General features: G+C 35.5%; 9 protein-coding genes and 1 long non-coding RNA gene across 14 annotated transcripts in view; 4 read left to right on the top strand and 6 right to left on the bottom strand.

Annotated features, from left to right (window-relative positions):
* Nucleotides 1-11,508, top strand: part of LOC117925309 (dicer-like protein 4) — an 82,679-nt gene extending 71,171 nt beyond the window's left edge. The window contains exons 23-25 of one of the 2 annotated variants that reach the window (XM_034844298.1): nt 10,069-10,360; nt 10,470-10,584; nt 11,031-11,508. In XM_034844298.1, the coding sequence (XP_034700189.1) occupies nt 10,069-10,360; nt 10,470-10,584; nt 11,031-11,193 (570 nt within the window). In that variant the 3' untranslated portion in view covers nt 11,194-11,508. Of the gene's footprint in view, nt 1-10,068; nt 10,394-10,469; nt 10,585-11,030 lie in introns of both variants that reach the window. The other variant, XM_034844297.1, reaches the window with a different exon arrangement.
* Nucleotides 11,509-24,290: 12,782 nt separating this feature from the next.
* LOC117924527 (DNA replication licensing factor MCM5) lies at nt 24,291-29,853 on the top strand. The gene is made up of 17 exons (XM_034843159.1): nt 24,291-24,635; nt 24,728-24,871; nt 25,158-25,337; nt 25,427-25,525; nt 25,602-25,738; nt 25,867-25,972; nt 26,485-26,619; nt 26,696-26,773; nt 26,976-27,080; nt 27,243-27,334; nt 27,429-27,561; nt 27,661-27,756; nt 28,052-28,143; nt 28,232-28,322; nt 28,388-28,497; nt 29,235-29,364; nt 29,446-29,853. Exons 1-17 carry the CDS (start codon nt 24,351-24,353, stop codon nt 29,629-29,631), a joined length of 2,199 nt encoding a protein of 732 aa, XP_034699050.1. The 5' UTR covers nt 24,291-24,350; the 3' UTR covers nt 29,632-29,853.
* A 1,264-nt stretch (nt 29,854-31,117) lies between these two features.
* On the top strand, nt 31,118-36,491 carry LOC117924564. The gene is made up of 9 exons (XM_034843223.1): nt 31,118-31,320; nt 31,411-31,468; nt 31,785-31,893; nt 32,052-32,196; nt 32,537-32,588; nt 32,685-32,831; nt 32,927-33,038; nt 35,545-35,671; nt 35,964-36,491. The coding sequence occupies exons 1-9, from the start codon at nt 31,178-31,180 to the stop codon at nt 36,421-36,423; spliced, it is 1,353 nt and encodes a 450-aa protein (XP_034699114.1). The 5' UTR covers nt 31,118-31,177; the 3' UTR covers nt 36,424-36,491.
* Nucleotides 36,492-36,818: 327 nt separating this feature from the next.
* Nucleotides 36,819-56,189, bottom strand: LOC117924991. 3 transcript variants are annotated; one of them, XM_034843759.1, is made up of 5 exons: nt 56,060-56,189; nt 39,950-40,186; nt 39,045-39,169; nt 37,877-38,042; nt 36,819-37,678 (listed from the first exon to the last, which is right to left on the bottom strand). In XM_034843759.1, exons 3-5 carry the CDS (start codon nt 39,158-39,160, stop codon nt 36,908-36,910), a joined length of 1,053 nt encoding a protein of 350 aa, XP_034699650.1. In that variant the 5' UTR covers nt 39,161-39,169; nt 39,950-40,186; nt 56,060-56,189; the 3' UTR covers nt 36,819-36,907. The 3 variants fall into 3 exon arrangements, with proteins under 3 accessions (XP_034699650.1, XP_034699651.1, XP_034699649.1); XM_034843760.1 differs by having other exon boundaries at nt 39,950-39,997; XM_034843758.1 differs by lacking the exon at nt 39,950-40,186 and having other exon boundaries at nt 56,060-56,188.
* On the top strand, nt 42,766-69,806 carry LOC117924768. The gene is made up of 3 exons (XM_034843483.1): nt 42,766-44,751; nt 68,492-68,707; nt 68,979-69,806. The coding sequence occupies exons 1-3, from the start codon at nt 42,772-42,774 to the stop codon at nt 69,804-69,806; spliced, it is 3,024 nt and encodes a 1,007-aa protein (XP_034699374.1). The 5' UTR covers nt 42,766-42,771.
* A 5,081-nt stretch (nt 69,807-74,887) lies between these two features.
* LOC117924587 lies at nt 74,888-89,259 on the bottom strand. The gene is made up of 3 exons (XR_004652818.1): nt 88,510-89,259; nt 79,755-79,853; nt 74,888-76,353 (listed from the first exon to the last, which is right to left on the bottom strand). It is a non-coding gene; the product is annotated as an uncharacterized LOC117924587 (long non-coding RNA).
* Nucleotides 89,260-90,597: 1,338 nt separating this feature from the next.
* LOC117924680 (WD repeat-containing protein 76) lies at nt 90,598-94,794 on the bottom strand. The gene is made up of 5 exons (XM_034843382.1): nt 94,623-94,794; nt 93,927-94,542; nt 93,111-93,520; nt 92,325-92,423; nt 90,598-90,962 (listed from the first exon to the last, which is right to left on the bottom strand). Exons 1-5 carry the CDS (start codon nt 94,751-94,753, stop codon nt 90,749-90,751), a joined length of 1,470 nt encoding a protein of 489 aa, XP_034699273.1. The 5' UTR covers nt 94,754-94,794; the 3' UTR covers nt 90,598-90,748.
* Nucleotides 94,795-97,771: 2,977 nt separating this feature from the next.
* Nucleotides 97,772-119,592, bottom strand: LOC117925392. 2 transcript variants are annotated; one of them, XM_034844393.1, is made up of 5 exons: nt 118,586-119,592; nt 109,010-109,058; nt 104,264-104,387; nt 98,885-99,050; nt 97,772-98,659 (listed from the first exon to the last, which is right to left on the bottom strand). In XM_034844393.1, exons 1-3 carry the CDS (start codon nt 119,430-119,432, stop codon nt 104,339-104,341), a joined length of 945 nt encoding a protein of 314 aa, XP_034700284.1. In that variant the 5' UTR covers nt 119,433-119,592; the 3' UTR covers nt 97,772-98,659; nt 98,885-99,050; nt 104,264-104,338. The 2 variants fall into 2 exon arrangements, with proteins under 2 accessions (XP_034700284.1, XP_034700283.1); XM_034844392.1 differs by lacking the exons at nt 104,264-104,387; nt 109,010-109,058; nt 118,586-119,592 and adding an exon at nt 105,655-106,051.
* An 8,571-nt stretch (nt 119,593-128,163) lies between these two features.
* Nucleotides 128,164-133,034, bottom strand: LOC117924617 (ATPase 8, plasma membrane-type). Its single transcript, XM_034843295.1, has 15 exons — nt 132,780-133,034; nt 132,419-132,538; nt 132,229-132,327; nt 132,001-132,138; nt 131,582-131,896; nt 131,178-131,504; nt 130,950-131,069; nt 130,735-130,857; nt 130,551-130,655; nt 130,148-130,457; nt 129,360-129,874; nt 129,118-129,291; nt 128,853-129,035; nt 128,576-128,757; nt 128,164-128,462 (listed from the first exon to the last, which is right to left on the bottom strand). Exons 1-15 carry the CDS (start codon nt 132,828-132,830, stop codon nt 128,366-128,368), a joined length of 2,859 nt encoding a protein of 952 aa, XP_034699186.1. The 5' UTR covers nt 132,831-133,034; the 3' UTR covers nt 128,164-128,365.
* A 7,835-nt stretch (nt 133,035-140,869) lies between these two features.
* LOC117925536 (60S ribosomal protein L39-3) lies at nt 140,870-141,587 on the bottom strand. Its single transcript, XM_034844558.1, has 3 exons — nt 141,481-141,587; nt 141,225-141,328; nt 140,870-141,134 (listed from the first exon to the last, which is right to left on the bottom strand). Exons 1-3 carry the CDS (start codon nt 141,481-141,483, stop codon nt 141,086-141,088), a joined length of 156 nt encoding a protein of 51 aa, XP_034700449.1. The 5' UTR covers nt 141,484-141,587; the 3' UTR covers nt 140,870-141,085.
* Nucleotides 141,588-144,179: the final 2,592 nt, after the last annotated feature.

Genomic DNA, 144,179 nt, shown 5'->3' with positions numbered 1-144,179 from the left:
TGCAGAATTCCATAGGAGTGGAATTATCAATCAGAGCACTAACGCTTCCTTTATAGTTTTGTTACCCAAAAAAAGCATGTCAAGGAGAATCTCAGACTTTAGACCCATTAGCTTGATCACTAGTCTTTACAAGATAATAGCCAAAGTGTTAGCAGGGCGACTAAGAGGAGTACTTCACGAGACTATCCATTCCACTCAAGGAGCCTTCGTGCAAGGGAGACAAATTTTGGATGCAGTTCTCATAGCCAATGAGATAGTGGATGAGAAAAGAAGAACAGGGGAGGAAGGAGTTGTATTTAAAATTGACTTTGAAAAGGCCTATGACCATGTGAGTTGGGATTTTTTGGATCATGTGTTGGAGATGAAAGGGTTTAGTCTTAGATGGAGGAAATGGATGAGAGGTTGCTTATCCTCGGTTTCTTATGCAGTCCTAGTGAACGGTAATGCGAAAGGGTGGGTTAAGGCATCTAGAGGTTTAAGACAAGGCGACCCTTTATCACCTTTTTTGTTCACTATAGTGGCAGATGTATTGAGTAGGATGTTATTGAAAGCTGAGGAGAGAAACGTCTTGGAAGGATTCAGGGTGGGTAGAACAGAACAAGGGTATCCCATTTACAATTTGCAGATGATACCATTTTCTTCTCCAGTACTCGAGAAGAGGATATGATGACGCTTAAGAATGTTCTGCTAGTGTTTGGATATATATCTGGTTTGAAAGTTAATCTTGATAAAAGCAACATCTATGGCATTAATATTGAACAGAATCACCTTTCTAGGCTGGCCGAGATGCTTGACTGCAAGGCTTCTGGGTGGCCTATACTTTACCTAGGTCTTCCTCTGGGAGGGAATCCTAAGGCGAGTGGCTTTTGGGATCCTGTGATTGAGAGGATATCAAGGAGATTAGATGGATGGCAGAAGGCGTATTTATCTTTTGGAGGTAGGATAACTCTCATTCAATCTTGTCTAACCCATATGCCTTGTTACTTTCTCTCCCTTTTTAAGATTCCCGCTTCTGTGGCAGCAAAAATTGAGAGAATGCAAAGAGAATTTCTTTGGTCAGGCGTAGGGGAAGGCAAAAGAGACCATTTGGTTAATTGGGACGTTGTGTGCAAACCGAAGTCGAGAGGGGGTTTGGGTTTCGGAAAGATTTCTATGAGGAATGTCGCTCTTTTAGGGAAGTGGTTGTGGAGATATCCTAGGGAGGGTTCTGCTCTGTGGCATCAGGTTATCTTAAGCATTTATGGTTCTCACTCCAATGGCTGGGATGTCAACAATATTGTTAGATGGTCTCATCGTTGTCCTTGGAAGGCCATTGCACTAGTCTTCCAAGAGTTTTCCAAATTTACTCGGTTTGTGGTAGGGGACGGGGATAGAATTCGGTTCTGGGATGACTTGTGGTGGGGGGATCAACCTTTGGGAATACAATATCCAAGATTACTTAGCGTAGTCACGGATAAAAATGTTCCTATTTCATCAATTCTTGGATATTCCCGTCCTTTCTCTTGGAATTTCAACTTTCGCCGAAATCTTACTGATCCTGAGATAGAAGATTTAGAAAGCCTTATGCGGTCTCTTGATCGTCTACACATATCTCCTTCGGTTCCAGATAAGAGATCATGGTCCTTATCTCCTTCAGGTCTCTTCACAGTCAAATCTTTCTTTCTGGCCTTATCCCAATATTCTGAGTCGCCTCCAGTGTTCCCTACTAAGTTTGTCTGGAATTCTCAAGTCCCTTTCAAAGTCAAGTCCTTTGTCTGGTTGGTGGCGCACAAGAAGGTTAATACTAATGACTTGCTACAATTGAGGAGACCCCACAAAGCACTTAGTCCCGACATATGTAAGTTGTGCATGAAGCATGGAGAAACAGTAGATCACCTTTTCCTCCATTGCTCTTTGACCAAGGGTTGTGGCACAGATTATTTCAGTTAGCAAAGATGGATTGGGTCTCCCCAAGGAGCATATCTGACATGTTTTTTACTAATTTTAATGGTTTCGGATCTTCTAAGAGAGGGGTTGTTTTATGGCAAGACGCGTGCATCGCGTTAATGTGGGTGGTGTGGCGGGAAAGGAATGCAAGGATTTTGAGGATAAAGCAAGGAATTCAGGGTATCTTTGGGATTCTATTCGTTTTTTGGCTTCTCTATGGCTTTTTGTTCTAAGGTTTTTAAGGGGATACCTCTTAACGTGTTACAACTTGATTGGTTAGCGGTGTGTAAATAGGCCGTTAGTCTTTTTCTCATTGTATATCTTATATTTGATTACTTGTAGTCTTGTTTTCTTTGGTGGGAGGATTTCTCATCCTTCTAATTGTATCTTCTTTTTATCAATATATTCCGTTATCGTTTCCTATCAAAAAAAAAAAAAAAAAAAAAATATAATAATTCCTTAAAGAGAAAAAAAAATTATTTGATTTTTCTTAAAAATTATGAAGAATAGTAAAGGTATGTGTGTTGTTGTATTACGTATAGTATTGTGTATCATATATGTCGTATGATATACTTAAGAGTAAAATAGAGATTGTGATATATATCAATTTCCATAAAAAAAAATATATCATATTATTGTATTGTATCATATATCGGAAATTGTTAACAACTATATATATATATATATATATGTAGATAACCATATTAGCTACCAATGGATACTTGTGTGTTGAAACATGAAGCTAATTCCTATCAATTAGCATTAAGAAAAATAACTATATTAGGGTTCCAACCCGATCTCCCTACCAACACACGAGTGGGGCTAGAAGGGAGGAAAAAGAAACAATGCTGACTAGCCTTAAGCTCATTTATGTACAATCTATCATGCATTCATACATAACCTGTTAAACCTACTCCACCAAACATCTGTCAAAGGACAGCTTTGCTGTCCACACTTCTTTCCTTATTTTAGCCCACAATTCTTTCCTCATTTTAGCCCACAATTCTTTCCTTATTTCTCCATTTATTATTCTGTACAGTTAGCATATATTATTTGACAGATTATAGTTTACATGTATAAGGCTAGAATCATGCGGGGATTTATTTACTTTTATTTGCTTTCCATGTATAGCATCTTTGTAAAGTCTATATATAATATACAAAACTCAAGGTTAAGGTATTCGACCATTCACATAATATTTTGACATGGTATCAGAGCTTGTGTTTTGAACCTAGAGTTTAAACGCTTTCTAGTTTTTCTTTGGGTTTTCTCGGATTTAGCCCTAGGGGCTCTCGGATCTAGCCCTAGGGGCTCTCGGATCTAGCCCTAGCGGCTCTGGGATTTAGCCCTAGTGGCTCTCGGATTTAGCCTTAGGGGCTCTCGGATTTAGCCATAGCGGCTCTCGGATTTAGCCCTAGTGGCTCTCGGATTTAGCCCTAGTGGCTCTCGGATTTAGCCCTAGCGGCTCTCGGACTCTAGCCCAGCTTTTGGGTTCTATTTTTTTTTTTTTTTTTTTTTTTGTGGTTGTGACAACACATCTGTGGTGTGATCTTGGAGTTTTCTTTAGGTTTCTTCGCTTCTAGGCTCTTGGAGATTTTCGATTATTTGGAGGTTTGTTATCATATTTAGGCTCTTTGACGATGTTTTTTTTTGTTTCCTATGCTATTTCTGTCTTCGTAATGTCTGGAGAATATTCTATTGTTCGTTTCAATGGCAAAAAAAACTATCTTCGTTGGGAGTTTTAGTTTAAGATGTTTGTGAAAAGTAAGAAGCAAGACAGAATCTCTAAGTCATCTATGGAATCTGAGTACCGGGCGATGTCTCTTGCTTATTCTAAAATCATTTGGCTTCGAGCTTTGCTTGCGGAGTTAGATTTTTCTGAGACCGATCCTACACCTCTACATGCCAATAATACAAGTGTTATTCAGATCACGGCTAATCCTGTCTATCATGAGCGCACAAAGCATATTGAAGTGGACTGTCACTCTATCCGTGCAGCCTTTGAAGCTCGTGTTATCACTCTTCCACATATTTCCACTGACTTACAAATTACTGATATCTTCACCAAGGCTCTACCTCATCATCGATATCGCTTGCTAAGTAGCAAATTGATGCTTGTTGATCAACCTGCATCAATTTGAGGGGGCTGTCAAAGGACAGCTTTGCTGTCCACACTTCTTTCCTTATTTTAGCCCACAATTCTTTCCTCATTTTAGCCCACAATTCTTTCCTTATTTCTCCATTTATTATTCTGTACAGTTAGCATATATTATTTGACAGATTATAGTTTACATGTATAGGGCTAGAATCATGCGGGGATTTATTTACTTTTATTTGCTTTCCATGTATAGCATCTTTGTAAAGTCTATATATAATATACAAAACTCAAGGCTAAGGTATTCGGCCATTCACATAATATTTTGACAACATCTGACAAAACCCTACATAGGTAAATGTTTATCCAATCACAAGCCCTATTCAACTATAAACAACTTTTTTTATCAGAAACAAAATATGTTCCTTCCATTGAATAAAAATACAAAGAAGGGTGAAAAATCCTACCAAAGATATACAAATGTTGGTCAAAAGGTATAAATGCATACTGCATCACAAAACTTACCATTATTTGCATAGACAAAGCAATGTACATATACTACAAAAGTTCTATGAACTCGAGGAGGAAAAATATCTCTAAAAAAGGAAACCATTGTTTTGCTCCTTGCTCATCTAACTAGTCCACAACTTGATTAGCAGAGTGAGGAACCCAAGAGAGAGCATCCCCTTTCACTAGCAACACCTAGAATACAGCAGAGCCGACTATCAAACTTCCATGAGCCTCTCTCCCACACCCAAAAGTTAACATCAAATTCTCCTACATTTAGGTTGGAGAGACATGAGGATTTAGCTTTTAAATAACTTGTTAAACTTGTTTCATCATATATTTATTGAAAACAAAAATCTTCTTAAAGCAATAATTCTTTTTATATTTTACTAGCTTTATGAATAACTTATCAGCATAAAACCAGCTATAATATAACCCAATCAACAGTTTAACTAAATAATTTAAATACTTGTTAAAATAAGAAGGACAAAGTCACTTATGCATGTTAGAGTTCTTTGATAGTAAAGGAAAAGGCAATGAAAAAATAGAAGAAAAGAAGAAAAGGAAGACAATATCTTTGGACCATTTTTTATAGCCCACACCCTTTATTGTGTTTGTGAGTGCGTGTAATACTAATATACCCCATGTTGTCAAAGGCGCTAAGTGATATGGTGCAGGTGTTGGATCACGAATGCCCATCGCCTAGTTGAGGTACCACACCACAAGCTAAGGCATAACTTAGGCACGAATGCTAGTGACTAGGCTTTGAATCATCATCATTATTACTATTTCTTTTTTATGGTGGCCCAAAACAATGTCATTTTGGTACAAAATAGGGCAAAATGACATTGTTTGGATCCCCTTTTTTTTTTTTATAAACACAACAAAACAATGTTATGTCTGTTTTTGTCAAAAAAAGACATGAGCAAAATGATGTCATCTTTCTGATTAGTATATAAACCCAACCCATGCTTCTTTCTCTAAAATAGGTCCTTGTCTTCCTATAGAAGAAGTGCAAAACAAGCTCAAATGATGTCATTTTGGTGCCAAATAGGGTAAAACATCATTTTGAGCCCTTTCCTTCCTTTTTTAAAACAGAAAAAAAGGGCATCGTTTTGCTGTCTATTTCCTTTCGAAAAATGAGCAAAACAACATTGTTTTTCCTGTTGATATATAAATCCAACCAATCTCTAGGGCAAAAGTGCAAACCACAAGGAGATAAAAAAAAATTTCTAACATGAATTGATTTCTGAACTTAACATGAATTAGTTAAGAAATTAGGGCCAAATATGAGAATTAATTTTTATTGAAAGATGCCTATAACAACAAAATCATGTATGGACACTTCACTACAACACGGGTTTCATTCTTTTTTTTTACCCTTCTTTGTGTCTGATATTTCTTTTTTAACTGATTTTAAAAAGGATAAAGAAGTAGAAGATAGCTTTTCTTTTCTAGCACGAATTGATTTCTGAATGTAACAGGATTAATTAAGAAATTAGGGCTAAATACAGGAATTGATTTCTATGGAAAGATAGCCTGTTTTGCTAAATATGATAGTTTCTGTAATTTAAAATATAAATTAATGCTAAATACAAATCACGTGAGCTAGAACTACCGTGAATTTATTTAGTGCTTGAATTATGAATTATGTGAGTTATTCTAGATGTAGTTAGTTCTAAAATATGAATTTTATGAGCTATTTCTTATTCAATTGTTTTGTTGGATGCTTCTTTTAAATGCTTTAATCTTGAATTTTTTATTTTTTGGCCTTTTGTGTTGGTTTGAATTAGGAATTTGGATTATTTGTGATAACATATGAATATATGTCAGTGTGTCTAAATTTGCGATATTCCATAAAATTGCACGTGCATCTTGGAATGAGCCTTACTTTGATCAGACTTGCCTTGCACCTAGGCTCTGGGAACCTTTTTGTCTATGTAGTTGTTATGTATTTCATAATATAGTTTTCACATTAATAACTAGTCAAACTATCACTTGCCTTAAAAGCTTAACTTTTTAGGAAATAAGTCAATAATGTATTTGTCACCGATCAGGAGAAAAAACTAGCATTCACCGAATTCTTATTAAAAATAAAACAATGGTACAAACTATAATTTATACATAGCAGGGCGTGAAATAGGCCTTAATTCTAGGAATAATAAAATCATATCTTCTAATCAAAAAAGTCAAAAGAGACAAAGTCGAATAACAACCAAATAATTGTTGATTATTTGGCTACTGATTTAAAACGGAATCTGTCCATAATTAACATGATTTGATTTTATTCAAATTATCTTCCAACACTCCCCCTCAAGTTGGGTTGTACAAATTGAACATACCCAGCTTGTCTATTAGCTACTTGAATGATCTTCTTGATAGTGCTTTGGTGAGTACATCTGCTACTTGTTTATTTGTTGGTACATAAACCATGCAAATTGTACCGTCTTCAACCTTCTCTTTTATAAAGTGTTTGTCAACTTCTACGTGTTTAGTTCGGACATGATGAACTGGGCTGTGTGATATGTTGATGGCCGCCTTATTATCGCAATACACCTTCATTGGCATCTCCTCCTTCACACCAATTTCTCCTTAGAAGTTGTTTAAGCCATAATAGTTCACACATACCATGAGCAATAGCACAAAATTCCGCCTCTGTGCTACTTCTAGCTACAACCGTTTGCTTCTTGCTCCTCCAAGTCACCAAGTTGCCCCACACAAAGGTGCAATAGCCTGAAGTTGATCTTCGATTATCTATGGATCTTGCCCAGTTAGCATTCGTGAACCCTTCAATGCTTCTTGTTTCATTTTTCCTGAAGTATAATCCTTTCCCAAGAGATCCTTTAAGATAATTCAAAATTCTATACACAGTTTTCACATGCTCTTCGCAAGGAGCATGCATGTATTGACTCACAACGCTTACTGCAAAAGCGATGTCTGGCCTGCTATGGGAAAGATAAATTAGCTTTCCTACTAGGAGTTGATATCTTCCGGTGTCAACAGGTGTGCTTTCTTTTTGTTCTCCAATCTTTTTTACTAGATCAATTGGAGTATCCATAGGTTTACATCCTAGCATTCCGGTTTCTTTCAAAAGATCTAGAATATATTTTCTTTGGGAAACTAATATTCCACTTTTGTTCCTTGCTACTTCCATTCTTAGAAAGTAACGTAGAGGTCCTAGATCTTTAGTTTCAAACTCAGTAGCCAACTTCTCTTTTAATCATTCCATTTCCATTAGATCATTTCCAGTCACTATAATGTCATCCACATAGACAATGAGAATAGTGACCTTACCATCATTGTGACGATAAAACAAGGTATGATCGGATTGAGCCTATATATATATATCCATGCATCATGATGGTCTTGGTAAATCTCTTGAACCATGCACGGGCAACTGTTTCAAACCATAGAAAGATTTTCTAAGCTTGTAGACTTTCCCTTCCTTCCTTCCTTTCATGATCAAATCCAGGAGGTAATTCCATGTACCCTTCTTCTTCTAGGTCTCCATTCAAAAAAGCATTTTTAATGTCTAGTTGTTGAAGTTGTCAATCCAGATTTGCAGCAAGGGATAAAAGAACTCTTACAGTATTAAGTTTGGCAACTGGGGCAAATGTTTCTCGATAATCAATACCATAAGTTTGAGTGAATCCCAAGATGAGCAACAATAATAATTGCTTCCCCCAATATGATTTAAGAACATTTTATGGAACGGAAAAGTTCTTGTAAAAACAAGAAGATAACCATTTTTTCTTTCACCAACCCCATTTTGTTGGGGCGTACTAACACAAGAGGATTCATGGATAATACCTTCTTTTTTAAAATAAGGTGATAAGACTTGATTGAAGTAATCCTTTGTATTATCATACCTAAACTTCTTGATTCCCACTCCAAATTGAGATTTGACCATTTTGTGAAAATTGGGAAATATAGTAGTACTTACATCCTATTTTTGTTTGAATAGAAAGATCCAAGATACTTGAGCGCAATCATCTATAAATGAGACAAACCATCTAGAGTTTGAAATATTAAGAAATGTGGAAGGACCCCAAATATCACTATGAACTAACGCAAAAGGAATCGAAACTCTTTTATTACTTATTATAAAAGAAGCACGAAGGTGCTTTGCAAGTTCACAAATATCACAATGTAATTTTTCTACATCAATTCCTTTGAACAATAAAGGAAACATGATTTTAAGAACGCTAAACGACAAATGTCCAAGACGACAATGATGAAGTCAAATCTTATCTTTTATTGTAGATGGGATTTTGGAAAGGAATGATAAGGGTACCTAATTCTCAGTCCTATTTGACAACTCAAAATAATAAAGTCCATCATTTTCCCTAATATGTCCAATTGTCTTCCTCGTACCCTAAAATACACTATGAGAGGGATAAAAATCATCTGACAATTCAATTCTTTGGTAAGTCAATGAATGGAAACAAGATTAGTGGAAAGGTTAGATACATGTAGCACATTTTTCAAAACTATGGATTTATTCAAGTGAACTTCCCCTTGGGCTATTTTCTTATTACTAGGACATGGACTATAACTACTAAAATTTTGTAAGGAATGAGTCATATAATTGGTAGCTCCCGAGTCAATGACCAAGACCATAGGAAAGACATAGTCGAGACACTAAAAGCAAGAGAAGGGGAATACTTACTTGACTGAGTGAGAAAGCAAGCATTGCTAGGATTCTCAAGAGTTCTTAGGAGATTCTTCAATTTCTCAATCTCTTCATTGTTAAGCGCAGTGTATTCACTATTACCAGAATTCACCCTTTCTTGTAAAGAAAAGTTGGTGAAGTGTGTCTGGGTTCTCTATTGTTCAGCTTTGAAACCTTGTTGTGCACCCTTGAAACCCTAATCTTTACTCAAAATTTGAGGCTTTCCATAGAGTTTCTAGCATCAGTCCCTTATGTGTCTCGGCTTCTTACAGTAGGTACACCAAATAGTGTCCTTATTTGTTGTTCTAGACAAATCAGCCGTTGATGGAGGATTCACATTGTCTGTCACTTGAGTTTGGGCAGTGTTGGTGTCGTCAACAATCTCAAACATGGTGGGTAGAATTCGGAAATAATTTAGAGAAAAATATAGCAGAGTGCCTTTGAAATGACAATGAAGGTTGTAAACTGGGTTCAAAAAACAGGGGAAAAATGGTACTACAACTCAACAATGAAGGCTGAAAAGGAAAAATCCCAAGGGGCATAATTCATCTCTGATACCATGTGGAGAAAAATTATGTCTCATTCATATTTTAAAAGTATACATCCCTAGAAATATATACAGTAGAAGAAAAGAAAGAATAAGGAAAGAATTGGAAATTATCCTATTAAAGATCCCTACAAATCAGGGATTATATACACAAATCTATACAACTGGATATTCACATAGTTGTATGCACACACACCTATATACGACAGTTGTATACACAGCTGTAATAATCTTCACCACTAATATACCAGAAGAGCACCAATATCCTTAGTTTCTTCTTCTTTCCAACTTTATCCATTGGAGTTTGACTCAAATATGCAGGATCAAGGGTATATGCTCCATTCTGAATCATTAGAGGAAGTTTTAAAGTCAAGCAGCAAGATGGAAGCCAAACTGATTGGATATGATGAAAAACCCATTGATGTTGCTTTTGATTCCTTTGAATTTGAGAAGTTGAAGATGCAGGAACATTCTAACAGTGATTGCAACCGCAAAATCCAGCCTATGAAGATGAAGCCCAAGAATGTTTGTAGCCCCTGCATCAAGCCTGTCAGTGATCTGCCCCAATTCCAAATTAAAGCTTCTGAACAGCAACCTCATGAGATAGTGCAAGGTAATAGCTTTGACTCAGGCTCACAGACAACAGGTATTGTTTTTGTTACTGTACTTGCATTATGTGGAGCAATTACTGCATTCTCTCACTGGAACACAATTTTTTTTAGGTGGTGTGCAAAAAGTATCAACAAAAGCACGCATGTATGAAATTTGTGCTGCTAACTATTGGAAACCCCCTTCATTTGAATGTTGCAAAGAGGAAGGGCCAAGCCACTTAAAGTTGTAAGTTCATGAACCATCCTGGTGAATGTTATCCTGTTTGTTTTAGGAAAAATGTTTATTGAAACTTAACCTCCCTTGTAAATAAAATTGGAGGTTGAAAACTTGTGGCCACTTTGCCTTAGATGTTAGTCAATGGTTTGTAAAAATGTTTCAAACAGTTAGATAAAACTGGAACCTGTCTTTGCTGGTTAAGGTGACTTCTCAATGGCTTGGAGATGGGTTTTATTTACTAATCTCCCACCTCAGGCTGATATTTTAGATTTTATTTTTCAAATTATAGTTTTTGTTTTCTTTATTTCCATCAGAAAAAACATTCCCAAAGACAAAATAGCCTCAGAGAAGACCTTCGGTTGCTTGAAACCATATGCAGGCCTATTGCTGTTGCATTTTACTAGTTAGTCTTACATTAATTCCTGATATCTCTTTATATCTAAATATTTTCACAGATTCACTGTCAAACTGACCATGAAAATAGAAGACGGGTCTGGTTTACTTTTGGAGTGCTATGGATATCCTAAGTCAACCAAGAAAGCTGCAGCAGATTCTGCAGCAGAAGGTGCTATTGCTTACCTAAAGCAGGAAGGATACTTCTTGCCTAATTCTGAGTAATATATTTATAGCCTTCTCTGCTATAGGCTTCCCTTAAAACATGGTTCCATACTCATTGTAACTAGTCTGGACTGGTCTTATGTATCATCATCTGTATACAAGGAACAAAATGTATCATCATTGCATACAAGGAACAAATGCGAAAAATCAGCTGTATGTAAACAATGCTCACATACTGCTGCAGTGACTGTGCCATGACAGTCCTGGGCACCATCAAACTGTCATAACATTACTCCAAATTTCGATGCTCAGTTAATTTATTTTAAATAAAGAGCAAGAGAAGCATTCATGTTTTCTGTTTGCCAATTGCATTAAGACAATTGAATGTATTTTCGTCTCTCATACCATCTCTTTAGTAGTCTTCCACTGTTTTATCAGTTTCATAAACTTCTAGCTTCCTGCATATGGGAAGTTGATTGATTGAATTGTGCTGGGACTCAGTGAAGGTTTCCATCATTAAATTTGAGCACTTAAATTCAGCACTTAATTAGGAAATTTTTCATAGAAATTGATATGCCCTCCTAATTGCTCTGATAATCTAAAATTTTAGTGTTCATTAATTCTCTCTTTCTATCTGTGACATGAAATTTTCCATCATTCAGAGCCTTTATAGCTTTGAGCTGCCAGTGCCAAAAAAATTGGACCAAGAGATGGTCTTGAGATTTGTTAGTTGTGTGATACCTATTGGGAAACCTTGGATTGCTCCATTCCCAAACCTTGAATCATTAGGGTGCATGAAATCCTATTTTAGACTTCTCTAAAACTACGCATAGTAGAAAACTTGGTATTCAAAAACCATAATATGTATCATAGATATAGATATTATTCACATACCTACAATCCGAATGTTTCTGAATTGATTCATGCCAATGTACAATACTTTAATACTGCAGGTGATCTCGTAAACTCAACAATCATCCACCCGATGACTTCTTAAGTTTAGGCATAGAGATGGTGGAGATCTTTGGGTTGGAGGCTAAGGTTTTCTCTCTATGGACTAAAGGGAGAGACAACAAGATTGAAACTCTAACTATTAAGAGGGGTATTTATAGTCTTCCTATTGGGTTTAAGTGACTTGAGTTCACCATGGGTTTTGATTACTTAATTTAACCCAAAAATATTGCTAATTGATTAATTAACCCAATAAGATTCTAATTAATCAATTAGCCCAATTCAGATATATCACTCACTTACCGTTGTACAATCTTACATATTACCAAAACACCATTATGTACATAAGTAAACTAAAAACTCATCCAACCCTTATAAACCATGTCTCAAGGAATATGAGCTAGAGCATAGATGTCATGTCCCAAAACCCGTTCCAAGGGCATGACGGTCATTTCATACCTCAAGCCCAAAGGCTCAAAGTCGAAACGACACAAACATTCATATTGTAACTAGAAATTTACCAATTACCTAATTCTTGTTCAGAGTAGTAGGACAAAATTCTAAAATCTCCAAGTATCAACTTTAAAAAAAACTAACACATCAACCAGAGTGTTATTGTCCAAATAACTCTAAATTTAAATAATTTAAATGAGAATTAAATTTTAACATCTAAACAATATCCAAAATAAAATTTGAACCAAAAGCTTAACAAAGAAAAATTCCCTAGCCTAACCATCATTCCTCGCTCGAACTGAGAGTACCTGAAAAAAATATCAACGAAGGGGGGGTGAGATCAAAGCCCAATAAGGAACATTAATACAGCTTCATGGATCAAACATTTTTCAATCATGCTTGCAAATAGAAAATATAACATATATTTATTTTCATAAAAACTTTTGAGTTCAAAATACTAATACATTCAAACTTTTCAACAAACTTTCTCATATCCATTTCAAAACAATTTCTCATCAAAACCAAATCAAATGCATTCAAAATATCTTTACTCTAGTTATCAAATAACAAATAGTGCCCAATTAGGTGGGACTTCACAAATGAGTGGCTAGTTTCAAATTTGTTCTAATTAAGGTGAACAAAACCAAATATCAACAATTATTACCCATTGATTAGGGTCATAAAGTCAACTATTATAACCCGTTGATTAGGGTCATATAATATCAACTACTATAACCCGTTGATTAGGGTCATACAAATGTCAACAATTATAACCTGTTGACTAGGGCAATAGGAATCAGAGTCAAACACTTTATTTCATTAATTCAAACTTGCAAAACAAAATATTATATCTCCAAAATTTTTCATTTTTCATAAACAAAGAAAATTATCAAGTATACATTCCATACAAAACACATATTTGATCCATGCGAAAAGATAAAAATAATATTTTTACACATTTCAAAATACAATATAAAAAGGAAATTATTTTCTTTTATAAAAATATGCATTAATTTCTCTTACCTCGAAGAAACATTAAAAAACTTGAAGTATTTAGCTTGACAAATTTACTCTTCACCTAACATAATATCATAAATATTATAAAAATTATTGATTATTTATCTAAATATATAAATTTGACAATCTTAAAAATATTTTATTTAGTATCAGGGATCCTAATTAATTTATTTCTTTTTTTCTTACTTATCTAAATTATATCTTTTAAGAATATTTATTTGCAATAAACTATTATTACTATTTAATTTATTTCTTGTTTCTAACTTATCTAAATTAATTCTTTTAAGAATATTTATTTGCATTAAACTATTATTGTTGTTATTATTATTATTGTTATTATTAATATCATTATTATCATTATTCTTATTAATCCCAATGTCCCCTCTTACTTAACAAAATACCTTAGGTACTTTTAACAACTCCAATAGCCCCACCAATTCTACTCATTATTATTATTTTAATTTATTCCACTACCGCTCTTTGCCTCTCACGATTACATATTAAATTTTTCTTTCTTTCTTTAGTGCCTCAATCCAAAATCTAGAAACATACAATTTTTTTTCTTATTATTTTCCAATCCTTTAAGCCACATATAATCATAGATTTATTTACTCATTTAATTTTTAAAATTTCATTGTTTAGATCTATTCATCTAAAAAAAAATTTTGAATTTCCCTATTTTCATCAATGAAACAACCTATATTCATAATTTCAATCTTTTGATCTTAAAATAAATTAACTAAACTAACCCTAATCTAAATTAGAATTTTCTAAAGAATATCTAATGTGTTCAAAACTAACTAATGAATATAATATATTAACTAGGATTAGAATCTTACCTGGAAAAAAAATATGAACTTCAAACTCTAGACCTCCAAACCTTTAGCCCTACGTTCTCCACTTTTCTGATTTTTGGTTAATAAAGCTTTCTGAATAGAGAATATAAAAGGAAAATCTAATTTATACCTATGATTTTTAATTGTAAAATGACTCTTTTACCTTTAATGAGTTTAATTAATTTTAATTTACTATTTTGCCCTTAAAGTTTATTTTGGGGTGTTACATTAGACCACTGGACCCATAGGACAATACTAGCTCATTTATAATCTAATTCTCAAGTTGACTCAACATCCCATTATAAAGAGTCAACTGCATTTTAGTACCATATACATATTGCAACAAGACACCAAGTGTTCAGGTCCATGACCTACTATCGATTATATGTAGTCTTCACATAAATTGTTTGTCCGTAATCTAACAAAGTGAAAATTATTAGCCTTTCAAGATTGTCTCTATCATCCTTGAGTTACAAATCTTCTTATTATGTGATCAAATAACGTACTCTAATTCATTAAAAACATATGTCAAATTTCACTAAAGAAATCACTAAGGGCCTATAATTTTCATGATCACACATCTTTCAGATCACCCAAGGGGGCATACTATCTCAAAGTTTATGAGATATCATGGTACCTTTATTGAGAATATTTATTGATACCAACTTCCATTAATAGTGATCAAATCCATAGAGAATATAGGATCACTTTAGAATCTCATCCGTATGTCAATGTCATTGCTAACTTCTGCACTAACTCAATATTCTTTTAAGGTTGAGAAACTATACAATGTAGCAGCTTGATGAAGTCATGACCACCCGATAGCCTTATGTTAAAACTCATTGTAGGTCCTATCCAATGTCTAACTATACACACTAGTGCACTCACCATGGGAACCTCATCCCAATAGCTAAGACTAACCATCCCTTCATTTAGGAGATGGTGCACTACAACCTCAAATGAATTGTCTAATAAAATGAAACTGTAAGCAAATCATCCACATGGAAGGAACTAATGACTTGGATCTTTCGTGCAACTCTTAATGCACCAAAATCATGTACAATACAAGAAATGTTAGGTCAAAATGCTCACAAAGTATAATACATGGAATAAGAATAAATAAAAGTGAAACTAGAATATCATTAAATGAATAATGAATTCCAAGTCTGTTACATCATATCTTACTTTTAAGGGTTCTATCCTAATAATATCATTAGTAAATAAAATTTGAACATTTAAGAATCTTCATTATTTTCATTTTGAATTTATTTGTATTGCCTTATGGGCTCAATTTTCCAATCCAAATGTACAAAAACATGACACATGGAGCTTTCTATCTTATCTTTTTTTTTTCAATGCTATATAGCATTCATTTATTAACCTTTGTGTATGTGTCACGCCCTAGATTTTAGACTCACTAATTAAAACTATAAAGATTAGACCTAATTAGAGCTCCTAAACCTTAAATGGTGAAGATAAAAGAGTTTCATATAAATTTATGTATAGAATAAGGATGTGGAGACATGCAAAAAAAAAATACATTTTCTAGGATAAATCCTTTTAACAGATGATCAACAAATTATATTACATTTATCATAATTAAAACATGTTTTAAATTTCTTTGTATATACCAAATCCCATGGTCTATTATGGGTAATCCACAATTACATCCATGAGGATACAAAATATTAGTTATATTTCAACTCCAAACCATAGTGTCACGCAAAAACTTCAAAACAGATCAGGTATGATCAATGATGAAAATATCAATAATCATAAATATATCGGTACTTCGATTTTTACAAATATGTCAGCGGTTTTTTTTATATAAAATATCAATAGACTCAAAATTGATCAAAACTCATAAAAATGTTGAGAAAAACCCTAAAAATGATATAATGAGTAATAATAGATATTTTAAAGTAGTTTTATAAAAAAAAATGAAATATGTATATGATATAATTTATCATATTTGATAATAATATTGTATGTGTTGATAAAAAAATATGAATTTTATAAGTATACATTATTATTAAATATTATTCAGCAATAATATTGTGATATTTTTCAATAATATATTTAATTTTAAAATATATTTAATATTAACATTATAATCCTTTTAATTCAATTATATTAAATGATATAAAATAAATGATGATAACATTATACTAATTTGGATATATTAAAAAAAATGATGATATATGTATAAGTATTTTAAATTGAAAAATATTGATAATTTTATTTATTTTATATTTAATTATTATACAAAATACATAATAATTAAAATTAATGTACTTACTATAATAAAAAATTTAATTAATTTATAATATATATTAATTTATGTATATATAATTTATATATATATATATATATATATATATATATATATAATATTTATAATATAAATACATAAATGATAGTTATTTTATGAATATTATATATAATGTTTGTTTATAACTTAAATATATATAATGCGTATCAAACATTTACTAAGTAACAATATCAACCAATTGGCACAATGGGCTTATTTTGAACCCAAGAACATGGGATCAATCCCACACCTCTACAAGACTACATCGATGCTCAATCATTGCATCTTGAAATGCAGTCCCACATCGATGAGCAACAAAATCCAAAACCAATATTTAAAGTGCAATGGGAGAAAGAGTGAAGTACGCTGGGCCCAAACAATGGGGTTTGAGTGCAATGGGAGAGAGAGTGAAGCAGGATATAGAATTCAAAATTTTTTAACAAAAATAATTGATCATTAATTCATGTTCAATATTGCACTTTTACCAAAATGTCCTTAGATACATAAATGATTTATTCTCCATAAAACTAAAAAACAATCCTAAGTTCTTATGCAACCTTGTGTTTTCACCAAAATGTCCTTATGCACACATATAATTAAATCTCCAATTTCCCTCAAACCTTTATGCCAACAAAGACAATGAGCTTAAGTAAGGAATATTAGGACTTGTAGAAAAATACTAACTCTCTTATAACCTAGTTTTGAAGTTAACTTAATACTTCACTAAAGAGAGTCAATCACACTTTAATACTCTATAAAATTATATTAAGATGAAAATTAATTAAATCTAATTTAATCAATTTTTTAGATTTATGATCCATTATTCATTATATACAAACTTCTCATGAGCTTGTGTTCGTAATCTAACGAGGTAAAAGTCATCAACCTCTCAAAATTACCTTTACCATCCTTGAGTTTCAAATTCTCTTATTTTGTGATCAATTGATATACTCTAATTCACAAAAAACATATGTCAAATCTCACTTAAGGAATTACTAAGATGCTAGAGATTTCATAATCACAAGTACTTAGAATCACCAAAGAGAATATACTATACCAGTCTTATAAGATATTATGTTATCTTTATTGGGAATATATGTTGTCACCTACCTTACTAAATAGTAACTTGATTAGTAGAAAATATATAATCACTTTAGGGTCTCACTTGTAAGTCAAAGCAATTGAAAACCTCAACATCAAGTCAATATTCTCTTAATGTTGAGAGTTCATACAACATGGTAACTTAGTGAAATCATGACTACTCGATAGCTAATGTCATGATTCACCGTAGGTTTTGTTCAATGTATAGTCATACATAATAGTGCACTTATAGGGAAATTTTGAATCACTCTATTTTCCAAGCTTAAATCATGTTAGAAACATGCAAAAACTTCTTAGGGTTTTCTAAATCCTATGCACAATGGAAAAAACAATTATCATTTTTAAATAATAACATGATTCAAAAAGTGCTAATGAAATCAATACCTGATTCAAATGTTTTTGAATCAACTCCACACAATGAAGACAAAGATTGTTGTTGTAAGAAGTCTTATAAACCCAAAGTCTTCCATCTGATGACTCAAACCACAACTTTGATGCATTTTCGATTAGGAGAAAGAGATGGTGGAGGTTGTGACTTTTTTTCTCTCTGAAGATGGAAAACAACTCTATGGAAAAGCTATGGAAACCTTAACCCGTAAGGGATATTTATAAGGTTACCCATTGAGCTTAAATAATTTGAGTTCATTAAGGGCTTGGATCACATAATCTAACCTAAAATGATCCTAATTGATTAATTAACCCAACAGAGCCTATTAATTAATTAATTAGCCAAATCCAGAGACCTTGTTCACTTACCAATATGCAACCTTATATAATTACCGAAACACCCTTATGCACACAAGTGAACCTAAAGCTAATCTATCCCTCATAACTTATGCCAACATGGTATATGAGCTTAGAATGGGAACCATTAAGACCCACAGGAGTACTAACTCCCTCATAATCCAATTCTAAAGTTTATTCAACATCCTATTACAGATAATCAATTGTACTTCAGTATTCTATGTAAATAACGATTTCATGACTTGTTATCCATTACATTCAAGTCTTCCTATGAATTGGAGTCTTTAGTCTAATAATATGAAAGCTACTAGCATTTCAAGACCACCTCTACAATCATTGGGTTACAAATCCTCTTATTGTGTGTTCAACTAATATGTCTTAGCTTTTAAAGAGTTAATGCCAAGTTCCACTTAAGGAACTACTATGGTCATAGTTTACATGAACACACCTCCTTAGGATCATCCAATGGGACATTTTGTCTCAATCTTATGAGATATCATGGTGTTTTTATTAAGAATACCTATTGCTATCAGCTTCCACCAATAATGACCCAATTCATAAGGAATATATAATCAACTTATTATCTCGCCCGTAGATCAAAGCCACTACTACTTTTATCCCAAGCTCAATATTCTCTTAAGATTGAAAGGCAACACAATGAAACAACGTGGTGAAGTCATGACTCACTATAAGTCTTATCCAATGTGTAATCATACATAAAGTGAACTCACCAAGAGAAATCCAACCTAATAGTTAAGATCAAACATCCCTCCAAACAAGAGATAATGCACTACAACCTCTAATGGGTTGCTTAAACCCATAAATCGATTGTAAATAAGTCATTTATTTACAAGAAACTTATGATTTAGATATTTCATGCAACTCCTAATGTACCTAAGTCAAGTATAATACAAAATATGTAGGTTAAAATGCTTACAAGGTATAATGCATGGAAATATGATAGATAAAAGTGAATTGGAACTTTATTAATAAATAATAAAATATAAAAGTTTATTACATCATGTCATGCTTTTAAAAGCTTTATTCTAGCAATCTCCCACTAATCCTCAAAACATCATGCTTTTAATCCATACTAGGTATACATTTTGACACCTATGTTATCCATGTGACCATCAAATACTCTTCATGTCAATGTCTTAGTGAAGGGATCCACAGGGTTATTTATAGAAGGTATCTTTTCAACCACTATATCACCCCTCTAAACTATCTCATGAATCAAGTGGTACTTTCTCTCAATGTATTTTTTTTATTTTTATTTTATGATTTCTTAGTTCTTTAGGCTATGCCATAGCCCCATTAGTGTCATAAAGTAGTATCATGGGTTGCACAACCAAGGGAATGACCCCAAGTTCCATGAGGAACTTCCTAAGCCAAATGACTCTTTGTTGTTTCAGAAGCTACAACGCATTTGACTTCCTTAGTAGAATCAGGAATGCAAGATTACTTTACACTCTTCCAACTAACAATTGCATCATAAAAATAAAAACAAAATCAATGATAGACTGATGAGAATCCTAATTAGATTAAAAGTCTGAATTTGGGTACCCTTTAGGTACTAACTCGTCACTTTGGAACACAAATATATTGTAACATCCCTCATTTTTAATAGTAATACTTTTGAAGTTTCCCTTTAATTACCTTCTTATGAACCATGCAAAAGCATCACATTCTTGTATATCCCTTACCAAGCTTAAGGTATCATGATGCATTCAACCAAGGATGAGGTGGTCAAAGACATCGTAACAAAGGTAGTGTAACAAGTCCAATCTAAAAGGTGAGTGATCTTATAATGCATGATTTTACTTGGTTTTAGAATAATGTATCTCATGTTAAAAATGTTACATGTATTCATTATTTTTTAAAATATCATAGGATATGCTTTGAAAATGTATTGGTCAAATATTTTGTTTATAATAAATATGTGTTCTTTATATCCTTGATATATATGTATATAAATAGTTAAGATGGTCATGTGATCATGAAGGAATGGGTACGATTTAGGGAGACTAGGTTTTAAGCAAGAGCACTATGACCCCTTTAGTCTTTCCTGGGAGCTTACCTAATACGTATTATTCAATGAAAATCACTAGTGCTATCGTCGTTGTTCTTTATAATATTGTTATGGATGTGATTGTAATATACCTTGAACTTATATTGTACCATGAAGATGGAAGGGAACACTATAACCAATTGACCTGGTAATCTTTTGTGCCAAGAGATGAAGGGGCACTGAAACAATTTGTATAAGAAGCATGCTGAGTGATATAAGGGCATTGTGTCTGCACATAAAAATTATATTACATAATATTGGGATGAGTTGAGAGTTGGAGTGGCACCATAGTCATAGATTATGCACGTGTTTGATTGATTATACATCGGGTTGTCCGATGTTGCATGCCTACTTGATTGTTATACTATATATTATCTACATTGAGTGTTACATGCATGATGAAACGTCTTTTTCTATTCTAAATTGACCATCCTTTCTCACTTGATGGGAAGCTCTTCCTGATTAAGGCTTAATGGTCACCTATGGTATATTAAATGCCCAACGACTAGTCAATCGATCATATCAAAGCTTGACCAAACATCTTCCCAACTACTTGTTTCTCATTAAAAACTCTCTTTTCCATACTTGGTGCATGGATTTTTCACTTGCAAACCACCTTAGTTCATCTTTATTCATCCTAACCCTCCTTTGTATTTGTTCATATATTGAGTTAGAATGAGAGTGTTTTTTTTCTTTTATATTAAAGTAAGGTTATGAGTATTCAAAGCTTCATGTTGAGGTATACTTGAAGGGATCTTATAACGCTTATTGAAGTCGGAATCCAAGTGTAGAGCATTGGAAGCTTGGTTGAAGCTTCAAAGATAGTAAAACCCTCATTCGATTAGAGCTTGAGAAGAATGGACGAAGGCAAGAAGTGTTGAACTATTATAAGACCTTGTATTTGCTTTCTCTATCTCTATCACTTCATTTATTACTCTTTAATTTGTTTAACTTTGATGTGTTTGGAAAAGATTTTCAAAAACTCAATTCACCTTCTCTCTCCCCTTTTGGGTGATTTTCTTAATTGATTAGCCTTAATTTCACATGACTTATTTTTTGTTACATGGAGTTCCACAACCAAGACAAAATATGAGAATCTTCTTCATCTCAAGAGACAAATTTTGGATAATTCATGTTGATTATTGGAACAAGAAGATGACTTTGCTTCTCATTTCCTTTAATATACATTTTCATCAATTGTAACCATTGTTGATAATTGCCATCATTAAGTTTGAAAGAAGTAAAGACATTTTGATAGTCATGACTTAGAGTTGTGTTCTATGTTGTGAACTAGCTAGTTATATTATCATTTCTTAAAGCCTATTAGAATGAAAGAAAGTTGAGTTACCGACAATTAAGTTTTATCTAGAAAAACAAGAAATAACAACAAAAAGGCTAGTTCGGAAAAGCAACAAATAGTAGCAAAAATGCTTAGTTTGGGATTAAAGAAGTTTTTGTTTATAATGAAGATTGATAAGACTTATGACTGAAGAATGAAGGCCTAGCTATGACTAAGAAATGAGGCTCAATGATGGGAAAATGGGTCTCAAAGAATGGCTTAGTCTTTTGTTTTATTAATTATGATTCTTCATGTTCAAATAAAAGAAGCTCTTGTTCAATGCCCTCCTTTTAGTGGATCTTTGCCTTTACCATTGATCCTAGTAATGAAGAAAAAGGTTATTCCTTTAGTTTGGCATGCACCTTGGCAGTTGGATGTGAAGTTATTCACTCTACTTTTTATGGTTTCGGTTTAGCCATCGAATGTGGTATGACATTAGTGTGTATATAAAGAAAAATAAGATCTCAACTCCTTTTAGGAATGAATTTCTATAGAGGAATCAAATCCCATAACATTTTAGGTGGATTGCTTTTTCATATCCATCTTTTTTACTAGATGATTTGAAATTGTCGATCAAAACATCTTAGCATAAGAAATCTCTAGGAGGTAAAAAAAAAAAAAGGTTATTTATAGCCTAGGATATTTTTATTTAGTAAAAGAAACAATCAACTAAATTAATAAGGAAAAAACTTAATTTACAAATATTTCTTAACTAGCAAATCTTCATATGCATAAAGTTATGTATATTTTCCAACACATACAAAATCAAGTCATGATACACATTTAAGATCCAAGAAAGCAAATGTGTTGTTATGCAAATGACATAAACATCCATACATCAATCAACAAGTCTACCCTTAGCTATCATGAGGAGGAATAAAAATGCATGATATAACTTTCCAAACTATAACCATAAAGGTTTAAAATATTTTTTATTTTGTGAATTGTAGTAACTCGACATTATAAATATTTCCTCATTTCCTAACCTATATTAACATCTAAATTCTTATCAATATGAATAATATTTTCATATATATGTTTAAGATGAATTCGCTTGCTCATTCTACTCATGTGCCTATTCATCCACCTCTTAGCCTGAATCTCATCAATTTATGCATACGTCAATATGATGTAGTTGAATTTTTAGAACCTAGAGCTTATCACTTTTTTTTTTCTTGTGGATGATTCTAATTAAGCAGCCTAGTTTCATCTCTTTCTTTACATTTCCAAGCTAATTCATCATTATTTGTCCACCCAAAATCTTTATTTCAAACATACTTTAAAGATTTATCAACCTAATCCAACTTAACAAAACCTAACTAATCTTCTTGAGTCTATTTTGAAATAAATTGTACTGATTATTTGCCTCAAAGAATAGGTTATAACCCAACTCATAAAAAAAATACCAAACTCCTCTTCATTTCCTATTTGTTTTCTTCCCTTTTTCTTTCTTTGTTCTTTCTCTAGCTTCACCCAAGCATAACAACTCTTTAATGGTTGAAATGAAGCCAAACAATCCTTTAAATAAGTGAGTAGAGTAAACATGATGTGGCAAACTCAAGGAGGGTGTCACCAACCAATGTTTACAATTTTACAACTTAGCCACCTCGTGTTTACAGTAACTAATCACAATTAGCATTAAAATATAATTAACTTATGATTAATTGATTAAAAATGATGAAAATATCTCAAATTTATAAAACTAACATTCCTCGTTTTTAAACTGAAAGAGTAACTCATTTTTTTACATAAATACCCTTCAACATTTTCATTATTTACACGTGTGTTTTAAAAGAAAAGATTATTTTTGCAAAAAAATAAATAAATAAATAAAAATGAGGACATTTTTGTCAAAATAGGTATTTTTTAGGTTGAAAAAAAGGTGAACGGTTAGTTTTCCAAAGTGCCAAAGATTTCATCCATTTTAATCCATTATCTCGTTAACTTATTATTAAATATGATTAGGATTAAATTAGTTTCAACCCATAATTAACCTTAACCGTAATCATTATAGAAATGATCTAAACAAAGTGCCATGGTGTTTCCATCATATCTTTTTAGTATCTTCAAATCTTTTTTCTATGTAACCCCATATCATGCTTTCACATTAAAAGGAAAAAAGAAAAGAAAGGAAAAGAAAAAACCACAACCATTTTGCAGGATGGAAACATTTCTACCAGGTGCATTTATTTATCCACATCCCGTCCACAAATCCACTCGCCACCAAACACCGCCCAGGGGATCCCAACCCACGCGCCAACCTCATCATTTCCCGCCAAATCCTTCCCGCCAAAATCTCTCTCTAAAATCAATCTTTTTTGTTACAGCAATGGAGAGAGTTGTAGAGAGGGAAAGTAGAGTGTAGAGAGAGAGAGAGAGAGAAAGAGAGCAGAGATGTCAGGTTGGGACGAAGGAGCCGTGTACTACAGCGACCAAGCGCAGTTTCCCCGCGGCGGAGCTGGCGCCGGCGATCCCGAAACCACTGCAACCCGCCACTCCGCCCTTCGCAAATTCAAGGAGTTCATCAGAGGATTCGAGAGCGACAAAAATGTGTTCCCCTACAGAGAAAGCCTGGTTCACAATCCTACCTACCTTCGCGTCGACATGGAAGATCTCCACGCCTTCGATGCCGACCTTCCTGCCAAGCTCCGATCTTCTCCTGCGGATTACCTCCCTCTGGTACACTGGACCCTTGCTCTGGTTACAAATTTGTTGATTTTCTAGAAGTTTTGAGTTTTGATTTTTCCTTTTTTCTTTTTTTTTTTTGGTAGTTTGAAACTGCGGCGGCGGAGGTTTTGGTGAGTTTGAAGTCGAAGGTAGCCGGAGAGACGGGAGAGTTGGAGGAGCCGATGACCGGGGAAGTGCAGATTCTGTTGACTTCTAAGGAGGATTCGGTGTCAATGCGTTCACTTGGGGTTAGTGGGTTTGGTTCTGTGCTCGTCTGTTTACTCGTGAAATATTGGAAAACGATAGAAATTGGAATGTTAAATCTCTATTTGTGTTAATTGGAATTTTGAATCGTTATGATCAACTTAGACTAGCTTGATGCACATTTGGCTTGGTATGGTTCAATTTTCTTTTCATCCCCTTCACTATCCCAGCTTTAGAAATGGAGGGTTAGGGATTTTTTGGTTTTGTATTTTAGGGTTACGATGGGTTTTTGGATTTTGATTTGTTTTTTTTATTTCTGCTGGCTGGTAGGCTCAATTTATCTCGAAACTTGTAAAGATAGCTGGGATCACCATTGCTGCTTCAAGGACCAAGGCGAAGGCAACTTATGTGACTCTATTGTGCAAGAATTGTAAAAATGTGAAGATAGTTCCTTGTCGACCAGGTCTTGGAGGGGCAATAGTCCCTCGTTCTTGTGACCATATCCCTCAGGTTCATCTTTAATGTGCCTTTTGATATTTGTTGCAAGTGCTTTATTTGTAAAGTCTTGATAATGATGCAAGTGAATGGGATTTTATTAGCCGGGAGAAGAGCCATGCCCTATCGATCCTTGGATAGTGGTTCCTGATAAAAGCAAATATGTTGATCAACAGACCCTGAAATTGCAGGAGAATCCTGAGGTAGGGACACTGATCAATGAATAGAAATTGACATTGAGTCTATTTTTATTTGACTAGGCTATTTTGGAAATGATAGGATGTACCTACTGGGGAGCTTCCTAGAAACATGCTTCTATCAGTGGATCGCCATCTTGTCCAAACCATTGTACCAGGCACAAGATTGACTATCATGGGAATTTACAGTATTTATCAGGCAGCCAATTCTTCCACCTCGTAAGGATCATTTGACACTGAGATAAGCATAACACAATTTGTGATTTAATCTTCACTAATTTTGATTGTTGGAATTACATGTTTATTTATGGGTTAGTTGGTTTGTTGATTGATTGGTTCTTATGCAGCCATAAAGGGGCAGTTGCAGTTAGACAGCCTTATATCAGAGTTGTAGGAATAGAAGAAGCTAATGAGGCCAACTCCCGAGGTCCAGCTGCCTTTACATCAGAAGACGTGAGTTTAACAATATCAGAGAAGTTGTAAATTCAAAAAGTGATATTCTTTCTCTTTGCAGCATCTTATTTACTAACATGCTTCTGCAAATCCTACGAAATAATTTTATGAATTTAAAATTTCATTGTTGACATACATATTTATATCTCCTATTTGTTGTTAACAGTTGCAAATAACTAAGACCCAGCCTTTGTTATGAGTATCAAGAGACTATGAAATTAGCTATTGAGAGTCCAATATTTTTGGAACAAAAGATTGTATTTATGGAAGAAATGGGCCAGAAAGTTTAATTGAATTCGCAACATTATTCAAATTAGATCAGTGATGTTGGTTCAATTGGTGGTCGTTTTTTTCCTTCTCAACTTCAGTAGGGATTTCCCATATATATATATATATATCATAGAAAGAACCAAGCTCTTTGCAGCTAGTTTATCTTGTTCAGTGTGTTCTGCCACCAGCATGCTTTTCTTGTTCCTTTTCTATCTTCTAACACAATTGTGTATTGCCTGCAGATGGAAGAATTCAAAAAGTTTGCTTCAGAAGCGGATGCTTACAAAAGAATATGCTCCAAGATTGCTCCCTCTATATATGGTCACGAGGATGTGAAGAAAGCAGTGGCTTGCCTTTTATTTGGAGGGTCAAGGAAGGTATACTTTGAACTTGTACCTTTTTAACATATTTATATAGTTTATCAAAGCATAATCACTTCCTCTGTAAGTGCAGAATTTACCAGATGGTGTGAAATTAAGAGGTGATATCAATGTGCTGCTTTTGGGGGATCCATCCACTGCTAAATCACAGGTCAGTCATATGCCTTGTAGTTGTTAATGTGTCAGATGACCTATTTTTAATCCTATTTGTGTTGGAAGGGTTGATAATTTCAATCCAGACCATGTCATCTAGACTTGGAGAAAAGAAACTCAAAAAAATTTAAATTTAAGATCTTGCTCCTCTTTCATTGTTACATAAGCCTAGGCACTGACTTGATGATTACTTTCTGAAGTTTTTGAAGTTTGTTGAGAAGACTGCTCCAGTAGCTGTTTATACATCAGGGAAAGGCTCATCAGCTGCTGGTCTTACAGCTTCGGTGATTCGAGATAGTAGCACTGTAAGTTTTTGAGATTCTCTATCATGTGTGCTGATCCTAATGTCAATTCTCTAGCTCTTTCTTTCTCCAGATAAGCTTTGTCAATGGAGTTGATGAGTTTATTTAAATTCCCTCAAAATAATTAGGTTATCTGACTTCAAATTCAAACTCTACATGATTCAGCGTGAATTTTATCTAGAAGGAGGAGCAATGGTTTTGGCAGATGGAGGTGTTGTCTGTATTGATGAGTTTGACAAAATGAGGGCAGAGGACAGGTAATTTAAACTATTATGGATCCTGATAACACTCTATCCCTTGTACATCAGTCATATTTATGTCGTTCTTACAAGTTATCTTTATGTGGTTTAGGGTTGCCATTCATGAAGCCATGGAACAGCAAACCATATCCATTGCCAAAGCGGGAATAACAACTGTGCTTAATTCTAGAACTTCTGTGCTTGCAGCTGCTAACCCACCATCAGGACGTTATGATGATCTTAAGGTCCATGGCCCCTTTTCTTCCTCAGATTTGTTCTTTACTTCTTATATTCATGCTTATGATTTCCTAAGCAGGCAACTAATAAAACTACTTACATTCCAGACTGCTCAAGATAACATCGACTTGCAGACAACAATTCTTTCAAGATTTGACTTGATTTTCATTGTGAAAGATATCAGGATGTACAGTCAGGATAAGGTACTCAATTCTCTTGCTTGGCAATGGCTTTTTGCATCAGGGAAATTAAATCATTCCATTTTGTTTCCTGGTGCATTTGAAGATGCAAATCTACATGCTGTAACTGAAAAAATGGAGTTGGATGATCAAATATCAAAAGATTCAAAACCACTTCTTTTCTTGAAATCCTACAATGGTTTTTCTGTGTAGACCATATGAATGCAAATGTAGAAACAAAGGAAATATTTTCATTTTGAAGTGGTTTGCATGCCCCTTCTTTAATGTGAGTGCCTCACTCAATGCTCCTTTGATACAGATAATAGCTAGCCATATCATAAAAGTTCATGCATCTGCTGATGCAACCTCTGGTGACACTAGAACTTCTAAAGAAGAGAACTGGCTGAAGAGGTATAAATTGTGAAGCTATCAATCATGCATTTTGTATGATGCTTTTTTTCCTGTAGAGTATTGATGAGAGAATTGAAACTTTTTGCAGGTATATACAGTATTGTCGAACCGAATGTCATCCTCGCCTGTCAGATTCTGCATCCACAATGTTGCAGAATAATTATGTCAAAATCAGACAGGTATCCTTGTTGTCAGCTCATATCCCCATAGAAGAATATTCTCTTAAATATGCTGGTTTTTGTAGGATATGAGACAGCAAGCAAATGAAACTGGGGAGGCAGCTGCCATACCAATTACTGTAAGACAACTAGAAGCTATCGTAAGGTTAAGTGAGGCACTTGCAAAGATGAGACTGTAAGTACTGGTGTAGAATTTGACAGTTTGCATAGTCCTTAATTGCTCATGAAAATAATACTCAAAATATCAAAAGATAAATTGATTGATGGCAAGGGTTGAGATAACACCCAGGAACTTTAGTCCATAGAGAGTGAATTTGCTGGATAGACTTCTTCACTTCTGGAGCAACTAAAGGGAAATTACTGTGTTAATTTCATGTAATCATATTCTCTAGGAATAGTTCCTTTGGAATGACTTTATAATTTTCAGTTCTTGCATTATGGAATCTTATGCTATTTCAGGAGTGTCCATGATTGGGGTGACAACATTCGCCCTGGGGGTTGTAATTTTTATGTAATAGTCAACCTTTGAAATTGACCTTATCAGACTGGTTGCTATGCGCCATGTGCTGATGTTGAAGCAATAGAATCTAATTGCAGCTAAGCAAATTGATAACTGAACTCTAGCTGCTGTTAGAATTCATTCATCCATTAACTTCTGAACCACTCCAAGTTAGTGGCTCTCATTCTTACCCCTTACCTGGGTATAAAAAACGGCATAAACACTCTTGATGAACAGTTTCATAGATTATACATGAAAGATGTTTTAAATTGGGACTTGACGTGAATGAGGATGGCAGGTCAGATCCATGTCCAGGAAATCTCACAAATTTTGAATTCACATTGCCAATTCGAATTTTGAAATATTGTTCTCCTGGAGTTGACCCATTTCATTTTCTTGAACCATAATTTCAGGTCCCATGTAGCAACTGAGGAGAACGTTTTGGAAGCAATAAGGCTTTTTAATGTTTCCACAATGGATGCAGCGAGGTCTGGAATAAATGAACACATGAATCTTACTGCAGAAATGGCAAATGAGATAAAGGCATGTGATTGACACCCTCACCTCCATTTTCTCTTTTCTTTGTTTCTTATTTTTACTAACACTTGGGTTCCCCATGAACAGCAAGCTGAAACACAGATAAAGAGAAGAATGGGAATTGGAAGCCACATATCGGAGAGACGGCTGATTGATGATATGACCAGGATGGGAATGAATGAATCTATTGTAAGAAGAGCTCTGTTAATTATGCACCAGAGAGATGAAGTTGAATACAAGAGAGAAAGGCGCATTATTGTTCGAAAATCTTAATTTGATTACATAACAAAGGTTTACAGTCACTGAATTTTGATTTGTAATGGTAAGGCATCAATTGCAGTAGTAGGCTCTGGTTGGGATGGCAGCCTTGTAGAGTGATTTATACTCCTACAAGCTAACGATCACCAATATGGGCTTAGTTTGACAACAACAGAATGGTTGTATTAAGATATTGTTTTTTACAAAAATATCTACCATATGGTGTTGAATTATTGATTGGTGAGTGTGGACTATTTTCTTTCATTTTCTTTTATTTTTATTCATTATTCAAAATCAAAGGTTTTGAATTAGAATTTAATGTTGGAAGGCTTGAAATTATCCTCTTTTTCGACTGCCAATTTGCCAATTTCAGACACTGCATTTTTAAAACCATGAATATATGTATTCAAAAGAAAGCAAAACCTTATGCATTCAAATTTCTATTCTAAAAAAATTTAAGCACTTTAAAACTTTATATTCCTAAAATTAAAATAAATATGATATTAACTTGTTACCAATGTTTTGAGCATTTAAAGTTTTTTACGATTTTGAAACACGTCTACATAATTAAAGATAGTTTATACATGTATAGTTATAAAAACTTTTTCTTTTATTGCATGTGGGATATTAAAGTCATTCCCATAGCGTCCTTGTTCTCTTTCATAGGTTTGCAAAGCTAAACAAACTCTCACACCATAATTAGGTTTGTAGAGCCAAACAAACTCTTACACTATAATTAGGGATTTGATTTTTTGTAGTAATCCGCTCTCAAATGACATTGTTTATTGAAAAACATAAAAGTTCATAATTTTAAAACACGTTCAAACAATTAAAAAGAACTCATATATATATATAGACTAATATATTTTTGGTGTTATATATGTATGAACTCTTATTAATCGTATAAATATGTTTTAAACCATAAAGACCCTTTAGTCCTAAAGCGGACAATATTAGCATGACTCTAAATATAGACATGACTGTTCAGCGTTGCAATCTTATGAAATGAGTAATTGTATATTCCACATCAAATAAAGGAATAAGTTCATGATGTTATATATATATATATATATATACTTTCAAATCGGTTTATTTGAAACGAATTTATATTTGGTTCCCCTAAAAAATTAAAGAAAGAAAAAAAAAATACAAAAGAAAATGACTTTTTTCATATTTGGTTGTCTTATAAAAAAATATCAAATAAAATCAAATATAATTATAATTATAATTAGTTAAAAACTCATATATTTTTTAATTATTTAATCTTTATTTCGATAAGTTCAAATAAATAAAATAAGTTTGAAGTAATAAATAAAAATAATTTATTAATTTTTAATCTATTTTTTATTTTCTTTTCTTCTATTCTTCATCTATATTTTCTGTGCTTTGCATTTCTTCTTATCCACCAAACATCACCTTAATATTTTTAAATGAATAATAAAAGAAATTACTAAAATTGCTACTGTATTAATTTATCATATCGGAACTTTGTCTAAAGTGAACCGGGTGGTGTCATAAAATTTTCCGTCCGGTCGGCCTCACGCAGTGAGCAGCAGAGCGGATGCTGCCGCCAAGCTGCTTCATCCGAAACCCTAGCCCCACGTTTCTTCCATGGGAATGGAAATCTCCGGGGAGTCGCGGCGGATGCAGTAGAGGAACCACTTCATCAGTGCTACTGTCTTCTCCCTCGCAGCGACCTGTCAGGTCTTTTTCAGACGTTGTGTCTCATTCGTTTTTGAATTTGATATGTAAAATTGTATGTGGCCCTGATGTTCTCTCGGTGCTCAAAATTAGATGCGCACTGCTCGGTGCTGGTTTTGCTGGGCTCTCTGTGGCTTGGCACTTGTTGCAGGTATCCCCGTCCCCTCTCTATTATTTCAATGTATGCCCAGAAATGCGGGAAAAGCCAGAAAAAAAAAATTAATTAATTAAATTTAGGATATTAGATTTTTTTTTTTTGGGGGTAGCAATTTGTAGCAAAATTTCTATTTATTTCCCAGGTTTAAAATCTGCTTGGAAACTGAATTTTTCACTGTGGCATCCTCTGTTTGGAGTGTTTAGGTTAATAACCCTGACTGCACATGCAATCGGCCTATTGGCTTGCAGTTTCTAATGGTGGTATCCTGTGCTTATACGCCCTTTTAAATGTTGAGGAATTATTTTTGCAGCACAGTTCTAAGGAGTTGCGTGTATGCATTGACATCTATGATGAAGTTGGCATTGGGGGTGGTGCATCTGGAGTCTCTGGAGGACTCCTTCATCCTTATTCACCTAAAGGTTCGCATCGCATTTTCTTGAATTAGTCCAGTCTTACAGGGATAATGAGCTTTCTTTTCCTCTTTTTCCCCTTCTTGTTTCCCATGTGATTGACGTCCAAAAAGTATTCATTTTTAAGCACCTGCTTTTGATGGGCTAATCTGTTCAAATTCTAGCAGCTAAGCTTCTCTGGCGGGGTGCTGAGTGCTGGAAAGAGTCTTTAAATCTTTTAAGCATTGCAGAAGCAGCTTGGCATTCCAGGGAGTCAACCTCGGAAACTCAAGAATTTGATCAAGAATTAAATGGCTTCATAGTTCGGAGAGGGTTTGCTCTCTCTCTCTCTCTCTAATACACACACAGTCTCTATAGACTTCAATACCTCTGATGTTTTTATGATATTTAACCATCTTAGGTAACACAGCTTCAGTTTTAGTTGCATAAAAACTGCAAGAAAATTTGATTTCTGACATCAATAACAATAAAGAAAATGAGGAAAACTAGGCTTCAGTGAACATATTGTCATTCAATATATTTGATGATCTTCCATTCATGACTTTTTCTATTTTTCCAATAGCTTAAATTCCTTAGAGGAAGGTTTTTATCTTCTCTCTGCATTTCAGTTATATGCGTTGGCCTATCCTTGATCTATCATATTCATTTTCAGGGGCATCTTGAGACCTGCAATGGACATGAAGAATTTGAATGTATTGAATGACGTAATTCCCTTGACCTCTGCAACTGATACCAGCACGGTTAAATTATTGAAGTTTGACTATGTAGTAATAGAATTCTTTCTCAATTTATGTGATTAGAATGCTCAGAACTGCCTTGCCAGTTGCAGAATAGAGCCCATTGATAAGGATACTGCCCAAAGTCTAGTTCCCAAGTTATGTGTACCTTTCAACACAGCCTTCTATATGCCCAAAGCTGTAAATATTCATTCTCAACGCTATCTCCAGGTTTGAAGAAACAAGCCACTGGCTTTTATTTCTTTCATGATATGATTACCTTTTGCATTTTTCTCTCTTATATCTTTTTCTCTTTCTTTTTCTAGGCACTCTTCTTAGCATGTGAAAATCTAGTGAAAGAATTGTCCACTTCAGGTTTTGGAGGGACAAAGTTGTGCTTGCACAAGAAATCTGTTAACAAACTCCTTGAACTACAAGGTAACCTCTCACTATATTGTTTCACTTTCTTTCATTTGCAGCCAGTTGAAAAACCGTTTGTCCAATATGATAACACCGAGAGAGTGAATGGGTGTTTTCAAAGATTATATAAGTGATGAATAAATTAACCCAAATTAAACCTGTGAAATAGTAGGGTATTATCAAACCAATCAAAGATTGAAGTGATAAAAAGATCAAGCAAGGGACACAAGAAATTTTATGTGAAAAACCCTCACACTAACTGTGGAGATAGAAAACCACAATGTCTAAGTCCTCTAATCTACAATCCACTATTTGAGATCAAAATACACAGTTTTACCTCCAATGCTCCTATGGATTCCTCTCAGCCTTTGAAGGAGGTCCTTCCAACAACTCAGAATTCAATCTTATAAATTCTTTCTTGAGAGATTGGGAATGATAGGGTAAGTTGGTTGATTCTTTCAAAGTGCTTAACCCTAAATGGGTTAAGAGAGGGTTTATATAGGCCTAAAGGCTTAGGAGATCGGTATCTAGAATTTATCAAAAAGAATACTCTTGAAATTTCAAAAACGAATTCTGTCATATTCCAGTAGATTCTAGACAATTGCTCAAGCGCCTTGGGCACTTGAGTGTTGGATAAGCACTTGAGCAGTTCCAACGCTTGAGTGTTGGCTCCACTGCTCAAGCATTAGCTCCACTGCTCAAGCATTCCCGTTTTTTCAAAATATCAATTTAAGCATTTTAGTTCATATAAAAAAATACCGATCCACTTTAACCCTTCAATCACTTAACTTGTCACTAAACAAACCTTTTTAGATTGGCCTATGACTTTCTGGTTAAGTCAATAGCAACCTTGAATCTTCAATGGCTATATAAAAAGTTTCCTAAGCCAGGATAAATAGGAACAAAATTGCCAACAAACATAAACAAGACTCAATGTCCTAACACCAGTGCTTTAGAAGTTGTGGCAGCATGCTTAAGGGAGCTCATTTTTTGAATTTAGGTTCTTTCCGGTTTCCATGTAGCTAGTATCTGGTAATACTCTCTCGTGCTTTAGCTGTTCTTGGGATTTGCCCTGTGAACTTTCTAACCTGTAGGAACCTGCAACTGGTTGTTGCTTGACAATTTGGCATCTTTATTGATCACTGAATTCAAAGCAGTGACAACAGCTTGGAATGTTTAGTTGAACAGGTCAACTAGCTTTTTTGTGAGCTATTGCCCTTCTTCAAAGGAAAAAATATTGATTTTTAAGGATCTATTTACGTGCATATCCAGCCCCAAACAATTATCACTTTTATTTCATGATGTCTGGAAAATGTACTTTTAGGTCTTACCTTTGACTAACTTGGTTTGGTGGTCAAATCAATTAGGCAAACCAAGTGACCTGTATTGTGCATATACCTTACCTTCTTAAAACACCTGCCAAAATGGCTAATTTTTAAACGATGTAGGGTAGTCCTCAAAGTGAGAAATTAAAGTACATAAATCAATTTAGGTACTGGCCCAGGAGTGGAAATTTGTAGATTCTTTTTAAAGGTTCTTAATGTTAAAATTTGGGTGTTTTGAGCGGTTGGGATTACTCTATGGATTGAATAAAGAACTATGGTAAAGCTAAACCATTCTGTGATAGGGAAGATTGCTATTGAGATCTACTGAACAGATAGCTCCAGCTTTGTATTTTCTTCCCTTCTCATTTGAATTTGCAATGAAGAAAAAAAAAATCAGAACTTAGACCTATAACTCAACTTGGTCAAGAAAACATTAACATCTTCAGTGCTTTAGGGTAAATTACAAAACCTACCTCTATGCTTTCTTCATCCATGTCTCAATTCAATTCCTAAACCTTTTTTGAAACAATATCAACTCTTAACTTATGCCTAAATATCAAATAACCTATTTTGTTAGGATCTTTTGGTTAAAAATAGATGGAAGAACCTATGTGACAAACATGTGGATATTACATATGATATCGGCATGATTTTCATCTGATATTGTGACATCCATATTCCTAAATCACATGGGTTTTTCCATATATTTTATAGAAACAATTATTTGACATTTAGGTATAGTTTAGGGTTGACATTGCTTAAAAAAAATTAGGGACTAAGTTGAGGCACATGTGAAAGGGGTGGTTTTTGTCATTTACCTTCAAAATTATAATAAAGTTCTCGTTAGCTTCATGGTGACCCAGAAGGGGGAAAGAATATTCAGCCCACTTATAAATTACAATCCACTCTAGTACATGATGGAATCCATGAGAGATTTCTGGACATATTTTAAATAGGTGGAATCCAGACTAGGTGCCCATCTCTTGGGAAGTGCTGGTGAAAGATTGTAATTGTTAGGGGCACACTGGCAAAAGCTTGTTTTACTTCCTTCAGGATCAGCATGCTTATCCTAGAAACTGATTCCTTTAGGTCAATGCTGGTGGAATTAATAACCACAAAAAAAAAAAAAAAGGTTTTTAGAGGGAATTGTTTTCTATATACTTAATTACTTGGTGTTTCTTTGCATTTTATGTACTCAGGGGAATACGATGCAGTGATAATTTGTCTAGGTGCCAAAGCTGACATGCTTCCGGAACTCTCTGGGAGGCTTCCTTTGAGGACATGCAGAGGTGTCATTGCTCACCTGCAGCTGCCTGACAATATTAGGTAAAAACTGTTTACTTGCGCCTTAACAGGCTGACAAGCTTTCTGCCTAGGGATACTTGAATGCCTTACAGAACTGAAACGGTTTCATTTTGACATAGATTGCATTTAGAACTCTCTCTCTCTCTCTCTCTCTCTCTCTCTCTCTGTATGCGTTATTTGTGTCGTGATATATCTTTCTCATGCACTAGATATGAACCAAAAAGGAAATGATCCCGTTGTAATATGATATTGGAACTCCTGGGAATTTTATTTGATTCTCCCAGAACTCAATTTCGGTAATGATGTGTTTCAGGGAAGATTATTCAGACCATAGCCCTTCAATCTTATCAGATGCGTGGCTTGCCATCCAAGGTCCCCGCAGCCTGTACATGGGCTCAACATGGGAATGGAAATCAAGAAATTATCTTCCTAATGTCTCAGCGGAGGAAGCAACAAAGGCCCTTCAAGAGCTTCTACCAAAGGCATCTGCTATTTATCCAGGTATAAAAGATTGGACTTTTGCTGGGGCAAGGGCAGGTCTCAGGGCAATGCCACCACTAACTCCCCATGGATCTCTTCCTCTTTTGGGCTGCATCAATGATCTTGTGGGTGGAAATCACACTTGTAAATATTGGTTGTTTGGAGGACTTGGTTCAAGAGGACTGCTGTACCATGGTTTGCTTGGGAAACTGATTGCCCAAGCTGTGCTCTTGGGTAATGAAGATTTAATTCCATCTGAACTAACCTCTTGGAGAAGAAAAAGCAATAGTTAAGAAAGAAACTTCTTGCAGATACTGGCAATTTTGTTAAATCAACTGAGCATTTGTTTAGTTTTGAAAGTCTGATTTCTGTTCATGAAAAGTTTCCCAAAATTCCATTCTTACATCTAATCCTACACATTGTTAAACCAATTAGTTGCTGAATCTAAAATAATGAGGGCTGAAACATTCATCTTCTCAATTCTTGGAGATAAGGTCCTCAAATCCTCTTAATTATATGTACTGATTTTATTTATTTATTTATTTATTTTAAATTTGAAATCCCCTATGCTTATTCCCAAATGTGGATTGGATTCAATCCATGCAACACATTTTTTCCCCGGTTTTTTTATTTTTTATTTTTTATTATCTGACATGGCATTATAAGTTTTAAAACAGGCATCACCATCTGTAACAGAAGAAAGATGTAATAAATCACTCAAAAGGTTGTCAATATAACTAGAGGCATTACACAAAGTAGACCTGAAAACATGTTTCTCTAATCCTGCAACCAAGTATGATCTTGAAGGAAAAACCCATCAAACATAGAAATTGCATTGCATCGGTTAGTTGCCAACTCCTTGAGTGCTTCACTGCCACCCTTGATGTAACTTTTCTCAAGTCTATCAAACATTATTGCTGCATTCTGCACAGTTCTATAGTTCATATCCTTCAGCAGGTCTTCGCTGACGTCACTCATTTTTTGAAACTCCTCAGTGAAGGCATCAAATATTTTATCCAAGTTCAGAGGCTCACCATCATATGCCTCCCTTCCACTCAACATGTCTACCACTTCTCTGCGCTTGGCACCATACTGATGACTCCGTTGTGCAGCTCGATCATGGACCACAACCATAGTATCAGTTTTACCTTTCATTTCCATGCATTTATTTGCCATCCTTTCATAACATTGAGCAGCATCGCCATATATGCACATCTTCTTGATAGAATTACGTATTCTAACAAGAGAGCCACCTACCTCCGATCCAAGGAAATATTCAAAATAGTGATACAAATAAAGACGCATTTCAAGAAGGTCATCCCGGCCACATCGTTCTAGGAAAAACCTCACAAATATGAAGTGAGGCAGACTTGAATTAGAATCTTTGCTGGGTACTTCGTTGGGCATAAAATGAGCCATAAAAGAATATGCTGGAGCATATTGTTCAGTATGTGTTTGACACACTGGGCACCCACACATAGGAGAAGAACCTAAGAAAGCATGTTCTCTTTTCCCAATCAACAACTTGGAAGAGGTCAAGAGAAGAATCTGCTCGAAGAGAAGAAAGAAACGAATATTTAGATGTCTAATTGAGGACAGGAAATAAGTAAGAAGGAACAGAGGAAAAGTAGAGAGAGGCTTGTTTCACAAGCAACATGTTGATTATATCATTGGAGGGTGGTAATCAACAAACAGCAAACCAGATACCTATCATTTCCAAGTTCTAACCACATAACAAACCCTTACCTTCCCAAGCATGTATTGAGCAGCAGCATTCCCAGCATCTGCACATCTATATAATAACCCTTTTATATTCTGGAAATATTGTAACCCACTAGATAGATTCACATTGTCGAACACTGCAGCTTGCAGAATCTCTTTTTCATCAGAAAGTGTCATAAACAATCTGGAACTGCAATGGGAAGGCAGCTAGAATCAGAAGTGACACTTCCCTCCCTTTTTTTTCGTGGAATTATGGAAGATTGCCAATAGTCAGAAAAAATAAATGCTCAGGTGGTATAACTTATTAGATGCATATATGTATGTGCCAAATCTCATCAAGCACTGCTGCATTGACATCAAGCTTAAAACATAGCTAATAACTGTAAAAATTGACAGCTGAACTCCCAAGACGAGTGAGTTTGGTTCAGGTTCCAAAATGGTATTTTTTAATATTCTAAAATATCAGGGTCCTGAAAATAGCTTTCTTCCAGTTGTTTCTTTCTCAAACTAAATTTTGAAAATGAAAACGTTCAAATTCTTTGAATTGCTTGGAGCAGATCATTTTCTGTGCAAATTTTTAGCAGCAGCAAACAGGGGAGGAGCCAGCCAAGGCCCAGGGGGAATTGAACCCCAGACCCCCCTGAAAAGTGTCCAAGCTGGGTCATTGGGCTAGAGCCCACATTTTTTATAATTGGAAAAATTTACATATCTCTTAGAAGTTGCTCCCCCTGAACTGAAATCCTGGCTCCGCCACTAGTAGCAAATTTCCCAAACTTAAACTTTTTTAAGAAGGAAAATGGTTTTTTGAAAAGACTATCAAAATGCCTAAAGCTTCTCAACCCCATAATTAACCCCTCCCATTTAAGGTTCTACTTTCAACTTTGGATGGAGTGGATTTCAGTATCCATAAATGTATATGATATGAGTAAAGCATTTATGCACATATGTCCATGCATGGATATGTATAGACACATGGGCCAATGATGAATTGAAGTCCGTTTAGCTAAGGTCTCAATATTGGCCTGAATCAATTCATTATCAACTCAGATCCACAGCCAAACCAATGAGAGATGGACAACCCCAAACCCAATGTCAGGTTGGATATGCAGGGCTTCATTTAGGCCAGTTCTCATTGCACTATATTACTTTGCACATTTTACACAATAGTAAGCCTTTTCAAGTAAAGTCTTACACAGATAATAGCCTTGCCAGATCTGCTGCCCCATGTGACGATTTAGCCACCAACATAATAATGAGTTTTAGCACATCAAAGTGCATATCAGTAATCATTAACTGCTTGCGCTTCATAACTTTTAACTGCCAAGAAAATTTACAAAAGTTCATGGATGTTTATAGATGTCACCATAAAATGACATAATTATAAAGTATCACAACATAAATCCATTGTTTGATAAGGACCAAAAGCACATGTTATTTCAATCACAAGATGATCAACAATAATATAAGAGACATGGGACAGTTATTTCAAGACCAGCATTTTCCTATAGGAGAAAAAAGTCTTCTTTTTTTCCTTTCCAAATTTTCTAACAATGTGCTAATATAAACCACAAAACTCAAAGGCCTATATCAAAGAAATCTAAATTTCTTCAGTATGAACTTTGAAGGTACTGGAACTAACCTTAGGCATGGGCTTCAACCATATTTAAATGATACACTTGTTCACACAATAACCAAATAGTCATGGGCTTCAACCACAATAATGCTTTGAGAGTAGCAAGAGGAACCACAAAATAGCTTGATTCACAGCCTTTTATAAAGAGGTGGACTGGTAATCACATAGTGACAATTAAGGCTGTTTAAGTCATTTTACAATTTGGAGCAACGACTAGGTAGATCCAGGAAAGACAATCTAAATCTTATCAACCCCAAAGCTAACTCAAGTTTATGGTCTTTTCTTCACACCTATTCCCATTCCATTTAAGAATCTCCTAAATTTGTTTCATGAAGGGACGATGATGATTTTAGAAGAAAACCATAATTATTTGAATTTTCTTTCAAGAACTTTAAAATTAGAACACATACTGAAAATGTGTGTGCATATGTGTGTTGGATAAGAGAAAGGGTAAAAAATTATACCTGCAAATGAAACCTTCTTGTTCTCTAACGAGTCTGGTTCTTGCAATCCTGGATGTATACAAGGCTTTGAGAAAGAAAGACCAAGAGTGGCCAAAAGAACAAATACAATTGTGGCAAACATGTTGAGTAGATTGATGTTGAGAGCAGAGGAGTCTGGTATAGGCTTCTTAGCAGTAGAAGTAGAATGAGGATGGCTCATCTATACTTCACTCATGACACCATATTCTTCTCAAGAGGCTGTTTAGATGAGTGGCAAAGTCTTAAGCCAATTTTATGGTGTTTGGGCACATTTAAAGAATGAAGACAAATCTAGATAAGAGTACCACACTGGAAATCAATGAGAGTCAAGACTTACTTCTTGATTTGGCTACTACTATAAAATGTAAGGTTTTTTAGAGGCCTATTTCTTATTTGGGTCTTCCTTTAGGGTGGAACCATATAGTTGTCCCTTTCTAGGATCCGGTTATGGATAGAATTTTCTGAAGGTCAAATGGCTAGAAGAAAGCTTACTTGCCCCTAGGTGGTAGAATAACTCTAGTCTAGTCATGCTTGTCCTATATCCTCTCTTATTTTCTATCTATTTTAAGATTTCAGTTGAAGTGGCTAATAGGATCAAGAGATTAGAGAGGTACTCATTGTAATCAAGCGATCACGATGGAAAGATGATCTAGGTTGGGATCAAGCTGTAAGCCAAAGAGTGAACAAGATTTAGGTATAGGGAAGACATCCTTGAGGAATAAAGCTTTCTTAGAAAAGTGGCTATGGTGGTTCCCTACAGCATCGCTTTATGGCATGGGATCATTTTGAGCATCTAGGGACCACACTCTAATATATGTGGAGATGATATTGTTGTCAAGTGGTGTCATTGGTGTCCTTGGAAGTCATTACCCAAGTATTCTCTGCCTTCTCTCTCATTCGCTATTCGATGGGGGATGGTACTAAAATTAGTTATGGAAACATATTTAGTGCAACAGTCAACCTTTTTGTGTCCAATTCCCAAACGTCCATAGAATGGTAAGGTTGAGAGATTATTGTGTTTCTTTAGTTTTGATTTCTCCCTTGTCCTCATTGTCTTAGAATTCAATTTTTGACACAACCTTTCTGACCATGAAATTGAGGAACTTACTCTCCTTGTGTTGACTTTAGTCCATGTGTATTTATCATCCACTTTCCCAAATATGAGCACTTGGTCTTTGACATCATTTAGTTTATTTTTAAAGCTCTCTGTGTATCTATCAAGCTGAGATCCTTTCCTCTTATGAATTTCATTTAGAATTCTAAGGCCCTACTCAAAGTCAAGGCCTTTGCATAGCTAGTGGCAATCAAAGGTTAATACCAATAAATGTTGTAGAGAAGGAGACTCACAAAGCCCTTGGGGCATGATAGTGTATCATATGTTAAAGGAGTGGACAATTAATGGATCATCTTTTTTTGCATTGCCCAACAACACTACTTTATGACATAGGCCATTTGGACTTGTTGGGATTGTTAGGTTCCACCTAGGAGTCTGGTGGAGTTGTTGAGACCATTACTTACCAAGGTTTGGGAGATCTTCCTATAGGGAAGTCACTATGGTGCATTACTAGTCCCACATTACTTTGGACTATATGGTGGGAGATGAATGTGGAGATTTTTTAAATGGAGTACTTTGGAGGCAATACAAGATTTAATCTATTTCTCCTCAACATTTGTGGTTACCCCTTTGAGCATTATACTGCTAGATTAGAACCTAGTATCCAAATCTACTAGGTAGTCAAGAAGATACTTCCTACATGGATACCTCCTCAAGTGGGCAGCATCAAGTTGAATTTTGATGGGTGCCCTTGGTAACTTAGGACAAGCAGGAATTGGAGAAATAGTCATGGATCATCATGGAACATTATTAAGAGCCTTCTCTACAAATGATGGAATGGGTCTAGCCATTGTGACAAAGATATTAACCTTGTTGGAAGGCCTAAAGTTAGCTAAAGCTAAAAGTCTATTTGACCTTCTAGTAGAGAGATTTTGCAATAGTCATATTTTGGGTAAATATGGAGAGAAACTTGTGGAGGTTTGCTAGGTGGCCACACTCAAATTTTTTGTATTAGTTTAGATTGGGGAGCTCCTTCTACTAGATTCCTTGGGTAGCTAACCATGTTCGAACACGTTAGCAAAACAGAAAGTCAATCGATTGATTTCTTCTATAAGAATGTTCTACCTCATAAGTTTTGATTCCACAGTTGTAACCATTTTTAGTTGTGCTTTTTCATTGATATCTAGAATAGATAGGTTCTCTCGCTTTTGATCAAAGTTATGTACTGCCTATGTTTGGGGGAAGGATTTCTCTTTCATTCTTTGTATTTATTTATTTCATGGTAATAAAATGTTTGTTTCTAATAAATAAATAAATAAAATGAATAAGGCAAACTGACCCTTCTTTCATAGGTGATATCATTTTTATAGTTTTTTCTCCCAAATATGCCCCCAAGGCCCTCACTAATTTAATTCTATAATACAAATAAAAAAGAAATCTTTATACCTATATTTTGACCACTCAATGCTCAAGATTATCTAATAATGAATAAAAAATAAAAAACTCAAAACACCTTTCAAGTTGTGCTGCCATAGTATGCAAGCAACACACACATAGTGCACATAAAATGCACTTTTGAGAAAAACATGTTTTTGTGTACCTTCTGAGTCATAGAGAAAAATTTTGGATAGTGTAACAATTTTTTTTTTTTTTTGGATAGGTAAGAAAAGCTCTATTAAGAAGAGGCGCCAAAAGAGTGACTCAAGGTATAAAACTGAATTCCTTCCTAGTTCTCTCTCACTCTCTCTCTATGGGAGTGAGGGATTTCAATGGAGTTTCGAAGGGAGGTAAGTGCTGGTTTGCTGTTGAATCTAAGACATTCGTCATCTCCATTGAAGAGGTCAGAGGAAAGCTGAGAGGAACTATCTGGGAAAGGAGTAAAGGTCTCTCCTCTTGGATAAGATTTGGAGAAAAAGGTTTAAGTCTTCTGTTGGAAAGTGTGGAAGCTTGGTGTAGAGGAGAATCTAGCTCGAAGCTTTCAAAAGTCTGGGATGAAGGAGCAAGAAAATTCAGACTAGAATGCCGCTCAAATGTGGCTGGGAGATTTTTGCTCTGCTCGGTCAGAGATGTGGAAAGGAAAAAGTTCTGCCTAGTTTTTCCTGAGGGAAATGGCTTAGTAGGGGGTTGGGTCTTGCTGGCCAAGAATTTGAGGGCTCTTGGGGTCTCTTCCACAGAAGTGAGGAATAGCCACCAGTGTGTGTCATCCATGGGTAAGGTGGAGAGCAAGGTCATTTCTTCAGAGAGTGAGCCAGGGTCGTATGCAGATGTAGTTAAAGGGAAGAAAGGTGAGTCAGTGGATTCTATGAGGGTGTATCTAGGGGAAAAGGAAATGACATGTAGGGAGGAACAGCTTGGGCGTTGCCTGGTGGGTTGTTTCGGTGGGAGTCCTGAGTCTATCCCGTCATTGCCTTCTTTGAAGAGATGGGTGTATGAGAATTGGTTATTGAAAGGGGAGTTAAGTTTATCCAGGTTGGGTGGAGCTCTGGTATTGTTTGAGTTTCAAAACAAACGGGAGGCTGATATGGTGCTTCTTAAAGGGAGCAGACGTTTTAAGGATAGAGAATTTCTTTTGCAAAGGTGGGGACCGGAAGTGGGGTGCACTTGGAAAGAGAGTCATAATAAGGAAATTTGGGTAAGAGTTGTAGGACTTCCTCTTCATCTTTGGAGCAGGGAGGTTTTCAAGCGGATTGGAGATTGTTGTGGGGGGTTTGTAGCTGTGGATGAGGAAACGGCCCTCTTTTCTCAGCTGCAGTGGGCTCGGATTTTAGTCAAAAATTCGGGAAAGAAATGGCCAGGGTCGATGCAGGTGGAGGCTGGTAACTCCAGGTGGGAGCTATGCTTGTGGTGGGAAGCCATGCCGAGGGTGATGCAAGAGGAGTCATGCTCTTGGATGCAGATGAGAAGTGAGCGGGAGGTCAGGGATGAAGGTGGGGGAGCCTCACGCGCTGAATCTAGAGTACGGGAGCCTCAAACTGATTTTCAAAAAAGGGGGGCTGAAGAGAAAGTGGCGTGTGGCAGTGTATGTAGAAAGGCTGACAGCGCAGAGGGGAGGCAGGTGGTTATCCCTGCAGTGGGCTGCTCAGGGAGTGGGCCTGGGCCCAAGGCTGGCAGTGGGGCTTTTTTAAAAAGTGCTGATGGGCTGCTTCTAAATGAAGACGCGGGTTGGGCCAGGAGCCCGTCTTCCCTTCGCCCTAAGTCGTCGGGCTGGACTAAGGGGCCTGAGGTGCTTTCTGGGCTTTTTAAGCCTGAGGCCCATTTGGACCTCTTAAGGGAGCCCGTCTCTTCTAGGGCTTCCAAAGAGAATGTCGGGTCTCTAGAGGAGATGGAGCTGGAGCTTCTGGTCGTGGGCAATGTCGACGTCAGGGAGCCATCCTTCGGTCTTCGGAAGCCCACCGATGACGCGCTTTTGGACGAAGCTACCAGGTACCCCCGTAACCTCAAAATCCCTAATTTTTCTTTGGGGTCTGGGGCTTCTTCTTCTTCTCCTCATATCTCGGGGCCGGAGGGGTTTGTGTGGGGGAAGGTGGGGATCAGTGGTGTGGTTGGGGCTGTGGAAGAATCAAGGAGCAAGGTCTCTCCGCGCGAAGAGTGGCTGGTGGACCTCTCGGTCCACGAAGATAGGAATTTGTCTCCGTGTGCGTCGAGGGGTGAGATAAGTGGGCCCGAACTAGCTATTGTTCCTTTTGGAGGGGTTTTAGAAAGCCCTTTAGCGGGGACGATGGCCCTTCAGGTGGAAGTGGGGGACGGAGAGGAAGAATGGAGCTCCAGTTGCCTCGCGAAATTCAGTCACTGCTTGGGAATGCCGACAGTTGGGTTCGAGGAGGAAATCCTATACCTGTTGAGGAGAATGAGGGGGAGAATTGAAAAGAAAAATCAGGACAGGGAGAATAAAAGGACAAAGTCTTCGATTTCAAAGTCCAGCAGGGAATTAAAGAAGTTGGAATGGTCGGTAAGCTATAAAAAAGCTAAGCTGACTTCCAATGAAGGCAAGTTTGGAGGGGCTTCTGGGTTAGGGAATAAATGAAGATAAAAATTTTATCCTGGAATGTTAGAGGGGCAAATGATAACGATAAGAGGAAAATCATTAAGTCCGTAATAAAATCCAACAAGGTGGACGTGGTGTGCTTGCAGGAGACAAAAATTAAGGATATGTGTACGAGGATTGTTCGCAGCCTTGGGGTGGGAAGACATATTGATTGGAGAGCAATTAACTCTAAGGGGGCAGCTGGAGGTGTTCTGGTATTTTGGGACAACAGAGTGGTTGATTTGTTGGAAGTGGAAGAAGGCTTGTTTTCAGTGTCATGTCTGTTCAAGAATTGTATGGATGGGAGGAGGTGGGTGTTTACCGGAGTTTATGGGCCAGTGTGTAGAAGGGATAGAGAGGTTTTTTGGGAGGAGCTTGGGTCAATAAAAGGGTTATGGAGTGATCCTTGGTGTGTGGGGGGAGATTTTAACATGATCAGATACCCGGAAGAACGCAGTAGGGGGGGCGAGATATCTGCATCAATGAGGAGATTTAATGAAGTGGTAGAGGATTTGGAGTTAAGGGATTACCCCTTACAGGGGGGTCTCTTCACTTGGCGAGGGGGTTTAAACAATCAGTCCCAATCTAGGCTCGACAGGTTCTTAGTTACAGATGAGTGGGACAGAATGTTCAATGGAGCCATGCAGGGGATCCTTGCTAGACCAGTCTCTGATCATTTTCCAATCGTTCTTGAAGGAGGAGGTCTGAAGAGGGGCCCGTCACCATTCAGATTTGAGAATATGTGGTTGGAGGATAGGGGGTTCATGGATCAGATGAAGAGGTGGTGGGGCAGTTTAACTTTTACTGGGTCTTGTAGCTTTGTCCTGGATGCAAAATTAAGAGCCTTAAAAGGGCTTTTAAAGACTTGGAATAAAGAAGTTTTTGGGGAAATTGAGACTAAGAAGAGAGAAGCTCTTAGCTGGGATGCAGTGGAGAATCATTCAACTCTGAGTCTAGAGGATTGTGAAGCAAGGAAGGAGGCTAAGGAGACTTATAAAACATGGGTGTTGAGGGAAGAAATTTTTTGGAGACAGAGATCAAGGGAATTGTGGTTGAAGGAGGGGGACAATAATACCAAATTCTTTCATAGGATGGCGAATGCGCACAGTAGAAAGAATTGGTTGTCTAGGCTGAAAGTTGATGAGGTTTGGCATACGGAGGAGTTAGATTTAAAAAAAAGTGTAGTGGGTGCTTTTAAAACTCTGTACACTGAACAAGGGGGGTGGCGTCCTGGTGTTGAGGGGCTGTCCTTCATGAGATTAGACAGCTGTGAGGCTGAGGGGCTGGAAATTCCCTTTACGGAAGGGGAGGTGTTTGCGGCTCTTTCAGATCTAGGCAAGGATAAAGCCCCTGGTCCGGATGGCTTCACCATGGCCTTCTGGTTGTTCAGTTGGGATTTAGTAAAGGCTGAAATAATGGGCTTCTTCAAGGAATTTCATGAGAGGGGCAGATTTGTAAAATCTATAAACGCGACATTCCTTGTCCTAGTCCCAAAGAAGGGAGGAGCTGAAGACTTGAAAGATTTCAGGCCTATCAGCCTTGTAGGTAGCCTCTACAAGATGCTGGCCAAGGTGTTGGCCAATAGAATTAAAAAGGTGATGGGGAAAGTGATCTCAGAGTCTCAAAATGCTTTTGTGGAGGGTAGACAGATTTTGGATGCAGTGCTGATTGCAAACGAGGCTGTGGACTCAAGATTGAAAGACAATGAGGGAGGGGTATTATGCAAGTTGGATATAGAGAAGGCTTATGACCGTGTTAGCTGGAGATTTTTGTTGGCTGTTCTTAAAGAGATGGGGTTTGGAGAAAGATGGATTAAGTGGATTGATTGGTGTATCTCCACTGTGAAATTCTCAGTGTTAGTGAACGGGTCTCCATCCGGTTTTTTTCAAAGCTCGAGGGGGCTAAGACAAGGAGATCCCCTTTCCCCTTATTTGTTTGTGATCGTCATGGAGGTTTTTAGCAGTATGATGAGAAGGGCTATTAGTGGGGGTTACTTAGCTGGGTGGAAGGTGAGTGGTGGAAGGGGTGAGGGGATGCATATATCGCATTTGTTGTTTGCGGATGATACGCTGGTTTTTTGTGAGGAGTCTTCAGACGAGATAACTTATCTAAGTTGGCTTCTCATGTGGTTTGAGGCGTGTTCGGGTTTGAGGATCAACTTAGAGAAGAGTGAGATGATCCCAGTTGGGAGGGTGCTGAATATAGAGGGTTTGGCTATGGAGTTGGGGTGTAAAGTGGGAAGGATTCCTTCTAGTTATTTGGGAATGCCCCTAGGGGCAGCTTTCAATTCTCTGGCGGTGTGGGATGGGGTTGAAGAGCGTTTTCGTAGAAGGCTTACTATGTGGAAGAGGCAGTACATTTCTAAAGGGGGAAGACTCACCCTAATTAGAAGCACCATGTCCAGTATGCCTATCTATCTGATGTCTCTCTTTCATTTGCCTAGAAAAGTGAGGTTGAGATTGGAGAAAATTCAGAGAGATTTTCTGTGGGGTGGGGGATCTTTAGCCCATAAACCTCACCTTGTAAGATGGAACTTGGTTTGCTTGGAGAAAAAGAAAGGTGGACTAGGGGTGAGAAATTTATCTTTGATGAATAACGCCCTTTTGGGTAAGTGGAATTGGAGGTTTGCTAATGAGAGAGAGGCGTTGTGGAGAAGTGTAATCAGCCTCAAGTATGGCGTAGAGGAGGGGGGCTGGTATACTCGGGATGTGATGGGAAGTAACGGAGTGGGGCTTTGGAAAGCAATTAGGAAGAAGTGGGGGTTGTTAGATGGAAGGGTAGTTTTCCATCTGGGTAATGGGTAAAGAGTGAAATTTTGGAAAGACAAGTGGTGTGGTGATGGGCCTCTTTGTGAGTCCTTCCCATCTCTTTTTTCCATGTCCATGTCGAAGAATGCTTGGGTTTCGGAGGTGTGGAATCCGGTTGGTGATGGGGGTGGTTGGACTCCTCTCTTTGCAAGGGCCTTTAATGATTGGGAGATTGATTTGGTGGAGCGGATGCTGCAGAGGATCCAAGCTTTCAGGGTTCAAAGGGAGGAGGAAGATAGAGTGATATGGACAGCTTCAAATGATGGGGCTTTCTCTGTTAGATCCCTTTATTCTTTGTTGGAGACGGGGGGCCTTTCTATGTTCCCTAGTGAAAGAATTTGGAGGGCAAGGGTGCCTCCCAAGGTAGCTTTCTTTGCTTGGGAGGCTTCTTGGGGTAAAGTTTTAACTCAGGAGCAACTTCAAAGGAGGGGGTTCTCTTTGGCAAATAGGTGCTTTCTCTGCTTATTTGAAGAAGAAACAGTGGATCATCTCCTACTGCATTGTGTCAAGACGCGGGTCCTATGGAACCTCCTTTTCTCTCTTTTTGGAATATCTTGGACTCTCTCGTGTACAGTGAAGACTACCCTTCTTGGGTGGAATGGAGGGTTTGTGGGAAAAAGACGCAAGAAGGCTTGGCAAATGGCGCCTTTATGTATTTTTTGGTCAGTTTGGAAGGAGAGAAATAGGTTAGCATTTGGGGATGAGAAGCTTTCGCTTCAAAGGTTGAAATATTCTTTTGTATGTAATCTCTGGTTTTGGGTCAGGGGTTCCCTAGCAGAGAGTCATTCTTCTCTTGTAAGTTTTGTAGACTGGATTGGCTCCTAGTTAGGGAAGGTGGTGTGCATTCTCCCTGTATACTTAGAGGGCACTGATTTTTGGTGTTTCCTCTTTTAGCTTAATATACTTCTTTTACTTATCAAAAAAAAAAAAAAAAAAAGAGTGACTCAAGGTATACAGTATTCAGTCTTGATTAATGGCACTCCAACCGGGTTTTTCAATAGTTCAAGGGGTTTGCGTCAGGGGGATCCTCTCTCTCCCTACCTATTTGTTATCGGGATGGAGGCTTTTAGTAGGCTCATCCTTAGAGCAGTGAGGGGGGGTTTTCTTTCGGGATGTAGGATAAAAGGAAGAAGTGGAGACGGAGCTGTGGTATCTCATTTGCTGTTCGCCGATGATACTTTAGTTTTTTGTGAAGCTTCCCAAGATCAGATGGCTCATCTAAGCTGGTTGTTGATGTGGTTTGAAGCCATATCAGGATTGAGGATTAATTTGGATAAGAGCGAGATTTTGCCGGTTGGGAGAGTAGAGAATTTGGAGGCTTTGGCTTTTGAGGTTGGTTGTAAAGTGGGAAAGCTGCCAAATTCTTACTTGGGGATCCCTTTGGGGGCAAATCACAAGTTCGTGGCTGTTTGGGATGGGGTGGAAGAGAGATTTCGGAGAAGGCTTGCCTTGTGGAAAAGGAATTATACCTCCAAAGGCGGTAGAATTACCCTAATTCGGAGTACTTTGTCAAGTATGCCCATATACTTGATGTCTTTACTTCGAATGCCAAGAGTGGTTAGTTTAAGATTGGAAAAAATTCAAAGGGATTTTTTGTGGGGGGGAGGAGCTTTGGAGAGGAAGCCTCATCTAGTAAATTGGGATTCCGTGTGCTCGGACATAAGGAAGGGTGGCTTGGGAGTTAGACGTTTGTCTACTCTCAATAGAGCCCTTTTATGCAAGTGGAACTGGCGGTTTGTGAATGAAAGGGAGGCTCTTTGGAGGCAAGTCATTAGTAGGAAGTTCGGGGAGGAAGAAGGGGGCTGGTATACTAGAGAAGTTAGGGAGGGGTTTGGAGTAGGCTTGTGGAAGGAAATAAGGAAGGAAGGAGCTCTCTTGCAAAACAAAGTTGTCTTTTCTGTGGGGAATGGTAGAAGGGTGAAATTTTGGAATGATAATTGGTGTGGGAATTTCTCTCTCAGTAATTTGTTTTCTTCTTTGTATGCCTTTTGCTTCATCTAAAGAGGCATGGCTAGTGGAGTTATGGGATCATTCGGGAGATGAAGGGGTTTGGAATCCTAGCTTTTCTAGGTCCTTTAATGACTGGGAGGTGGAGGGGGTGGAGAGATTACTTCTGACAATCCGGGGTAGGAGGCTTAATCCTCTTTTGGAAGATAGAATGCTGTGGAAAGAGACTAAAGATGGGATTTTCTCAGTTAAGTCCCTTTATAGTTCGCTAGCTTCAAGAAGAGATGTTCAGTTCCCTTATAGTAATATTTGGAGTATTTGTGTGTCTACCAAAGTGAGCTTCTTTGCTTGGGAAGCTTATTGGGGTAAGGTGCTAACCTTGGATCAACTTAAAAAGAGGGGTCGGTCTCTAGCTAACAGATGCTTCCTTTGCGGTATGGAAGAAGAGTCAATTGATCATATTCTTATTCAGTGCTCTAAGGCAAGAGGGTTATGGGAGTTATTGTTTGCTTTGTTTGGTGTTACTTGGGTCCTCCCTTCTTCGATTAGAGATACTCTTAGTGGTTGGTGTGGCTTTAAGTTGGGCAAGAAGCGTAGGAAGGTGTGGAACGCAGCCCCTTTGTGCATTTTTTGGGCGGTTTGGAAGGAAAGAAACAGGATAGCTTTTGATAATGAAGAGTTATCAATTCATAGGTTGAAGAATTCTTTTGTTTGTAATCTTTGGCTGTGGACTAAATCGGTTGTAAATGAGGGTCCTCTTCCTTTGATTAATTTTTTTGATTAGCTAGGCGCTAGTTGAGGGCGGGTATTGTATCTCTTTTTCTTTTTGTGCCTTTTGGCGCCTCTTGTATACATCCTGTATGCTTGGGTCAGCCTTAAGGCGCCCTTTTCTAATATATTTTTGTTGTGTGTTTGCCTATAAAAAAAAACAAGCACCCAGTTGGGTCAAAAAACAACTTTAGCTAGAGCCTAACCAATAAAAAAACTGATTATAGTTAGAGGGCAATCAACTATAAACAACTTGGCCTCTGACCAAAGGGAAAAAACAAAAAAGTATTTGAGTCTCTGGATTAACAACACATCATCATTGAAGGTCAATCTATTTCTCGCCTTCCAAACCGTCCAAAATATGTAAAGAGGAGTTGCTCTCCACACCTTCTTCCGCTTTTTGCCCACAAATGAACAATGTCAACTAAGGAGAGTCTCTTTATCTGAGGAAGGCAGCACCCATGACACCCTAAACAAAGTAAAAAGCAAATCCCATAAGACCCTTGTTTTCGTACAATGAAGAAGAAGATGGTCTATAATCTATTCCTTCTCATGACACAAAAAGTATCTATTTGCCAAGGCCCACCCTCTTTTTTGAATTAAATCCAAGGTTATAGTTTTGCCCCATGTCCCAAGAAAAGAAGCTAATCTTGGGTTGCACCCACACGTTCCAAATGCAACTTGAAGGAAAAAGAGAAGGGCTGCCTGGCTTAAGAGCATAGTAGAGGGATTTGATCGAGAACTTTCCACTCTTTGTTTCAGTCCAAAACACCATGTCTTGCACATCTCCTTGCACTCTCTTCCCATCTAGCCGCTCCAAGAAGCTTTCCACCTCCCAATCATTAAAGGCTCTTGAGAAACAAGGGTTCCATCCCCCCAACCCCCCTTAGCCAAGGGGTCCCAAATATCCACCACCCACGCTTCCTTATCATCAGTTAAAGCAAACAAGGAAGGGAAGGACACACACAACGGAGAATCCCCGCACCACCTATCCCTCCAAAATCTCACCCTCCTCCCATTCCTACCAGGAAGGAAATCCTAGAACCCACAAAGTCCAATCCATCCTTATCCTTTTCCAAAGCCCCACACCATACGCCTCTCTCACTTCCCGAGAACACCATCCCCCTCTTGGATAAAGTATAACATATATTCATTGTATGGCTCATTATTATTCAAGTCAAACCAATTAATGGACCACCTACCGACCTTTGCACATTGAAAAGACTCTCAAAATAAACTCTTCTAGAAGTTTCTTAGGCTGGTTGAATTGGGAAGCAAGTTACTCTGTTAACTTTATCTAATGATCAAATTATATAACTTTATTTCTTGTATGGGTTAATGGGACACCTACTGATTACTTGCACAGTTTGAGAATTTAAGGTAAAGGAATTCTTTTTCTACCTACCACTTTATTTTGGTGATGGCAATGTTGAGTTTGTTTATCGGTTGAGTGGTGGAGGGTGGTTATCCATGGTTTTAAGGTGGGAGGAAGGAGGGGCCAAGGGATTGTGACTTAACAGTTAGCTTTTCACTAATGGTGTGCTTTTGTTTGTGAAGCAAATGGGGATTAGCGTTTTATACCTTAATAGCACTTTGAAAGTGCCCAAGAGTTAACTTTAAGACAACTAAGCAGATTCCTATATGCCCAGTTCACAAGTGGAAGTTTTGGTCACTTGGTGCAGAGCAGGCCAGCTCCTGTCACCTACTTGGGAAGTTGTTGGGTAATTCTTTTGAAGTCATATTTGTAAGGGATCCTATGGAAGGATGATTATGAAAAGGCTTTTCTGCTGGAAGAGGCAGCCTCTCACTTTAGTGGAGAAGACTTGTGCTCATCAAGAGGCCTGCCTTTTGGAACTATCTCTCTCTTTCTTAAAACCTTTTTGTACTTATTTCTATACAGCTTGCCACCTTAATTTAAAAGATAACCCCTCCAAACAATCTCCCTCTTGCACTTTCTCTCAAAACCATTTTCCTTATTTCCTTTTTCTTATTTCTACACATATTTTGCCATCTTCTTCTGAAAGAATTCCTTTGGCTTCAAGGCTTTGAAAGTCATCCTGCATAACATGGTTGTTGATAGCTGGGGTGCTCACCTATTTTTATCATGTGAGAATTTCATTAAGAGCAAAAGCAAGGAAAGTTGAAAAAGAAACTAATAGAAGGTCCATGCTTCATATGGTTCCCAGGGTATTATTTCTTTTTTGATAGACAACAAAAGCATGTATTAAGAAACACCAAAAAAGAGGGGGGGCGCCCTACGTATACAGGCAATATACATTGAAACAGCCCAAAGCGCACCTCAAACAAAGAAGTTCTACACTGACAAACAAAGCAACGCTAACCACAAAAATGATTATCTAGGAAATTCAACATAGAGGGGAACTTCAACTCCAAAGAATCTTTAGACCACTCAAAAAGTGTCCAAAAGAATAGATCCTTTAAACTTTGGTTAGAGAGCTCTTCATCTACAAAAGTCCTTAGATTGTGCTCTTTCCAAATATACCATAATAAACAAATGAGAGCAAATGCCAAACTGTTCTTTTTCTTCTTTTGAAGCCCCTTAACTTTCTATTGTAGGAGGAGACTTCTCACTTAGTCTAGGAATACCCAAACCAATCCAAAAAGGACAAACAAAAAGGTCCATAGCTTTCTTATCTTGGCACATGAATCAAAATGTGATCGGCTAATTCTTCACTATCTTTACACAAAATACATCTGTTAACCATTTGTCATCCCCTCTTCATTAAAATATCTACAGTTAAGATCTTCCCCCAAATAGCTTCCCAAGCAAAAAAGCAAGTTCTAAGAGGAGCATGGGATCCCCAAATCTCCTTGCCAAGAAAGACTACATTATTCTCCATCCTTAGAGAACAATAATAAGACTTGACATTGAAGATTCCCCTTCTACCTTCTTTCCAATATAAAGTGTCTTCACCTTCTTGCATCTTTAACGAGTAAAGAAATCTCAAAAAATGGGTCACCTCCATAGTTCAAAGTCACAGTATCGATCATTGACTCGGGAGATCCTGAGGCACATCGATCTCGGTATCTCGGATCGGTATCGGGTGATACGTAAAAAACTCTAATTTAAGAGCTCAAAATAATTTTAAAAAATTATAAAAATTATTAAAAAATTAAATACAAATAAGTAGAGTGAAAAATTAATAAAATAAACTTCTATTATATTCAAATTATTCAAATTATAATAAAAGCATACTTTTGGGATGATTTATAATAATATTAAAAATCTTTAAAAATATTTTAATTTAATCACTTGATAATAAATGTTTCTTATTGAAGATGAAAATAATAAAAAGTAATTTTTTTTTTTATAAAAAAATTGTTTAAATTAAATATTTTGAATTTTTTTAAAAATATTTTTAATTATTAAAAAACAAAACCATGATTCATCTTTAAAAAAATAAATATAATTTTTCTTATAAAATATATTCATTAATTTTAATTTTTATATAAATACTCATTTCCTATTTATTTGATATAAGTCTAATATTCATTATTCATTTTTTATCATTATAATTTTCATCAAATTATTTAAACTCAAATCCCCACCAAATACTCATTATCCACTTAAAAAACAAATACATATTATTTAAAACCCAAATCCTCATCTCTCTTAAATACCCATAACCCTCATTGACCAATCAAACACCTATCTCTCTCTCAATATACCCATTTCTCCTCTCAACCAGCTCCTCCGCAGACCCACTTTCTTTCTTCTCCCACTTTCATCAGCCACCTCACCGTCGTTCTCCGTCGATAACAACGGTGCCAGAGTCCGACGACTCTGCCTCCTCCTCATGTCGCTCAGTTCCATCTCTGACGGGAACTTGGGGGATCCGAACAACCAAGCGTGCTTCTTCAACCTCGCTAGCGACTCCCAGATGCAGGGTTCTAACTCTCTATAATCTGTATTTTTCATTTTCATGGGTTTTGATCCTCTCATCTTCTCCACCATTTCTACTCCAATATTACCTTTTTTTTCCATTACCAATTACCCAAATAGCTTAGTCTCAACATGATTTTGGAGTTGTCTCAACGTTTCCATGGGATTCACTCCGAGACTATTCATTTATCTTCAATTCAACTGAGTTTGTTCACAAGCTGACAAAATAGCCAACTCGGGAATTGGTCTAGTACCGGCCATGGTCGAGGCGGATTCGACTCGGTCAAGTCGTACCGGTATCGACCGAGATTTTGAACCCTGGTCAGCTCCTCTACCTCCCAATCTTGGAAGGGTCTTCTAAAGTGTACCTCCCAACACCCCTCTTCATCTCCTTCTCTTTTCCATAATTCTACAATTGTAGCATTTTTAGGGATGCTATCTTAAAAAGGGTAAGGCAAACATCTTTCAGCTTAAAGTCCCTCGCCCAAATGTTTCACCAGAAACTTGTACAACTACCATTTCCTAAACGGGTAGAAGTTCTAACACTAAACTCTTCCCATCATTTTCTAATGTCCTTCCAAAGGCTCATCCCAAAGGAAACCCTCCATACTCTAGTAGTCCAACCCCCCTCCAACTCCCAGAATTTTCCACAAATGATCTTCCTCCACAAGCTCATACTCAATAGAGAACCTCCATAACCATCGACCTAACAAAGCTCGATTGAGACTGTCCAGTCTTCTTAGCCCCAATCCTCCACAATTTTTAGCCTTACACACATCTAGCCATTTTACAAGTGGATCTTTCTCCTATCTCCCAAATCTCCCCACAAAAAGTCTCTTTGAATTCTCTTTAATCTAACATTCACTTTTCTAGGAACTACAAAGAGGGACATAAAATAGATAGGGAGATTTGAAAGAGTGCTCTTTATAAGAACTAGTCTTCCTCCTTTAGGAAGGTAATGTTTTTCCAAGCAGCCAATTTCCTTTTAAATCTCTCCTCGATTGAGTCCCATACACCACAATGTTTATTAAGGACCCCAAGGGGTAAACCTAGGTAAGAAGTAGGAAGCTTTCCTACTTTGCATCCAAAAAGAGAAGTTGCTCTATTTACATCCTCTGTCTCCCCTATTGGAATAATTTCATTTTTTTTAAAATTTATTTTCAATATTTCAAATATTTCAGCCTGACACCAATTCGAAACAAATGACAATCTATTTCCAATATTTCAGCTGCTCTACATCATCCTTGCAAAAAAGAAGGGTATCATCGGCAAACACAAGGTGTGAAACTTGATTCTCCTCTCCCTTGATGAACCCCACAACAATTGATGGTTTAGGCAGAAGCATTCAACACAATAAATGTTTAATCAAAACAAACTAGGAAGGTTGACAAAAGCTGTGTTTATCTTAACTTGGTGAGTTCAAAACCTATTTCCAATCCCATATGAAGGAAATGCAAGAAAGCTCTGTCTCAACATCTAGTTGTAGCACTCAGACAACTCAAACAATAAGCTCAAGGAATATCAATGGAATACTAGTACAATATTTCTGCAGTTACTGCAGTTGTTCAATAAAAAAATGCTGACTTACTATGGTGTACTGCAGTAAAGATGACAGGCAGAGGTGTTTGCTTAAATATTTTTACTGGTCTTGGGACTTTTTCTTTGTTGCTTCATATTGCTTTACTGCCTGCAATACATACATGATAAACCTCAGTTTGGATATGAGCTTTTGATTAAGCAACAGAACTCTGTGATACTAGTAAATATGATAAAAGGCCATGCCTTGTAGCTCACACTATAACTCTGTACCTTTGCCTTTCCAAGGATCATAATAATAGGTTTCTTTAAAGTAATAAAAATTATACTTCTCAGAAAAAAAAGTGTCACTCCACATGCATTGGAAATGAGACCAAAATAGAAAAGAATGAATAATGACATGTTTAAAGATGCAACAAATAGAAAGTACAGCTCCTAAAGTTAGAATTTCACAATTTATGACCTCCAAAAGCACTAGTTATAAATTTCAATAAAATCTTCATCTCTGCCTTATGTAGCAATAGCAAACAAGCTATGCAACCAATTTTATTTTTTCTTTTTGTAGATATTAGCATAGAACATATATTGAAAAATNCGACCATGACCTTTAATTTTGATGTTTTAGGTTTGGGAAGGGTGATTTGTTATTAAGCTACTTTCTTCACTCATGTTACATGTTATATTACATACACAATACATTTTCAAAGAATTTTTCCATGCTACACACACATTACATTTTCAATGAATTCATTACATTTTCAAGGAATTTTGCTTATAAAATACTATTTCTCATCCAATACACCTAACTGATTCTACATGCTAAATCCTGAACAAGGAAAAAAAAAAAAAAATGTTAAGATTTTGCTCATAAAATACTATTTCATTTTACATGCTAAATCCTCAAGAAAAAATGTTAAGATGTTGGAGTAACTAAAACACACCAAGTAAGATATGAGGAAAAAAATGTTAAGGTGTTGGAGTACACTAAAACAACACAAAGATGTTGTCTGTGCAATGGTCCATATCTCATTTTTCTCCAAATTGTGGATATTTTACATGTGTTACTCTTCCAATTAAACAAATTGATCTAAAGGACAGTATTCACATGATTCACCGGTGTTTTCTAAGAGGAATTCAACATTTGCCTATATTTAAATTTATATTATCTTTTATTTTTAATTATTTTTTACATTTATCATATTAATCCTATTTTAAAAATTATTATCACTTCACTTTAATTTTTTTTATATTCATCCTCGTTTAATTTTTAATATTTATTCAAAAATTACTAAAATATAAAAAAAAATTAAAATTAAAATTAATTTAATAAAATAAATTTTAATATAAATTTTAATAATTTTAATTATTTAAATAAATTAATGTCATAGAAAAAAATTATCACCACATATTTTAATAAAATTTTAGAAATTAAATCTCAAATAAAATATTTTATATAAATATTAGAAATGATTTAATTTTTTATTTAAATCTAATCAAGAAGTTTTAATTTTTAAAAAAATAAATAATAAATATTAAAGGATTTTAGATTCATTTTTTCTAAAAATTTGATAATATTATTAGAATTTTTAATATAGATTTTTTGGATAAAATTTTAATAATCCTAAGAAGTTTAAAATTAGATAAATATTAAAAAATCATTATTTATTTAGCCTTTTTGTGTTAATCACACTCCTATAGAATCCAATGCAATGATTAATTCATTATAAATATGTAACGACCCGCTTTGGGCCCAACTGTGTAGATATTGTTCGTTTTGGGCCCAAAGGGGCCCTTACGACTTTAAAAGTCGTCTACTTGGTTAAGAGGAGCCTCTACATATATGGCACCAGGAACATTCTCCCCTATCCGATATGGGACATCACAAACACCCCCCATGCAGACATAACGTCCTCGTTGTGTCCCATGGGATTGCGGGGTCAAACAGATAAACACCCTTTAGGGGGCCAAACAAACCTCGACACCGAGGTTAGGGATCGATTCTGATACCATTTGTAATGGTCCGCTCCCAACTATGTAGATATTGTCCGTTTTGCGCCCAAATGAGCCCTCACGGCTTTAAAACGCATCTACTTGGTTAAGAGGGACCCCTACATATATAGCGCTAGGAACATTCTCCCTATCCGATGTGGGACATCACAAAATATATATTTATTACATCGAAAAAAAATAAATTATAATAAAATCTTATTTTAGCAAATATCGTCACTGTCTTCCAACAAAATTATTTCATAAATATAAATATAATGTAGTTTAATTTTTAAATATTAAAATAAATATTTTTCAATGAAATAAATTTTTTATTTCATAATAATATTCTTCTAGGCTTATTAGTAGTTTTAATTTTGATACACATATATCAATTTATTCACTAAAAAAACTGGAATATGTGCATTCCTTCTTTTCTATCAGTTTTTCAAATTTTTCCTGTAATTTTTTTAGTTTTGATTAATTTTGTCTCGTCGTTTTTAGACATAGGCAAGATATTAGATTAAGTCAAACTAAAATTATATTAGTAAATGTTGTTGGTGCTCTAAATTTTGAATAGCGGAGAAAATTGGAGCATATAATGAATGAAATGATAGTTTGAGATAGAAATAGAAAAAATAAATTGATTAATTCAATTTATAATAAAAATTAGAAACTTACAAAATGAAACCATTTATTTTGAAAGGCAAATAGCAATTAATCAAGTCCACAATGGGTTTTTCAACAACCTTACAAGGGGTTAACATTGATATGTTTAAGTCAATGATCAAATAAAAAATAATTGTTATATTTTTTCCTTCCTAAAAAAGAATTAAAAGTATTCATGATAATCATCCAAGCCAATGAAATTAATAATGTAATTCGTGAATGCATTGAATAATATAATAGAGAAATAAAGAGTCTAACTATCGGTATGATAAGTTCTCATCATACTTGAATCAAACAAGTATGCATTCAATAGTTCGGATATAATAGTATACATTTTTTATAAAAAAAATAATATCACCCTCTAATATTTAGTTGTTGAATTACAACACACCATATTTAAAATATATATGTATATATATATATATATATATTATATATATATATATATAAGCAATTCTAATTTTTTAATACTTGAAATTTTATTTTTCAAATATTATAAAAACTAAAATGTTTTTGTGAATTATTGTGAAACACCACTCTCCGAAGAAGATTTATACAAGTAAAAGTGATTTTTAAATTATTAAGTCCTAACATTTTTCTTGTCTCTCCATAATAATATCAATCCAAAATTATCAGAAGGGTTATAAAAGAATTCTAAATGATTACCAAATTTATAATTCTTGTCAAATCTATTACTAATATTCAATTTTTTACAAAAATGTTTAAAGATTTGAACATTTTGTAATTTCAATCATACCTTTTCTTTTTCTTTTTTCTCTGTTGTCACTAAGCAATTTTTTTCTTAGGAAAAATAAGTTTAAATGTGTTGGAAAGTTATAAATGAGTAGAAGGATAAAAATTTAACTACTTATTTCCTTTTTATTTTTCTTTTTTCTTTTTTTTATTATTATTGTTATTAGTGTTGTGGATATTTATATTATAATAATATTTAAATATCATATAACTATTAAATTATTATTTATTATTTAAAACAATGTAAATGACAACATAACCGTTGAGATTTCATTTAAAAATTGTATTAATTTTGATTGATAATTTTATTCTAAAGAGGATTAGTTCAAAATTACTTTACAACCACTTAAGAATGCATTTAATAGTGATTGTAGAAAATGTTAAAAAAGATTAAAATACTTTTTAAAATCATTATCAAACATACTTTAAATTTATTAGTTTTAGGAGTAAGATTAATATCCAAATAAGTAAATGAAGCTAAAGTAAGCACCATTTCTAATTTATTGGACGTCTATTCTATTGTAATTATTAAATAATACCTAAATTAACCCCTTCTGTATTTTTTATTTTTCTTTGGTATTTTCTAATTGATATTAATTATTATTATTATTATTATTGGTGGTCTATTACACACATCCTCTAACACCAAAAAATAATAAGCTCAACACACATTTAATGCTTATACAAACTATATACAAAATAATTGTACACCATTTATAAAGCAATTATATTAAATGTGCAATAATATTAAAATTAACATTAAAGTCATAAAAGTAATAGTAACAATATTATAATAATAATAATAGAATATGAGAATAAGGAAAAAAAAGACAAACAAGAAAGAAAATAAGATATAATTAAAATTATTTAAAAATCGTTTCACTTTCAAATTGTTTAAATTTTATATGTAATAATTAAAATGATGAGGTATTTGGTAAAACTTAATACTTAATGACTTAAGTTGACTTTAAGTTAAATTATAATTAAGTCGTTGACTTAAAACTTATAATTTAATTCTTGTTTTAAGTATTAAGGTTGTTTGATAAAATTAACTTAAAACTTATTTTAAATCATTAAATTAATATATTTACTCTCATAATTATATTTAGGGTAAAGAAGGTCGAGTAATAACAGAAGGCATGAATAGCAAAGAAGATCGTAGAAGTGAATAAACAAATATGAGTAAAAATGTAAAATGAAGATGTGAACTTAACAATAAGTTAAATATTTTTAGTTATTACTTAAAATTATTTTTTACTTTAAATCATATCATTAAGTTATTTTATCAATATACTTAATTTACTTAATGACTTAATTAAGTTATTAAGTCACTTTAAGTTATTAAGTTAGTTTACCAAACACTCACTAAATGAAATAAGTCTAAAATCACATACAAAAATAATTTATTGAATTTAACTCCAGTTTAATTTATTTTTCCACTTTTTCTTTTCTTCCATTTTTTTTCTCTATTTTTTTCTTCATGCTTTCTATTAAATTTTCTACATCAAACATAACCTTGATGCCTTTGGACCAAGTTAATATATCAGCAGATCTTAAAGCATATATTTCTTTCTCAGCTTCTTTTGCTTATTGTCTTTTTCTTTTATGCCACTTAATTTCAACTTCTTCTTTTTGGCTTTTGATCTTTCTCTTTTATTTCCACATTTAACTTTTTTTTTTCCTTTGGCTTTTGGTCTCTTTGTGCATATTTACTATTTCAAGAGCACTTAACTTTATTATTTTGGCTTTTGGTCTCTTTGTGCTATACTTACTATTTCGAGCACTTTAACTTCTTCTTTTTTGGCACTTTATTTTGTGGCTTTTAGTCTCTTTTGCTAATTTTAGTTTATTATATTATATTATTACAATCATAATTTTCAGAAGAAGAAAAATAAATTCTCGTGTTTTGTTTCACTATGTAAAATACAAAAAAAAAAAATCATATATAATTTAAATTAGAAAAAAATATATGTATTTTTAATTATTTAATATTTAAATAAGTAAATAAGGTTGAAGTAATGTATAAATTTTTTTTTTTTATTTCCTTTTATTTTTCTTTCCTTCTTTTTTTTCTCCTATTTTTTTTCCCCAAATTTTATGGAACAAAGCGTAGTTTAAGTTTTACCAAACACCCTCATAAACCGACACTTCTTATATAAGAGTTCCTACTTTTTATATAAATATTATTACTATTTCCTGTTTCTACACTTTGATTATTAGAGTGTTGGTTACAGTGATTTCATTTTGAAATTTTGGGCCATAAAGTGCTGTTAAGGCAAATTGCAAACAAAGGCCAAGGATATCCACGAGCCCACATGGCGACATTGTTGGTTGGGCCAACCCACTTAGAGACATGGACTAACCCAGCTCCAGCTCCAATGGATTCTCAAAAGGCCTACCTACCAGGTGGTGTCATGGCCTGCTCTATGTAAATTTCTGTTTCTTTTTGTCACACTTGTTACATGACACGAACTCATTTTAATGAATTTGGTTTATAAATGTTTATTGCAAATTCTATCCCATATTCTGATTTAACTCTTAAAAGAAGGTAGATGAATAATGCAACTTCAATAATATTATTAATTTGTAGCTTTTTGACATGTTGGTGGAAACTGAATAATAATAAACTAAATGCGATTATCTACAAAATTGAAGGTTAAAGAACTTCAACACAACCGATTCTATTCAAACTCACCTATTATATGAATATCGGTTTCTGTGTGATGAGATATTCTAACATCCAGCCCTTTTTCACAACTTTCTCATGCATAAATATAAGTCCAATTCAATGTGTTTTGTGCTAGCATCTAATCCACAAAGAGATAAAAATGATGGAAACAAACTAGAAAGCTTTGAGGATATCGACTTTCAAGAGAAAAAAAACTCTTCTCTTCCCCAATCTTTTCAGCTTCCTTTTGAATCTGAAAGGTTTCTTTTGCATTTTATGAGGGGTAATTTAGCTCTAAAAGGGTCTTTTTTTAATGTTTTGAATATATATTATATATATATATATATATTATAAGGCTAATAAAATAATGTCATTAGTTGACCAATTATATTGGTAGTTTTTCCTTTTTTGAAAAATAAAATTCATTTACATGGTACTTATTAGATATTAAGTACCTATTTTGAAAAATAGTTTTTATTTTTATTTTAGTTTTAGGATCATGATAGAAGGTTTGAATTCGAAGGTCATTTTTATCTACTAGAGTTGAAGGTCTCAAGACTTCAACACAACCAATTTTATTCAAACTCGCCCATTATATTAATATTGGTTTCATCCAGCAATTGCTTTCTTGTGCTAACACATTTTTTTGTGTTTTGGAGCCTAAGCTTAAACTAAGATATCAAATTTCTTGTGCTAACACCCTTCTTTGTGTTCTGGAGCCTAATCTTAAACTAAGATATCTTTGATGATAATTTAAATGATATAGGATCATATGTAGACATTAAAGCATGCATTAAATAGTAATAAATGAAATGCTCACCTTGATTAATGTCATGGAAAGCCATTTCGTGCTCCACTGGTGTTCAAGAAGAAGCTCAATTCGTGATGGTGTGTGAATCCGAGTTCAATGAGCTCTTCTCTTTCCTCCCCAAGATTCAATCCAAGTGTGTGCTCTCAAGAGTGCGTGCAGTACGTGCCCTTTTTAGCCCCCCAAGCAGGAGAGAAGACTGCCCCTTTCCTTTGCACTTATATGAATATATATAAATAAATATATTCATATATATCACACATTATTTGGCCCACTTTATTTAATAAGTCAGTCAATTGAATTAAGGTGAACCCATAAAAAATCAAGCAACAATATGTGTCCAGCTCCATTATAGACAACAATGCAAAAATAAAATAACATTGATTTATGGCATTATCACATTGATTATGTAAATCGACACATAAAAAATTCCAACAATCTTAGCTTTGGCTTGTGAGGCAAAGAATATATCAAGAGTTTTCCAGATTTGACATGAAGTTTTATACCCAACCATTCGCGTGAGCATCACTTTTGTCATCGACGAGAGAGTATCCATAAAAAGAGCAATTGATTTTGTTACTCCTAGTCAAGATGCTTCAAATTGATCTTTCCTTGAACACAATCTCCAACCGTAAGAAATTTCACCATGGAAGGAGAGCTCTCCAACGAAGAAGAAACTAGATTCTCTCCAACCATCAGAGAGAGGGGTCTAATACCATATCAGAATCGAAAATTGCGCATTTCATTTTTTATGAAAACAGAGTTTATACCTTAAATACTCTTCTCAACCGCTAACTACTTCTAATAGTTTTTGTAACTAACTTTATAACAATCACTAACTAGATAACAAAATCTGTTATCTCTTCTGAGAACTAAAAAGAAATGAGTTGCTCATATAAGATTTATAAGATGTAAGATAAAAATGATTTTTGACTTAGATTATATTTTTTATAGATTTAATTTATACTTTTTGAGAATATTGATTTTTAAAAAAGATTTAAAATTTTCCATATTATTTCCTTTTCAAGCATTTAATATCCAATTTTGCAATTTTTTGGCTTTTTAGTTGAACTTCATTTATATTGTATTGATATTGATGAAGGATTTTAGTAAACATGATATTTACCTATTCAATTTGACTTAAATAGAAAAGATTTACCATAAAAAAATTTAAAAAAAATTATAATATCTAACTTTAAGTTTCAATCATTAAAGTTACCTTTAATTCCTAGAAATTTGAGAAAATTAGAGAAAATAAATAAATGAAAAAAGTAAAAGGAAACAAAATTAAAAGAAAATAAAAATAAATTTAATTCAATATATTTTTCATATTAAAATTGAATGTATGAAATAATTTCCTTAAGAATTTTTTCTTAATATTTTTGTGAAACCAAACATACAAATTTTTATTGAATTTCCTTTGTTGTAACGCAAATAAAGAAATTGTAAACTAATACCATAAAAAAATTTGTAAGAGAATGATACAAGAATATTAACAAGTTGATGTATAAAAACAATTTTCATTAGAATATTAAAAGAGAAGTTATCTCTTGAAAAGATGAGATTTTTATTTATTTATTTATTTATTATTTTATTTTATTTTTGCATATTTTTGCCGCTGCGTCATCAAGAAATTACACAGGTCCGTAAGAATATATTTTAAAAATATTACATACATATTTTTAAAATTTATGGTATTTGGTGTAGATAAAATAAAACAAAGAAAAAAATCATCCAGACAAAGTTCAAATAATTTTGCCTCGTCTTCCTCACATGAATTTGGTAGATGCCTCTTTTCATGATTTGAGTCTGGTATCATACTTGTCACATGACAATGCCTAGTTAGCATGAATTTAGCTTACAAATGAACGTGTTTTCAATTGTAGTACAACAAACCCTCAATACTTGTAACCCAATTTTACTATTATCTACATATGATAGGATGTTGGAGTAAACTGAAAGAATTAATAAAACAAAATATGAAATCAAGAGTTAAAAATATATCCCTTCTTGTATGTACCTTCTAAGGGAAGAGAGTCCCTGGGAACAAAGACACATTTTATATTACTTTTTATAATAAGGAAAAGAACCATGTAAAATGTGTGGAGTAAGGTATAGGTCAATTACTGTTTTTCTCACATAAATCGATAAAGTATATGCTGTTAATAGATAAATTGTAATCAAAAGTATGAAATAAAAAAGAAAACTGTATATCAATCTTGGGATTGTAAAGTTTTCTACTTGATAGCAATGTTGAAGACTATTAAGAAGATTCAAATGAGAGATTTTAAATAATGTTATCCAGAAAAACACAATTTGAATCAAAATTCAAAAGTTGTATATTAATAAATTAAAATGATAAAAAAATTATTTTTAAAACATATCAAATTTTAATTTTTTTTTTTTCTCTTTAGTAATTTTTCTCTAATATCACAGTTGTAATTAATATTTTATTAGATTTTTATTTGCAGTATTCTAATTTTGGAATATAATTAATAACTATGCTAGGTCCATTTTAAAGTAATGAGATTGTTTTTATTTACCTTTACCTAAAGAAGAAAAACCACTCTTTTATAATACGCCTTTGGTTCACATGTATAATAGTAAATAAAAATAAAATCATAATACTTTTATAGATTTGGATTAAATATACCTAATTATAATTTGTTCCAAGTTTTATCAAATATCTCTTCTAGTCTTCTTATTTATTATTTTTTTTTCTTTTTCTTATTAAAGATAAGAAAGATATTTGATAAAACTTTAAATTAATAGTAAATAAGTGGATAACCCGTAATTATAATTTAGGCCTTTAACTTTGTAATATTCCATTGACACCTCGGCCTTTATTGTAGGAGGGCACTCCTTTCGCCAATGGTGATGATGGACCATTAGTTGATTATTGTCATGATTAAATATTTAAATAAGATACCTAAAATGCCCTCAATTATTTCATCTCCATAAAAATGTGTAAAATAACGAGACACTTGGCATGTATTTTACCTTATCCTATCTCATTGTATCATCTCATTAATTGTAATTAAAATTTTTCAATTTTATATATATATAATCTAATTAAATTTAATAAATTTATTAATTAAATAGAATTTCTAATTAAAATTTTCATTAATTAGATTAATATTAATTCATGTCATAATTATCATTAATTAGAATTATTATAAGGTCAGGAGATGGTAAAAACGAAAAGTAATAAAACTTTGTGAGAAGCCATCAATGAATGGTTTTGGTAGTTGCTTAAGAGAAAAGTTGTAAGGAGAAGAAGTGGGTTTTATAGTTTTAGAGAGGAGGTGATCCTCGATGAAGCGGATTTGGGAGGGAGGATTAGGGTTTCAAGTGCAAAGCTTATAGATTGCCATACCTTCATGATTGAGAATGAGAACTTCTATGCCTTAGGATTTTAGGTCTCTCATTCCATTAATTTTTTTTTTACCATAATTACATTTAGTATTTGAATTGAGAATGAATTAGAAGTAAACATATTAATTGGGATTCAACAAAAAATGGATGGAAGGAAAGATAGAATGAATCAATTTGAAGTTCCAATTGACATGGAAGATTGTGTTTTGTTGGGATGAAAAAAGAAAATATAAAATAAAACATGGAAGAAGAGACGTTCTCTCTCACTCTCTCTCTATGGGAGTGAGGGACTTCAATGGAGTTTCGAAGAGAGGTAAGTGCTGGTTTGCTGTTGAATCTAAGACATTCGTCATCTCCCTTGAAGAGGTCAGAGGAAAGCTGAGAGGAACTATCTGGGAAAGGAGTAAAGGTCTCTCCTCTTGGATAAGATTTGGAGAAAAAGGTTTAAGTGTTCTGTTGGAAAGTGTGGAAGCTTGGTGTAGAGGAGAATCTAGATCGAAGCTTTCAAAAGTCTGGGATGAAGGAGCAAGAAAATTCAGACTAGAATGCCGCTCAAATGTGGCTGGGAGATTTTTGCTCTGCTCGGTCAGAGATGTGGAAAGGAAAAGTTCTGCCTAGTTTTTCCTGAGGGAAATGGCTTAGTAGGGGGTTGGTTTTTGCTGGCCAAGATTTGAGGGCTCTTGGGGTCTCTTCCACAGAAGTGAGGAATAGCCACCAGTGTGTGTCATCCATGGGTAAGGTGGAGAGCAAGGTCATTTCTCCAGAGAGTGAGCCAGGGTCGTATGCAGATGTAGTTAAAGGGAAGAAAGGTGAGTCAGTGGATTCTATGAGGGTGTATCTAGGGGAAAAGGAATGACATGTAGGGAGGAACAGCTTGGGCGTTGCTTGGTGGGTTGTTTCGGTGGGAGTCCTGAGTCTATCCCGTCATTGCCTTCTTTGAAGAGATGGGTGTATGAGAATTGGTTATTGAAAGGGGAGTTAAGTTTATCCAGTTGGGTGGAGCCTTGTATGTTTGAGTTTCAAACAAACGGGAGGCTGATATGGTGCTTCTTAAAGGGAGCAGACGTTTTAAGGATAGAGAATTTCTTTTGCAAAGGTGGGGACCGGAAGTGGGGTGCACTTGGAAAGAGAGTCATAATAAGGAAATTTGGGTAAGAGTTGTAGGACTTCCTTTCATCTTTGGAGCAGGGAGGTTTTCAAGCGGATTGGAGATTGTTGTGGGGGGTTTGTAGCTGTGGATGAGGAAACGGCCCTCTTTTCTCAGCTGCAGTGGGCTCGGATTTTTAGTCAAAAATTCGGGAAAGAAATGGCCAGGTCGATGCAGGTGGAGGCTGGTAACTCCAGGTGGGAGCTATGCCTGTGGTGGGAAGCCATGCCGAGGGTGATGCAGGAGGATCATGCTCTTGGATGCAGATGAGAAGTGAGCGGGAGGTCAGGGATGAAGGTGGGGGAGCCTCACGCGCTGAATCTAGAGTACGGGAGCCCAAACTGATTTTCAAAAAAGGGGGGCTGAAGAGAAAGTGGCGTGTGGCAGTGTATGTAGAAAAGGCTGACAGCGCAGAGGGGAGGCAGGTGGTTATCCCTGCAGTGGGCTGCTCAGGGAGTGGGCCTGGGCCCAAGGCTGGCAGTGGGGCTTTTTTAAAAAGTGCTGATGGGCTGCTTCTAAATGAAGACGCGGGCTGGGCCAGGAGCCCGTCTTCCCTTCGCCCAAAGCCGTCGGGATGGGCTAAGGGGCCTGAGGTGCTTTCTGGCTTTTTAAGCCTGAGGCCCATTTGGACTTCTTAAGGGAGCCCGACTCTTCTAGGGCTTCCAAAGAGAATGTCGGGACTCTAGCGGAGATGGAGCTGGAGCTTCTGGCGTGGCGATGTCGACGTAAGGGAGCCATCCTTCGGTCTTCGGAAGCCCACCGATGACGCGCTTTTGGACGAAGCTTCCAGGTACCCCCGTAACCTCAAAATCCCTAATTTTTCTTTGGGGTCTGGGGCTTCTTCTTCTTCTCCTTATTTCTCGGGGCCGGAGGGGTTTGTGTGGGGGAAGGTGGGGATCAGTGGTGTGGTTGGGGCTATGGAAGAATCAAGGAGCAAGGTCTCTCCGCGCGAAGAGTGGCTGGTGGACCTCTCGGTCCACGAAGATAGGAATTTTGTCTCCGCGTGCGTCGGGGGGTAAGATAAGTGGGCCCGAACTAGCTATTGTTCCTTTTGGAGGGGTTTTAGAAAGCCCTTCAGGTGGAAGTGGGGGACGGAGAGGAAGAATGGAGCTCCAGTTGCCTCGCGAAATTCAGTCACTGCTTGGGAATGCCGACAGTTGGGTTCGAGGAGGAAATCCTATACCTGTTGAGGAGAATGAGGGGGAGAATTGAAAAGAAAAATCAGGACAGGGAGAATAAAAGGACAAAGTCTTCGGGTTTCAAAGTCCAGCAGGGAATTAAAGAAGTTGGAATGGTCGGTAAGCTATAAAAAAGCTAAGCTGACTTCCAATGAAGGCAAGTTTGGAGGGGCTTCTGGGTTAGGGAATAAATGAAGATAAAAATTTTATCCTGGAATGTTAGAGGGGCAAATGATAACGATAAGAGGAAAATCATTAAGTCCGTAATAAAATCCAACAAGGTGGACGTGGTGTGCTTGCAGGAGACAAAAATTAAGGATATGTGTACGGGATTGTCGCAGCCTTGGGGTGGGAAGACATATTGATTGGAGAGCAATTAACTCTAAGGGGGCAGCTGGAGGTGTTCTGGTATTTTGGGACAACAGAGTGGTTGATTTGCTGGAAGTGGAAGAAGGTTTGTTTTCAGTGTCATGTCTGTTCAAGAATTGTATGGATGGGAGGAGGTGGGTGTTTACCGGAGTTTATGGGCCGGTGTGTAGAAGGGATAGAGAGGTTTTTTGGGAGGAGCTTGGGTCAATAAAAGGGTTATGGAGTGATCCTTGGTGTGTGGGGGGAGACTTTAACATGATCAGATACCCGGAAGAACGCAGTAGGGGGGGCGAGATATCTGCATCAATGAGGAGATTTAATGAAGTGGTAGAGGATTCGGAGTTAAGGGATTACCCCTTACAGGGGGGTCTCTTCACTTGGCGAGGGGGTTTAAACAATCAGTCCCAATCTAGGCTCGACAGGTTCTTAGTTACAGATGAGTGGGACAGAATGTTCAATGGAGCCATGCAGGGGATCCTTGCTAGACCAGTCTTTGATCATTTTCCTATCGTTCTTGAAGGAGGAAGTCTGAAGAGGGGCCCGTCACCATTCAGATTTGAGAATATGTGGTTGGAGGATAGGGGGTTCATGGATCAGATGAAGAGGTGGTGGGACAGTTTAACTTTTACTGGGTCTTGTAGCTTTGTCCTGGATGCAAAATTAAGAGCCTTAAAAGGGCTTTTAAAGACTTGGAATAAAGAAGTTTTTGGGGAAATTGAGACTAAGAAGAGAGAAGCTCTTAGCCAGGTGGTGTACTGGGATGCAGTGGAGAATCATTCAACTCTGAGTCTAGAGGATTGTGAAGCAAGGAAGGAGGCTAAGGAATTTATAAAACATGGGTGTTGAGGAAGAAATTTTTGGAGACAGAGATCAAGGGAATTGTGGTTGAAGGAGGGGGACAATAATACCAATTCTTTCATAGGATGGCGAATGCGCACAGTAGAAAGAATTGGTTGTCTAGGCTGAAAGTTGATGAGGTTTGGCATACGGAGGAGTTAGATTTAAAAAACAGTGTGGTGGGTGCTTTTAAAACTCTGTACACTGAAGAAGGGGGGTGGCGTCCTGGTGTTGAGGGGCTGTCCTTCATGAGATTAGACAGCTGTGAGGCTGAGGGGCTGGAAATTCCCTTTACGGAAGGGGAGGTGTTTGCGGCTCTTTCAGATCTAGGCAAGGATAAAGCCCCTGGTCCGGATGGCTTCACCATGGCCTTCTGGTTGTTCAGTTGGGATTTAGTAAAGGCTGAAATAATGGGCTTCTTCAAGGAATTTCATGAGAGGGGCAGATTTGTAAAATCTATAAACGCGACACTCCTTGTCCTAGTCCCAAAGAAGGGAGGAGCTGAAGACTTGAAAGATTTCAGGCCTATCAGCCTTGTAGGTAGCCTCTACAAGTTGCTGGCCAAGGTGTTGGCCAATAGAATTAAAAAGGTGATGGGGAAAGTGATCTCAGAGTCTCAAAATGCTTTTGTGGAGGGTAGACAGATTTGGATGCAGTGCTGATTGCAAACGAGGTTGTGGACTCAAGATTGAAAGACAATGAGGGAGGGGTATTATGCAAGTTGGATATAGAGAAGGCTTATGACCGTGTTAGCTGGAGATTTTTGTTGGCTGTTCTTAAAGAGATGGGGTTTGGAGAAAGATGGATTAATGGATTGATTGGTGTATCTCCACTGTGAAATTCTCAGTGTTAGTGAATGGGTCTCCATCCGGTTTTTTTCAAAGCTCGAGGGGGCTAAGACAAGGAGATCCCCTTTCCCCTTATTTGTTTGTGATCGCATGGAGGTTTTTAGCAGTATGATGAGAAGGGCTATTAGTGGGGTTACTTAGCTGGGTGGAAGGTGAGTGGTGGAAGGGTGAGGGGATGCATATATCGCATTTGTTGTTTGCGGATGATACGCTGGTTTTTTGTGAGGAGTCTTCAGACGAGATAACTTATCTAAGTTGGCTTCTCATGTGGTTTGAGGCGTGTTCGGGTTTGAGGATCAACTTAGAGAAGAGTGAGATGATCCCAGTTGGGAGGGTGCTGAATATAGAGGGTTTGGCTATGGAGTTGGGGTGTAAAGTGGGAAGGATTCCTTCTAGTTATTTGGGAATGCCCCTAGGGGCAGCTTTCAATTCTCTGGCGGTGTGGGATGGGGTTGAAGAGCGTTTTCGTAGAAGGCTTACTATGTGGAAGAGGCAGTACATTTCTAAAGGGGGAAGACTCACCCTAATTAGAAGCACCATGTCCAGTATGCCTATCTATTTGATGTCTCTCTTTCATTTGCCTAGAAAAGTGAGGTTGAGATTGGAGAAAATTCAGAGAGATTTTCTGTGGGGTGGGGATCTTTAGCCCATAAACCTCACCTTGTAAGATGGAACTTGGTTTGCTTGGAGAAAAGAAAGGTGGACTAGGGGTGAGAAATTTATCTTTGATGAATAACGCCCTTTTGGGTAAGTGGAATTGGAGGTTTGCTAATGAGAGAGAGGCGTTGTGGAGAAGTGTAATCAGCCTCAAGTATGGCGTAGAGGAGGGGGGCTGGTATACTCGGGATGTGATGGGAAGTAACGGAGTGGGCTTTGGAAAGCAATTAGGAAGAAGTGGGGGTTGTTAGATGGAAGGGTAGTTTTCCATCTGGGTAATGGGCAAAGAGTGAAATTTTGGAAAGACAAGTGGTGTGGTGATGGGCCTCTTTGTGAGTCCTTCCCATCTCTTTTTTCCATGTCCATGTCGAAGAATGCTTGGGTTTCGGAGGTGTGGAATCCGGTTGGTGATGGGGGTGGTTGGACTCCTCTCTTTGCAAGGCCTTTAATGATTGGGAGATTGATTTGGTGGAGCGGATGCTGCAGAGGATCCAAGCTTTCAGGGTTCAAAGGGAGGAGGAAGATAGAGTGATATGGACAGCTTCAAATGATGGGGCTTTCTCTGTTAGATCCCTTTATTCTTTGTTGGAGACGGGGGGCCTTTCTATGTTCCTAGTGAAAGAATTTGGAGGGCAAGGGTGCCTCCAAGGTAGCTTTCTTTGCTTGGGAGGCTTCTTGGGGTAAAGTTTTAACACAGGAGCAACTTCAAAGGAGGGGGTTCTCTTTGGCAAATAGGTGCTTTCTCTGCTTATCTGAAGAAGAAACAGTGGATCATCTCCTACTGCATTGTGTCAAGACGCGGGTCCTATGGAACCTCTTTTCTCTCTTTTTGGAATATCTTGGACTCTCTCGTGTACAGTGAAGACTACCCTTCTTGGTGGAATGGAGGGTTTGTGGGAAAAGACGCAGAAGGCTTGGCAAATGGCACCTTTATGTATTTTTTGGTCAGTTTGGAAGGAGAGAAATAGGTTAGCATTTGGGGATGAGAAGCTTCGCTTCAAAGGTTGAAATATTCTTTTGTATGTAATCTCTGGTTTTGGGTCAGGGGTTCCCTAGCAGAGAGTCATTCTTCTCTTGTAAGTTTTGTAGACTGGATTGGCTCTAGTTAGGGAAGGTGGTGTGCATTCTCCCTGTATACTTAGAGGGCACTGATTTTTGGTGTTTCTCTTTTAGTTAATATACTTCTTTTACTTATCAAAAAAAAAAAAAAAAAAGAGTGACTCAAGGTATACAGTATTCAGTCTTGATTAATGGCACTCCAACCGGTTTTTCAATAGTTCAAGGGGTTTGCGTCAGGGGATCCTCTCTCTCCCTACCTATTGTTATCGGGATGGAGGCTTTTAGTAGGCTCATCCTTAGAGCAGTGAGGGGTTTCTTTCGGGATGTAGGATAAAAGGAGAAGTGGAGACGGAGCTGTGGTATCTCATTTGCTGTTCGCCGATGATACTTTAGTTTTTTGGTGAAGCTTCCCAAGATCAGATGGCTATCTAAGCTGGTTGTTGATGTGGTTTGAAGCCATATCAGGATTGAGGATTAATTTGGATAAGAGCGGATTTTGCCGGTTGGAGAGTAGAGAATTTGGAGGCTTTGGCTTTTGAGGTTGGTTGTAAAGTGGGAAAGCTGCCAAATTCTTACTTGGGGATCCTTTGGGGCAAATCACAAGTTCGTGGCTGTTTGGGATGGGGTGGAGAGAGATTTCGGAGAAGGTTGCCTTGTGGAAAAGGAATTATACCTCCAAAGGCGGTAGAATTACCCTAATTCGGAGTACTTTGTCAGTATGCCCATATACTTGATGTCTTTACTTCGAATGCCAAGAGTGGTTAGTTTAAGATTGGAAAAATTCAAAGGGATTTTTTGTGGGGGGAGGAGCTTTGGAGAGGAAGCCTCATCTAGTAAATTGGGATTCCGTGTGCTCGGACATAAGGAGGTGGCTTGGGAGTAGACGTTTGTCTACTCTCAATAGAGCCCTTTATGCAATGGAACTGGCGGTTTGTGAATGAAAGGGAGGCTCTTTGGAGGCAAGTCATTAGTAGGAAGTTCGGGGAGGAAGAGGGGCTGGTATACTAGAGAAGTTAGGGAGGGGTTTGGAGTAGGCTTGTGGGAAGGAAATAAGGAAGGAAGGAGCTCTCTTGCAAAACAAAGTTGTCTTTTCTGTGGGGAATGGTAGAAGGGTGAAATTTTGGAATGATAATTGGTGTGGGAATTTCTCTCTCAGTAATTTGTTTCTTCTTTGTATGCCTTTTGCTTCATCTAAAGAGGCATGGCTAGTGGAGTTATGGGATCATTCGGGAGATGAAGGGTTTGGATCCTAGCTTTTCTAGGTCCTTTAATGACTGGGAGGTGGAGGTGGAGAGATTACTTCTGACAATCCGGGGTAGGAGGCTTAATCCTCTTTTGGAAGATAGAATGCTGTGGAAGAGACTAAAGATGGGATTTTCTCAGTTAAGTCCCTTTATAGTTCGCTAGCTTCAAGAAGAGATGTTCAGTTCCCTTATAGTAATATTTGGAGTATTTGTGTGTCTACCAAAGTGAGCTTCTTTGCTTGGAAGCTTATTGGGTAAGGTGCTAACCTTGGATCAACTTAAAAAGAGGGTCGTCTCTAGCTAACAGATGCTTCCTTTGCGGTATGGAAGAAGAGTCAATTGATCATATTCTTATTCAGTGCTCTAAGGCAAGAGGGTTATGGGAGTTATTGTTTGCTTTGTTTGGTGTTACTTGGGTCCTCCCTTCTTCGATTAGAGATACTCTTAGTGGTTGGTGTGGCTTTAAGTTGGGCAAGAAGCGTAGGAAGGTGTGGAACGCAGCCCCTTTGTGCATTTTTTGGGCGGTTTGGAAGGAAAGAAACAGGATAGCTTTTGATAATGAAGAGTTATCAATTCATAGGTTGAAGATTCTTTTGTTTGTAATCTTTGGCTGTGGACTAAATCGGTTGTAAATGAGGTCCTCTTCCTTTGATTAATTTTTTTGATTAGCTAGGCGCTAGTTGAGGGCGGGTATTGTATCTCTTTTTCTTTTTGTGCCTTTTGGCGCCTCTTGTATACATCCTGTATGCTTGGGTCAGCCTTAAGGCGCCCTTTTCTAATATATTTTTGTTGTGTGTTTGCCTATAAAAAAAAACAAGCACCCAGTTGGGTCAAAAAACAACTTTAGCTAGAGCCTAACCAATAAAAAAAACTGATTATAGTTAGAGGGCAATCAACTATAAACAACTTGGCCTCTGACCAAAGGGAAAAAACAAAAAAGTATTTGAGTCTCTGGATTAACAACACATCATCATTGAAGGTCAATCTATTTCTCGCCTTCCAAACCGTCCAAAATATGTAAAGAGGAGTTGCTCTCCACACCTTCTTCCGCTTTTGCCCACAAATGAACAATGTCAACTAAGGAGAGTCTCTTTATCTGAGGAAGGCAGCACCCATGACACCCTAAACAAAGTAAAAAGCAAATCCCATAAGACCCTTGTTTTCGTACAATGAAGAAGAAGATGGTCTATAATCTATTCCTTCTCATGACACAAAAAGTATCTATTTGCCAAGGCCCACCCTCTTTTTTGAATTAAATCCAAGGTTATAGTTTTGCCCATGTCCCAAGAAAAGAAGCTAATCTTGGGTTGCACCCACACGTTCCAAATGCAACTTGAAGGAAAAAGAGAAGGGCTGCCTGGCTTAAGAGCATAGTAGAGGGATTTGATCGAGAACTTTCCACTCTTTGTTTCAGTCCAAAACACCATGTCTTGCACATCTCCTTGCACTCTCTTCCCATCTAGCCGCTCCAAGAAGCTTTCCACCTCCCAATCATTAAAGGCTCTTGAGAAACAAGGGTTCCATCCCCCCAACCCCCCTTAGCCAAGGGGTCCCAAATATCCACCACCCACGCTTCCTTATCATCAGTTAAAGCAAACAAGGAAGGGAAGGACACACACAACGGAGAATCCCCGCACCACCTATCCCTCCAAAATCTCACCCTCCTCCCATTCCTACCAGGAAGGAAATCCTAGAACCCACAAAGTCCCAATCCATCCTTATCCTTTTCCAAAGCCCCACACCATACGCCTCTCTCACTTCCCGAGAACACCATCCCCCTCTTGGATAAAGTATAACATATATTCATTGTATGGCTCATTATTATTCAAGTCAAACCAATTAATGGACCACCTACCGACCTTTGCACATTGAAAAGACTCTCAAAATAAACTCTTCTAGAAGTTTCTTAGGCTGGTTGAATTGGGAAGCAAGTTACTCTGTTAACTTTATCTAATGATCAAATTATATAACTTTATTTCTTGTATGGGTTAATGGGACACCTACTGATTACTTGCACAGTTTGAGAATTTAAGGTAAAGGAATTCTTTTTCTACCTACCACTTTATTTTGGTGATGGCAATGTTGAGTTTGTTTATCGGTTGAGTGGTGGAGGGTGGTTATCCATGGTTTTAAGGTGGGAGGAAGGAGGGGCCAAGGGATTGTGACTTAACAGTTAGCTTTTCACTAATGGTGTGCTTTTGTTTGTGAAGCAAATGGGGATTAGCGTTTTATACCTTAATAGCACTTTGAAAGTGCCCAAGAGTTAACTTTAAGACAACTAAGCAGATTCCTATATGCCCAGTTCACAAGTGGAAGTTTTGGTCACTTGGTGCAGAGCAGGCCAGCTCCTGTCCACCTACTTGGGAAAGTTGTTGGGTAATTCTTTTGAAGTCATATTTGTAAGGGATCCTATGGAAGGATGATTATGAAAAGGCTTTTCTGCTGGAAGAGGCAGCCTCTCACTTTAGTGGAGAAGACTTGTGCTCATCAAGAGGCCTGCCTTTTGGAACTATCTCTCTCTTTCTTAAAACCTTTTTGTACTTATTTCTATACAGCTTGCCACCTTAATTTAAAAGATAACCCCTCCAAACAATCTCCCTCTTGCACTTTCTCTCAAAACCATTTTCCTTATTTCCTTTTTCTTATTTCTACACATATTTTGCCATCTTCTTCTGAAAGAATTCCTTTGGCTTCAAGGCTTTGAAAGTCATCCTGCATAACATGGTTGTTGATAGCTGGGGTGCTCACCTATTTTTATCATGTGAGAATTTCATTAAGAGCAAAAGCAAGGAAAGTTGAAAAAGAAACTAATAGAAGGTCCATGCTTCATATGGTTCCCAGGGTATTATTTCTTTTTTGATAGACAACAAAAGCATGTATTAAGAAACACCAAAAAAGAGGGGGGGCGCCCTACGTATACAGGCAATATACATTGAAACAGCCCAAAGCGCACCTCAAACAAAGAAGTTCTACACTGACAAACAAAGCAACGCTAACCACAAAAATGATTATCTAGGAAATTCAACATAGAGGGGAACTTCAACTCCAAAGAATCTTTAGACCACTCAAAAAGTGTCCAAAAGAATAGATCCTTTAAACTTTGGTTAGAGAGCTCTTCATCTACAAAAGTCCTTAGATTGTGCTCTTTCCAAATATACCATAATAAACAAATGAGAGCCAAATGCCAAACTGTTCTTTTCTTCTTTTGAAGCCCCTTAACTTTCTATTGTAGGAGGAGACTTCTCACTTAGTCTAGGAATACCCAAACCAATCCAAAAAGGACAAACAAAAAGGTCCATAGCTTTCTTATCTTGGCACAATGAATCAAAATGTGATCGGCTAATTCTTCACTATCTTTACACAAAATACATCTGTTAACCATTTGTCATCCCCTCTTCATTAAAATATCTACAGTTAAGATCTTCCCCCAAATAGCTTCCCAAGCAAAAAAGCAAGTTCTAAGAGGAGCATGGGATCCCCAAATCTCCTTGCCAAGAAAGACTACATTATTCTCCATCCTTAGAGAACAATAATAAGACTTGACATTGAAGATTCCCCTTCTACCTTCTTTCCAATATAAAGTGTCTTCACCTTCTTGCATCTTTAACGAGTAAAGAAATCTCAAAAAATGGGTCACCTCCATAGTTCAAAGTCACAGTATCGATCATTGACTCGGGAGATCCTGAGGCACATCGATCTCGGTATCTCGGATCGGTATCGGGTGATACGTAAAAAACTCTAATTTAAGAGCTCAAAATAATTTTAAAAAATTATAAAAATTATTAAAAAATTAAATACAAATAAGTAGAGTGAAAAATTAATAAAATAAACTTCTATTATATTCAAATTATTCAAATTATAATAAAAGCATACTTTTGGGATGATTTATAATAATATTAAAAATCTTTAAAATATTTTAATTTAATCACTTGATAATAAATGTTTCTTATTGAAGATGAAAATAATAAAAAGTAAATTTTTTTTTTTATAAAAAAATTGTTTAAATTAAATATTTTGAATTTTTTTAAAAATATTTTTAATTATTAAAAAAACAAAACCATGATTCATCTTTAAAAAAATAAATATAATTTTTCTTATAAATATATTCATTAATTTTAATTTTTATATAAATACTCATTTCCTATTTATTTGATATAAGTCTAATATTCATTATTCATTTTTTATCATTATAATTTTCATCAAATTATTTAAACTCAAATCCCCACCAAATACTCATTATCCACTTAAAAAACAAATACATATTATTTAAAACCCAAATCCTCATCTCTCTTAAATACCCATAACCCTCATTGACCAATCAAACACCTATCTCTCTCTCAATATACCCATTTCTCCTCTCAACCAGCTCCTCCGCAGACCCACTTTCTTTCTTCTCCCACTTTCATCAGCCACCTCACCGTCGTTCTCCGTCGATAACAACGGTGCCAGAGTCCGACGACTCTGCCTCCTCCTCATGTCGCTCAGTTCCATCTCTGACGGGAACTTGGGGGATCCGAACAACCAAGCGTGCTTCTTCAACCTCGCTAGCGACTCCCAGATGCAGGGTTCTAACTCTCTATAATCTGTATTTTTCATTTTCATGGGTTTTGATCCTCTCATCTTCTCCACCATTTCTACTCCAATATTACCTTTTTTTTCCATTACCAATTACCCAAATAGCTTAGTCTCAACATGATTTTGGAGTTGTCTCAACGTTTCCATGGGATTCACTCCGAGACTATTCATTTATCTTCAATTCAACTGAGTTTGTTCACAAGCTGACAAAATAGCCAACTCAGGAATTGGTCTAGTACCGGCCATGGTCGAGGCGGATTCGACTCGGTCAAGTCGTACCGGTATCGACCGAGATTTTGAACCCTGGTCAGCTCCTCTACCTCCCAATCTTGGAAGGGTCTTCTAAAGTGTACCTCCCAACACCCCTCTTCATCTCCTTCTCTTTTCCATAATTCTACAATTGTAGCATTTTTTAGGGATGCTATCTTAAAAAGGGTAAGGCAAACATCTTTCAGCTTAAAGTCCCTCGCCCAAATGTTTCACCAGAAACTTGTACAACTACCATTTCCTAAACGGGTAGAAGTTCTAACACTAAACTCTTCCCATCATTTTCTAATGTCCTTCCAAAGGCTCATCCCAAAGGAAACCCTCCATACTCTAGTAGTCCAACCCCCCTCCAACTCCCAGAATTTTCCACAAATGATCTTCCTCCACAAGCTCATACTCAATAGAGAACCTCCATAACCATTGACCTAACAAAGCTCGATTGAGACTGTCCAGTCTTCTTAGCCCCAATCCTCCACAATTTTTAGCCTTACACACATCTAGCCATTTTACAAGTGGATCTTTCTCCTATCTCCCAAATCTCCCCACAAAAAGTCTCTTTGAATTCTCTTTAATCTAACATTCACTTTTCTAGGAACTACAAAGAGGGACATAAAATAGATAGGGAGATTTGAAAGAGTGCTCTTTATAAGAACTAGTCTTCCTCCTTTAGGAAGGTAATGTTTTTCCAAGCAGCCAATTTCCTTTTAAATCTCTCCTCAATTGAGTCCCATACACCACAATGTTTATTAAGGACCCCAAGGGGTAAACCTAGGTAAGAAGTAGGAAGCTTTCCTACTTTGCATCCAAAAAGAGAAGTTGCTCTATTTACATCCTCTGTCTCCCCTATTGGAATAATTTCATTTTTTTTAAAATTTATTTTCAATATTTCAAATATTTCAGCCTGACACCAATTCGAAACAAATGACAATCTATTTCCAATATTTCAGCTGCTCTACATCATCCTTGCAAAAAAGAAGGGTATCATCGGCAAACACAAGGTGTGAAACTTGATTCTCCTCTCCCTTGATGAACCCCACAACAATTGATGGTTTAGGCAGAAGCATTCAACACAATAAATGTTTAATCAAAACAAACTAGGAAGGTTGACAAAAGCTGTGTTTATCTTAACTTGGTGAGTTCAAAACCTATTTCCAATCCCATATGAAGGAAATGCAAGAAAGCTCTGTCTCAACATCTAGTTGTAGCACTCAGACAACTCAAACAATAAGCTCAAGGAATATCAATGGAATACTAGTACAATATTTCTGCAGTTACTGCAGTTGTTCAATAAAAAAATGCTGACTTACTATGGTGTACTGCAGTAAAGATGACAGGCAGAGGTGTTTGCTTAAATATTTTTACTGGTCTTGGGACTTTTTCTTTGTTGCTTCATATTGCTTTACTGCCTGCAATACATACATGATAAACCTCAGTTTGGATATGAGCTTTTGATTAAGCAACAGAACTCTGTGATACTAGTAAATATGATAAAAGGCCATGCCTTGTAGCTCACACTATAACTCTGTACCTTTGCCTTTCCAAGGATCATAATAATAGGTTTCTTTAAAGTAATAAAAATTATACTTCTCAGAAAAAAAAGTGTCACTCCACATGCATTGGAAATGAGACCAAAATAGAAAAGAATGAATAATGACATGTTTAAAGATGCAACAAATAGAAAGTACAGCTCCTAAAGTTAGAATTTCACAATTTATGACCTCCAAAAGCACTAGTTATAAATTTCAATAAAATCTTCATCTCTGCCTTATGTAGCAATAGCAAACAAGCTATGCAACCAATTTTATTTTTTCTTTTTGTAGATATTAGCATAGAACATATATTGAAAAATGTAAACATTGAAGGCAAGTAACTGAGCAGTACAATTTACGTCTAGGCATCAAGAAACAGAAAGAAAAAAGGAAAAACATATTAATCTCCACTCAAACTGTCACTGAACTCCAAGAAAGGTCATCTACTGACTGATCGACCTTCGCCCAGATAAATAAGAATCTCGACATATTTTCCTTCCAGTTTCCACGCCAATTTTCCAGTGAAACTTCTATTATTTGTGTTCCTTCCAAGTGCACCAAGACAACATAAAGGTTTCGTCCTCTGCACTTTCCTTCTTCTGTCAACAAACTTTCCAAGCCAACCAAATAGAGCCTGACTCATGGCACATGTACAAACACACCAAAGTCACACCTCAAGGAGGGTTAAACTCATAACCCATAAATTGCTAGCCATTTTATAATGAAAAAGGAATTGATCAGCACTCTCCCCATCCCCATTATACACACAGCACCATTTTGGGATGTTCTTACCAACTGGCCAGTGGTTAAAATCATCTCCCATATGCTGTCGGTGCTACAAGTATCACAGATTTCTTTTCCTCAGGAAGTTGAAAAGATCTATGACCATGTGGATTTGGGTTTTTTCAACCATGCTCTTGATAGAAAGGGTTTTAATACTAGATAGAGATCATGAATGAGGGGATGTCCTCAACAAGTTTTTCAGTTTTAGTGAATGAAAATGCCAAGGGATGCTTTAAAGCGACCATAAGGCTTAAGGCAAGGAGATCCTCTTTCTCCTTTACTTTTCACCAATTGCAATAGATGTTTTAAGCAGAATGCTAGTTAGAGCAGAGGATTGTGGTATTCTTAGAAGGCTCTCTAGTGAGGAGAAGCAAAACTAAGGTGTCTCATTTGCAATTTGCAGACAACACTATCTTCTTTTCTAATGCTAGAGATGAAGAGTTGCAAAATTTTAAGATCATTTTGTTGATTTTTGGCTATATTTCAAGACTTAAGATCAATCTAAACAAGAGCACTATGTTAAGAATTTTTTTTTTTTTATAAGTAAACAGAGAAAATATATTAAAAGCGCTTGAAAAAGGCACACAAAGTACACAAAGAGGGCACTATGTTAAGCATTAATATGAGTCACGATCGAGTTGCTACATTGGCTTTCATGTTAGAATGCAAAGTTTCCAACTAGCCTTTAGTCTATTTGTGTCTTCCACTAGGAAGGAATCCCAAGGCTCGAGTCTTTTGGGACCCAGTCATAGACAAAATTTCAAGGAGACTACATGGATGGAAAAATGTCTTTTTTGTCCTTAAGCGGAAGAATAACTCTAATTCAGTCTTGCTTATCTCACATCCCTAGCTATTTCCTCCCGTTATACAAGATTCCTTCTTCAGTGGCAACAAAGCTTGAGAAAATGCAAAGGAATTTTCTTTAGTTAAGGTTTATGGGGGGAAGAGAGATCATCTCATTAGTTGGATCAAGTGTACAAGCCTAAGGATGAAGGAGGGTTGGGTTTGGGAGCATTTCTTTGAGAAATAGGGTCTTTTTAAGGAAGTGGTTGTGACAGTTTCCAATGGAGTGCACTACTCTTTGGCACAAGGTTATCTTGAGAAACTATGAAAAGCATTCAAACGGTTAGGATGCAAACATTTTAGTTAGGTGGTCAGATTGTTGCCCTTGGAAGGCCATTTCTCAGGTCTTCCATGACTTCTCTAATCATACCATATTTTGAAGGAAAATGGGACAAAAATCTTATTATAGGAAGACTTACAAAAGAGGACTCAATCTTTGGCTTTGCAATTTCTGAGTCTTATAGAGTTTCATCAATTTGAAATTCCCCTATTTCATCTATCCTAAAACTCTCTCCCTCTTTTTCTTGGAATTTTAACTTTTAGTGAAATCTCACTAATTAAAAAATAGAGGATCTTGAAATATTCATGTCCATTCTCAATAGTGTTGACCTATCACCATCATCCTCAAATGTGAGACATTGGTCTTTTTCATCTTCTAGCTTATTTTCGATTAAAAAAATAAATAAAATTCTGGCCTTATCAAAGCAATCAACTTTAGTTCTCTTCACTACTGCTAATTTTATTTGGAAATCAAAGGCCCTATCAAAGGTCAAGGTCTTTGCTTGATGAGTGGCCAATAAGAAGGCTAATACCAATGACGTGTTTCAAATGAGAAGACCTTTCAAATTCCTTAGTCTAGATTGTTAAACTCTATGTATGGGCAATAGAGAATGAATAAATCACCTTTTTTTATACTATCTGATGACTATGGAGTTATGGCTAGTAAAGCAAGCTTTTTAAAACTATGCTTGAACATATCCCCAAATTGGCCTAAAGTCCTTAAGCTTCTCCACTCCCGGTTTCTTTGTCACTAACATAATGAATGAAGTGTTCAAAATTCTGAAGTCCCAGTTGCATGGGACATTCAGAGCTCCATAACCTTTCTTTTCACTACTTCCCAATCTGAATCATACTAGCAAAAAGTTATTCACAACCTAATTAATCCTCAAGCTTTATCCCCATTCACATCTTTATGAGCTCCTTACACCTCCTCAACATCAATAGTGTTGAGCTGTAAATAGAATAGGAGAATTATTTTCTTATTATGTTAATTTCCTATTTCTGTAAATAGATAGTTTTATTAGTTTCCTATTTCGGTAAATAGATAGTTTTATGATTTAGGAATAAGTTAGTTTCCTATTGTGTCTCTTGTTTCCTATTTCTTCTCTCGTAATCTCTTATATAAACTGTGTATAGTCAATCTAATAGACATAACTTATTATTTTTTATCTCATATTTCGTGTCATGGTATCAAAGTTGTAGGTTTTTAAGACCTAGGCATCATTTTGGCCTTCATCGCCATTTTTCTGGCCTTCATAGCTGAATTTTTTTTTTTATTCATGTGTTCTTTACAAACCTACTGGAACTTGTTCAATAGTGAAGAAATGGAGAAACTGAGAAGCTTGTTGGGATCTCTTGACAAACCTACTGGAACTTGTTCTTTGGCTCTTTCAGGTATACCTTCACTCTCTTTTTGCATAAATAACTCACACAGAGTTTATGATGACTCTTGGATAATAGAGACTCCAGTGCCATAGACCATATGACCTCCAAATCTAAACTTTTTCATACTTATACCCCAAGCCCAAGTAACAAGAAAATTGCAGTGGCCAATGGCTCTTTAGCTATCGTTGCAGGTTTTGGAGACATATACATCACACCTACCCTTATTCTTAAAAATGTCCTCCATGTACCAAAATTGTCGGTCAACCTTGTTTCCATTCAAAAGCTTACCCATGATCTTAAATGTTCTGCTATTTTTTTCCCTTCTTATTGTGTTTTTCAGGAACAAGGCTTAGGGAGGAGGATTGGACTTGCTAAGGAAAGGAGAGGTCTTTACCACCTTAAATCATCTCAGAAAACTAGTAATAATTTGTCGTTATCTTTTCTCAGTTCCCCAAATAAAGATACCATTTGGTTGTATCACCTACATCTAGGTCATCCATCTTTTAGGGTTTTAAAGGTCATGTTTCCTCATTTGTTTCAAGGATTAGATATTTCTGAGTTTCATTGCGAAACTTGTGAATTGGCAAAACATACTCGTGTATCTTTTCCTATTAGTAATAAAAGAAGTTCTCATCCTTTTCATTTGATTCATAGTGACATATGGGGTCCTTCAACTATACCTAATGTTTTTGGGGCTCGTTGGTTTGTATCCTTAATTGATGACTGTACTCGGGTTACATGGATCTTTCTTCTTAAACAAAAATCTGATGTTAGCATTGTCATACCTAATTTTCACTCAATGGTTCAAAACCAATTTGGGGTTAAAATAAAAAGCTTTAGAACAAACAATGCTAGAGATTACTTCAACCAGATTTTGTCACCCTATTTTCAATCACAGGGCATTCTCCATGACTCATCATGTGTTAACACGCCCCAACAAAATGGGGTAGCCGAGAGGAAAAATGGGCATTTACTCAACACAACCCGAGCCTTACTCTTTCAAGGGAATGTTTCTAAGTCCTATTGGGGAAATTTGTTCTTACTGCCACATACATGATAAATAGAATTCCCTCACGAGTGTTAGACAACAAAAGCCCCGTAGAGATACTTAAGAGTTTCTATCAATACTTCAGAACCTCAAATAGGCTCACTCCTAGGGTATTTGGGTGGACTGCATTTGTTCATGTCCATAGCCAACATAGAGACAAGCTAGACCCCCGAGCCATAAAATGTGTCTTCCTTGGTTACTCATCCACTCAAAAAGGATACAAGTGTTACAATCCCTCAGCTAGAAAATTTTACATCTCTACAGATGTCACCTTCACAGAAAATAAACCTTTTTTCCCCAAGTCCTCTCTTCAGGAGGAGATTTCAATGATGGAAGATAGTCCTTGTGAGTCCTTTGAACCTCTTGACTTTCTTCATGTCTCAACCCATGGATAAAGAACCTGAGTCATCCCTTATTCCAGCCAGTGTCACTGGCAATTTTCCACAATTTCCTAAGTTGTATTCAAGGGAAAAGGTCATTCCATAACAAAAGCAGGTCCAAGAATCCAACTCAGACCCTGGGAATGAAATCACGGTAAAATCAAACCCACCTTTACATACACAACCTGGTGAAACTTCCACTAACTCAACAGACAACCTTGACCTAGACCTTCCCATTGCTGTCAGAAAAGGCACAAGAGAATACACTAACTGACCACTCTATCCACTATCACACTATGCGTCTCTTAAGCATCTATCACCATCCCACAACAATTTTATTGTGAGTCTAAACACCACTATGATCCCTAACATTGTTTCTAAGGCATTGACAAAAAGGGAATGGAAAGATGCTATGAGAGAGGAGATGAGTGCATTAGAAAAGAATAAAACATGGGAGATTGTTGAAAGACCGAAAGGGAAAAACATTGTTGATTGTAAGTGGATTTTCACACTGAAATATAAGGCTAATGGATCTCTTGAGAGACATAAAACAAGATTGGTAGCCAAAGGGTACACTCAAACTTATGGAGTTGATTATCAGGAGACTTTTACTCCAATTGCAAAAAATGAATACTGTAAGAATCCTGCTGTCACTGGTTGCCCACTACAATTGGCAACTCCTACAGTATGATGTTAAGAATGCATTTCTTCATGATGATTTAGATGAAGAGATTTACATGAACATTCCATCGGGATTTGAGGGAAACAGATGTAACAAGGTGTGCAAGCTAAAAAAGGCCCTTTATGGGCTAAAACAATCTCCAAGGGCTTGGTTTGGGAGATTTGCAAAAGTCACGAAAGAGTCTAGATACAAACAAAGCCAAAGTAACCACACTCTCTTCATTAAGCACCCGGCTGCAAGGGGAGTAACTGCTCTTCTAGTCTATGTTGACAACATCATAGTGACTGGAAATGATGAGAGAGAAAAGCATGAAGTGAAGCAGAGATTAGCAACAGAGTTTGAGATAAAGGAACTAGGGAAACTGAAGTACTTCCTCGGTATTGAGATGGCATATTCCACACAAGGGATCTTCATCTCTCAACAAAAGTATGTGACTAATTTATTGGCAGAAACAGGGAAGATCAGGTGTAAACCAGTCTCTACCCCAATGGATTCAAACCACAAGTTGGGAGAACCTAAAGAAGAACCAGTGGTAGATAAAAGAATGTACCAGAGGCTGGTTGATAGGCTCTTATACCTTGCTCACACTCGGCCAGACATCGCCTACTCGGTAAGCATGATCAGTCAATTCATGCATGATCTAAGAGAACCTCATCTTCAAGGTGCTTACAGGGTGCTACATTACTTGAAAGGCAACCCTGGGAAAGGAATTTTGTTCAAGAAGAACAATACTCTTGCTTTAGAAGCATACACCGACACTGACTATGCAGGTTCCCTAGTGGATCGAAGATCAATTACAGGGTATTCTACTTTTCTTGGAGGAAATCGGGTAACATGGAGAAGTAAAAAACAGAATGTGGTAGCAAAGTCGTATGCAGAATCAGAGTTTAGGGTCATTACTCAAGGGTTGTGTGAACTACTTTGGCTAAAGATTATTCTAGATGATTTGAGAATCAAGTGGGATGGTCCTATGAAGCTCTATTGTAACAACAAGTCAGCTATCAATATTGCTCATAACCCTATACAACACGATAGGACAAAACATATTGAGATTGATAGATATTTCATCAAAGAAAAATTGGAGGAAGGAGTAGTGTGTATGTCCTATGTTCCATCAGAACATCAATTAGCTGATATCCTAACAAAAGGGCTGAACAATTCAACGTTTCACGATCTTGTATTCAAGCTGGGAATGGAAGATATCTATTCCTCAGCTTGAGGGGGAGTGTTGAGTTGTAAATAGAATAGGAGAATTATTTTCCTATTATGTTAGTTTCCTATTTTTGTAAATAGATAGTTTTATTAGTTTCCTATTTCTATAAATAGATAGTTTTATGATTTAAGAATAAGTTAGTTTCTTATATGTCTCTTGTTTCCTATTTCTTCTCTTGTAATCTCTTATATAAACTGTGTGTATAGTCAATCTAATAGACATAACTTATTATTTTTCATCCCATGTTTCATGTCAAATAGCTCTCACAACCTACACTCTACTGATTGTGTCTAAAGAACTAACCTCCAAACCATTTAGATTTGGTCTCCATAATACAATGTCAAATGCCAATGGACAATGGATGGAAGAATGGTGTGACTCCACCAATTCCAATCTCTTCTTCAATATTCCTTCACATTGTGTCGCCCTTCAATCTACCTATGTGGTTAAATCTTCAAAGCACATTAGCTAGCTAGCAAAAAAACCTCATGTTTCCATTCCCATACTTTAGCCAAATCACCCCATATTTTTATCACCAACAGATTACTTCCATCTCCATCAATCTACAATATTCCTCACCATGCTCATTTCCAAACCCCACGTACACCTCCAATAACCCCTTATCCTCTTCTTTTATGCACTCTCTGGCCCTTCCCTAATTTTTTTCCAATGGTCTTGCCTTTCTAGTTGCAATATCTAAGAACATTTTTAAGTGTTACATTCTCTTTGCCCTTTTAAGCAATGAAACTTCCATATTAAATCTTCATGTTCTCCTAAAGTCTTCCACTTTCAAACACATACTCTCCACATAATTCAAATCTAAAGGGGCATTTTCCCCTTCCCAATCCACTGATACGCAACAAAAGCAGATATTCAAACACATGTCCAGGAAGAATGAGCTCAAACACATCCCCAAGATGTTCCTCCCACCATCACTACCATCAATTTGGACATGCACTGCCTTCGTTGGTAGCTGACCTATATGGATTTTCCTCCTTCCACAAGCAAATCAACAAACCCATAGGTAGCAATAAAGTCTGAAAACCTCCTAACAGTTGCAGAAGTTGGAAGTTCTGTCACAATTACGTTTCTCAAAAGAGGGCCCAACTGTGTTAAAACATCACCTAGTAGATCAAAGATACTCCCTTGAGTCCCTCATGCAGACTTGCACCTAGTCCTCCCAGAAATACCCTCTTTCCCACCCATCTACTGGTCCATACATGATACACCCATTTTACCACCCAGACAAGACAAATCCCCACATTTCTGAACTTGCATAACAATAAAAAGGCTCCCACCTGTATTCCTAATGAATCCACAACCCCTGTGCCCCACGTTAGAAAATAGAACCACAGTCCCATGAGCTTCCAGTACCCACCAGTCAATATATGAACTCAGACAGGAAGATGAATCTATTTTTCTGTTTGAGACCAACACGAATTCAGAACCAGTAAACCTCATTGGCAAATTTACAATCCCTACATGGTAGAAGCACAAAACAAGGATTTATAAAATAACACTAGAAAATGTTTTCGAGAACAAGAAAATCAGCTTAAATAATCTAAAGCAAATCCCAATTTTACATAGAACCTGTGGCAAATGCTGTTTTATTTTACAAAATCATTCCTCAAAGCAGAAATAGGAAAATTTGAGAAAATAATGATGTATACTTCATAAAAATCTGGCTAACATCATCCTTGATCTCAATGAAACTGGAACCTATTTCTTTCCTCAATGTATTGTTGCACAGTTTTGCACATGTCATATGAAACAGATGGGGTTTACAACATCATACACTCTGCCAAAATTTCTAGGGTTTTGTAATTTTTAGTGGGTAAAAAAAGTCAAATGAAACCATCTCCAACACTCTTTTGGAACAAATTTGACAGCACAAACATCAAGGAGTCATAGTTGCTTACCTGGTTTGCATCCAGAATTTGAGAAGAAGAGACAGCTAAGAATGATAGAGACAACAACCCAGGTCTCTTGTACATATCTTCTTCTGAGTCTGACACACGTATATCAGCAGTCACCTTCATGACTTAGATAGCATAGCATTGCTGGGCAAGGTTTTCACTTTTCACCTCAAATAAAAACCCATCTAATTGTTATTCACCATTACCACACTGCCGCCAGGGCTGCCCGTACGGTCGTTGGAAACCTAATCTTCTTATTAACATCTCACTGCATAAGAATCAGGATTCTAGGGTTTTCAGGAGAGGAGAGTGGCGGAGAGCAGACAACCCCCAGGCCCCAAGTAAGCAGTTCTGCTTCCAGTTTTCCAATATATTGCTTTAGAAACAAACGTATTTTTTAAGATAATTCTTTGAGAATTATATTCAACCAACAATTCTTATTTCAATTAGTTTCAAGTGTTAAATATTTACTTAGAAATTATTAATACATAATTTCTTTTCTTTTGTGATTTCGTCTCGATCTCTTCAGGTTCGGGATTTGCGGGATTGATTCCAAACCAAAATAAAGAGAGAAATGAGAGATTTTAGAATCACAAGGCACTAAAAAATAGTTTTTTAAAAAAAAAAAAAATCAAACTTTTTTTACATACGCTATTTCTTTTACAAAAATTCAAAATTAAAATAGAATAATTATGATAAATAGCTTGAATGAGGAAGGATTTAGAGTTGAAATGGAAGTGATGAAGGGAGAAAAAAAAGATGGAAAGAGGAGTTGTGTTTTAGTACCTTCGGTTTAGGGCTCTCTAAATTAAAGGTGACTCACAAAGGTTTTACTTTACTTTAGAATTATCTAGAAACCCTTATATAAGTAAAAGTTATCTAGAACTCTCTAAAATACATTTTTTTATTCTAAAAGTTTCCTACACTCCTTTAAAGCTTAAGATAAGAAGTTATGTTTGATTCTCAAAAACATATAAGAGAAAATGTTGAAGAAATAAAATAGAAAAAAAATAAAGAAAAATAAAATATAAATTTAAAGTTAGTAAATTATTTTTATATTTTATTTTAAATTCATTTAACTTAATTTAATTTATTATAAAAAAATAAATAATTTGAAAATATATAAATTTTTAATTAATTTTAATTTTATATATATATGTTTTTTAATTTTTTTTTTATAGTGAAATCAAATTTGAGAAAGTTTGTTTTTTAAAGCTTTTCTTTTCTCAACACTTCGAACCAAACATAACCCAATTTAATTTCATTTATTTTCTCCTTAATTAAAATGAGAGAATTTAAAAATTCTCTACGAATTACAACTGTTATCTCCTCCCTTAAATTAAATTATATGCTACTTATCTCTCAGTTACTCGAGTGAGTCAGCTGTAACTCATTCATTCACTTGTCTATTTCACCAATCATAAGCACTTTTATTGCTAATATTGCTTGTCCCATTAACATCTTATAATACTCTTGACCACTCTTTTTGCAGTCAATGAACCTAATTTCCCGAAAAGGGCAAAAAAAGGTTTATGCCATTGCCACCCCTTGCATGGAAAATTAGGCTTATTTTGTCATAAAAAAAAAGTCCAGGATAGTGTAAAATATTAGAAGGGCTTTACGGGGAAGGAACGAAGGTGAATCCCTTGCGTAAACCAGTTCTCAAAACATTGCAAGGCCCAGTCCACAATAGTTCGAGATTTATTTTCCATTGCTCAAGCCAGCATTCAACTGCCAAAACAGTACTGCAAAACCTAAGGGCATATGTTCTCAACAACAATTTTCGACTTTTAAAAACAAAAAACAAAAACAGGAAATAATATTTGACAAGCAGAAAGAAAACAACTTTTTATTCTTAAAAACAAAAATTATGATATTTTTTAAAAATGCATTTTCATTGTTTTCAAATGTTTTTAGATGTTTTCTGAAGGCCTTTTTTAAAAATAGTAACAATAATAGTAAGATAAATATAAATAATACCTTATTTTCGAGGTACTACATATAAAATTAAAACTTAAAAAATATTTGAAAACATAGCAAACAAGTTAAAAATATTCCAAATTTCAAAACAGATTTTTGTTCTATAGTACATCAAAAAACTACTTTTAACATACAGTGAGGAAATTTCTTGTCAATGTGCAAAATTTACAGCAAATTGCCAGAAGATTTACTTTAGAAAGTAGAAAACGCATCTTTTGGCTCACTATCATAAAATACACCGGTTTTGAGAGAAAGTGATATCCTAGCATGATTTCCACATATAGATCTGCCCCCCGCCTGTGGCTCCTGCTAGCATTCCAACCGTATAAGGGTGTGCACTGAACCGGCATGGAATTGCAGACATGTGTGCACTCTGTAAAGTCATAACTGTTTTTCTACAAGCTGTTGAGATAATATCAACTCCTCTTTTCATATTGCCAATAAAAAGGTAAGAATCATCCCAACCCCATATGGCTCTGCTTCCACAAACAAAATAGATACTGTTAAACCGCAATCCAAATTTCAAAAGTTGCAAGATTAAGATCCTAATTTATATACCTATTGTAAGATTACAATAATCAGTTTTTTTTCACAAGAAATTTTGGTAATATACATCATGAATTCAGACCATGTTTCCTGCAAATTCAACTTATTCAAACTACATTTCACCATACTATTTGACAGACAAGGTGGTCAAAGTGTCTTAAGTTCTAGATACCTGGATCCAGAGCAGGAAAACCCTTCTAAGAAATTTACAAACCGAGCTACTATCATGTAGCTCAACATGAAAACATAAATAGGTTGAGAAGATCACCTGACAAGAACTTAGAAAAGAGAGAAAGAGAAACCTAATAGTCTGTTCCATTTCTTGGCATGAGCAATAGTTTCAACTAATTTCTACTAAAACTATAATGAGACCCAACAGGAAGGTTCTATTTAGAGACATAAAACATAATAACATTTTCCTGTTGGGTTTCTAGTAAAATAACAACTTTAGAATCACCAAAAAACCTACAACTTGAGCAAGACATGCAATTCTGTGCATATGCAGAAGGCACCCAAATGATACACTTAATAGGTAAACAGATATTCAATGATAAAGAACATAAAATCTTTCTTCAAAGAAATTAGGAAGGCTAGTGGAAGAAGACGCTTTAATATACTAGTGTTATGCAATTTAATGTTCCACTTTGTCACAAAGAGATTAAACATGATGTCTGGGGTACACAACAACTCAAACCTTACAAGGTAGCTTGTTCCTCAGTTTGATTCTCAAGGCTGTTACCTGAGTTATTTTTCTTTAGCCTCAACTCAAAAGTCAAACACTTGGGTTAACCATTGTACACTTTTTAAAAGAATTTGACTTAAATACATGAAAGAATTTTTTTACCCTGCTTTTAGAATACCAATAACTTCCTATATTGAAGGACTTTTTTTACACTCATGGCTCTAAAATCAGAAGGAAAAATCAGTACCTAACAGGCAGGATGCTTAACATTGACAAAGGGCAATTTTAAATGAAGTTTCAATTGGTCATTTCCCTAAAGCAAAACTTATTTACTTATTTATTTTATGGCTGCTACAGTGCTACTTGTTCTTCTAGAAAGTGGAAAAATAGAAGGAAAGTTATAATGCAGATACATAAGTTCTAATAGCTGACAACCTGACAACATGCACATAATGGCAATAGATTTCACAAAGAAAATGCTTGAAACAGATATAGAAACAATGAACAACTCTAGTCGAGAAAACTTTTCAGACATGCAATAGAACATCAAGCAGATTGCTTTAGCAAGAACAAGTCACACCAATGTTTGACATACTAGCTAAGGCCATACCTGAAAGAAGAAATCCATCTGCACATATGATTTTCATGGTAAATCATAGATAAGTCCTCAAAATTAACTCCACCAAGCAGACCTACTTTGTTTTCAACACTACATGAAGAGTTTGAAACATTAAACATCAGTAAGCAAGAACCACCAAATAAATAAATCAACAAGTTAAATTTCCTTGGGCAACTTATGTGTGTATTAATATTGGACTCAGAAAAAAAAAATTCAGTTATATAAGAAATATTCTGCATATTATAAGGAAATTAAGAATTTTAATTTATATATATATATATATATATATATATATATATATCATATACATATACATACACACATATATATAAGCACAGGAAGCTGATTAATAACTCTGAATCTTTAACATCTATAGCTACATTATTATTTTTATTTTTTTTTGATAGGTAATAGCTACATTAGGGGATAAAACACCAAAAACAATCTCTGAATTCTACAGAAAATGCAGACCAACTTGTAGAAACAAGAATCAGTGGTGGTTGCTGAGTGTTACATGGCACAGAGAAATAATAAATTAGAAGGATCTGCTTACACATAATCTGCATCTGAAACTGCTTCTTGCAGTAAAATTTTTATTGCAAGACATTAAGTAAAAAGTCCCATCGAGTCCCTTCGTACTCAACTTAGCATGAATTAATTTCATAAGTATCAACCATCAAACCTTCCTCGCAAACCTTAAAGTATGAGCTTTTGTTGAAAATTAAATCATTATGTGCTGAAAAAAAAATGTAGTGAAGTTCAAACAGCTCCACATACCTTGTTGTTGCAAGACTGCTTCCAGAGGGTGAGAAGTATGCAGAATGCACAGCCCTTGCATGGCTAACCGTCTTCAAAGTTTTTGGTTTATCTAAATCAATTTTTCTCAAATCCCAAATGCAGGCAGTCGCATCTGAGGAACTTGTAGCCATGATGTTTGGGTTGTTTATGTTAAAATCTATAGTGTTGATCCTGTATTCATGCAAAGGCCATGAGCTTGAAGGTTCTTTTCCAGCCCTCATATCCCAGAGATTCAACCCTCCATTTCCCTCTCCAAAATATAAGCAGTTCACATAATTTGGTTGTTGAGAGAGAGAAAATATAGCACTTTCACTGGAATATATCTTATCAAATACCTCCTTCTCTGCGTCCATCAATTGAATAGAACCCCCATAGCAGCTCGTAAAGATCTGAAATCAAACTCAACAATTGTAGGTCATCAACAATACATGAAATCAGCCAGCATATCCACTATTAATGTAATAAATAAGCAGGGAACCATCAGGTTGTTGCCTTCTCAGTGCCCAATGCACAAATATATAACTAAAGAAAACAAATTTTGATTAGGAGATCAGATATTGCAGCTACTTTTTCACATCCGTACGGGTTATTCATTCTAATGCCAAAACAGCATTTGCCTTCTCATTCCCAAACATCCTTCTTTAATGTTTTGTATTCTATCTATAAATCCAGAAAGTGCCTATAAACAATCCTTTCTCCAAAAGGTTTTATGACTAATAAAATGAAACCTAAATGTAAATATTCAAGATATGTGAAAAAAAAAATAGTAGTAGAAATTATGAAAATTCAGAGTACCTTTGATTGGGAAAATTCTTGAATTAAAATCCCTGAAACAGGATCCTCATGAGGCTGGTACAAGAAAACCCCATCCCTTTCCTTTTCACAATCAACATCCCAAAATCCAATATGGCCGCTTTTGTCACCAGCAACAATCATTGTCGAGTCAATACAAGGAAAGAACCTCAAATTCATTATTCTACCAGGCATAATCCTTGATATATTTTCTGCATTCAAAGTCATTGACCCCAAATCAACCGAGCCCTCAACTCCCCCGCGACTTTCCCTCTTAATCAAGCAATCCAATGGTTTTTTTTCATCAACCTCGTCATCAGCAGAACAGTTATCTGAATTTCTCAACTGAGATTCCTTTGAAACACCCAGAATCTTATCAAGAAATACCCTATCTCTAATACTAAGAGGGCCCTCAGGCAGAGAGGGCGACTTGGAGCCCTCAGGCGTAGAGGGCGACTTGGGGCCCTTAATCATAGACTCAACAAACTCATCTTTGAGCCCATTTCCAGATGAGAAATCCGGTGGCAACCCTCGGGTTCGGAGGGACCGCCGGATGACAATTGGGGATTCCGTTTTGGGCTTCTTTTTAGGGCTAACTTTGTTCGATTTCGACTCAACCCTGCGGCAGAAAAGACAAATCAATGACTGACATTTGAAGAAAACAAGTCGAGACAGAGGAACCTAGAGAGAGAAAGACACCTCCGGCGCTTAGCTTCCTCAGAGAGTGCGGCGGCTTTGGAGTGGAGCTTGAGAGAAGCCACCATTTCTTTGTTGCGGCGAATGTTCTCGAGCCTCCGACGCTCGTAGTCTGTTAGGTTTTGAAGGTCCATTGGCGCTAGGGTTTGGAGCTCTGAGACTGTTAACTGTTGCGCTTCTTCTGTTCATTTGTATTCCTTTTTCTATGCTGTATATCCACTTATATAGTTAGATATTGGCGGGAAATGAAGCTGGCGGGAAACAAAAACGGACCTGGGCTGTTTTAGTGGAGTTTTGGGTCAAAATGACCCACTTATTAAAAAAAAAAATAGGGAGAATTGATTTTTGGGTCCAACTGGGCCCAAAAATTAACATTTGGTCCTCCAACCATCCATATATTTAAGTCAAAGAATATGAGATAGTAATTGACAAAAATACCCACTTGACTCATTTTTGTCTTTATTCTACTACTTGCCACTCTTCTTTCTTATTTAACCATTTTTTAATTTTTTATTTTTTTAAAACTTTTTTATAAATAATTGAAAATTTACATTATTTTTTATTTTTAAATTATAAATAAACAAAATGGAGTATTGCTTGGTTTTAAAATATTTTCTAGTTTTTATTTTTATTTTCTATATTGCCTCTTTTTGAAAATACAGGATAAATATGAAATTTATGTCATTGTACAAGGGTATTATACTAATTGTACAAGGGAAATGTACTAAGTGTACAAGGGTGTACAAGGCTCCTAATAGGTTTTATACGATTTTTAAACAACTTGAATTTGATATTAAAACGATTATTGATAGTTTTTTTTCTTTTTTTTGCCAAACTATTTCATTAACACATTCCCTATAAAAATTAACACATAAAAAATAAAATTTTGAGTTATTGTACAAGGTATTACACTAACTGTATAAGACAAATTTACTAATTGTACAAGGGTGTACAAGACTACTTTTTGTTAAGAATTTCAAGTGATTTTGAAAAAATTTCCTATTTTTTTCCACTCAAAGATTTTCCCTCCACTCAAATTCTCTCACTCAAGAATTGTTTCAAATTTTATTTTTAAATTTCATTATCAAAAATTTGTAATTGCATATTTTGTTTTTGTAGTTTTAGCAATGTTATTTCTTTTCACTATTTTTTTTTTTTTTTGTGAAATTTTATCCAAATGAATCTATATTTAAAATTATAATCATATTTATCAAAATTTTTACTAAGATTATCTTTAATTCTTTTAATATATTTATACTCAGTTATTTAAAAAATGAAAAACTAATTTTTTTTTTTTTTTTTTGTAAACATGTTCTATTACCTTTCAAGTAAAAAATTAGATAAGTTTCAAAGTCAATAAATAAAAAAAATTAAATACCACTTTCAATAATTTTTAGATAAAATTTTATATAATATATTTTATTTGAAACTTAATTTTTAAAGTTTAACTAAAAAATTGTATTGACAATTTTCTTGTTGTGGGTCAAAATACTTTGCATTAGTCTATCTAGATAAGAAAAATTATTAATATAATATTAGAACTTCATATTTTAGTTTTTTTTTTAACAAATTTATATTTTTTAAAATTTTAAAATAAAAACATTAAAAATTAAAAAGCTAAAAAGATATATATATATATATATATAATAAAGTGAAGTGATAGTTAATTTTAAAATTTTTTAAAATATGGTTAATGTAGAAAATATAAAAAATAATTAAAAATAAGAGAAAAATGTAGATGAAATGGTAATATAAATTTAAAATAAAAAATGAAAATTAAACTAAAAGATAAAAACAAAAAGATAAAAAATATTTGGATGAAAAATCTCAAAATTTTTATCATTGCTTTTAATAAGAGCAAAAAGATTCAATATCTTTAAAAATGAAAAATAAAAAAATATTATTGTTTTTTATTTGACATAAAATAGAAATATATATTGGAATAAAAAGGAAAAAAAAAGTTAGAAATGAGTAATATTTAATAGGGAATAGAAAAGGAAAAAAAAACACAAAAAAATTGAAATTCACACTCACTTGTAGACATATAAGGGATAAGGGTATTTTAGGAATTAATGAAAGACAATATCCTTCATCTTAATTTTTTCATACTTTGTTTAGGTCTTGGGCTTAAATATAGGTGGTTGGAGGACCAAATGTTAATTTTTGGGCCCAACTGGGCCCAAAACACAATTCTCCCAAAAAAATATAAGATATAACCACTTTTTGAAATTTATATTCAAATTGGCATCAGTGTCACATAAACGCCATATTATTAAAAAAAATAAAAATTCATCATTTAAGTTAAAGCCTCAATTCGCAACCGAGACTTCAATTTTAAATTAAAGTCGCAGTTGCCTACTAAGGTTTTAGTTAATTTTTTTTAATTTAAAATTTAATTGAAAATTATTAAATTATAATTTATGATTGAAATTTAAAAAAATACTTAAATAATAAATTATTTATATTTAAACTTAAGAATCTAGTATTACTTCAACAAATATAAATTGATAAATAAAAGATATTATAAATGAATATTTTATTTATTAATAAATTAATAATATTAAAATAATAAACTTATATAACATATAAATAATATATAAAATTATATAATTTATTAATTTAAGATATTTGATTTATTGTTTTTTAAGATATTAATTTATTTGTATTATGATAAATTTGTCTTTATCGAAATAATAATGTACTTTTAAGTCGCAATTACTAATTGAGATTTTCGATAAAACAATTCAATCCCATAAAACACATTGGTGATACATAATGGGTCCCAACTTATATTTTGCTTATGATCAACCAATTCACTCCCATAAAACACAATACTTGAAAAGTGGTGACCATCATTAGACACAAATTTCCTTAAAAATAAGGGTGACTATATTGTAAAAAATCATCCAGTAATAATGTGTTTGGGTATAATTTTAAGAAGTGTTTTTAGTCTTTTTAATATATGAAAAATAAAAAATTTTAAATGTTAGAAATGTTAGAGACACTTTTAAAATCACTACTAAAAGCACTCTAAATTTCTAAAAAATTACCTCACAAACTCAACTCCCAACTCACATCTCCATGGATTCTTCCATGCTCTTGAGAATCTTAACTATCAAATATTAGAACAAGATTTTGAGTTAAACCTACTAGGAAAGAGTAAAGAACATCACATGATCATCTATATAACAAAAGCAAGATACTAGTTGATCTCTTTTGACAGTTTCAAATCCTGCAAAGGGTACATATTTTCAAGGGAATAATTGATCAAACAACGAAATTGCAAAACCCCGGTTGGTTTCTACATTTTCAAATGCTACCCTGCTATTTTCTGTGAACATTGCCTCAAGTCTGCCAAAGATTATAGCTACCACATGTGGTGATTTGTACCATATGTCATTTGGGCACTCTTCCTTAACAGCAGTAGTTGTTTCAAACTCCTTAGTTAAGGTAGCAAATATCTTATCAAAATCAAGAGGCTCACCATCATATTCTCTCCTTCCTCTTAACATATCTTCCATCTCTCTCTGCCTGGCACTACATTGATGACTCCAGTCTATCATCCGACTATGGACCGCGATTATACCTTTTGCTCCTTTGTCTGATAATTTGGCACTGCTTTCAGCTTTAACTTTCATTTCTATGGAATCCTTTGCCATCCTTTCAAAACATCGTGCAGCATCACCATATATACACATTTTCTTGATACAATTGAAGAGCACGAGAAAGCCAGCTCCCCCTGATCCAAGAAAGTACTCAAAATAGTGATTCAAGTAGAGACGCATTTTGAGAAGGTCATCATGGCTGCATCGTTCCAGGAACAACCTCACAAGTATAAAGTGAGGTAGACTTGGACGTGAAACTGGGCGAAGAACCCGACTATGCAAGAAAGGAACCATAGATGAAGATGCTGAAGTATATTCTTCAGCAACCCATCTGCTATATGCTCGACACTCAGCACACAAACAGGTAGAAGTAGCTTGTAACCAAGCATATTCCTTTTCCCTGATCAACAGCTTGGAAGTGGCCAACAGTAATGTCTGCTCAAAGAAAAAAATGAAGAAGATCTAGATGTTATTATACTAAGGTTGATAAACAAATAAGAAGGAACAAATGAAAAGTGAAGAAAGAGAGAGATGTTTAACAAGCAATATGTTGATCATATCATTAGAGAATGACAATCAATTAAACGAGGTAGGCCATTGCTTCCAAATTCCAACCATGTAACAGTAAACAAGAAATTAATTGGTGCCAGAAACCCTTACCTTTGCAAGCAAATACTGAGCAGAAATATTTCCAGCATGTGCACAACTATATATCAATCCTTTTACATTCTGGAGAGACTGAAATCTCCTTGATAGTTTCAGATTATCAAACACCACCACTCGTAAGATATCCCTATCGTCCGCAAATGCCATAAACACTCTAGAACTGCAATGAGAAGGTTACTAAAATCTCTCTTCATTGAAATTACAGAACAATTCATAATAACTTAAAATGTTTAAAGTGCATGCTGTAATCACAGTGAAACTCATCAAGTTGGTCTACTCCGGCGTCAATCATAGAACATATCCAATAACAAAATAACCTAACCAAACTCTGCCCAAATCCAAGGATATATTTGACTCAGGTTCCAAAACAGTGCTTTTGAATATTTTGAAAATTTCAAGGAGTTTTGCGGATCAGTGTGGAAATATGGGATTATGATTTGTAATTAAGTGTCAAGATTAGAGGGATTGTGTTAGGATATTTTCTATTTTTATGGTTGAGAGAATCTCTCCTAATTAGTTATTGTTTCCTTAGAGATAGGAATCCCATTTGTATATATATAGGTCACTTTGTATTCAGTTTTGACACAGAAAAAAGAAGAATATTTTCTCCATGGTATCAGAGCATTCAGATCTGAACCACGTATAAAAAATAAAAAATAAAAAAAAATCATCTTTTTCCATGGAGAGCAGAACGGAAGGATCAAACTCGGAGGTGACGTCCAGACCTGAAGCAGTTCACTCCGGCAGTGCCAGCACCATAGACGGCATCATTCTTCCCATAACAGGTCATAAACTCAATGGGCAGAATTCTATTCAATGGGCTCAGTCTGTTCAGATCTTCATCTGCGGGAAAGGTAAGGAAGAATACCTTACGGGAGCCATTGTTCAGCTGAAGGAAGATGATCCAGGATACTGAACCTGGAAGTTGGAAAATAGTATGGTGATGTCTTGGTTAATTAACTCTATGACCAATGACATAGGAGAAAACTTCATGTATTATGGCACAGCAAAGGAGATATGGGATGCAGCTAGAGAGACCTACTCCAACATCGATAACACCTCGGCGATTTTCGAAATCAAGAGTATTCTCCAAGATCTTCGACAAGGAGATTCAATTGTTACCGAATATTTTAATATCCTTACACGGTATTAGCAACAACTCGATATTTATGAAGAATTGGTTTGGAAGTGTCCCGAAGATGGACTCCTATACGAGAAGGTCATTGAAAAGGAACGCATCTACAAATTTTTACTTGGCCTTAATAAGAATTTAGATGAGGTACGTGGAAGAGTTCTAAGTATTAAGCCATTACCTAGTGTTAGGGAAGTTTTTTCTGAAATTCGTAGAGAGGAAAGCAGACAAAAAGTGATGTTGGGAACCCAAAATTCCTCCAAAAATCTTGAGAACTCAGCCCTAGTTGCACGAGGAACCCAATCCAACAACAACAACCACCAAACGAAGCAGAATCGTCCATGGTGCGACCGTTGTAGAAAACCTGGACACACGAAAGAGACTTGCTGGCATCTACACGGTAAATCTGCTGATTGGAAACCTTCTCGGCCACAGCAAAACAAAGAAGGCCGAGGTTACACTGCTGCAGCCGAAGAAGACACATCTGGCACTATCTCAAATCCTGGTTCGTTTAGCAAAGAGCAATTGGAGGCACTACAGAAAATGTTCCAACAGACTCTTCAATCAACTGGAACAACTATTGGTACCGCATCTGTAGCCCAGAAAGGTATTTTTTCCCATGCCCTAAATGTTAGATAGGAAAATCACACTACATGGATAGTGGACTTAGGAGCTTCAGATCACATGACTGGGAATCTCATGGTTTTTCATGAATATACTCCTTGCCATAACAATTCCTCTGTTCGAATTGCCGATGGAACCCTTTCTAGGGTATTCGGCACATGTTCAGTTATTATTTCCAAGGATATTACTCTTCACTCCGTGCTCTATGTTCCGAAATTGGATTGCAACCTATTGTCTATAAGTAGACTAACATAGGATCTTAATTGTGTTACTAAATTCCTTCCTCACATGTGTGAATTTCAAGCCTTGAACTCTGGGAAGAGGATTGGCAATGCTGAGGTGCGTGCTGGACTTTACCTTCTGAGTGCTAAGGAAATTTGAAGGCTACCAATGAAGACTGCTTGTGTAGTTTCCAACCCTAGTACCAAGACGGATAGTGTTGTTATGTTATGGCACTACCGATTAGGTCACCCAAAATTTTCCTATCTTGAAAAACTATATCCATCATTATTCAATAAAAAATTCCAAAAATTTTCAATGCGAAATATGTCAATTGTCCAAACATACTCGCAACTCCTATTCCATTCAACCATACAAACCATCTCATCCTTTTTCCTTGATTCACAATGATGTTTGGGGGGCCTCTAGAATCAACAACATTACAGGTTCTAGATGGTTTGTCACCTTTGTTGATGACCACACTCGAGTGACTTGGGTATTCCTTATGAAGAAGAAATCAGAAGTGAGGGAAATATTTGAAAACTTCAACAACATGGTTCAGACGCAATTTCAGGCAAAAATTCAAGTCCTTCAGACAGATAATGCTCGAGAATACTATCACCACATTCTTAGGTCATATCTTCTGGAGAATGGCATCGTACATCAAAGCTCGTGCATTGATACTCCACAACAAAATGGAGTTGCAGAAAGGAAAAATAGACATTTGATGAAGGTTGCACGATCCCTCATGATAGCTTTAAACGTGCCTAAACAATTATGAGGTGAAGCTGTACTCACAGCAACCTACTTGATCAATCAAATGCCTTCTAGGATTCTTCAATTTAAAACCCCATGTCAAATCCTCCTCGCTGCATATCCATCCGCTCAAATACTCTCGTCTATCCCAGTCAAAGTCTTTGGTTGTACTGCTTTCGTTCATATCCATAAATCCCAACATAGTAAACTTGATATGACAGCCATTAAATGCATCTTTCTCGGGTACTCACTAAACCAAAAAGGATACAAGTGCTACTCTCCAACAACCAAGAAATTCTACACTTCCATGGATGTCACTTTCTTCGAAAATAAACCCTTCTACCCCAAAACTGCAATTCAGGGGGAGAACTGGTCCACAGATGAATTCCAATTTTGGGAAACCGAAATCAGCACTACTTCTCCTTTGAGTTCATCACTGCCTCCTCAAACAGATAGTACTCTTTCTGTCCCAGAAAACAATTCCTTGGATGTCCCTTTTGTCACACCTGAGTCAACTACACAAGGCAGTAAAGAGGTAATAGTTTATTCTAGAAAATATTTAAAGGAAAAGCCCGAGAAACCACCTCAAAATGAGCCGGAGGACAGCACTCCACTTGAGCAGAACCAAGAATTGGACCAGGATCCAAGCAACCCAAACTCACAATCAGGTAACACAATTTATGACCTAGATTCCAGTAATGACCTTGATGATCTTGATCAACCCATTGCTTTAAGGAAAGGTGTAAAATCCTACACTCAGCATCCAATCAGTAATCATGTGTCCTATGGAAAGCTTTCACAGAATTTCCAAGCGTTCATCACTTCTCTTGAAGATGATCGTATCCCATCCAACACCCAAGAAGCACTTCAACAACCTGAATGGAAGACTGCTGTTCAGGAAGAAATACAAGCCTTGGAGAAAAATGGGACATGGGAAATCTCAGAATTACCAAAGGGTAAGAGGCCTGTTGGATGCAAGTGGATATTTACCGTGAAGCACAATCCGGATGGAAGTATAAATAGGTTCAAGGCTCGACTAGTAGCTAAAGGATTTACTCAATCCTATGGCATTGATTATGAAGAAACATTTGCACCAGTAGCAAAGCTCAACTCCATCAGAGTGTTATTGTCAGTTACAGTAAATTTGGATTGGAATCTGCACCAACTTGATGTCAAAAATGCATTTCTCAACAGAGAACTAGAAGAGGAAGTCTACATGAAGATTCCACCTAGTATGGAAACTCCAGAAAATTCAGGAAAAGTGTGTAAACTGAGAAAGTCCCTCCTAAAACAATCACCTAGGGCCTGGTTTGATCGACTGACTAGAGTTGTGAAAAAACATGGGTTCATCCAATGTCAAGCAGATCACACACTGTTTATGAAGCACTCTAAGGAAGGTGAAATGACTCTGTTCATTGTCTATGTTGATGATATTATAATTACCGGAGACGATGAAGAAGGGATAGAGAATCTCAAGAAGCTGCTAGCAAGAGAATTTGAAATCAAAGATCTTGGACACTCAGATACTTTCTTGGCATGGAAGTTGGCAGAACTAAGGAGGGAATTGTGGTCACACAAAAGAAGTATGTCCTTGATCTACTTCAGGAGATTGGGATGCTAGGTTGTAAGCCAGTGGACACGCCTATGGATCCTATTGGTAAGATTGATAAAGATAATGACAGTCATCCAACTGACAGAGACAGGTACCAGAGGTTAGTAGGAAAGTTGATCTACTCAACTCACATAAGGCCCAATATTGGTTTCGCTGTGAGCATGGTAAGCCGCTACATGAACAATCCCACTGAAAGACACATGAAAGCCGTATACAAAATTTTACAGTACCTTAAAAAGAGCTCGGGTAGAGGACTCTACTTCAAGAAAACCTCAAGTAGGGAAGTTGAGGTATTCACAGATGCTGATTGGGCAGGATCCTTGACAAATCGGAGGTCGACTATTAGGTGCTGTTCCTATGTGTGGGGAAACTTGGTGACTTGGAGAAGCAAGAAGCAGTCCGTAGTGGCGAGAAGCAGTGCAGAGGCAGAATTCAGGGTAATGGCTCATGGGATATGTGAAGGAATGTGGCTCCAAAGAATACTCAAGGAACTTGGAATTATATCAAACTCCACTATGACAGTTTTGTGTGATTATAAGGCTACCATAAGTATTGCAAAGAATCTAGTTCAACACGACAGAACCAAGCATGTGGAGATAAACCGTCACTTCATCAAGGAGAAACTTGAAAGGGGAACAATCAAACTTATGTATATTCCTTCAAGTCGTCAAACAACAGACATTCTGACAAAGGCACTTCCAAGGGCCACCTACGAAAATATGAAAAGCAAGTTAGGAATGTTAGACATCTACTACCCAACTTGAGGGGGAGTGTGGAAATATGGGATTATGATTTGTAATTAAGTGTCAAGATTAGAGGGATTGTGTTAGGATATTTTCTATTTTTATGGATGAGAGAATCTCTCCAAATTAGTTATTGTTTCCTTAGAGATAGGAATCCCACTTGTATATATATAGGTCACTTTGTATTCAGTTTTGACACAGAAAAAAGAAGAATATTTTCTTCAAGTTTGCACTATGTTACTCTCTGCATTCGAAGTTATAACAAGCCTTTTCAAGTAAAATCTTACACAGATAATGTTCGAGCTAGATCTGCTGCCCCATTTGATGAATTAGCCACCAAAACAATTATAAGTTTTAGCACATCAAAGTGTAAGTCGGTAATGGTTAGCTGCTTCCTCTTCATGATTTGAACTGCCAATAAAATTAAAAAGAATCACAAGACAATCAATAATCAACAATAACATAAATTTATTGTTTAAGAAAGGCCAAACACACTTATTATTTTCTTGGTAAATCTTTCAACTAAAAAAAAAAGGAAAACTTAAACTTAGGGGTTAATTAAATATTTTGATTGAGGACTTGGTGATACAAGTAGCATGCAAATAGTAAAGGAAAATTTTAGGTTGTGTGCAGTGTGTGTGAGTGCATGGCATGTGTAGCATGCACATGTGTGCTTGAGTGTGCTCTACTGGATGGAGGATGTCTCATTACTGTTTTATTATCCTCTCCCATTTGCCTTTGTCCTGCCTCAGATGAAATTACCTCCCTTGTTAACATATGATAGAAATCTTCACCTGTGATTGATATGAATATCCTCAACCTTCTCTATCTTTTTTTTTTTTTTAATAGAAAATCAAAAGGATAAGCAATTCTTTGGATCCAATTTTTTTTTTCCTTTTTCTTTCCAAGAATTTCCACCTTTTCTTGATCTAATCAAGCCACAAAGCACAACTCTAAATTATAGAACTATTAATTTTACTTTGATCCTGAAAGGTAACACAACATATGTGAGAATTGTCCTTTAGATTTTTGAAGCCAAGAAGGAAACAAAATTTACTTTGTCGATGGGCAAGTTGGAATTTATTAATGCTTAACAATGGGAACCAGGGGGTTTATTAATGCTTAACAATAGAACTATTAATTTTACTTTGATCCTGAAAGGTAACTCAACATATGTGAGAATTATCCTTTTGATCTTTGAAGCCAAGAAGGAAACAAAATTTACTTTGTCGATGGGCAGGTTGGAATTTATTAATGGTTAACAATGAGAACCAGGGGCTTTCTTTTTTCTTTCCAAGAATTTCCACCTTTTCTTGATCTAATCAAGCCACAAAACTCGACCCTAAATTATAGAACTATTAATTTTAGTTTGATCCTAAAAGGTAACACAACATATGTTAGAATTGTTCCCTAGATCTTTGAAGCCAAGAAGGAAACAAAATTTACTTTGTTGATGGGCAGGTCGGAATTTATTAATGCTTAACAATGGGAACCAGGGGGGTGGGGAAGGAGGCATTAACCCCAAGAACACAAGAAGTATGAAAAGTGCATCCAAAGAACCAATACTTCACTAGCAATGTCACAAGAAATCGCTAACAAATAAAAAAGAAAATATACTTTCAAAAACTTTCTAGACCAAAAAGAAAGAGAATACAGAAAGAAAGATAGAGAAAGGCACCTGTAAATAAAACCTTTTTGTTCTCTGATGAGTCTTTGTCTCACGATGCTGGTTGTATAAAGTGAACTGACGTTTGTCCTTTTATATAGAAATATCGTTTCTGTGATTTTTTTTTTCTCAAATATGTTCATAAAGACCTCATTAGTTTATGGTAGTACATAAAAGCAATAAAAGGTTAACTTTTATTGTCATTTCCTATTTTGACAACTGAATATTTTAAATTGTTTAATAATACCAACAAAATTGACACGTATTGTTATGTTGGCAATCGTTGATTAGCACTTAAGCAATACACATATGGTACGAATTTCAGTATATTTCAAAAACATATGCTTTAGACACACACACACACACACACACACACACATATATATGGATGTATGCATGTATATGCAAAGGAAAAGAAAGACCACTCAAAGATGGAGGGAAAAAAAAAGCCCAGATTAACCTTTCTAGGGGTCTAATCTTTATTATATATATTTTAGGTCAATATATGATAATAATGATAACAACAAAATGTAAATTACAATGACAAGATTAATAATCTGAGATTTAGTTGTAAATCCTCGATGAACCTTATCAGAACATGAAGAATTGAATTTTACAATAGCCACAAAGTTGGAGGATGGAGATCCAAAGGAGGAAGATAATAGATGAAGAATATTCTAGTCACCCTCTCTCAAGCACATTGGGACTTATCCCTAGTAAGCCTGCTTCCAAACAAATTGAAGCTATACATTGGAAAGACATTTATCAGATACTTTTTTATTTTTTCCTCTTACAGAAATTCATTGAAAAGTCATTTGAAATACATGAGAAGGATGAGAAATCCTTCACAGATATACAAACTCCGATCAAAAGAATAGATCAATACGATATTACCTATATACCCCCAACACCATACAAAGGAAACGTGGTCCTACTTTATTTAGGGAACAATACATCGACAAAAAAGACAGAATCTTTGCTCCAAGATTAGCTCTCTCAACCCTTTAGTTACACACCAAAGTCCAATTGAGTTGAATAGCAATGAGAGGAGTGCCCTTGAAAGCAAGAGTAGTTCAAGCCTAGAAAGAGAAATAAAAGCATATTAAGTCTCATATCGTTTCCTTCAATTCCTTTATCCAGATCGATGCGAGGCATGCAATTTTCCAAAGACTTTTGCTTCTAATTTGTACTCTTAAAAACTTAGAAGGAAATGGTCATCATGTTAGAAATGCTCCTAGGAGGGACCTAATCAAGCTTGGCTAGGCTAAATAATCTATGTCAATGCAGCAAAGTTGTCGAACAATATAAAAGGAGATGATCAATCCATTCACTACTCCTCATACACATCACACAATAGTCAAGGCTAAGAGCTTTGAGAAGTCTTCTCACCTATAGCATGTCATTAGTATTGAACTTCTTGTTGGCCACTAGTCACACAAAAGCCTTAACCATAGATAGGGCTTCAGATTATTAAATGAGTTTTGCGAGAGAAAAAGGAACAAGAGCTGATAAATTGTATAAGGCAGAGAGGAACGATTTTATAGAGAATATGCTTAAAGAAGATAAAGATCAAGCTCTCAAACCAGGGACAACGATCTTAGAGATATATGAAAAAAAAAAAAAACAAAGAACATGAGTCTTTCTAAGACTTTTATCTCCATAGTGGTGAGGTTATGGTGAAAGTTAAGCTTCCATGAAAAAGGAAGAAAGGAGCTACGAATGGATGAAATTAGAGCATTTCTAACTGTCACAACACTTAAAGATTTGGAAATTGAGAGCAAAGAGATTGATTACTCACACAAAGTCTTCCTAAAAGCAAATCCTTACCTCAAACCCACCACAAACTGGGTATGACATGAGAAAACTTGGAAATCCTATGCAACGACCTTCCAAGGGCATAATTGTGACCATGCGAATACAATATTGGCATCCCAACAATTGGAATGAATACCATAGATACTCAATATTGCTTTGTGCCAAAGAGCATCACTCTCCCTAGGGTACCTCCAAAGTCATTTTCCTAGTAGAACTTTATTTCACAAGGAAATCTTCCCTATGCCTATACTCTTTTGCAACTTAGGCTTGCATAAAAGTTCTTGCTCTTTCCTTCCTTAACCCCTGACTAGAGAAAATCCCTTTGCATTTTCTTAATCTTTGTCGTCATTGCTAATGGAAGCCTATACAAAGAAAGGAAGTAACTAGGAATGTGAGATAGACAAGACCGAATTGGGATTATCTGTCCCTTTAGATGGAATGATCCACATATCCCAACTCTTTTGCATTACTTTATCATGAAGAAAACGAAAATCTATTTCTATGTGCTCTCTTCATGCAAGTGGAAATGGATTTGTTGTTAAAAGAAATGGCTCTCATATAATCACAATATAATATAAGAGCATGGGTTAAATTGATACCCAATTCTTTGCACAATGCTAGAATCCATGAGAGAAGACTGCAACATAGGCCAAACTTCTATACTCTCCTTTAGTACAGGAACGAGATACTACCTTTTGTTTCTTTGAGCACCATAAAATTAACTTTGGACCTATGCATATATAATAACTTGTATTTATTTATTTATTTTTCAATAGGCAAGCAAGAAAAAAGAATATATTGCCAGTGGACCACAATCCAAGTACACAGGAAATATACAAGGCATGCAAAGGCCAAATACAATAACTTGTAATTAAGTAGTAATCATTTGCATCACTTGCCCAATCTGCATTAGAAAATACAACAAGGTTTTTGTGACTGAGCCACAGGCTGCATATGAAGTTCAAGATACAGAGTACTTTTAAGTATCTTAGAATTCTCTTCATCATTTTCTAGTGTTCCTCACTAGGTGCACTGATTGGTGTGGGAAAATCTTAATTTATCTTGCCTATTTGCTGTAAATTGCAAAATTGGTTAACCTTAAACCATCGTTGTTTAAAGGTGCATTGACATGTTTATGCAAGCTATGCAGGAAAAAATGGGACAAAAAACGGAATGAATGAATGTGCAAAACTGAAGAAAAGTCACTTCGCTACCCCACCCCCCTCCTGTCTCATTTATTTCACAAGACCCCCTGGCAAAGGTATCAACAGTCACCCCCAGAGCAATTAGACCAGAACCTACTAGTTCTGCTTTCCAACAAGCTTGCTAGTCACCCCGTGCGAAGATGTTGAAGGTCATTCCTTATTAAATCATCCTAGCTTTGATTCTTAGAAACAAGCACATTCTTTCTGACACCTTCAACAATAATATAACAGATGACACCCCTACAACTCTACAAACAAGGAAGCAGTGTGGCCGACTATTAATGAGGAAAAGGACAAACAAGAGTTGGTGGCCAAGGAATAACAGCCAGAAAACTTAGGAAACCCACCTCATTTTGTTGTCAACTTGAGCTGCCAAAAATCCTATAAATAGGATACCTGGGGACAAAGGAACAACAAGTCAGCAAAGAGTCAAGTAGTAGATAGGGTAGTTCCATCAAGCTTTCTACTATATAAATTCATTCTGTTCTTTCCATTTTCACCATGAATAGCTAAACCAAGAGTCAAGGTGAAGAGAGGTTGAGATGTCTCAGTCTTGCTGCTTTCAGCATTTAAGGGAGTCTCAATTCCTGATTTGATTAATTACTATAGTGCCAAGTTTGAGCTAGTTGAGACCATGAACAAACACCCCGTTTACTATTATCACTATTTCCCAACTGCTTGGAAAAGCCTTGAATGAGAAGTAATGGCGAAGTAATAGTTGGGTGTAGAGTCTCCCTGTAACTCGACTCAAGTTGGTCAGTAGTTGTAGAAGACAGTTAGGGAAGAGAGTGAGAAGTAGAAAATGAGGAGTGTTGGTGCTTATCGATGACACATGTTAACAATGCTTTGAGTAGGTAGATCGACTTCTCAACACACACTAGACTATTTTCACCAAGTACCCATGACTGTAAATCCCAGAGGAAAAACAACCCCCAAATCTTGTCGGGTATAATTGTATAAATGTAGTCCTTTTGCTTGGGGACTCAATGTTTTCATCATACAATCACCCATTGAGCACACTTTCAATAGAATCAACCAAGCATGCATGCATAAACCAACATACTTTATTCACTAGAAAAGCTCTCTAGCTATGTGATAGTGATATATAGTAGTACTCCTATACAAATAGTAAAAGGATTGAGCACACTTTCAATAGAGTCAACCAAGCATGCATGCATAAACCAACATACTTTATTCACTAGAAACGCTCTCTAGCTATGTGATAGTGATATATAGTAGTACTCCTATACAAATAGTAAAAAGATATCTAAAAGCATAAATTTCTTTGACCATAAATTGACAACCATTAAAAACTACATGGACTGGGAGATATGATAAAAGTAAACAAAAAGGAAAGCAAATAATTTAGTACAAAAAGGAAACTCAAGGTAGTCCTCCTAGGCCAATGTCACCACCATATAGGAGCTCAAACTTGAGTTAAATCATAGTTTAACTAATAGGTGTGACATGACATCTGGAACCTAGTTTAAGTAGGTCCAGGAGCACTATGATAATCTCACTTATGAGGTTTAAAACCCAACAAGAAAAACTATCAAAATGTTCTTCAATGGAAAAATAACAAATAAACAATAGGTACTAAATAGAATCATAATATCCATCAATAACTATAAGAGGTCAAAACACCTAACATGGCTCAAAACTACCCTCATGGATCAATGCAAGTATAGAAATATATAGGATGTGATCGTGTCATTTATGAATTGATATGTAAATAATAGAGTATTTGGTCAAAATTATTTAAAGAGGGGAAAGGTATCAACTGAAAATGATGAACTTGAATAGCCTCATAAGAAATCATAATATGATGTATGCACTAATGCAAGTGCATCATACCGTGATAAATATAGTCTTAATAAGAAGGCGATGTATGCACTATCCATCAAATATAATGCTCCTAATTCAATAATTCAATAGATGGTTAAATATGCTTGTGATAGATTAGGAAACATACAAATGCTCCATTTTTGGAAAATAACACAAATACACATATAGTGGTAAAACAAATAATTTTATAAATAGCACATCATAATGTGATCCTTTACCTGACAATGGAACAAAAGAGGAAAGCTAAGACTAAAGCGTTCCACTAGCTGAGTCAACTCCTATCAAGAATAAATAAAAAATCATTTACAATTTACTCTTGAACTCTACAACTCTATGTATGAAATCTATTTTATGTTGGAACAAAGACAATACTCTATTCAAGTCTAAAGTTAAAATGCTAGATGTTAAACTGGGCAGAGAAAAACAAGCTCGATTGACTAGTCATGTGTCTCAATATGCCTGATGGATTAGGAAGGGCAACTAATAGATCGGTCCTTCATGTGGATAAATCAACCTATTAACAATTAGTTAAAAAATTGCTTCTTAAGGCCAAGAAGTCACATTTTTGGCTTTTTAATTTTTTTTTTTTTTTTTTTTCCTTTTGAAACATGAGTAACAATTTAAAATTAGGTATTGTCTCCAAAACTCCAAATCAACCAAAACAAACAGATCGAGGGTTCTAACTAAACTATAGTCTTAAAGGTCATTTTCTAACTCTACAATTAACTAATAGATCTTTAGCTAGAAAAGCTTAGGGAATCAACTTAGGGTTGAAAATATATTTACTTGTGTGATTTGGGGTAAAAAGGAGAAAAATGGGAAAGTAAATCTCTAAATGAAGAGCCTACCTGAAGACTATGATGAAAATCAGGATGGAAACACCGATGAACCCCTTGAATTTCCTGGATTTGGAAGATCTAAAACACCTCGTTCTCTCCGTATACTCTTAAGAAGTTAGAGCCTTCATATAAAATGAGATGGATGCCTTAAGTCAATTTAAGGATTCGACTTGGTTGAAAAGACCCATGTGCCTTCCACTTACAAAAGTTTTCAATAAAAGTACAAGGCCGAATATGACTTAATAACTAAGTCCAAAAATTGAATGGGAATTAGAAAAGGCCAAAAAATAACTTAAGCTTAAACCTAAAGATCCATAACCAAATTAACACTTGGAAGGCCCAACTAAATTATTACCTAGTAGACTTAGATTATTATACTGAACTTCAAATGAAAGAGTACTCCTAACTTTGGTTCCAGTATTACACTATAAACAAGGATGAAGCACCACCGGATCAAATTAGTTAAAGACATTAGTAAATCAAGATATTAGACAATAAATATGACAAACTTGCAACCAATCATAAAGGCACTCAAAACAAAATAGGAAACTTACTAGCTCATAACTTTTACTTACCTCAACTATTGACATTTTAACAACCACCTAAGGGAACAATCCTAAATATTGGCCACGTTGAAATTACTACCCATCAAGATGAACCCATTGAGAATGCCTAGCCTTATACATGTATTGGCTTTTAATCTCCACTTGTCTAATTCAAACAACCTTGACAAATGATTTAGCATTAAGGGAACACATTTCTGAACTCCAAGTAATAAAACCGGATTAAGATAGATGCCAACTACCTTAGATCAAGGAAATGAAAAAGTGAAAGCTTGAAACAAGGAGTTTCAACACAAAACAAGGGAGTATGTACAGTCAACTTCATTGAGTCCTATGAGCAAGTAGGCAAGTAGTATAACCACCTTTCCACCAACACTATAATAGGGCCCTCTAATGCATATTGAAGGCTGCCTCCAACAATCAACAATTACGACTCCTTAATTAATTCAAAAGTGAAGTTCACCTAGCATTTTATCCTTTTTATTTGCTAACTCCTGGCAACTTAGATGTCGTTCAAAGCTCAGTGATCCTGTGGTTTATTTCTTAGATGTGTCTTTCCTTTACCTTTTAGTAATAATCAGTTTCATTGCTATTTCGACAACTCTTTTTTTTTTTTTTTTTTCCTTTTTTCTGAATACAACTTACCATTCATTTTGTGTTTATTCTACAGATACTTTTAGGAAGTTTGATTGAGAAGTTTTTAGGTCTAATTTTTTTGCATCGAACTTCATTTTCCATAGTAGTGGCATTAATACAACTTACTTTTAAGTCCTAGTTAACTTTATCTACTTTTTAACTTCCAGTCTATTAGGTAATCAGTTAGTTCATTTTCTTTTTCCATTTTTATTATTCGTTTCATTAGATTTTGGCATTATATTAGATCTAGTTGAGTAAGCCATAAAAAATAATTCAAAGTAGACATGATTCTGACCAAGTTGGACAGTCACTTAAGAAGTAAGCAGGTCGCATTTAAGCAAGTATACCTCATGTTAGTTGGGCTAGAACCTTTTCAGGTCCATTAATTGAGCAGTAAAACTTGAACTATTTAGCCCTATGCATCTCATAGTATTGATCACAGACATGCATCCTACATTCCACAACCTCAGAACTTGAAAACAGATGCCATCACAACCGAAACTTCACTAAAAAATGAGGTTACCAAGCTTAAAACATGTCAGCTGTAGCTGGTTTTGAAAATAAAGATAGTTTTCATTTTTATTTTTATTTTTTGTCTTTTTTTTGAGACAAGATTGTTTTCGTGTTTTTGAAAATAGACAAAAAAATATTCCAAGAAATAAATTGGGAATATGTTGCAAAAATCTCATGGTTTCAAAAAATTTTGAGCAAGATGCAAAGTTAACTTTTATATATTTATTGAAGCCAAGATGTAGAAATTTAATTCTTTTACACTAGGTTTTTTTTTAGACAAGATTGCTTTCATGTTCTTTTACACTAGGTTTTTTTTGAGACAAGTTAACTTTTAGATTTTAAATGACGTTTGAAACTCATTCAAGCCTAGAATATAAATCACTTTGGGTAATAGCCTAATAACAATGAACTACTTTAATAGAGTCCACACCATATACATAATACTGAATGCAAACAATTATGAATCATAAAAAATACAAAATTTGGAGTATCTATTCAATTCAAGTCTATCAATTAGAAAAAAAGGAAATAAAACATCAAACTGAGCAAGTTGATTTTCATAACCCACTAACTGAACTGTGCTTCATGGTTGTTGAAACCTAATCCGGTATGTTCTGTTTTGGTTGGGTTGGATTGTTTCTATTGATTTTTTGGTTTCCACTTATACCCTTAGCAACACGACCAGTTAGAAAGCCAACATAAAAAACAGTGCACTCAAACAGAATGTAGAAAAAAAAAAGGAACAAATATATGAGGTATATCCAAGATTTGCTCTATATAAATTAAACCCTTAAGAGTTTCAAGCTGTTGACAGTCAAGGTCGAAAAGGCAAAGAGACTTATTCTTGAGTATTATTCCAATGAAACACCTAAAGAAAAACTGAGAACTCTTTTTGTAGAAAGATAAGAAATGGGTTTTGAGAAGTAACTAGGAGCATGGACTCTTATCTTGATGATTTTGTCTAAGGTCAATAGTATGACCTAGTCTGGACAAGATTGCTTGTATCTGATACATGACCATCAATTCATCCCCTTTAGTTTAGTGAACCTTTGGGTGTCTCCTCATTTTTCTTTGCACCAGCATTGCTAGGGGCTAGCAATGGGTTGATTCAGGGTGGAGGTGGGGTAAAGAACACCGAGAATTCCTCCCCAGTTAGGCTTTCCAATGCCTTTTGAAGCATTCTCATGCAATTCTCATTCCTTTATAGCTCAATGTCTCCATGTGGAAGGCAACTTAAGGCTTAACTTAAGAAGGTATAAAAGCCCATTTTGAATGGAGTAAAAGACGAGATAGCCTCTGGCCAATGTTTCAACCATCTTTGCTTTCAGATCACTGTTTTCTTCTATTGCACCATTAAGTTTAATCTTTCAGCACAATTTTGTATGTTAATGCTACAGTACTTCAAGTCTTTATCTTGATTCAATTTTTAGTAAGCTTGTCTTCTTCACTAATTTCAAGTTTCAACAGTTACATTAATGGAGACTCCAATGTTTCTTTCTGTTAGCTATTTTCATTAACTAGGAGAGGGACCCTTTTGGGCTGAACTCCTATGGATTTGTACATGTTTTACTCATCGATTTGGTGCAGTGTAGTTCAAATGGATTACCATGTATTTATTATTGTTTTGCTCTCTATTTTCTTTCAACTAGTAATGGATATGACAGCTGCTTAAGGTTTAGACACCTTCACCTGATATTTTTCCATCTTGATCATGTAATTCTGAGGCTGGTAGTTGGTAGCAAATAGGTGGTTCTCTAGTGCTAGGAGTTAGGTTAATCATCTGAACCCAGTGTTGTGAAAATGCATCAAAGCATTTCAAGGAAAAATCCTCCAGCTGAAACCACTTATTAGTGCCCCAGATGTGTTTTAATTTGGGTACATTATTCATTTGCATGGGAGTCCCATAAAGGGATGTTCCCAATTCCTAGTATTTGTACCTGAAATCAGTTTTAATTAACTCAGTTTGGTAATCCTCATTATTTTTCTACAAATTCACTGCACAACCCCACAACAAAGTCCATCATGAACCCCTCATGTTGACCTCTTAATCCCCCCATTTCCAACCTGTCTATGGGGCCCTGCTCCTTAAGGATCATACCTGGCTCATCAAGTCTTATACTTGCAGTCTGACACCCTGCACTTGGGGATATTTGAGTCCTACAACTTTGGGAATCAAATAACAATCTCCACATACATGAATTGGAAAACTTAAATTTGTTCTTTTGTAATTTGATTTTGAAAAAAGCAAACACCCGTAAGAAAACCTTATATCAAGATAACAAAGATACACACCTACGTCCCCAATATTTAAGATTGCAGCATTTTTTTCCTAATCATGATTATGTTTTAAAATTCCCCTCACAGTTGATGATAAATTACAATCAACAAGAAGATGGCAGACCAAAGTTGATTACAGGTTGACATATTGTCTTGCTTTGGCCCATCCTTTCCAAATTTTCCTAAAAGGAAATCCAAATACTTAACAGAATCCTTTTTAGATACCAATACTAAAGAATATGAGGATTTAATGTATGAGGACTCCATTGTTATGAGATGCCTTAAGTCCATAACATAACCCTGAGAAAGAATATATTATTTGTTCTGTAACAATATAAACTCATATAGAGCATAGAAGCACAGACTAGATCATATAATATAATACCAGAAAATCTTGTTCAAAATAACAAATAATCTAAAGCAGAAGCTATGTTTTCTAGTACTAAAAATTTTCAAAAAGAGTGTGTCATGTTTTTACACTCATTTGTTGATATAGAACCAGCAATAGGTGCTGCTGTTTTTTCACAAGAATGACATGTCAAAGCACAAACTGGAAATATAAAGAATCTTTTCAATGGCATATAAATTATACACATGGCAGAAGCATCTGAGTTAGAGAGAGACATTACAAATATATCACAAAAGTTTGTTCAAAATAGAAGATAAGGAACCAATTATCGATTAGAAAAATATCAGACTGGGTTTAAAGCATCCAATCATAGGTATAAGCATGCTGCATTTTGGTTTAAGATATATATCTAGTTATGAATCTTGACTGGATAGAGTAAGGTTACCATCTAAAGCACAAACTAGGCTTAATAACATTAAGATTGGCAATTCAAATATTATGAAATGAGGTCTTTAAGTAATTTTTTAAGGGGATATTCTTACACAGTGGCATTCAAACCAAACTAACATAAATTGTTATAAAACCAAGCTCAGTCTCTCAAGAAATATTATAATTCAGGAAAAAAAAAACAAAAAACAAAAAGAATAATATGTGCATAGTTGAGGTCTTACTGATAAAAGCAATTATAAATGCAAGAAACTTGTGGTAAAGATCTGATCATACTTTATTTCCTGGTTCTTGAGAAATAAAAAAATTGGATCATATCCTCCTTGATATCAACGGACTTGAACGTTTTTTCCTCAATGTAATCATGTAAGCAGACTGTTTTTCCATCTTTCTACCCATCTCTAATAAGATAGGGGGATTACATACTAAAATTAGAGTAAATCCCCCCAAACCATGGATTTTGGTTTTGATATTCACATTGAGTAGAGGACTTCGAATTACTTCGGGCTTTGAATTCCTTGGGCACAAAGTTGGCAGCACAAGCATCAAAATTCAACTCTACTGACAATAAGTCATCAAACAGTTTAGTCTCTACCTTGTTTCCATCCACTGCAAGGAAGAAGCTCCCTCAATCATTTTAGAAATTAATGTGGCAAAGCTCTTGTCCTTATAAACAGAATTGTCCCATTCGGGATCCAGACTTCTGAAAATACTACCCTATCAAATTAGAAGAAAGCTTCAGATCTTGAGAGTCAACTCATGTCTATTCTATGCCATTAACAAGGACAACAGCATTGTCCTTGTGAAGTTCGGAACCAGAGTCCACACTTATTTCACTAGCCACATTTATGACTTCATTGCATACTGGGGTAAATTCCACCACAAATGAAAATCCACTTCTGCAAAAATCCACTTCATTGCATACTGAGCTATTATCATGAACAGCATGAAGCATAGATAGCCAAGGAAGAGGAACTACTGGATCCACAAGAGCATCACTAAGCTGAACTGTGAGCAACCACATATTCTGATAGCATTAAACCTTTCTCAAGAAGAAAAATGGAAGAAACTAGGGTGGGTCTGGAACAACTAAGAATTCCAAGAGTGGCTTCTGTATCCACAATAACTTAAATCTTAACCATGCTGATGTTCTCCTCCAAGCAACTTCAGGTATGCTTATTGGAAAGCACGTCTTTAAAAACATCAGAAACTGTAGAAGAAGGTCATCTGAACCCAGAAGCCTTTAACTTTGAATATATGATCATGGAAGTCTACAAAAAAAGATTCCTTTTGTCAAAGACCCACAAGGCTTTTTCATGTCTGAAATCAGGCATGTAGCAATAAAGCCACATAGTCAAGTTTCAATTAAATTTCTCAGCAAATTTATGTTCCTGATTACCAGAGGGTATATAAAATCATTTTAAGTTGAAATCCAGATTCATTGTAGGTTTCTCACTTTTTTACAAGATCCCACTATGCACAATCTCTGTTATTCAAGCTTCCCAAGGGAAATCAACAGAAACAGTGCTACATCCACCAAAACACTGGCTAAGACATGTGGAAGAAAGATCTATGTTGAGTATCACAAAGCCCACGGCTATGCCATTACTCTGTTGCCATAAATCCATTCAGGAAGAACACCCTTCATAAACTCTTCCCTGCCAAGAGAACTTTCCCAACGACAATCACCATCCAAGAACAAAAGCTCCAAAGGAAGCTACTATATATAGAAGGATTTGGAAAATTTTGAAATTTCATTAGCAACCAACCCTGTTGGAGCCTGAGCTATTTCCAGAAGTATCAAATTAGAATGAAAAAACCTGATTTAGAAGCCCCTTCACACTCATCATTGTTTGAATGCAACCTCAATTTGGATATTTAAATACACTAACTTAACAAGATTCACCACCAGCTTCCTAACACAAAATAGAAGCCACAACAAAACAGAAACCATCAGAGCCACAAAAGAAAATTGATCCTTCAGCATCAATCAGTACATACTTAGCATCTTGATCTGGATTAAACAGCTCAAATTGCATCCATCAAACCATCAAATGAACCAAGCAAACAGAACACTCAAGATTCTAGAATGCAAGCTAAACTTACATCCTAAGCACTCACCCATTTCCTGAATTATTCAAATGGTTCCAGAGAACTTTCAACTCACTTCCCTTAAAATTCACATTGGAACAAAAAAATCCAAATCAAAGAATAAACTCTCTCCTACAAATGCAGACCCAAAGAAGCATCCCAACAAAGCTGCCTTTATATACCTTCAAAGCTTGTGATGAGATCAGATAAGCAATGTATTTAGCATAACATGGACAGCAGCTTCATAAACAACCCCATCATAATGCATTCCATCTACAGTACAAGAGACCCCGCATTTTCGACTCAGTGACTCAACATCAAGCAATAAAAGGGGGCCTCCACCGAATTGGCGCAAGAGCTTACTTTGGTAAATCTCTCTATCATAAGCAGCCACCACAGCATCACTCATCTTCACCCTCTTCTCTTCTGTATTCAGCATCGAGTTTATTAGCCTTGGCATCCCTAGCCAAAACAAGTGAGCGGAAAACCCCGAACCAACCAATTCATTCCTCAGTGACCTCAACCAAACCCCATAATCGGAGGAGTTGGTGAGATGAAGCATGTGCCACAGCCCCGAACCCATCACCAAAACATCCGGGTAATTGAGGTTCCGCTTGAATTCCATCACCAACCCAGTTAAATTCGCCTCATAAGGGGCCCAAACGAAATCCAATTTCAATCCGATTTCACCCACAACGTGCCGATAATCACTGTGCCGCTTAAACAAATCGCCTCTAATAGCCTCCATCTCCTCCGAATCTAAAACCAAACCAAGGAGCGACACCACAAACAGCCGCGCCTGGGAGTCCCCGGCGACCACGACCCACGACCCACTCAATAAATCGGAAGCATTAGCGCGGGCGAGGCGCTGGAACTGGCAGGCGACCACTTGAGGGGACCGAGCCCAATAGTCGCTGCTGCTGTTATGGGGGTCCCAAGCGACGTCGTTGAGGAAGGAGACGCATGATGAGTCGCGGTTGAAGGAAGAAGAAGGAGAAGAAACGCCGTCGGATAGGGAGGAGGGGAAGTACGGGATGGTGAGGTGGAGGCGTAGGACGAAGATGAAGAAGAAAAGAATAGCCCCGCTCAACAAGAGCGCCCTGTTGCGCCTCTGATGCACCTGCCAACCCAATGCGCCTCCCACCATTACAGATTTCATCCAATCAATATATGATCTCTGTGAATCACAACTACAGGTTTTCAACATCATTTTCTAAAATATGACGAGGAATATAATTATTGAAAATCATCCCATCATTTTTACAGATATCCATTCTCTTCCTTCATACCAACAGTTCCAAATTCTTTTCCATTTCAATGCTTTTGAATCTTTGATACCTAACGGGTGGGATACTATAATCAAAATGCTGTTTCACTAACCACTCTTACTGTCCGAAAGGACAAAGTAGCTGGATGCTTAATAATTACTCTCCCTTGTGGCTCACTATTTTTGCCATGTTTGGTTTCCATGAATTAGTAGGAAAATGCAGAAAAATAAAAAGTAAGTTTAATTAATAAATGATTTTTATATCCTGAAACTTAATTCAGTAATTTAATTTTTTACTTCATTTTATTTATTTATAACTCTACTAAAAATATTAAATAATTTAAATATATATAATTTTTTTAATTATATTTAACTTTTTGCACATTTTTAGGGTAAAATTAAATATGAGAAAATCATTTCTATTTTGCAAAATAAAGAAAGATTTGGTCACGGGGAAATGAAAATTTTAGAGTAAAAATGAGTTACTTTTTTTTTTACTGTGAATAAAGTAAATGTTTAAAAAGGAAGAAAAAATATTAAGGAAAAATATGGTATTTTCTTTTGACATAAAAGTATGAAAGAAAATTAAATTAAAATTAATTAAAATTTTATTAATTATCTAAATATTTAACCTTAAACAAAGTGAATTAACATATAAAAATAATTTATTAATTTTAAATCTATTTTTTTATTTTCTTTCTTTTTTTTTCTTCTACATTTTTTTTCATTTCTCTAATATTTTTTTCTCAAAATTAAAGGAATCAAAATTAAAGGAATCCTATAAGTATAAAATGAAAAAAATAAATAAATAACAAGAAGCAATATTGCCCTCATTTTCATTTTTAGGTTATTTTGGAAATTATTTAATAAAAATTATCAAATAAATCAGATTTATTATTTATAATAAAATATACATTTATTTTACTAAACGTGCTCATATTACATCTAATAGATATGTCATACCTGCCCATATTAAATTTGTATAAAAAAAATGTAACTAACAACATTTATAATTTAGTGTTTAATATTTGTTTAAAATAAAAATTATATTGCATTTCCAATATTTTGTTATTAAAAATTTATAAAATCTTTATCATGTTTGTATTAATTAGAAATTGTTTTATAATTTATCATTTAATAAGTAATTGTTATGCATTTTTTAATAATATCCATAATTAAAATATTTAAAGTTTATAAATAAAAAAATATGATAACATGTTGGTAAATATATAAAAACATTTTGTATATATTAAATAATAAATATTTTTACTTTTATTTTTGAAAATGCAATTTTACTTTTGTAATAAAAAATTTAAATTTATGAAAATACAAATTTTTATAAATTTGTGAAAATAATAAATTTATAATCCATGGGATATTTCAGGGTTATCCTAATATCATGTAATCGGATAAAAATAATAATAATAATAATAATAATATTTTATAACTGAAGTAATGAATGTCATCATATTAATTATAATAAATATTAATTGAATATTATTTATAACTTCCATTAATGTTATTTATGAGTTCTATTAATATCCATTAATGGGAGTATTAATGGAAATCATTTGGAAATCTTATAAAAAAAAAACTTCTTATCCCCTGTAATATGCATTCCTTAAGCAAGAAAAATATTTATTTCTCTCATTATCTTTGTCTTTCATTTTCTCAACTTTCTTAATTCTCTTTTGTGATTTCTTCTTCCCTATTATATATTATTATCAAAATAATATACAATTTATCTCTACTCCTTTATTTCTGTTCTATTAATATTGTTTTACAACACGTTATCAGCACAAATTACTCTAAAGTAATTCTCATATCTTAAACTTGAAGTTATTTATATAGAATAAGATTTTACATATTTATATTATTGTCAATTTGTTTTGTTACATATTGTTAAAAGTTATAAACAAATTATTTGATTTTGTTTATAATCAAAGTTATACCAATGCTATCAATTTATTACACCTAATTCTAATAATATTGTTTTGTCATATATTTGAAGTTATTTGACAATGTCGAATCTCACAAAACTCGAATTTGTGGCACTTGACATTTTAGGAAAAAACTATCTATCTTGGACCCTTGATGTTAAAATACATCTTGATGCAATGAATCTTAGAGTTACGATCAAAGAAGGAAATCAAGCATCCTTGGAAGATCGTGTAAAAACACTTATTTTCCTTTGCCATCACCTTCATGAAGGTTTTAAAAATGAGTATCTTACAGTAAATGACCTTTTTACTCTATGGAGTAATTTGGAGGAAAGATATGACCACCAAAAAATTGTGATTCTCCCAAAAGCTTGATATGATTGGATGCACTTGAGGTTGCAGGATTTTAAAACTATTAGTGAATATAACTCCGCACTTTTCAAAATCAGCTTTCAATTAAATCTATGTGAAGAAAAAATCACATAAGAAAACATGTTAGAGAAAACTTTTACTATGTTTCATGCCTCGAATGTGCTCCTATAACAACAATATCGAGAGCGTAGATTTACAAAATATTGTGAATTAATATCATGTCTTCTTGTTACTAAACAAAATAATGAGCTTTTGATGATGACAATGATGTGGTCATGGTCGTGGAAGAAATCCCCGATACCATGGTTCTTATAGTAATAATTCATCAAATTCTCAGAAAAGGAAAGTCTCATTGCACCACCAGAAGTAGAATAATACTGAGGCAAAACAAGAAAATGGGAAGTGTTTACAAGATAAACCTCCTAAGAACCATGAGAATAATTGTTATAGATGTGGCATGAAAGGGCATTGGTCGCGTACCTATCGTATGTCCAAACATTTGGTCAACCTTTACCAAACATCAATAAAAGAAAAAGGAAAAGAGATAGAGATGAACTTTACTGATAACGATGGATTGGACCTAACCTATTATGACATTGATTTCTTTGGAGGTCCTAGTGAAAAAACAAACCATTTAATAAATGATGAGAAGATTAACATTAATTAATGTTACTTAACATATCAAATAATATAGTATTATGTCTTATATTTACATATGATTTTCTTTTGTTATTTACATTATGCCTTGTTTGTTTTAATATTAGTTATATCTAATATCCATGTGTTATTTGGTCTCAAGATGAATGAAGATGATGTATGTCTCGCAGATTGTGCAACCACACACACAATTCTTTGAGATAAAAGATATTTCCTCAAATTGACATTAATAAAAGCTAATGTAAGTACCATATCTAGTACTACAAACTTAGTTGAAAGCTCTAAAAGAGCAAATATAACACTACCAAATAGAACTAGATTCCACATAAATCATGCTTTATATTCTAGCAAATCCAGGAGAAATTCGATCAATTTTAAAGATATCCGCAAAAATGGATATCATATTGAAACTATGAATGACGATAATGTAGAATATCTTTACATTACTTCCATTATATCTTACCAGAAGCTTATAATGGAAAAACTCTCAACTTTCTCCTCTGGGTTGTATCATACAACTTTAAAGCCTATTGAATCACATGTTGTCGTAAACCAGAAGTTCAATGACCTAAAAGTTTTTGTCCTTTGGCAAGACAAACTAGGTCACCTAGGGTTTTCAATGATGCGTCAAATAATCGAACACTCACATGGGCATCCACTAAAGAACCAAAAGATTTTTTTGCCCAATGAATACTCATGTGTTGCCTGCTCATAAGGTAAATTGATAGTCAAACCATCTTTTACTAAAGTCATATATGAGTCACTAGTATTTTTAGAAAGAATACATGGGGACATATATGGGCCTATCCATCCACCATGTGGACCATTCCGTTATTTTATGATCTTAATAGATGCTTCTACTAGATGGTCACATGTTTGTCTCTTTTCTACATGTAACGCTGCCTTTGCTAGACTTATTGCACAAATAATCATATTACGAGCACAAATTTCAATTTATCCAATTAAAACAATACATCTTGATAATGCTGGCGAATTTACTTCTCAAATATTCATTGACTATTACATGTCAGTAGGGATAAATATTGAGCATCTTGTTGCTCATACTCATACCCAAAATGGTTTAGCAAAATCCTTAATCAAACGTCTCCAATTAATAACTCGACCCTTATTAATGAAAACCAAATTACATACTTCCGCTCGGGGACATGTTATTATGCATGTTGCATGTTTAGTTCGTATTCGACCTACAACTTACCATGAATACTCCCCTTTACAACTTGTGCTTGGAAACAACCAAAGATCTATCACTTAAAATTTTTTGGTTGTGCAGTATATGTACCAATTACACCTACACAATGCACTAAAATGGGTCCTCAATGAAGACTTGGGATTTATGTAGGTTTTGATTCTCCATCTATTATAAGATATCTTGAACCTTTGACTTGCGATGTTTTTACAACCCGCTTTGTGGATTGTCATATTAATGAGAGTGCTTTCCCGTCATTAAAGGGAGGGGGGAAAGTCAATTCCTGAAAAACGACGAGAAATTAGTTGGAAGACATCTACTATGACCCATCTTGATCCTCGTATAAATCAATGTGAACTAGAAGTTCAAATGACCATTCATTTGAAAAATCTTGCAAACTAATTACCAGATGCATTCATTGATATAAAGAAAGTGACAAAGTTATATATTCCGGCTGCAAATACTCCAACACGAATTGATGCCCCTATAAGACAGTTAACAAATGAATCTAAGATACGCCTGAAGCGTGGTAGATCTGTCAGCTCAAAGGATGTAACTCCTTGAAAAATGAGAACCCAAGAAAAACTTGACACTCTAAAAGAGGCCATCAAAATGACTGATTAGTTTAAAATTGATAAATCTATAGCCCCAGAAAAGGCACAAATAATGCAGAAAGCCCTTGAAAAAGCACATATTGAAAAATAAGCCCCTGAAAAGGCACATATTGAACGAGAAGCCCCTAAAAAGGCACATGTACATGAAATTGTGAGATCTCAGTAAGTTATGTATGCACGAGAGAAAAATGGGATCGAAATAATATTATTATTAACAATATTTTCGTTTTCCAAGTAACCTCCGAATCATAAGAAATGATGAAGATCTTGAACTACAAAATGTGGAAGAATGCCGACATAAAAATGATTGACCAAAATGGAAAGAAGCTATGTAAGCAGAGTTAAACCCATTAACAAAATGAGAAGTTTTTGGGCATGCAGTCCAAACACCTGAAGATGTAAAACTTGTTGGGTAAAAATGGGTATTTGTATGAAAGTGCAATTGAGAATAATAAGATCATAAGATATAAAGCACGATTAGTAGCATAAGGTTTCTCACAGAGACCTAGTATTTACTACGAGGAAACATACTCTCTCGTCATGGACGCAATCACATTTCGTTTCTTAATTAGTTTGACAGTCTCAGAAAGATTGGATATGCGTCTCATGGATGTTATTACAACATATTTATACGGATCCATGGATAAAAATATATAAATGAAAATCCCTGAAGGATTTAAATTGCTTGAAGCAAATTGTACAAAGTCTTGTAGCATGTACTCAATCAAGTTACAACGATCCTTATATGAATTAAAGTAATCTGGACATATGTGGTACAATCGCCTTAGCGAATACTTGCTAAAAAAAGGTATGTGAATAACCCTATATGCTCATGCATCTTCATTAAGAAATCATAAACCGAATTTGCAATTATTGTAGTGTATGTTGATGACTTAAATCTTGTTGGAACTTTTGAAGAGCTCACAAGAACAACAAATTACTTGAAAAAGGAATTTGAGATGAAAGATCTTGGAAAAACAAAATTTTGTCTCGGCCTGCAGATCAAACATTTTCCAAGTGGAGTTTTAGTACATTAATCAACATACATTAAGAAAGTTTTGAAGCGTTTTTATATGGATAAAGCACATCCTTTAAGTTTTCCAATGGTTTTCTGATCACTTGATGTGAAAAATGACTCATTTGGTCCTTGCGAAAAAAATGAAGAATTACGGTCTTGAAGTATCATATCCTAGTGTTATTTGTGCACTTATGTATCTTGCCAATTGTACACGTCCAGACATTGTTTTTCTATCAATTTATTAGCAAGATACAATTCAGCTCCAACTCAAAGACATTGGAATGATATCAAACATATATTGTGTTATCTTCGCGGAACTACTAATATTAATCTATTTTACTTAAGGAAATCAAAACAATAATTGTTTGGATATGCAAATGCAAGATATCTTTCAGATCCACATAAAGGTAGGTCACAAACAAGATATGTGTTTAATTGTAATGGTATTGCTATTTCACGGAGATCTGTCAAACAAACAATGGTAGCCACATCATTAAATCATTCAGAAATACTGGCAATTCATGAAGCAAGTCGTGGATGTATATAACTAAGATCTATGATCCAACATATTCGAGAATCATGTGGACTCTTTTCTATCAAAGGTGACGCGACAATATTATTTGAAGATAATGTTGCATGCATTTCACAAATAACAGGGGGTTATATTAAAGAAGATAGAACTAAACACATTTCACCAAAATTCTTTTATACACATGAACTCCAGAAGAGTGGTGAAATTGATGTGCAACAAATAAGCTCAAGCGATAATCTAGCAAATTTATTTACAAAATCATTGTCAACCTCAACATTCAAAAAGTTAATACACAAGATTGGAATGCGTCAACTCAACGATATTGACATGAGGGAGAGTATGCTTGTAAAAGGGTGTTAGTGTATTGTACTCTTTTTCCCTTCATCCAGGTTTTACTGGCAAGGTTTTTAATGAGACGGTCTTAACTTACCAAGGACAACTTAAAGAATTATAAGAATATTGTACTCTTTTTCCTTCGCTAGGTTTTTCCCATAGGGTTTTTTACTAGCAAGGTTTTAATGAGACATATTCTTCAATGTGGTGGACATCCAAGGGGGAGTGTTATAACTGAAGTAATGAATGTCACCACATTAATTATAATAAATGTTAATTAAATATTATTTATGACTTCCATTAATACTCATTAATGAAAACCATTAATGTTATTTATGAGTTCCATTAATATCCATTAATGGGAATATTAATGGAAATAATTTGGAAAGCCTATAAAAAGGTTTCCTATCCCCTATAATATGCATCCCCTAAGCAAGAAAAAAATTTATTTCTCTCATTCTCATTGTTTTTCATTCTCTCAACTTTTTCAATTCTCTTTTGTGATTTCTTCTTCCCTATTATATATTATTATCAAAATAATATATAATTTATCTCTACTACTTTATTTGTGTTCCATTTATCCTTGTTTTACAACATAATAATATATTTTACTTTTTATCTTATCTCATATTTGATTGAACAAAATACATATTATATCATAATAACTTTAAAAATTTTATTCGTCATCATAAATCATCACTAATCAAATTTTTATTTAGACGTAATCTTATTTTAAATTCAAATAATCATATTAATGATAATTATGATTCAAAGATCGAAAGGAAAAATAAGTTTTGACTCACTAATTTGAAAAAAAAAATAGAAAAAAGATCAATATAAATTAGTTTTAAAATTTAGGTTGATAGAACAAAATACATATCACATCATGTCAATTGGCTTTATAGAAATTTTTTTCATCTTCAGAAATCATCACTAGTCAAAATATTTTTTAAACATGATCTTGTTCTACATTCAAATAATCAAATTAATAATAATAATGATCAAAGATCAAATGTAAGAACAAAGATAGAATCCGATGACATGGCAATCCAAAATCAAGGCACCTTCTTAAAAAACCAACCTTAAAGTCATGACAAATACCAAAATCTCAAATTGAAAACTTGATATCATTACTTTTTCAAGGCTAATTAAGAAAGCTTTGCAACATATTAATACCCACTATTTACCAATTATATAATCAATAACTATTTAGAGTTAGAGAATGATTTTGGAAGAACTTTTAAAAGTTTAAAAATAAAAAGTGATTCTTAAATAGAATTTAAAACTAAATAATTTTTAATAATGTTAAGTATTAAGTTGTTTATTTTTAAAATATTTTATTTATCTTAAGTATTAAAAAATAAAAAAATAAAAACAATAGGTTGGTTTTTAACATTATGAAAAAGTCAAATATTTTGATTTTTTCTATTTAATTAAAAAAAATTGAGAAATAAGTAATAAGTCAATAAAAAGAAAAAATACAAACAATTTAAAATTTGAAATCAAATTACTTTCAATAATAAAAATTGTAAAAAACAAACCCCACAAAAGTTTCTAATAGAAATATTATTAACAAAAGCGTTATACGAAGCAATCAACAAATTTTAAGTAGGAAGATTATTAAGGTAGAGTTTGATAGTGCTTCTAAAAAGTGTTTTTAGGATAATCATTCATCAAATATTTCTATAAAAAACAGTAAAAGTGAGTTTTCAAATTTTTAAAAGCATGTATTAAATTTTATCAAACATCTATCTTTTTATCAAAAAACAAAAAATAAAAAATACAGCCAAACGGACTCCAAAAATGATTCTTACACTAGGTTTTTTCTTTTGTGGTTTTAAAGGGTTCTTAAGTTTTTGATAGAAATACTACTGATGAAAGTGTTACAGTTAACGATCAACAAGATTCGAGCAGGGAGATTACTGACATGCCTTGAAGAACCTGCATGGAACTTAGGAAGTGGAAGATTGACAGAACTGCAGGAAAAGTTTTGAGTGTGTATGAAGTAGGAACTCCAAAACCCTTCCAACTCGGGAGCTAATTCATCTTCAAATGCAAAGATAACAAACACAAAATAAATAAATATAGTCTAGTTTTTTTATTATTTTTTTCCCATCCGCAGGGCCCCATTTATGTATGTTTGTTTCTGTTTTTTGCTCTTGATCCTCTATCTTCCTCACCTACACTCCAAACTTGATCATTTTTAAACTGTGTAGTGTTGTTGGATGGTTTCAATGTCCAGTCCCTTCAGCTTCACCACTGATTCAACATGGCCCTTGAGTGTATGGAGCTCCCTGAGCCTGCAACATTTGCAATACTATGAGGAAAATGCCTTCTAACTGAACTTCAGGAAAGAGTTTCTAGGTCCTGTTTTCAGCCTCAGGAGAACTGTAATCAGCAATTGAAGGATTACCTTGCGACTTCTGCCCGTCTCTTAGCTTGCTCTGCAATCTCAGACAACTCCCGGTAGCTGCTGTTGTCATTGAACAAGTTTGAAGTCTCTGGTGGCTGGAGACCATGCAGTGTACGTTGAGCCAAGGCCCATTGTGCCTCCCTCTCTCCCCTTCCATAATCCTTCTTTGTGGTGAATGCAGTCTAGATTATGATTCAGAAGCACACAAAGAAATACAGTGAGCAAAAGGAATAGATATCTACAAAGTTTGATGATGTTGTGGAGTTTGTTTAGGAACCTTGTTTTGGAGCAGATTATCCCAGGCCTTCCCACTCAATCCGTATCGAATGATGAACTTGAGGATATCAAGAGGGAAGTAGGTGATGATGCTGAAGAGCCATATGGCTCCTGCCCATCCCCACCCAATGCCTTCAATCCGAGCAAAGCCCCAGCTTGGATACACGGCTATGCATGTGGCAACCTTTGTTGAACAGCCACCAATGTTAGAACAAAATATTATGGTCATGTGTAATTGAAGGCACCCTATCAGAATCCGTACTTACCAACTGGGCCGCAATGAAGGCACCGACTAGCAAGAGTCCAGGGCGTTCAACAAAGGACCAGCTCTGCGACCTGGTAACAAAGATGAGTGCTTGACTCACAATACTCACTTGAAGATAGAGAGCAGCGGTCAACTCATCTCTATTATGCCTGATTGATCTAACACCAAATTTGTCCTGCAAATAGAAAAATTGTTAGAATCTGGTTTGGATTGGAGTTTACCAGTTTATTGCCTATCCCTTACCGAAAAGAAGTCAGTGTCATGAATAAGCCAGAAGAAGAGGACGGTTATAAGGGCAAGGTAGGTGCCAAGGACAATGCCAGTGGCAAAGATTTCCTTGAGTTTCCATGAGTCGGGCATAGGTGATGGCTTCACCCTGTCCTTAGAGATGGTCATGATGGTTCCATCATTGAGAATGGCGATGATCAGAACCATGAAAGGTGAGAAGTCAAACTTCCAGATAAGAGCGATGAGCATGAAACCAAGCACAATACGGATTGTGATTGAAACCGCATAGATGGTATAGTTCTTCATCCTCTGGAAGATGGCTCTGCTTGTCAACACAGCACTAACAATCACACTCAGCCCTGGCTCTGTCAGGACTATATCTGATGCGCTCCGGGCTGCATCAGTGGCATCTGCCACAGCAATGCCAATGTCTGCCTTCTTCAGTGCTGGGGCATCATTCACACCATCTCCCGTCATTCCACAAATGTGCTTTCTCTCTTGGAGCTTCTTAACAATTTCGTACTTGTGCTCTGCAAGCCCCATTTTTCTATTAGTCCTAATAGCTGTAAATTTGGCAAATACTACTAATAATGGGAATGACCACAAAATTTTACAACCTTGCCAACCCCAAAAGATTGGTATATCCCAAATTTTGAGTCCTTCTATCTCCTAGGAAATAAAACCAGCTAAGAATAGGATTTATGGATGGAGTTAGGGTCAAATATTTAGTTTGTTAAACATATTTCTTATCATAAATATGTAGTGCTTCAGTGTTTTCTTTTAATTCAGGTGAAGCCAATTACCAGGGAAGACTCCAGCAAAGCCATCGGCCTTTTCAATGAGCTCATCAACAGGGATGGTAGCAATGGACTCGTCCTTGCTCTGGCCGAGGAGGGAGGATGAGGGATACATGTTGGTGCCCATGCCAAGCCTACGACCAGTCTCCTTACCAATGGCAAGCTGGTCACCAGTGATCATTTTAACATTGACACCAAGGTTGAGGGCCCTGCGGATGGTTTCTGCACTATCATGCCTGGGAGGATCAAAGAGAGGCAAAAGACCAACGAACTCCCATGGCTTGCCGGCACTCTCCTTGGTTTTCTCTGGTATGGTCTATAAATTGAGAGAGCACCAATCCAAACCAATTCAGTTAGAAAATTTACCCTGTAGGTAATCATGAACAAATAGCAACCTTAACTGATTCACCTGTCGAGCAACTGCCAAAGAACGTAGACCGCGGTCAGCATAATTGTCAATGATGGAGTGAGCCTTGTCCTTTACGTCTCCTTTGAGCTCACAAAGGTCAATTATCTGGTAAAGAAGTATGGAAACATTTAGACACCAGAAACACAACACCCTGCCGGTATAAGTGGAGAGGAGTATCTTCTACCTGTTCAGGCGCACCCTTGCTACATCTGTGCCAATCACCATTGGCATCAATATAGGTTATAGCAGTGCGCTTGTCCACTGGGTTGAAGGGAAGGAAATGGACCTCTGTGATCCCTGCCCTTGCCTGCAAAGCTCACAAGAAAGCAACAAGAGACACCTGACTTGAGTCCCTCAATTCATGACACACAGTAGATTAACATGAATCCAGTTGCTTACCTCCTTTGGATCTCCCAACATTCCAACAATGGAAGCATCAATGGCGTCCTGGTTTTCAACCCTTGAAGCCCTAGCGGCCAGCAAGACAACACTGTCCTTGTCCATGTCCTTTGGGAATACCTGCAATTATAATTGTGCCCATAATAAGTTCCATACTTGTGATCACACACTTGTTTATATTCTACTCCTTCATTTTGGAAATTATATAACTGGGCGTAAGCTTCCAACCTCAATGAGGGTCTTGTCCACGGTAAGCTTGTTGAGGGTGAGGGTTCCGGTCTTATCACTGCAGAGTACATCCATGCCAGCCATCTCTTCAATAGCAGTCATCCTCTTGGTGATGGCGCCTTGTTCTGATAGCCGGTGGGATCCAATAGCCATTGTCACGGATAAAACTGTTGGCATGGCAATTGGAATTCCTCCAATGAGAAGCACCAGAAGATTGTCAATCCCCTCTCTGTACTTCCGTTGCTGGATAGGGTACATCACCACAATCTCCACAAGCATACCCATAGCAATGGAGCAGATACAGAAGTTACCAATGGCGGTCAACACCTGAACAAACAATCAACCACAGACAAACAAATTTAGCATCTGTTGCTGGAAAATCAAGTCACAGTGGAAGAGAGTACCTTTTGGAAGTGGCCAACTTGGTTGGTGCTGTCAACAAGGTGGGCGGCCTTGCCAAAGAAGGTGTGGACACCGGTGGCAATAACCACAGCCTCAATTTCACCTTGCTTGCAGGTGGAACCAGAGAAAACCTCATCACCTGGGTTCTTCGTCACGGGAAGGGACTCACCAGTGAGGGCAGACTGGTCGATCTTGAGAGGATCTCCTTCCAGGAGACGGGCATCGGCTGGGACAATATCTCCCAATTTAATGCTAATCACATCTCCTGGTACAAGGATAGCTGCCTCTTGCTCACTCCACTTTCCATCTCTCAAGACCTTCAGTGAGTCCATAAACATACATCTCATTGCATTTCTTTCTAATGAATCAAAATTGGATTATATCTACTTTTAATATAAACAACAAGGAAGAACAACAATACCTTGGTTTTAGGAGCGAGGCCCGCCATTAGAGCGGCTGCAGCATTGCCTGCATTGTTTTCTTCAATGAAACTGATGGTTGAGTTGATAATGAGCAACACAGTGATACCCACAAAATCTTGCCAATCCGGAGGCTTTCCCTGCATAGTAAGAAACCTTACTGGTCATTGAGAGACATATAAATATATAGAGGGAGTTTGAAAAAAAGAGAATTTGATAATGGTGATTACCCCTCCATTTGCCAAAACAATGGCCATAATAGCAGCGCACTCCATAACCCACGACAGAGGATTCCACATAAAGCCCAAGAACTTGAGAATCTTGCTCTCCTGTTTCAGGGGTTTATTCAAACATCAGATTTTCTTCCAGCTGTACCGTAAAGCTGTACTGTAAAGTAGTGATAAAATAAAAGAAGTTTGCCTTCTTTTCTTCAAGCTTGTTGTGGCCAAAGATTTGGAGCCTGTGCTCCCCTTCCTCTGATGTCAAACCGTCTTTGGTACATTTCAGCTGCTCGAACACTTCCTCGATGGGAATTCGTTCCTGCACATAGGGCAACCAAGTTTTCATTACTACCGCAAAATATCAATGCATATAGACCACATTTTCTCAACAACCAAATAGAAAGCAAATAGAACAACACTTTTGGCTGGCCTTGTTGGGGGTGAGTGCAATTTTCAATAGGTTTCCCAGGAAGATCAAAACCCCATCAACATTTTATTAATACTCCTCATCAGTTATCTTAACAACCAAAAGAGAAAGCAGGCGGGAGCTTTGGACTCACAAGGTCGACAGATTCATTCTTGATCTCTTCCAAGGACATTGTAGAAGCCATGGTGAGTGAAGAAGAAGAAGAAGAAGAAGAAGAAGAAGAAGAAGCCTAGATTAGAGAGATCAAGTCTCCCAAAAGAGGAGCTTCTTCTCCTCCTCCTCCTGATAATTTGCTTCTCAGGAAGGGCAGTCTCTTTTAGCAGACTCCCTCTTCCTCCTCCATATGAGGCAATCAAGCACAGAGCTGGGTCTTTCCAATAGAAAAACCTAAGCCTTAGGCATTGAGAGCTCCATTTTCTTATATAATCTACTCCCAACTCCCAACTCCCAAGAAAGAGGAAAAACAATTGAATTTGCGGGTGTCCCCACAACAAATAACTAACTGTAACGGTCGGGAGGATGTCTGTTGTGGGTTTTGTGGCTGCGCAAACGCCCCGGCTCTTTGTGGGTGGACAAGCCGCCACCACGGCCCATGTCTGGGTTGTCTTTTGTTTTGACACTAAAATCTAGCAACACTTTAATTGAAATTTGAATTTTGAAATGCAATTTTTATTTTTTTTTGTAAAAATATTATATTCAAATTTATTAGTTCTTGAGTATACAAATCTTTTTGAAGTTACATTTTTATCTTCAAATTTAATTGAAAAAAATTGGTTATTCAATTAATTTATCAGCTTTGATTAAAGCTTTGTCATCAACTGGTGGAAAGAAAATATGGAAAGATGAAAAGAGAAGTAAATGTTGATTTCTACAATAGTTTTTCTGCTTGGACAGCACCTCAGGGGGTTCATAACTTGATAAAAATTGTTATGACTACGTCACGTTAAAACCAAAAGAAACTGGACCCGATTGATATGAAGAGTAGTTCAATTTGAGCACAAGGATCCAATATTTTAAAAATGTTTCCTCCTTCCCCGCTAATTTGATCAAAGTATGGAAATCATCACAACTGAGTTCATTTTTTAGAATGCATTAAAATTCTCAGATCGACTCCATTTATAATATGCTTAATTCATAAATGAAAACCAGTCAAATTGTGGTAGGCTAGCGTACACCGCATGCTGAGCATGACCTTTAGTGCCTTCATGGGCTGAGCTTTCATGGCCAAAGCAAAGCTGATTTTAATCAAAACAATTTCTTAATTTTAATAAAACTTGTTAATAAGCCAAAATTTGTTTCATAATTCGAACAAATAATTTCAACCCGATAAAAATAAAAGCAAAAGCAAAAGTTATTAGTAGATGAGACTTGAATAATCACCATTCACTAAAAATTACCAATATTATCAGAGTCTGCCTTTTATTTCTCTAAAGAGTTCAACTGTAGAGAGCTTTGTTTGAAGTTCTAATTTTAAAGGATTTTTATCCCAATTTGCCTGAACCTTTAATGCACTTAGAAGGGTGTTGGAAGAGTGTTTTCCCACTCCCCGCTTGCCCAAAAGAGTTCATGAGAAGCTGCTAAATCAGGAGGCCATGCGTATTTTGCTTTGAATCAAGCTTTTATGTCCATCGTACATGCCAATGCACATTCCCAGGCTCATGAGGTTGGTGGTGTGAGGAGAAGAAGGCCAAATTATGTAAAACCTATCATCATACAACAAATGAAAAGACGTGGCACCAAACACACCAAGGAGACAGGTTTCAACGTTTCACAACAGAATTTCTAGTCGCACTTGGCCTGTGAGGACAATAACTACTGGCCTCTCTCCCATAAGTACTAGTTTCATCTTCTCAACGATGGCCACAGTAGCTCATCATACATTTCCCGGCCGTGTATTCCAGCCCCTTACTAACAATTTTCCACTTCTTTCGGATTTGATGAGTAAATGCTTTAACCAGCAGGAAAAAAGGGTATTGCCAGTTATCCCAGGGAAATCAGCATTAGAATCAAACCCACAACCCAACACCGCACTCCCCTACAACACCACAAGGGAAAAAAATTAGGATATGCTATTTTGAAAGCACAATGATCCCTTTCAGAACCCACCTTCCCCAGCACAGTATACTTTTTGGTTAGTGGTTTTTACAAATATATTCTGCACAACCTGTAATTGGAGAAGCCATGATTCAGAAAATAACATGGAAGCACAGCAACTACATCATGGTTTTCGGTTGCCTACTACAGGAGACAGTTCAAAACCTTGTATTGCTACAAGATCTAAGCATGAAACATCTGGATTTAAAATGAAACCTCCGAAATTTTAATTTTGAGATCCAGAAATGGTAGTGCAGTAGAAGGGTTTTAATGTAGACACTTCACCTTGCATTCGATTTAAGTTTTGGTACCAAAAAAGATATGATGAAGGGCAGGTCAAAACTTCTAACACCATAATTTGTAGCTCCTCAGCTCCAGATGATGCCAAACATGAATTGAGACTTGGTTTTCTACCCTCTTTAAGCTCTCCACATATCTAATCCGGAATACCACATAATATCTCTGTTCCAGGAGCTTCTCTATCAGTTGTTTATGCAGGAAGAAGGATTCTTTCAATTAATCTCTCTATCACTTACTGTTTCTATGATGATCACACTCCTCTCAACTTTGCCTCAAAGTGACTAATTCTTTGATAATATTTTCACCTTCCCATATGAAACACAAACAAAATATCAACCAACCATACTATACCGTATTTTTTTTTTTTTGATAAGAGCATGTACTAGAAAGCCAAAAAAGGGCGAAAACGGTACACAGAGTATACACTAAACACCCAACAAACTAGGCAACCCAAAGACAAGCGAGCCCACCCCTTACTTAACAGATAACCAATCTACAAAATCAAGCATTGACAAAGTATGATCCTCTATATATACCCTAGCCCAATTCACAAAATTATACAAAAAAGAAAATTTGATGGTTTGGTCAACCCATTCAACACCATTGAACACTCTCCCAATTCTTTCCTTCCATAAGGTCCATAAACGGCCTAAAGGAGCAGCCCTCCACGCCTTCACCCTTCTTTTACCCACAAAAGCATCATTCCATCCAAGCAAGTTCCCCCTCACGGTGAAATGCATAACCCATTGCACATCAAAAAGGGAGAATATCATATTCCACAACATACTAGCTTTGTTACAAAACAAAAAAAGATGGTCGTTAGTTTCTTCTTCATCTTTACACAAGAAACATCTATTTAGCATGTTCCATCCCCTTCTTTTCAATTGGTTGATAGTCAAAACTCTATTCCAAGACGCTTCTCAAGCAAAAAAAAAAACCACTCTCATTGGAGCCCAATACCTCCAAATGATGCACCAAGGGAAAGGATCATTAGAAGCCCTTGTGTAGGAACGGTAGAGAGAACTAACAGAAAAACAACCAATCGTACTTTCTCTCCAGCTCAGTATCCTCCTCATCTCTTCTAATAGCCAAAGAATGAAGTTTCCGAAACAAAGACTCCACCTTTCCCATCTCCCAATCATTAAGGTATCTTGAAAAGCGAGGACTCCAACAACTCAACTCCCCACTCTCCTCCAAAGCATCTTACACCCACCCCCTCTTTGTCTACAACCAAGAAATATAAAGTAGGAAAAGCATCTTTCAACGTTTGATCCTCACACCACAAGTCTTTCCAAAACTTAACCCTTTTCCCATTCCCTACTACGAAACGGGATCTATCTTGAATGCCCTCCCATTCTCTTCTAATGGCTTTCCACAGCCCCATACCGAAACCTCCTCTCCCTACTCTTGAACACCAACCCCCTCCCTCCAAACCAAACTTGTCGATGATGACTTGTTTCCAAAGGGGCTCCCTTTCTTTTGCAAATCTCCAACTCCACTTCCCAAGCAAAGCCTTGTTAAGGGCCACAAGGCTACGAATTCCTAGGCCACCCTCCTTATCAGCACAACAAACCTTCCAATTCACCAAATGAGGCCTTTTTTCCAAGGCTCCAATGCCCCAAAGAAAGTCCCTTTGTAACTTCTCAAGTCTTGCACTCACCTTCTGCAAAGATGGACATAGAATAAATCGAAAGACTAGAAAGGGCACTTTTGATCAAGGTAAGTCTCCCACCCTTGGAGAGATACAATCTCTTCCACATAGATAATCTTTTTCTAAATCTTTGTTCCACTACATCCCACACCCTTAAGGATATTAAAGAGGCTCCCAAAGAAAGGCCTAGATAAGAAGTGGGAAGCTTCCCTACACCAAACCCCAACCCCACAGCTAGCCCCTCCATATTCTCTGCCCCTCCGATGGGAATAACCTCGCTTTTATCAATATTCACTTTTAAACCAGAAAGCGCCTCAAACCACATAAACACCCAACTTAAATATTTCAGCTAGTCACTATTGGCCTCACAAAAGATTAAGGTATCGTCGGCAAACAACAGGTGGGACACATCCCGTCCCTCTCCATTTCTTCTCCCCACCTCCAATCCTGAAATAAAACCCCCACATTTGGCCTTGAGTAGCAATTGACTAAGTGCCTCCATGACCAAAATGATTAGATAGGGAGACAACGGGTCGCCTTGTCTCAAGCCCCTTGAGTTGGGGAAAAAACCTGAAGGAGTCCCATTGATTAGAACCAAAAAACTAGTTGTGGAAATGCACCACTTGATCCAACTAATCCACTTTTCCCCAAACCCCATTTTAGACATAACAAAAAGGAGAAAACCCCAATTGACACAGTCATACACCTTTTCAATGTCCATTTTTAAGAGGAAACCAAGGCTATTGCTCTTTAATCTTGAGTCAACAACCTCACTGGCAATCAGGATTGCATCTAAGATTTGCCTACCATGGATAAAGACATGCTAAAACTTCAAAACCACCTCTCCCACAACCATCTTCAGCCTATTTGCCAACACTTTGGCTAACAACTTGTACAATCCCCCAATCAAACTAATCCGTCTAAAATCTTTTAGCTCCACAGCTCCCCCTCTTTTTTGGAATCAAAACCAGGAAAGTAGAGTTTAGGCTTCTCTGGAAAGTGCCTCAACTACAAAACTCACCAAAAAAAGCCATAATCTTAGATTTGGTGAACTCCCAGCAAAATTGCCAAAAGGCCAAAGTAAATTGATAGGGCCTAGCGCTTTGTCGCTTGAGAGACTATAGAGGGCTTAAAAACCTTCCTCTTTTGTAAAAGGTGGCTCTAACTTTCTGGATTTATCTTCCCCCAACACCCCAAACTGTAAACCCCTTATACTCGGTCTCCAGTCCCTTGAATCTAACAACAAAGCTTGGTGCCTTGCACACCCCAGCCTTAATCTCATCCTCATCAGTAAAAGTAACCCCATTGATTTTCACTTTGGTTAATAAATTCCTCCTCGGATGGGCATTAGCCATCTTATGAAAGAATCTAGTGTTCTTGTCTCCCTCCTTTAACCAAATTTCCCTAGACTTTTGTCTCCACAAGGTTTCTTCCAACAAAGCCCATTTATTGTGATCTTCCAAAGCCCTTTTTTGGCCCCTACCTCCTCCAAATAAAGAGGGTTGTCCATCTCCTTCAAATCCCATAATTGAACACGAGCAAAGGCTTCTGATTTGCTAACAAAGACATTGCCAAAAACATTTTTGTTCCACTCTCTTTGATCCTTTTTAAGAGCCTTCAACTTCTCAACAAGGCAATGACTACTGGTTCCTATAACTATATATTCAGTCCACCACTTTCTCACTAACTCCTTGAAACCGTCCGACAAGAGCCACATATTTTCGAACCTAAAAGGGATCTTGCCCTTTAACCCCTCCACCCTCAAGAACAATAGGACAGTTATCAGAAACTATCCTAGGGTGGGCATATTGCAAAATCCTTAAGAAATGATCTTCCCACTCATCAATGACTAAGAATCGATCCAACCTTGAAGCTACTTGAGAATTAATGCCTCTACACCATGTGAACTGACTACCAAATAGAGGAAAGTCCTTCAATCTCAGCTCCTCAATGACTTCTGTAAACCTCCTCCTATCTACCGTGAAACTAAAAACATTCCTTCTTTCCCCCGGGAACCTAACAGAGTTGAAATCCCCACCAACACACCAGGGATCATCCCACAGACTTCTAATTGCACCCAATTCATCCTAGAAATCCTTCTTTTCTCTCCCCAAGACAGGACCATAAACACCTGTGAACACCCAGACAAAGCCATCCTCAAGGCTTTTAAAACGACCAAAGATGAAGAACCCTCCTCACTCCAACTCCAAAAGATCCAAAACCCTATTGTCCTGAAAAAGCAAAATGCCACCTGACACTCCTCTAGCATCGACTATATCCCAATTCAAAAACCTTCCACCCAAACTTTTCACTATCTTTTCCGACATCTCTTGCATTTTTGTCTCAAGAAAACAAACCAAGTCAACCTTTTAAGACCTAATCACCAGTTTTAATCAACTTCCTTTTCTCCCTGTCATTGAGGCCTCTAACATTCCAAGAGAGAATTTTGATTTTCATCAATCAACTGGAATCAGCTCCCAATTGTTCTTACCTCTCCTTCTGGACCCTAAGGAAGAACCTCTATAACTTACTGAACAATCCAATCTCGAGTTCCCTCTTGGAACGAGAAGAGGACACAAGATTCTTCTTCCTCCCTTCCCGCCTCCAACCTTCTTCCTTAGCTTTTTCAACATCGATCAAATTTCTTCTTCAAACACATCAACTGGCACTCCCGTAAATCTACTAAAATCAAAAGTATCATCTTTAGAAGTATCAAATCAGAAAATTCAAAACATTCACTATTTCAAATACTACAACTCTCCACCAATACTGTTAAAATTTTTAAAATCTCCTTGTTACCCTAATCGTTGAATCACACTAATGTTAAAAATCCCTATGCTGCCCTAATCCTTGGACCACGTTGATATTAAAAATCCCCATGCCACCCTCATCCTTGGATCACATTAATGTCCACAAATATGGAGCCTAACCAATGGGTTGTAATTAATACAACTTCTTCCCAATGCAGTCAAGAAAAACATGGGTTCAATTTAGCTATAGCTATGTTAATGCACTCTTATGAGAAATTAATCTAGTGTATAAAGTACAACAATCCAAATTAGAATTTTCCCTTTCATATAGAGAAGAGTTGCAAGGATTTTGCATGAAGTCATGAGTTTGTGGTTAGAATACATTTCCACTTGCCCTTACAAAGTTGACTCTCCTGCAGCATTCCAAATCTTTCTCATTTAAAACACCCAACAAACCTTTCAACATGAGTGCTTGTATCTAGAGCAAATGATTTTGTTAACTATCTTTCCAACCGATTTACCCTTCTCCTACATTTCAAATAATCCTAGCTCATTGGAAAATCTTTTATAGAAATCATTTATGACTAAGTGTGCTCAAAAACCCTAAAAGCACATCTACTTATGAGTCAATCTTCCCTCAAATACCCCAAAACCATTTATTTTGTCATTTATGTCACAGGGCATCTCAATCCAAAATTTCTCAGTTTCTAAATCTAGATTTCATCTTAACTTCTTCATTAACTCGGTGCCAAAGAATACCATTGTTCTGTTCCAAGACAACCAATGCATTATGGAAAATACTTGCAGTCCAAAATTTCTCAGTTTCTAAATCTAGATTTCATCTTACCTTCTTCATTAACTCGGTGCCAAAGAATACCATTGTTCTGTTCCAAGACAACCAATGCATTATGGAAAATACTTGCAGTCACTTTCCCTTCTCTTTACTGTAAAAGTTAAAATCACCTGTTTTTTGGAGTTAGCCACATTATAGGACAACTACACAACTTCCACTACATCCAAAATTACAAAATTTCTTAAGTACACTATGTGGGTTAACAGACTCAATCTAAACTGGTGCCCTTGCAGTGGAAAAAGGACCAACTTCCACTACATCCAAAATTCCAAAATGTCTTTAGTATTTGGGAAAACAGATGATCTTGGGGAAACAAACTTGACCTAAACTACTGCCCTCGCAGCAGTAAAACGACCAAAGGTCTCCATTCCACATATTATTTCTTTCCACAACTCTTTAGTCATAAATTTTGATTTGAAAATATGATCAAGAAAAGATTACACTAGGTAACATTAAGCTATTAACAGACTTAAAATTAAGAAAAATATACAACAAAAACCCTTGAATTGGCAGATTCAAGTAGAAATGGAGGTATGGATAGGTATGCTAAAACTGATGGCAAAGTTCAGTTTCAAAATATAACTACAACTGCATTAGAAACCATCACAGAATCATATTAAGGAAAAAAGTAGGTTTCATCCATTAAATAAGAAATACTATGAATCAAAACAGAAATCTCTTCAAAACCTCTCAACTAACCGACTCTATAGAGTTCCCAACTGATCATACCCATATTTCAAGTATTGCAAAAACACAAAATACTAATTAGAATCCAAAACAACTGATCCACTTCAAAACCCTAGCTTCGTACGGCGCCAGTGCCTGCGCTTCGCGTTGTACCTGAACGACATGACGCCACATTAGTTTGAATTCGGTGCTTCCATCCATGAAGGTTAAAGAGATCTAAATAAAAACTCAGTAGAACTAAACCTGATGGTGTTGTCCGTACGCATACGGATCCAGTGAGGAATCGGCCTGTTCTGCCTCATCTTCTTCGCTAGCTTCTTCTTGATCATGAAGGTCTTGTGCGACGGCTGCTCATAAAAAAAGGGTCCGAAAAATGAGAATAAGCTCGAATCGAACAGTAAACAACCCACCAATAATCAGATTTCTAGCGAGAGAAAACAACAGTTCTGCAGGGAGGAAAACTCAGTTTCAATGTGAGAGATGTAGAGAGAGAAATCACCATTTTTGAGATCTTCAGAGCTCGCCGACGCTAAGGCAGGGTTGCAGACAGAAACCCTTTACAACAGAAACCCTAGAATGTGAAATCGCGGCCCCTTATATAGCGACGTTGACGGTGAAAAATGGATTGGATTTATAGGGTTAATACTAGTTTGGGCCACGAGATGAAAGCCCAGAATGCAGAATGAGATGGGTTACATGGTAAGAGAAAATCCATTAATGGCCTCTTTGGTGTGTAAAAAGAGTTTTTTTTTTTTTTTTTTTTTTTTTAATAAATAAATAAAATAAAAATATAATAAAATGTCCGTCTGTATACGCTCCCTATTTACAATTTTTAAAATAAAAATAGTAATAAATTTTATATATAATAATTTTTAAAAGTTTACATTAAAAATGGTCATGATTTTAAAAATTTTACAAACAATTTTGAGATGTCAACAAATATTTACTATTTCAAAATTTTAAAACCATAATGTAAATCCATACTCTTTATATAAAATGATATAATTTTATTTGAAAATTTCTAATTTCAAAATAAAAAACAATAAGGATGTATTTGATTCTACAAAATACTAAGGAAATAAAAAAAATTGAAAAATAAAATAATTTTTTTCATATTTGGTTGTCCTATGAAAAATATAAAAAAAAAATCAAATATAATTAAAAACTTATGTATTTTAAAATTATTTAATATTTGTTATGTAAACGAAAACTTTTATGTAAATAATATTAATTCAATGACAAAAAGATAAAATAATCAACACAAAGTTACACGAGGTTTTAACATAGTTCAACCAATCATGTCTACGTCTATAGATGAAAAAAAATCATTTTGCTATACAATATAGAATATTACAAAAAATAAAACCAGATCCAATTATTGGATTCCTGAAATATTTTATGTTTCTTCATTCTTGTATCCACATTGTAAACCATGAGTCCCTTGCTCCACTTTATAAAGATATTTCCATCAACTTTTTTATTTTATAAGAAAATGTAATATTACAATAATATATCAAGAAATATTCTTTACAAAAAGAATTTGTATTAATTAGGAATTTGGTACACTTTTCAACAATCTCTACCTTCAAACAAATTTCATTAAATCAAATTTCTATCTTTATGATTGACTATTTTTGTATCACATCTCGATGGAACAATCGACTCAAACCTTAAATTAAAATTTATTTTGTCTTTATCTTATGTGTTCCGTAATATTTTGTCTTTTTAAAAATCTTCAACTTAAGCTCTAATACTAGTTTATTGCGTCAAGGAAAGTTTTTATGCAAATAAGATTAATTTAAGGATAAAAAATAAAATAATTGACACAAAGGTGAATGATGTTTTAACGTGATTCAATCAACCATACTTACATTCACAAACGAGAAAATCATTTCACTATACAATATAGAATATTATAAAGAATAGAATCAAATACAATTAATGGGTATCTATTATTCTTCTTCACATCTTTAACCACCTCATCTTTACAAACTTATCTCCATCTCATGACTTTTTCCCCTCATGACCTAAAATATTTATAAAAGTATTTTCAACAACTTTCTTTATTCTATAATGAAATATAATATTACAATAATATATCAACTTACGAAATATTCTCTACAATGTTCTTTATAAAAAGAAATATATATTAATTAGAAATTTAAAGATACTTTCCAATAATCATTATATTAATGAGTTAAAATAAATAAAATGAGTTTAAAGTAATATATAAAAAACAATTTATTAACTTTTAATTTATTTTTTATTTTTCTTCACCTTTTTTTTTTCTACTTTTCCTTTATATTTTATTTCCCTTATATTTTCTCTAAAATTTTTCGGGAACCAAAGATAGCTTAAATGCATCCAAATGGACAAAATGTGACATGATAAAGGATTTATCAAAGTGATCGTAGTATTTTTTATGGTTAAAATCACATACAATTAAATAAGATTAAATTTATCACAAATTAAATAACATATAATTTAATGTAATTTATAATTATTTTTTTAGTTAGTTAATTATTATTTTGAAAATACTTTTAATGTAATTCTTTTAATTTCATTAATAAGGCAATTTATAGAGGACAAAAAATTAATTACATGTATTAATATAATTTGTTAATTTGATTAATAAGACAATACAAAGGATAAAATATTAATTAAATATATTATATCTAACACTTATAAAATTTAAAAATTTAAAGCTTTATCTGGTTTGAGAAAAGTACTAAGAAAATGGGAAAAAAAAATGTTAACATCATATTTTGTTCCTAAAAAATTTAAGAGAAAATGTTAAAAAATGAAGACAGAAATGAAAAATAAAATGAAAAAAAAAATTAAAATAAATTTAAACCCAATAATTTATTTTTTGAAAACATTTTTCTCTTATTTTAACTAATCTATATAAAGATTAAATAATTTGAAAATATATAAATATTTAATTAATTTAAATATATTTATTTGATTATTTATTTATGTTTTTTTTTTGTAAAAACAAATATAATAAAACCATTTCTCGAAAAAGTATAAGAAGTGAAAAAAAAATACTAAAGAAAATTATTTTTTTATATATATATTTGGTTCATAATGACAAATATAAAAAAAATCAAATAAATATAATAAAAATTAGTTACAAACTCATGTATCCTTATATAAAAATATTGAAATAATTGAAATGAGTTAAAAAATAATATGTAA

The sequence above is a fragment of the Vitis riparia genome, chromosome 11 (assembly GCF_004353265.1).
Source record: "Vitis riparia cultivar Riparia Gloire de Montpellier isolate 1030 chromosome 11, EGFV_Vit.rip_1.0, whole genome shotgun sequence".
Taxonomy (NCBI): domain Eukaryota; kingdom Viridiplantae; phylum Streptophyta; class Magnoliopsida; order Vitales; family Vitaceae; genus Vitis; species Vitis riparia.
Note: the sequence above shows the minus strand (reverse complement) of the source record. Positions and strands in the feature narration are given on the sequence as shown.

What these genes read in the sequence shown, in the direction of transcription:
- LOC117924527 (XM_034843159.1), top strand. Translation starts at nt 24,351, where the DNA reads ATGTCAGGTTGGGACGAAGGAGCCGTGTACTACAGCGACCAAGCGCAG. An exon ending in GCAGCCAATTCTTCCACCTC is followed by an intron (nt 25,739 to 25,866) that starts GTAAGGATCATT and finishes GTTCTTATGCAG; the next exon opens with CCATAAAGGGGCAGTTGCAG. An exon ending in AAAATGAGGGCAGAGGACAG is followed by an intron (nt 27,335 to 27,428) that starts GTAATTTAAACT and finishes TATGTGGTTTAG; the next exon opens with GGTTGCCATTCATGAAGCCA.
- LOC117924680 (XM_034843382.1), bottom strand. Translation starts at nt 94,753, where the DNA reads ATGGACCTTCAAAACCTAACAGACTACGAGCGTCGGAGGCTCGAGAAC. An exon ending in GAGGAAGCTAAGCGCCGGAG is followed by an intron (nt 94,543 to 94,622) that starts GTGTCTTTCTCT and finishes TTTCTGCCGCAG; the next exon opens with GGTTGAGTCGAAATCGAACA. An exon ending in AGATGGATTTCTTCTTTCAG is followed by an intron (nt 90,963 to 92,324) that starts GTATGGCCTTAG and finishes TTGTGGAAGCAG; the next exon opens with AGCCATATGGGGTTGGGATG.
- LOC117924991 (XM_034843759.1), bottom strand. Translation starts at nt 39,160, where the DNA reads ATGAAGCGCAAGCAGTTAATGATTACTGATATGCACTTTGATGTGCTA. An exon ending in CTGGCAAGGCTATTATCTGT is followed by an intron (nt 38,043 to 39,044) that starts GTAAGACTTTAC and finishes TTCCCATTGCAG; the next exon opens with TTCCAGATTGTTTATGACAC. An exon ending in CTCAATACATGCTTGGGAAG is followed by an intron (nt 37,679 to 37,876) that starts GTAAGGGTTTGT and finishes CTCTTCGAGCAG; the next exon opens with ATTCTTCTCTTGACCTCTTC.
- LOC117925392 (XM_034844392.1), bottom strand. Translation starts at nt 105,785, where the DNA reads ATGAACATATTTGAGAAAAAAAAAATCACAGAAACGATATTTCTATAT. An exon ending in CAAAAAGGTTTTATTTACAG is followed by an intron (nt 99,051 to 105,654) that starts GTGCCTTTCTCT and finishes TTCTCATTGCAG; the next exon opens with TTCTAGAGTGTTTATGGCAT. An exon ending in CTCAGTATTTGCTTGCAAAG is followed by an intron (nt 98,660 to 98,884) that starts GTAAGGGTTTCT and finishes TTCTTTGAGCAG; the next exon opens with ACATTACTGTTGGCCACTTC.
- LOC117925536 (XM_034844558.1), bottom strand. An exon ending in CGTACGGACAACACCATCAG is followed by an intron (nt 141,135 to 141,224) that starts GTTTAGTTCTAC and finishes CATGTCGTTCAG; the next exon opens with GTACAACGCGAAGCGCAGGC.
- LOC117924564 (XM_034843223.1), top strand. Translation starts at nt 31,178, where the DNA reads ATGCTGCCGCCAAGCTGCTTCATCCGAAACCCTAGCCCCACGTTTCTT. An exon ending in CCCTCGCAGCGACCTGTCAG is followed by an intron (nt 31,321 to 31,410) that starts GTCTTTTTCAGA and finishes GCTCAAAATTAG; the next exon opens with ATGCGCACTGCTCGGTGCTG. An exon ending in CAAACTCCTTGAACTACAAG is followed by an intron (nt 33,039 to 35,544) that starts GTAACCTCTCAC and finishes TTATGTACTCAG; the next exon opens with GGGAATACGATGCAGTGATA.
- LOC117924617 (XM_034843295.1), bottom strand. Translation starts at nt 132,830, where the DNA reads ATGGCTTCTACAATGTCCTTGGAAGAGATCAAGAATGAATCTGTCGAC. An exon ending in CTTTGGCAGTTGCTCGACAG is followed by an intron (nt 130,458 to 130,550) that starts GTGAATCAGTTA and finishes CTCAATTTATAG; the next exon opens with ACCATACCAGAGAAAACCAA. An exon ending in AGACGGGCAGAAGTCGCAAG is followed by an intron (nt 128,463 to 128,575) that starts GTAATCCTTCAA and finishes CAAATGTTGCAG; the next exon opens with GCTCAGGGAGCTCCATACAC.
- LOC117924768 (XM_034843483.1), top strand. Translation starts at nt 42,772, where the DNA reads ATGGGAGTGAGGGATTTCAATGGAGTTTCGAAGGGAGGTAAGTGCTGG. An exon ending in CGGGGACGATGGCCCTTCAG is followed by an intron (nt 44,752 to 68,491) that starts GTGGAAGTGGGG and finishes AAAGCCCTTCAG; the next exon opens with GTGGAAGTGGGGGACGGAGA. An exon ending in GAATTAAAGAAGTTGGAATG is followed by an intron (nt 68,708 to 68,978) that starts GTCGGTAAGCTA and finishes ATTAACTCTAAG; the next exon opens with GGGGCAGCTGGAGGTGTTCT.